The 123,817-nt window shown below is 40.5% G+C and overlaps 2 protein-coding genes across 2 annotated transcripts in view; both read right to left on the minus strand.

The window, feature by feature from the left end:
• The window catches only part of bcl11ba (BAF chromatin remodeling complex subunit BCL11B a), a 53,169-nt gene extending 24,322 nt beyond the window's left edge, over positions 1–28,847 (minus strand). The window contains exons 1-2 of the mRNA XM_042500610.1: positions 28,017–28,847; positions 16,501–16,974 (exon numbers count right to left, since the gene is read on the minus strand). Of these exons, the coding sequence (XP_042356544.1) occupies positions 16,501–16,974; positions 28,017–28,071 (529 nt within the window). The 5' untranslated portion in view covers positions 28,072–28,847. The remainder of the gene's footprint in view (positions 1–16,500; positions 16,975–28,016) is intronic.
• A 48,854-nt stretch (positions 28,848–77,701) lies between these two features.
• Positions 77,702–117,409, minus strand: setd3 (SET domain containing 3, actin histidine methyltransferase). Its single transcript, XM_042500592.1, has 13 exons — positions 117,377–117,409; positions 112,845–112,967; positions 108,363–108,455; positions 107,988–108,136; positions 106,968–107,040; positions 106,200–106,456; positions 96,773–96,831; positions 91,714–91,828; positions 91,535–91,609; positions 89,178–89,344; positions 86,241–86,326; positions 82,624–82,784; positions 77,702–81,974 (listed from the first exon to the last, which is right to left on the minus strand). Exons 2-13 carry the CDS (start codon positions 112,945–112,947, stop codon positions 81,483–81,485), a joined length of 1,830 nt encoding a protein of 609 aa, XP_042356526.1. The 5' UTR covers positions 112,948–112,967; positions 117,377–117,409; the 3' UTR covers positions 77,702–81,482.
• Between the last annotated feature and the right edge of the window lie 6,408 nt (positions 117,410–123,817).

The raw sequence follows: 123,817 nt of genomic DNA on the forward strand, positions 1-123,817 counted from the left end.
GTGGAGAACTAAAATGTAATACAAGTATTAAAGTGTAATCATTTCACTTGCTGCATGTATGATTTTAACACATTCCCATCCCATGTCATCACATATCGTCACTTTGTCATTGGACTTTCCCATCTACATATTACGCTCTAGGTTTCCTTTTGCGTCTGCTGTTGATGTTCAGGGATGCTGCAACCAAGGTAGGACATATACAGAAGCACATGGTTAGGATTAGGCTACAAAGGCATGAGTGGTTCAGTTTGGGCAACAGAAGAAAAGCGTGGTTAGGTTTAGGAAAAAAACATCATGGTTTGGCTCAACATTCATAGAGCAACAGGCTCCTTGGTAAAAGTCTGGGGTTTGTTGGACCCATCCACCACCCCTCCTGCGTGCCGTATAGGGACCTTTGTGGTCCTTATATTACACCATTAACGACAGCATTTCAACCTGATGCCGTCCAGTGGCATACAAGTTCTTTCTGGCCGTTTCTCAAGTGACGGTACCCGTCTGAGTATCACACTGTCGCACTAGATGCCAGCGGCGTATAACAACACCGTGAACAGTTCTGTCTGGCTGCATTCTCAGTTGATAACATCTAGTGGCGTTTCATGTGGATGTGAAAGGTGGCTTTTGGCGTCCATGTTTTACACAGGAATCACTACAAAAGCAGTCATATTTGACAACTTCAAAATGTGAATCGACTGGCAACTCACACCAAAACTATCTACATTGATTCATAGCACACACACACACTACAAGAGGAAAAATAAGTATTTTGTATTTTGTTCCTTCAGTAAAGGGTCCTGAAGGGGTTTTGAAGGTGTTTTAAGGGATAAGAGCTGCAGTGGCCAGACAGCATATGACCAAACCATCCTCTGTTTCCATAAGACACAAACAGGAAAGCTTTAAACTGCTGTTGTGTCATAAGCTTTGACTGTCAGCAGTCCCTCTCTGTGCTGTTAGTATGTGAAACTGGGGAGAGTTAAACCCACCTAAACAAGGGGATCAACATGTATTTGTCAGGCTATGCCACCCTCGGCTGCATGCACATACATACACACATAACAACACATGAACGACAAGGCAGCAAACATTTTCAGCAAAGTCGCTAAACCTCAGCATCCCACCTTCACCACGGACACACAAAAGCCCTGAGTCCCTTGTAATTGAGGTTTAAATCCTTTCCTAACATCTCTCCATTCCTCACTCTTCACCAAACATGAATTGCACCGTCACAGGGCCCCTAATCCTTCCCAGTTTAACCAACTGAGAAATTAGCTTTTGTTAAGTGGTGATTTGGCCGGTGCTAAATGCCAACAGCCCATTGTAGAGGAGAGGGGCAGTAATGAGTCCCCCCCAACGCAGCAAAAGACTGTGGTAATCTCATCCTGTCTGTGTGGCTGGGCCAGAGCTCTGCTGACTGCTATTGTGCCATGACAATATTGTCAAGTTATTTTGGTCAAGAGCTGCGTCTGTGTTTTCAAGCATCAACATGTCAGCTTTGCTACAGAGGCTTACCACATGTGCTACCTTTCTCTGAGTGGCGGTGTGTGTGTTTGTTTTGCAGCATCTACAAGAAACCCCCCCAACCACCCACCACCCCCACCACTACATCTCTGACTCTAGAAAATCAAATCTTCTATGCAGAGTTGTAGTGAACGCCACCGGTGTCAGGTTGATAAATGACAAAAGGAACGGCTGTGGATTCAGATCCTGAAAGACGATGAGAAAGAGCAGGCTGCTCTGGCAGTAGCAGCGAGACAAAGCACAGCGTCGTCTCGGAGACTCAGCGGGGAGAACTCTGCTGCAGAAAATCCTTGCCACTTGGTCTCAGTCCGAGCAAAATTCAGGAGTTAATTCAGAGAAGTCTGCGATGGCAGGATGTTACTGTGAAAGGCAGGAGATATTTTCAGGCGATAACAAAGGCAGAAGAAAACCAAAGAGCTGCGAGAGGTTCAGCGATGACCAGCGTGCTAAACATTTTTTAGAGCCAATCCCAGGCCAGATGACTGTCAAGTTTATTCCCCCACTGTAGAAGGAAGATATCACAGTTGTAGTGTGCATGGAGTGAGACACAGGGAGTGTGATGTCTTTATGAGGAACACTGCGACTGATGCACTGGTGCACCCTGATCCATACAGGACACAGTGTGAGCCTCCTTCATGTTTGTACAAACAGAAATTCAAAATTTGTTTCTATTTTTGTCTCCATTTGTGTTACATCACATGTAGATAAGCTGTATCCACTGCTGGCACATCCATATAGGTAAACAAGCCATTTGTCTAGGGTAGGTTTTTGGCAAAGGCAGCGAACTGTGTGCCAACTAGTCAAAAATCACTGAGTATCTAATAGCAGTAACTGCATCCTCTTAGCATACTAGGCTACACTCTCAGTAAGCACAATGAACTGTAAAGACGTGTGTCAATCTGCTGCATCTGCCTCCCGCCCCCCAGCTCTAACGAGCCAATGGCAGCCTGCCTGACTGACAGACAGTTTGATTGACTTTGAAAACAAACAAAACTAAATAATAACAATAGTCATGAATATGAGGATAAGAAGCAGGTGATGTTACTGCTGGAAAGTTTTCAGTGTGTCATTGTAGTCAGACGTTAACAAATGGAGAGAGTCTGAAAAGGCCCTGCCTCAGACTCTCCTCTTTGATGCACAACTGCACATCAAAAAGTGGTGTATAGAGAGATTTTCACTGGTATTTAGTTTGAAGAGCTGGAATTGTGTTATTTTTTAGCAATACATAGCTCTATGCTGTCATCACTCTGCTGTATAGAAACTCTGAACCAGGTTAAGAAATGTAATATAAAGATCTATTTTTTGTGTTATTTGTATATGGTTCATCAAAATTCTTCCATGATGAGTCATACAAACTTTCATATTGTTGGCACTTCGAATACATGTTTGTTGCACTGACCATTTGTGTTATGTGTCAGCCATATTGGTGTTTGTTGTTCCTGTTGTTTGCTTTGTGTGTTTGGCATGTTGGTTTTTGTGTGTTATTGCTGGTATGGTACATTGCAGAAAGAGGGGTGGCATAATTGTTTTTTGCCTTGAGCAGCAAAAGTGCATGCGTCCGGCTGTATTCCATGCTAACCACCCAGTCAAACTTTTATTTTTTACATTCAAAGTGGAACTCACTAATAATAAAATAAGCTTTCATATACAGTATGTTGGCTTGTGTGACATAGAAAGCAGTAAAACATACATTCATTTACTGCATATGTAAATATTGTGAATTATTACTTAAACTGCAGATGGCATATTTTTTGTATATGTTGGGATGTGACACCCACCTTCATTCTGTTACTCAGTATGAAATACAGAGTGTGTTGGAGGCATGTTTGAGGTTCACTGTGTAAATGTGTTGAGTTTCTGCAATAACTGATCACATGGAGTTCAGATGCCATGTCTGTCATATTCACAAACATTGCATCAGTCTGCAAACACACATTTAGATGTACTAGATGTGTTTCTTACAGAAAGAGACCACATCTTTACACAACACACACATTATGCACACAAATGCATGCACAACAACACACATATTACCAGCAACAATATAACATAAACACACACTTTACAAATTTGCTCAAGGAAAAATTGCAGCGTAAACACACACATGCACATGGTGTAAACTGACACTAAAATAAAGGTGTATTAATGCACAAAACTCATGCCAGCACACACACGCGCACACACACACACACACACACACACACACACACACACACACACACACACACACACTGCAGCCTACATTATGTACAGTGGCACTGAGAGTGAGTGTGAGGTGAAGCCTTTCCTGGAGGTACCGCGTCCTGAAATATCATCAGCAGTGAGTCCACATGAATGCAGAGGGAGGTGTAGCTTTGCATCCAGCCATTGTCACCTCCACAAAGCTTCCCAATCAGCCTCCGTTAGCCTTTCTTCTCTCTCTATTCACTTTCACATACTGCCTGCCTGACAACAGCTCCAGGGACACAATTGGGAACAAACTACACTGAGCACTTTATCACTGATCTGATCTCAGAGTCACAAAAGCCAACATGTTATATGACAGTCTCTCCCGTCCACACAGGGATTATTCACCAGGAAACCTACACTTCCTCCAGAGATTAAAGCTCCCTCACAGCAACCACCTTGCTCTGATGACACTGGAGGTGAATGCACTTGATATTCTCATGTAAATACACGTCAGATTTGCTAAATTCTTGTTAATGCAGTAATGTTAACATAATTTCTTCTGCCATGAGTAATTTTAATAGGCGGTCTGTGGGTTTATTTCTGCTTTTAAAAATGACCCTTCAAACATGTTGAGGTGAGTAAATTTGTGTTTGTCAGCAAAGTGATTTTTTAGGTGTCCACAGTGTCTAATCTCTAATAGTAAAAGTAAAAAGTAAAATTAGGGATTGTGTTTCATAAATTGCTTCTGACATTTTCATAACAATACATGATCAAAAGACCAATAACATGAAAAGTTTTTTAACATAAAATTTGTTTATTACATTTTTACAAGATATTTTCATGTGTTCTTGTTAGAACAACAATCCTTATTTATCTTGTTATAACATGAAATGTTGTAAATATAATAACATTGTTACATTTTTGCCTGGCCTGGCAGCTCTACGCTGCCGTACAACACTATGTCTTGATATGGTCATATTTTAAAATATATAATCACATTATTTTAATACAGCTTTTCTATTAATTGTTGCCTTTATTGACATATTTTCCAACATGCTCCCCTCACAGGTTAACCCTTTGAAACCTGCGCTAATGGGCTTGATTTCTTTTAAAATCATGGGAAGAACATAATTCTAAATATGTAATTATGATACTTCCCCTTTTTTCCCTAAGACATTTTTCCTCAGCTTTTGTAAAATAAGTGTCTAAATCTACTCATTTCTTGAAATTTGTGAAACATTTCTGGCCAAGTGGCTCATTGCCTTTTTCCTATATTGCTCAGAATTCAAAGGGTTATATTATTTTTCTATATGCTAACAAATTAATTGTCAAATCCGACAGGGTTTAAATTCCGTGTGAAGTGTTAATAATTAACCTAAAAAAATGTTTGGTTTCTTTAGAAAGACTCAAAGAAACTTCCAAGTGGGAATAGTGCAGCTGTATACATTTTAGTAACTATCTACCACAGGAAAGGCAGAAAGTGTTCTTTTATGAATATATTCTTAGTCAAAAGAGAAAGAGCTGGTGGTTAGCATGAACAGTGACAGCTACCATGGCTGAACTGGTGGAAAACAAGCCCCAGCTTCAGAGCGTACTGGGAGAAGACTTCTCTGTGACTGACAGATGATCAGCACAACATGAAGAGCAGAACAGAAACCTCTCATGAGCTCTCACCACTAAACATGGAGAGAAAACAAACCAAAAAAAAAAAGGATTTTCAGGTTTACCACTTTAAAACCTTTATCCATGACTGCCTGTGATTCATGTCCGTCCTGTTGGAAACGTCTTTGCGTTGGCCGGCGCCCCGGACTCTCCATGCTGCTAATAGCTTCTGGCTTCTGTTGCTGCGTTCAAATAAATTTGAGACCACCAAATGAAATACACATATTTTCTCTCCTTTTCACCAGAGCTCTCTGCTTTGCTACATTTTTTTGTGCCTCTAAAAGAAATATGACACATGACGCATACATTGAAAAGCCCTGTGCCAAAACCTCCAGCAAAAGGCCACAAAAATGATCTGAATAAATGCCTGAACTGTGGAGGGACCATGAAGAAAGTCTCTGACTGGGTTTAGCAGGAGGTTTGTTAAACCTGATCGTCCCTGTGGGGAATTCAAATGAGCTTGTCCTTGAGGGAAAAGCTTTAAATAAACGGAAAGCTTCTAAAATCAGCCTTCGCTCACTTAGATGCCATTTTCATCAAATAAAGCTGATTTTCCAAAGCTATTAAAAATGAAACAGCAAAGCAGATGTCATGTCTCAGTAGCTGCTAAACCAAATGCTTTTCAAAGTACAGTCCAGGAAGCCAGTGTTTTTTCTCCCACAGTGAAGGCATGACCTGCCCTACTCTGCCTCTGATTGGCTAGTATTCATTGGCCTCCCTGGTTGGGTTGGTTGGGTTTAGGCATGAGAAGTGAGAAGGGTGAGGATAAGAACAGCTGCTTTTACACAGAGGTGGCGCTACAGAGCCACAGCAAAGTCCCTTCTTTATACTTCCTTTGCCCAAACGATGGCTGCATCATGTCGCTGCAGTGTGTGATTATAAGCCGCATTACAGCATCCCAAAATCAAAAGAGGCATGACAGGTGTGACGTTTAACACGACAGCATCGGCCTCTAGTGTGACACATAACATAGCATCAGTAGCACTTTCTAAACAATAACATAACATGTAACTAACATGTCAATAACAGACATTTCCTTCTCTGTGGTACGGCAGCTGATCTCTCCCTCTGCTCAAAGGTTTAGGAGCTCCTGAACCTCATTGTTTTTTCAGTTTGTGGACATTTACAACTGCTCGTCTTCTTCTTTTCACTAATTATTAAATCTCCAGTGCTGTGGTCACCAACATAATGGTCATGTCTTCCCGCTTTATGTTTTACACAGACCTTGATTGGGCGCTGTTAATACCTCCTGTCCCCGCTCAGAGGTGAAACCACTCTGACTTTGAAGAAAAAGTTTGAACCCCTGAGGGTCACTCATCACATGTAGCTCTTTTTAGGGTGTTGTATTAAAAACGTCAATGAAATCTGCTACTGAACCATACACACACACACACACACACACACACAAACAAACAAACAAACAAAAACAAAAACAGCAAAAAGAAGGCATCCCAAAGAAGAAAGCATATTTTTGTCAGAAACACAATTCATTTCTAAAATGTTGTGAACATTATCCAGTCCTGATCAAACCAGCAGTCTGAGGAGCTGAGAGCAAAATACAGTCTCCACTGTCTGAGTAGAGGAACTGAGAGTAAACAATAGATTCACAAATGGCTGGCAGCCAGCCTCTGAGTGTGTGTGAATGTGCAAATGTGTGTGTGTGTGTGTGTGTGTGTGTGTGTGTGTGTGTGTGTGTGTGTGTGTGTGTGTGTGTGTGTGCGTGTGTGTGTTGTAAAACAAAATTAAGAGCGGATTTTACTGAAAAGCCTTTCCTTTTACTTTCAACAATTCCAAGAGATTTTATAAAAGTTATGGACAGACATAGAAAGACTTCATCATCTCTGCCCGATCTTCATCCTCACTCACACAAACACACAGGCACACACTTGCACAGAGCCTCTTCCTCCAATCTCATCCCTGACGCCAGGACATCAATTTTCGCAAGTCGTCAAAAATTACCATGCATGAATGCAAAAAAGGCTGATCAGGAGTAATTAACACGGCTTCATATGCAAATTTTATTAATGCAGAACTACAAAGTCATTATGCAAATGAGGGTTTCATCGAGCCTCTTGACAAATACTCCCAGCTCCAGCCATCTAGCAGCCGGGATGGATGACAAGTCTGCTCTCTCAGTTTAGACTGGAGGGATGCCTGTGTGTTTTAGTCTAGTTAGCGGATTAGCACTGGTTAGTGCTGGTGGCTAGCCGTCTGTGTGTGTGTGTGTGTGTGTGTGTGTGTGTGTGTGTGTGTGTGTGTGTGCGTGCGCGTGTGCGCACGTGTGTGTGTGTGTGCGCACATGTGTGTGTATGTGTAGCTGTGTGTATATGCATGCATACATGGGTTAGTCTGTGTGTGTAAACTGTGTGATTAGGGAAGTGGCTAATGGCAGCACGGCAGAGTAATGAACCTGAGATCCAGGGGATGGAGGGATGGGGGATGTGGTGGGGTAAGATGATATGAATATGCATGATGCTCACTGGCTTTGATGATTAAAGACAATTTTAATATTTAAATGAGTGCATGCAAAGTGATTAACGCAGCAGAGGCGACGAGGCGAAAATCGCAAAAAGGGATTTTGAAAATACTAAGAAGCACACGAGATGCCAGTTTGCCTTTGTATGCTCTATTAATGGCAAAAACTCTCTCTCTTTCTCTCTCTCTGTGTATCTGTATGTCTTTCTGATGTCTCTTCCAGCCTTTATGTCTCGGTAGTCTTGCTCCAAGTGTCTGGTTTATGTCCAGGATGCTGGATTTACAGAGAAAAGGTAGAGCGCCAGCATAGAATATGTGGATGAAGCGAAGAGAGGAAGGAGAACATAAGGTACAAACACACACACACACACAAATGCATTTAGCACACACACAGGTCTGAGTTTCAGAAGATATGATTAGTAATATGTGTGACAACCATATTTAGTAGTATAGAATTACATTAATGACAACATACAGGATGGGGGCGTTCCCAGGTTTAGTCTCAGTGTGTTCACTGGCCCGACTGGTCTCAGATCAACATTAGTTCAACTGACATTAGTCCTCTGCCAAAAACAAACAAACAAAAAAAGAACAAAGATCCAAATCCCTAAATTAAAAACCGAACACCTACCCAATTAATGAATATCTGAATAGCCAAATATTTTGGTCCAGTCCCACAGATTAGTCTAATTGGCTTGCTAGCTGTTACTGAGCATACATTTAAGAAGTGGGAGATTGTGAGAACTGTTTGGTTTTACTGCACATTACATTCAGTCTGCAATACATCCAAATCATAGGCCCGTTCTTTGTTAAACCAACCGAATTCCATCTCTACATGTTCCATACAGTGAGCCATACATGCCATGTATGAAATTACCCAGATGATCATCTCTGCTTCTGCACTGTGCAGCCCACCGAGCGGGCAGACCAGAGACTTCAGCCAGCTGAGTGGCTCCTTCCAGCTTAGCACTTGGTTAACCTTGCAGCTCTTCTAGAGTTTTTAATTTTTATCATACTGAATGGATTAAATCTCAATGCAACAATCTTTTAATGTGAGCTGTAATTCTCAAAAGCCATTCATCCACTTGTTGACAGATGTTTCTTTCGTGATGTAGGTCATTGAGGAAAAGTCCCTTTGGGCCCAGTGGCATCATGTGACATTGTAATGACACTGTTTGGCCTCTGCTTGGTATAGAACAAATGACTTATATAAACATGGATGACATAACAGTTCCATACAATAAACACAAAATATTTTGATCGCTACTCTGTGACTGGCTGCAGTTTAGGTCATAAATCCCGCCCCCTCTGTGTTAGCCGATCAGACATAAGCCAAACTAAAAGTACAGGTTAAATAACTTTTTCCCAAAGATGGTTCTTATCACCCTGATGTTGCTGTAAAGTTATTATTTTCTGACAAATTTGGTTTTAATTAGTTATTTGATGGTATAAAAAGAGGATTTGAAGTCATGATTGACAGGTATGTGTGCCAGTCACTATGCCCCTGATCAGTGGGTGTGCTCGGGATTAGCTAGGTGGGTGTATGGTTGGGAACGCACAACCATGCAGATCACTACTGCACAGTCTCTAGCTCTAAGTGATGTCACCAGCAAGATGGCAACAGCCCTTTCCAGAATGTCTTTGTCAATTTTTTATACAGAGGAGATGATGATAATTATGAAAAATTCTATACAAATCCTTTTTATGATTTACAAATCCATGTTACTAGTTACCCATCTCCCTGTGGAGGCTGTGGAGTGAACTGCAATCAGGAATTCATTCAGAACCTTCAACAGAAGAAGCAAAGAGCTCAAATGTTACATCTGTACAAGAACTTTGCCCTCATAAAATACAAAATCCAGTCACAATCTCATGGGTTATAAATCTGAAAAGATGCTGTGGAGCAATAAGTCATATAATCAAATTACTTATTAATTAGTGAGTGATAAATTCCATTTTTTCAATAAACGTATTCAATCCTGTTCAAGACGGGTACAGTGTAGTTTCCTCAGCACTTAATGTGTTTGTGTGTGTGTGTCCATCCACATCCTTTCAGGCCTATTAAAAATACATCAGAACTGTACTGTGTGAACACGTACACAAACACCCAAACCGAAACTGGCCAAAAGCATGCAGAATACAGAGGGTGAGAGAGGGAGAGAGAAACTGGGAGAGAGAGCGAGCAGCGATACAAACCAGAGTAATTACCACTTCAAAAAGGCCGGCGCTCCATCCGAGAGGCCTCCCAGCTTTATTGAAACAACGCAAAAAAACAAGAGCAGCGGGCAGCGTAATGCCTCTAAAGTACAGGCTGTTATATCAAACACACGCATACACACACACACACACACACACACACACACACATATACACAGACAGACAGTGTGCAGTGGCTCTTTGTTAAGTCTTTGTGCAGTTTCATTTGGAAGATAAATAAGCATATGCTAAATATTTTAGGGACATGCCACTGTGCTTGGTCATTACTTATTGAAGATGTGTGTGTGTGTGTCCGTGTGCATAATATTTACATAAGATTTAAACATGTCCTCTTGAAAATGCTTTATTTTCATTGCGTTTTTGTGTCTTTTTCTGTATATTATCCTTTTTGAAATTCTGTATTAATTATTTCCTTTTTTTGACTGATACTCAACTTAAGTGTGTGTGTGTGTGTGTGTGTGCACGCGCACTTGCGTGTTTGTGTGTGTGTGTGTGTGAGCGAGAAAGAAAGAGAGAATGTGAGTGAGGGACATATGAGAAAGGGAGAGCTCCTTGTCTCGGTGTGTAGAAGTTACCATCTGTGTGTGAAACATGGAAAGATGGAGAGAGAGACAGAGAATGAGCTGCAAAACAAAAAAAAAGTCATCTGGGAAAAAAAAGGTGGGTGTGAAAGCAGAGGTAGAGCTGGACAGCTGGCACACACACACTCATCCTGTCAAAAGGCTCTGTCAGATGAAAGAGCTGTCATCTTATTTGAGTTCGTCAAAACTCCACACCCCTCTGTGCATGCACGTGTTCATGCTTGTTTGTGTATGTGCGTTCCTCTCCACTCCAACTAGACTTAGTTAAACATCTGAATTAAACCTGGTTGATAAGGCTTTACGGGCTGCACAGCAATGTGTCAGGAGGTGTTAAACACTCCTCTGTGATGTGCATACACTGCGTTTCTGTGCGTAAATGATAAATGGCAAATGGACTGTACTTGTATATATTATTGACCACTCAAAGCGCTTTAACACTACATGTCTCATTCACCCATTCACACAGTGGTGGCCCAGGCTATACAAGGCTGTAGAAGGTGCCACCTGCTACTCGGTACTCATTCACACACACTCACACTCTTGGGGAACCCCGCAACTTGAGGTTCAGTATCTTGCCCAAGGATACTTCAACATGTTGCCCGGAGGAGCTTGGGATCGAACCGCTGATATTCCGATTAGAGGGAGACCCACTCTACCTCTGAGCCATAGCCGTTGCTCCATTTGTCTCCAGGCACCTCTGACTCTACCTCTGAACCACAGCCTTTACTTAAAGGCACACACAGTGTATGCCTTTAAGTAAAAATGATGTGAATGAATGATACTCTTTCCTCTAATACATCGTCATGATTCCATCGGTGGAGGTCTATTAATCCTGACTTCAGTGCAAGAGGGGAGGGTGTGTGACCAAAAGGTTGCCTGTTGAAATCCTCAGACCCAAAGACAAGGTTCACTGAGCAGGGGGAGCTGGACTCTGCTGACTTGTAGAAAAGGGGGTAATGTGGGGCACTGTGATAATGTGAAGTGTTGATGAACAACACAAAGCTCTGAGCTGAAATAAAGGAAAGTCTTACTATGGAGGATTTTGACTACTGACTAGAAACATTGTCCCTCCACAGCAGTTTACATGTCTGTTCCATGGAATGTTAGCAAGCTTTGAGTTGACAGCTGTGATAGCCTATAAGCTACAGGGTCACTACTTCAAAATGAGTCCCTTTTTTACAGTCCTTTCTCAAACCTGAAGCATGATAGTTCTGTCTATATCTGACCTATATATATCTAAAATTATACAAACTCTGTTAATTAAATAAGATTAAACCATTATTTTCTTATCATTTGACAACTTCAGTTCCTATGAGTATGTGTGGTATCAAAACAGGTGGAAGACCTGGTTTGATGTCATATTTGGTCATATGAACTGAAATGGAGGTTTGATTGTTTTTGTTGTTGTTTGTTTTTTTGTTTTTTTGTTCGTTGTTTTTGTTATTGTATTTTGGGGGTCTGACAACAGATTTCAGCAGCAATACAGCAATACTGGTATATACACTGGTATATGTCAGTGGTGCTTTATCACATTGTTCACTATCATACTACTACCATTTTTACTATGATTTTTTTTATGATATCATGATATGGCAGTATTATGACTTGTTCATATATTGATGTCATTACACACAGCAACAACAAGCATGTCTAAAGTGAAATTGCTACGTGTTTCACGCAGTAGAGGAGTTACATGCAGGACGGATGCAGGAATCAACATCAAGGTCTTTTGTAGGTCTAATACAAGACTGCATGAAGTATAACAAAAAATACTTAATATGTGTGAATGTGTTATGGAAATTGTAACAAATGCACTTTGTGTGTGAGTGTGCGTCTCTCTGTGTGTGTGTGTGTGTGTGTGTGTGTGTGTGTGTGTGTGTGTGTGCGTATGTGTGCATCCTGGCGGTATGATTGTCAGGCCTAAGTGACACAAGTTAAAGCTGGATGAGCAAAAGAGTAATGGCATGCAGGTACAGGTGGAGAAAAACAAGAGAGAAGCGAGGTAAGCAGTTAGTGTGTGTAGCAGCTGAGGCAGCTGAGGCACTGTTTAGTTTTGACTAAATATTTGAAGGCAAAGGTTATGTTTATGTTGATAAATAAATTTAACATATTATCACCTATTTTGTTGCAATTGTGTGGTCTTGAAATTAATATTAAAATATTTTTTCAGGATTTTGTCAGATCGTTAAGAAAATTGTTATCACAAAAATATGCTGAAATATATATCGCCAACCCCTAATGCTTTCACATATTCTCTATGTTGCATCCCCACACGTGATGATACAAACACACACACACACTCACACTCAGTGCCCTACTGATGAAACTGCTGGTTGTGGTTTATGCTTAGGAGACAGGATTAGAGGAGGAAGAAGAGGAGAAGCACAACCATCGCTAGAACGAAATTGCAGTAAAAAAAAAAAAGATTTGTAAATAGTGACTAACATTTAAAAAAAGAGTTGTAAAACATTGCTTCAATTCCAGGGCTAAATACGAAAAACAAACAAACATTAAAATATGTACTTTAGAGAAATATGGCAACCTAAACCTTGATAACCTTTTGGTAAATGGCACCTTTTTTTCTTTTCCTGTGATTTTTATATTTGGCCATGTGGTATTTCCATCACGCAAAGCAAGTTAAGTCACTGTACCATAGACATACAGTGATTTTTATGGTTTTCATGGTGTTTGTTTACTCAATATTAAATAATGTATGGGCTGAGCCTACAGGTTCACTGATGCCTTTACAGACTTTCTCTACATCCAAATGACTCCTCCTGAAACTGTCCCAAGTGTAAAATACTTGGTCCATTTTACATGGAAGGTAAATGGTAGTGAAAAGATTAAAAAAAAAATAGAAAAAAAAAACATTTTTTTCAAAAAAAGGGCAAAGAAAAGTTTGACTGCTGGGAGCAAGTTATGATGCGTCGTCACCAGTTATATTCTGATCGCTTTCCTCCTCGCCCTCTCTCTTCCTGCTCTCCTGCTCTCTGTGCTGTCTCTCCCGTTTCCCTCTAAAAGTAGAAAAAGTGTAGAAATCTATTGGAGGAAAAGCTCGGTCTGACTTAAAAAGGGAAAATTCCACCTGCCATATTTCAATCCCCCATTGATTTTGAGCAGCACTGAGCTGGTTCTCTCCAAATTAAACTCTGGCTGGATTAATAAACCCTTCTGTCCTTCCCCCTTGTTAATAAGGTGCTAGCTGGCCATATTTCATGTGGAAATTGTGAAAAACGGAGGGTAATTTTGAAACATAAAATGTTATTGCAGCAATATAGTTTACAGTTGCCGCAGTGCACGTCCAATTGAGCTGCTAATATGTTTTTGCTTTTAATGTGAAAATTATTGCGTGTTCTGTTATGAAGAAATATTGTGCAATTACAATTTCCATCGTTCCAATGCTGCACATGTGGAGCTGATTTCACAGGAGGACACAATTAGATATATTGCAAGCATTTAAACATGGGGAGAAAAATATACTTATGCACATAAATATAAATAATGACGACCTAATAACGTGACCAACGCCAATCAATTAGTGCACAGGCTTGAGTGCAGCTCTGAACACAGTCTGGGAGTGTACCAGAGCTATTTGCATCCTCCGACTGCTCAAATTGTCATGTATCAAATGTAAAGTCTCAGTGCAGTTACAGAGCTAAGTGCCGAGCTTTCAGAGGTTCAGGTGGCTGTGCCACCTAAAGCAGCACTGTGCAGCTGCCGAGCAGAGTTGTAACAGCCTGGTAAAATATTGATGAAGTTCAGGCCAAAACACAGTGTTTTACGGCGCAGGCCAAACCGCAGGCTGATATGGTCAGAAGAGCGCTGTCCTACTCGAGCACTAAACGGAGAACCAGAGTCCTGAGTGTTACCTGTGAGTGCATCTCCTCATGGCTTTGGGCCAACTCTCCCCTCTAAGTTTAGCCCGGTGCTGCTGAAGAATGACTGAGTGTTTTTGTCCTAATGTTAGGTAGATTTTATGCAAATCTTTGAAGTGGTGCTGTAAATATAGAAAACCAGGAGTGCTGCAAAAAAACGGGCTATACTGCAGGTATAGCAGCATATTTACACATAGGAAGTCAAATAAAATTCTCTTATCAACTATTTATGTTGTATTTTACTCCTTATACAAAGCACTTTCAATGCTTAGTGTTTGAAAGGTGTCAAATAACTAAATTTGACTTTATGGCTTTAAGGCTTTGGTGTGTGTCTAAACCAGAAGGGTTGAACATGCTGTCTTCCATGTTCTATGATGGATGCACACGTACAAGTTATATGGAAAGAAAGCTGGATGAAAATTCCAGGTTAACTTGTCAGTATGGATTTGAAGTTACCTTATCAAAGGAGGCTGGTGATTTAAAACATTGTGGAAGGACAGGAGGAAAACTTAACCACAATGTTATTTTACACTAGTTGGCTGCTTATCTCTACTTTCTCAAGTTAAGAAAACATTAAACGAGCATCATGTTGCCGCACATCCCTCCATGGGTACAGCTCAGAGAACTGAGGCAGTGAGGCCCGAGGCTTAGCTTTCCCCAGTCAGTTCCCCGGTTGCATACTGCTAGTTCCGCACCCCCCTGTCCAAATCCACTCTCGCCATGACCTTAACAGCTCTTCAGGGCTTCTGCATCAAGCTAACTGGACCAACATAGGACCAATGTGAGGTCATTTTGACAAGTTTTGGCCAATTGCAGATTAGCATGACAAAAAGTACTTTATATTGGTAAGAGATCTATCGTGCCCCCTACTGTCCCAATCACTGCTTCACACACACTGTCCTCTGCCCTCTCAACTGCCCTTCAGCTAGTGATATTAAAGCATTCGAATCAGAATTTCAAAGATGTATTACTTCCAAAGAAGAGAGAGAGAAATGATTTAGTAAAAGTTCCTGAGATTTGATAATGGCTTATTGAAGCTCCTCTGCCTCTGTGGACCAGCCATCCAGATTCACTGTGTGCTGTCTCATCCAAACAGCGGTACTAGCTTACAGTAGTTAACCAGCCTAAACAGCATTTCATTTCAATTGCACTGCATTTCACGACATACTAAAGTAATTCTTCATTTCTATATCCTTTCTTCTGTGTTAAGTTTAAATCAAGCTGTTGACTCATGGGTAATTTCAGCAGCTGCTGGTTGTTGAGTACCTGTTTGTTGAGAACTGAACTGTAGAGTTCTGGATCTCCAACTAGTGATCTCTGAGAGGCCAGGGCAGGCGACAGGAGTTGCTGTTGCAGACTGGAATATTGTGCTCTTCCCTCTGGCTCCCTTTCAGCATCTTGACTGGTTTGAGAGATACTGTAACTGCTGGTGCTCTTCCCCCCGCAGCTGCTCTCCTGCTGAACGTATTCTTTACCCTTCTGAATGGAGGAGAAACTAGCCTCTTTTTAATCCCTCTCTCTGTTTTTTTTCTTCTCCTTCTCCTCTCGTCATGTTTTTTTCCTCCCTTGCTTATTTGAATTTTAATGAGCTTTTCACCTTTTTAAGCAGATGGCTTAGGCGGGATTTCTCCATGAAAGTCGGGGTGAGTCCCTCTGTCACGTTTTGCACAATTTGTTTCAACTAGCTGAGTCCTTGAGGGGGTTTAGGGCTTTGAGTGGGTAATGTGCCTATCTCTCCCCTCTTTCTCCTCACTCCCTCTGTCTGTTGTCCTCTCTCTCTAATGAAATGAACATCTCTCTCTTTCTCTCTCTCTCTCTCTCTCTCTCTCTCTCTCTCTCTCTCGTGCTGGAAAGAATGAGTTAAGTCTTAACAGAATGCCTCCACAAAAGCTGAAAAGGTAAATTTATGTGTGTCTGTGCAGTTGCATATTTGGTCAAAAAAATGTATTTAAGGTGATGAAAAAGCTGAGGTATTTCTTGAAAGGGTGTGTGTTCATCATGCCTACCTGCTGGTGTGTTCTCCTGCTTGGGGCAAATTCCTTTGATGGGTGTCCTCCCTCCCCTCTCACCTCTTCCCATCTCCTCCTCCTCCTCTGGTGTCACCTGGATGCCAATCTCCACCGGCTCCACGACCTTCCTCAGCTCCCCCTGCTGTGCTTGGTGATGAAGGTTCTGCAGAGTGGGACTCCCTCCTCCTCCCCGGTCGGTCATCTTATCGTAGCAGCCATTGGCCAGCAGCGGTGTTTGGCACTGCTTCTTTTTGTGCTCAATGAAGAGGAGGATGTCGCCCAGCGGGAAGGTCAGCTGGCACTGGCCGCAGGTCAGCAGGTCGTGGTCAGCGTGAAGGCTGGGTGGCAGGGCGTGGGCCAGACTTGGGTCCAGCGGGTGGGGAGGTAGGCCAAGCGGGTGAGAGGGCAGGCGGAGTGGGTGGAGGGATAGAGAGTCGGAGAGCAGGCTGCCATCTGGATGCTCAATGTCCGCTGTCAAATAGGAGAGACAGAGGAAACAGATGTCACATGATGTAACAGTTGGACATTTACAAACTAGACTATGTTTTATCCTCACAATGTTTAGTGGGATCTCTGGAAATGCTAGAGGAGAAAAGAAGCAGATCTAAATTCCCTGACCAGACCAAAGTATGAAATGACACTGATATCAGCTGTTGAGCAACACGATGAAGGAGCAGCTTTTTCTCTTGATTTCACCTGGAATACTGAATGATGTTCCGAAAATGATTGTGAGGCAGGATCCATTGCTTTAATCCCTTGGTAGCAAGTGTGCATCTGAAAGCCTCAGTGTGCTTGAAAGTGTCTGGTTGTCTAAAAACATCTAGAAAGCCTCCTTCTGACATCAGAATCTGGTGAAGAATGAATCCAACTACTTTTGGGTGTACTTTTGTAACTTGTATTGTATTTTTCTGAGGGAAAAAAGAAGAAAAATAAGTGACGAGAACAACTTTGTCCATGTTGGTGGATCCCTACCATTTTGGCCCAAAACAAAGCAATGTCTACTCGGAACCCCTAATCGCAGATCTAGCAAAATACTGGGAACCACTAATACATGTGATATGGGGATATTGCTGATAGAGCTGCTGCAGTCCATTAATATTATTTAGCAAAACCTAGTTTGGTTGATTCGGATGCTGATACAACTTTTCTTCAGTGTAAAAGGTGCCAACCACTAACAGCAGGCCAGTAGTCAACCCTGTAATATTGTTGCAATATTGATATTGAGGTAAGTGCTAAAGAAAATCATATTGGATTTTGTCCTCATCACCCAGCCCTGAGCAAGACCAAAGAACACAGCCATCTCATAAACATATATCGAAAACATTCTTAATGTTTTACAGTTTGTGTTGATAGAAGTTGCACTGTTTGCACTTCATTCGCTCCAAGCATTTACAATCTTTGCCTAAAACCAAAAGATTTGGGATTTTAGGCATTCGATTATCTGTCTCCACACAAATTTTTACTTTGATCAACACCTGGACTGAGACAACAACTTAAGATCACAGATTTGAGCAAGTGACCAATGGTAAGCCTGCAAGCATCAAAAAAGAAGTCAAGTACAGAATTAGCTTTTGTTTTTTTCAAGGTCAGAAATCAACCACTTAGACTGAAGTGGCTGGCCTAAACACACCAGTACTTTGGATTTCTGACCTTGAATTCTCTGTCAAGGAGGCTGAGAGCATAAAAATATTGAGGAAAAGAAAAAATCATAAACTTTATGTCACAGCTATCTCAAAACAACAAAAGCTAATTCTATACTTGACTTTGTTCTCCCATGTTGGACGAGACTCCACAGTGGCTCACTACCGCCTCTCCAGGTACAAGTGGTATTACAAGAGAGGACAAGCAGGCGCTAACTGGTTAGCATGTTCATTCCAGCAGATTTCTCTGCAATACCAGTCATAGATGTCTTTCACATCATGTAAAAACCGATACTCCCTCACACACTGCTAATAATGTTCTCTCTCTCTCTCTCTCTCTCTAATGCAAGGTGATGAATGAGCAGCAGGTTGGCTGTTTGATTTGGGATGATTTGGAATGGCAAACGCAGATGAAGGCTCCAGATGGAACAGCCAAACTCACCACATAGTACATGTTTATAGGTCTGCTTTGAAATACACCATGGCTCAACCTTCTCCTTTTCAGCCTGTAACATATATGTGAATCATTTTTATACATTCCAACACAGTGGTTGTTTCAGGTGGCAAAAAAAAATCACAGGGCTCAAAATCACCACTTTGGAAATATGCAAAAGAAAATTACACAATTTTTTTTTTTACACATTTTTTCATAATTTCACATTTCGCATATCCTTTTTTTGCTAGCAGTTAGCCATGTTAATCTTGAGAAAAACTCTACGTTAAATCTGCAGTTCTTTCTGACAGAGATGTTTTTTCCAGTAGCTTGTGTGCAGCGAGGTGTATAATCTCAAGTTTTTCTTCTAAAGGCAGATATTCATATTTATACTGTAAAAAATAGTCCTTTTTATTCATTGTGACCGCAGTTACTATCTTTGTTAAAGAAATACCAACATCTGCCAGCTATGAGCAAATGACAGTTATGCTTGGCAAGTAGCCAATGAAACTGCAGCAGGGCAACAGACAATCAGCCCCACATGGCTTGACATTTATGCCATTAGCTTTCACTGCCAGAGGCTGCAGGCATGCGCATTGTTGTTTCCCACATTCAGTGCACTTTCGCGCCAAGCGTGATTAAAACACCATTTTTAAACCCTCTACCACTGACCCTAAATTGTAGAATAATGATAAATAAGAGTAGCAAGCGAGGATTTTTAATCCCGAATTCTGTTCATATCTATGTTATTCATACCTAAACTAAAACTACACTTTTTACCTGCTGCCAGCAGGTGGCCTTTGCCCCACTTGCCTTAAATGACCTGTAGCCTCCACTGATATATGATTCATGTCAGTGGTTCCTGACCTTTTTGGCTCATCACCCCTTGAAATAAAGTCATGCCTACTTGTAACCACACAAAAGCGGTTAGAGCTTTAGGCTGAATCTGAGCAGTAAGAAAAATGTATAAAAGTCATTTTAAAAAAATACACTTATTATTAGAAATACATAGAAATAGAAATACTTTATTTTCTAATACTTTATACATTCAATTATCCTGTGACCTCTCAGAGTTACAGTGGCTCCGGATGCAGGGCTCCAAACTCAAAACAATTATTTCTCATTCCAGTGGTAACAGCAATATACAGAGGACAATAAGTGTAACTTTAACTGCTAGAGGCACCACTTTTACATTTTGATTAAAAAAAAGATGAAGATCGATAGATAGATAATTTTATTATGAAAAATTAACACAAGCTAATATTAAGGGTCACCACTTTGTTAAATATCAAAATAAATCATAATACCTGTAAGAATATTAAAGAAAATTAAAGTCTAATATCATTACAAGCAATATATAAATATAAGAGCAGGCTCTCATTTGTGTTAAAGCTTTGTTATCCTGTTATGTATTATGTATTTTTGTTGCTTCGATGACAGGAAGCAGGTGTGTGTGTGTGTGTGTGCGTGTGTGTGTATGTTTGTGTGTGTGTGTGTGTGTGTGAGTGAGAGAGAACAGGTGTACAGTGTCTGAGCACTGTCAGCCCACATCTTCACACACTAACTGCACTGCTCCTTCTGCATTTGTGTGTGTGTGTGTGTGTGTGTGTGTGTGTGTGTGTGTGTGTGTGTATTACATGTCTTACTGCATGCATCGTCTGTTTGATCATGTTTGTACGTACATGTATACATCATGTGTGCATTGTGAATATGTGTATCCGTGTGTGTGTGCGTGTGTGTGTGTGTTGGTGTGTGTGTATGGCCTGCAGGCTGGAGCCATCTGTCCTACGCTATTGCCATGAGCAGCCATTTACAACAGAGTGTATTTGTCCAGTAATAAACATTAGAGGGAGTAAAGCCAGTGAGCTGACCTGGAACTAACACACTCCACAGTTACACTGACCCCTGCAAACTTGACGTCGACACACAGATGAATGCATATTATAATATAATTTTTTTTAAAACGCCAGCCAAACCTTAAATACACAGCGGGCATCCTGTGTGTGTAAAAACACACTGATCGACTAGAGCAGGCTCTGATTCTGTTGAAACCACAGAATTATGATTGCACTCAGATGCAGAGATGTACGTACAATTATTTCTCATAAATATACTGTATGAATAAGTTCACAGCCAAAGCCAGTTTCATGAGATATTCAAAGACTGCGTCATACAATAAACCTGCATTTGCTTGTGGTTTCTTTACACTGATGACACTGTCGACACTGTGTATGCAAGTGACAGATGCAAAGGGAAAAGCGTCACTTTGGCCTGATTTAACTAATAAGGTAAGTCAGGCAACAGCGTTAATAGGATTTCAGAACAAAAAAATCAAAGGAAATGGAACATCTAAACACCATCTCCAGTATCTGCAGTGACGACAGTGCAACAGGTATTTAGAAAGTTAAAATATGGCATCTGGCTCGTGCCGAGGCTATAAAGGTGCTGCTTTGAATTCCTGTCGTCAGGGTTTTCTTCGAGCAGGCAGCAGTCTCTGGGGCTTGGCTTCCTCTATTCACTGCTTATCACTGTAAATGTGCCGTTAATCCATCTAGACCCTTACGCTCTCCACACAACCGTCAGATAATATTCACAGACACAAATGGGATAGCATATTTACAGCAAGCTGCTTCTCAAATATTTGTTTTCCCCTCTCAACAGATTTTTTTTTTAATGCTCTCACTTTTTCATGAGCACAACTTTCCCCGTTTTGTGTGATGAAAATCTCACCCAGAGCAAAAAAGGTTCTGCCAGTTAACACCAATGACAATAATGTGTGTTTCTGTGTGTGAGAGAGTGGATGATGGAGTCTGGACTGGAATAAAAAAAATGATTGAAACTATAAAAAGTCCATTTTACTGGTACTTTTTTTTTTTTTACTGTTTCCTCAAACACACCAGTCAAGATTCAGCACACACACACTCATCGGAACTGTTGCACGCTCTCAGCATGCAAACACACTTGTAGTATCACACACATTCATCAGTTGCCACACTTCAATATTTCTTCATACCAGAGAAAACTGACTGTCCCTAAACACACACACACACACACACACTTACAGTAAGTGTGTAAGTAGTATTAAATCAGTTTGACTTTTGAGGTCAGCGACAGTAATAATTACAGTATACAAAAGTTTTGAGGGTGCATGTGTGTTTCCATGCCAGGCAGACTTCTTTCTTCTGGGTTCACTTGCTGAACAACACATTGCACAAGTGCATGCTCGTAACTTGCACGCCATATGTAGTGGCCCTCAACACACTGTCTTGTGTTAATGTAAACACAATTTCCTCTTTCTAAAAAAATCCTCTCTTTGGTAAATATCACTTAAATTTGTAGAATCTGAATGCTTTATTATAGTTATTTCCTGGTTTCCTATGAAAACATCCCGCTGCTTCCAAATAAAGCTTCTCAAACACAATATGACATCATGCATCCATGATGCATCTGTGGCGAGGTACAGCAAAAGAGCAGGAAAAAGTCTAAACTGATCTGTCACCTCAGAAACTGCTGGCTTTACGACACTTTCAGTAACAATATTCAGAGTCTCACCAGGAAGCAGCTTTACATCCAAAGCCAGTTTTGAGAATCTCAGGGTTAGGAGTAAGAAATTACACACACTGTAGTCATTGCACTGAGTGGTGTTTTTGCTGTGACTCATTTGTTGAGTATTTTAAGTCATTCATTTTGTCTTGGAAATTACAAAAAACATTGAGCCATTAAGTCAGTGTGTTTATCCCGCTGCTTCCAAATAAAGCTTATATATATATATATATATATATATATATATATATATAAAAATGAAAAGTTAAAAGTAACCAACAACATTTACTAAAATGTGTTACATTCTGGGACATTGTGTTGTTGTCAGTGTCATGGCAACATCCTCACACAGAGTCACATCGTCTCCTCACTTTCTCCTTTTTTTTGTCACCTCACTATTTTCAACTATTCATATAAAGCAAAGAAAAGCCTGAAATAATATTTTTATATTAATAATAATATTTTATTTAATTAAAAATATTTAATTATTTTATTTGTACATTTTTTTAAAACTGAATTTTTACTAAAACATTAATTCTACACAAATAGAACATTTTGGTGTTGTAGTAATGAATAAGGCCTTCATATTCAAGCAGAATAGTAAGCAGACTAGATGCAAACGTTGAAAGGAAATGTTCTGACTTGCAGCCTATTTTCAGATTTGACTTGATTTCAAATGGAAACCTGTTTACCTCGAAGCTAATTCAAGTTCATCACGAGGTAAATCCCCCACTCGGGTCGAAGTCAGCATTACCACATCGAGCCAATCACATGTGCATCACACACAAATGTACAAATAATTCTAAACATTTGTCTCAGTGTGATTGTAGTATTAGTTGGACAAACGATGATGCAGAGAGTTCACACATGTGAAGGGAAGAGTGTGTGAATGAGCCACCTGTCTGGGAGTTGCTGTGGTAGGAATGAAGTGCGCTTCAGAAATACAGCACAAAGAGCTCCAAACAGCACAGATATGGATCTTAAGTAGTTTTTCAATCCTATCAAAGATTTGATAATTTACCAGTATTAGTAATAAACCAAAGACAAACGAATAATAGTATGTAATGGCTTAATTTATCTAGATCATTTGCAGAGTTCACTGCTCTTTCTGACAGACATTATTGTCACAGCAGTTAACTTAATAAAACTAAACTAAAAGAAGAAAAAGTTGATGTCTTCAAACTAAACTGACAAATATTTGATTAGGAAACAAAAAGAAAAAGCTACATTTACACACAATATCCATCAAAAAAAAAGAATGTATAATGGGAAAAATACAGTCCAATCATATAGCTAGAACTCCCTTATGTCAATGCACACACACACACACACTCTGAATGTTACAGATGTCAGCCAGTCGCTGTGATGAAGTTACAGAAAATGGTGTCAATAAAAAGTGCAACAGAGAGAGTGAAGTACACAGTGTGCAGGTGGTGACAGTTAGGAGGTGACTGTGGTCTTTCAGCGCTGATGTCATCTGATTAACACACGCCCGCACACACACACACACACACACGTTTGCACTCTGCTGTCCTTCTCATTGGCAGAGCCAGCGCAGCACTGACAGCCTGAGAGCTCCCCCTAGCAGGAAGAGAGAGAGAGAAAGAGCGAAAAGGAAAGAGAGAGAAGAGGAATAGAGAGACAGAAGAAAATAAAGGGGGTTTGTTGTTGCAGGGCGAGCATGACAGACAGACAGTTCACCAGGCCCCAGCTGAGCAAACCAAAACTCTGGTATGCAGGCAATGGCAGGGTGTGTGTGTGTGTGTATGTGTGTGTGTGTGTGTGTGCGTGTGTGTGTATGTGTATATATATGTACGTGTGTGTGTAATGTGGTATCAGTAGTGGGAGAGAGTGTTCAACAAAATGAGTTTAGGCATGCTCTTTGGGAACTGGAAGCCCATGTGCACACACATTTAACCCCCCCTCCAAAATAATAAAATACACACACACACACATTTTGTGTTCTTCTTAAAACCATACATTACAAAAGCTGGTATTTATTTTACCCCCCAAATTAGCAGAAAATTTTCTCATGTACCTATTTTACTCAGAAACATTAAATGTGTCCTGCCTACTGCATTTCAAATAATATTGGAGGACTAACAACTATGCAGCAAGGTGTCTTTTCGGAAACAGTGTCTGGGTTACTTTATATAATACATACAACTCACCATCAAAAGTTTTGATATGACTATTCCTTCAGTTTCACTAAAAACATTTTTTTTTGTTTTTGTTTTGTTTTGTGTTTTTGTTAGTATCTTTTTTATTTCATTTTATTTTATTTTAAGTAATGCAAGCCTTAAAAGCTTTACCAGTGTGGTCTCTAAAACTATAGAGGACATATATTAAAAAGAATAAATGATATGACTCTTTGGAATAACATTATGCATTCATTGCAATCAGCTGCAACATTTAATAAGACACATTTATGGCAGTTAAAAAAAATCATTTATAGAATGTTTCACTGCATATGGAAGAAAGGCTTACAAGGTTCTCTCTCTCTCTCTCTCTCTCTCTCTCGCTCTCTCTCTCTCTCTCTGTAACAAAGACTTAGCCCCAGCAGGGTGCATGGCTATTTGACAAGCCAAAGGGAAACATGCATCTCAAGTGGGCGACTGCAATTTACACGCAGCTTTCTCTCTCTCCGTGTGTGTGTGTGTGTGTGTGTGTGTGTGTGTATGTGAGAGAGAGAGAGAGGGAGAGAGAGCGAGAGAGAGAGAGAGAGAGAGAGAGAGAGAGAGAGAGAGAGAGAGTGTGTGTTTTTGCGGCTACAATGGGAGCTCTCGTCCTGTTTGTGTCTCTTCACACTGTGTCAGCCTTTTGGAGGAGAGCTGGGGTGATTTGCAGTGAATGAGAAGCACCTTCGGGTGTAAACTGTGTCGGTGTGGCAACACCAAAACCCACAGCGAAAGTGCCTGACTAACACAAAATATATCCATTAATCTGTCCCACATGTTTCTCCGAAGACAGATTGTTGCATTAGTCCTACATTTAGTGAGTACATTGAAAAGTTGATTCCAAGTCCATAGCATAGTCCTTTTTTATTAATTTTTAAATCTGTTCTAAGGACACCAGAATGAAAGCAAAGTGAAACAGCTGCATTAGAGAATACTCTTCAACTTCAACAAGAGAACTGGGAATTGTGCAAAATGTGGCACAATATCCCGAATATTTTGAGCACTAAGTGAAAGGTGCACTACGGAGGCCTTGTCAAAGTGCTTTTTTTTTTTTTTTTTAAATCAGCAATTTAACCTTCAGAAAATCTCTTTCACCTTTGTTAACACTTCCTCTCAATACTGAAAGACAAAAGAGGTGCAGCAACTCTTCCTCTGAATTAAATAATTTATGCACAGTGTCATATTTTGGACTGTCTGATGCATCGTCAAATTAAAAATGCTCCGATTAAAACGCAGGTCAGACGGTTTTTATGACCTGACAGCTTGAGAAGAATTATGTGGAATTTGGTGAGGGGGAATCACGTGCATTTGCATATGTGTGTGTACATATGTGTGTATGTGTGTACTCAAGCATGTTAAATCAGCGAGCATCTCTTACACATAAATTATGGAATGTACAGCACCTTGCTGCAGCCTGAATAGTGATAAATCAGACAGACAGACAGGTCAGACTTGCTCTATGGAAACATCTACCAAACTACATTTTACACTTCGCACACGCTCGGGAGCGCGCGCGCGCACATACACACATACACACACACACACACACACACAGTGAGCTTAAAGCAGCTTTGTTTCAATACAGAAGCTCATTTATTAGCTTCCATCTTTGTGCTCTGTTGTCTCTCCACATCTCCAGGCTGTCTGCTCTATGTCTGTCTGTCTGTTTATGTCTTTTGAATATATTCTGGGCTCTTTGCTGCAGAAGCTGATGTCCCAGCAAAGCATGCAGCGTGCACAATGTGACCTATTTCTAAAGGTAACCAAGGCCTTCGTACGCTGCCACACACAAGTTGTGTTAAGCAATCAAAGCTCTTGTCAGGAGATGATTTGACATCTCCGCCACATGTATAGTCTTTAAGTGTGTGTGTGTGTGTGTGTGTGTGTGTGTGTGTATGTGTGAAAGGCCAGGCCTCTCAGCAGAGAAGAGAAGAAGGTAGCGTGGTCCAGAACCCAGGCAGGACGCGTGCTAAGCCTCTGCTGTAAATATGGGTGTTATATTCTACACAAGCCAGTAAAGTGCACAGCCATACATTGTGTGTCAGTGATCTGATGACAAGTCTCCCCAAATAACCTCAAGCTGCAGAACACAAAGTGGGAATATTCACCAAATGTAACATTGCGTCAAAGAGCAGCATCATTTCCTCCTTCTCTGATTTTACTCCTTCATCTGTAAATCACTAACAGCTGCTTTCAGCTGCAGTCACACACTAAATGTCCCTTACTGATATTTGCTGCTTTCAGCAGTTAAAGTCCTGCAGGAGCGTCTGCTGCTCCTGTCAGGACTCATCAGCTGAAACTGATCTAAGGCCAGAAAAACATTTCACTGCTGACAAGTGTAGCGGCAAAAGTGACAGCGCCAAAACATTAAGTGTTTGCGTTCAGTCAGGAGGAAGAGCGATGCGTTTCCTCTGACGATCATTGGCTTAATTTAGGTTTGACCAAAATAATTTAAAAAGAAAGAAAAAATCTTTCTAAAAAAATATATTTCTTCACTTCACCTTCACAAAAAATAAATGCCTTTAATATGGTTTTCATCTTCAATATAACTCCTTCATTTTAAAGTATTTTGTCCTTAAATAGCGTCACTTATAGGCTCGTGCACTCTGCGGGAAAGTGCCATGGGGGAACCCTGGATTTTTTATTTTATTTTATTTTTTTTTTAGCTGTCAAGGCGTGCAGGGTATTAAATAATCCAAAACGAGCATTAATATTACAAAGTATAAGCTTTGCATCCGTGCAGCAGGAAAACACCACGAGCGCGGAGCAAAACTAATTAAAGTGAAAACACAGAGCGGCTGGCACAAGGCAGTAATGTGTCTATCAAAGATTCAATAAGTGTTAAAGCCGAGACACTCGGCAACTTGGTTCTAGTGCAAGAGAGAGGAGGAGAATATCATGTGCTTGCTTTATTTTATTTGATCGTTTTCCTGTTCGGTAGCTGCTGATAATCATTCACCTCAGCTGTCTGTTATGTTCATATTAAAATATCGGCCTTTTTGAGTAAAGAAATGTTTGAATTAAATACCGAAAATCATAACTGACTTTTTGTGTGTTTAATCTCATATGAAAGGAACAAAGTTGGTGTTTGCAAAAATCGGAAACATTAAACACACAGTATTAACTGATTTATATTGCTTGAGTTACAATTATTTTTTTATTGCTTATAGAAAATGAAGTGTAATTTTCTCCTAAAATGACAGCGCTGCTTATATATATATATATATATATAATATATATATATATATATATATATATATATATATATATATATACATGTAGATATATAAATGTATATATATTTTTAAAAAGCGCAATAATAATTAAAAAAAACAAAAGTCATGTCTTAATAAACTACCAAGACGAGTCTCTGGCTTCTCCGTGAACTGCTATTACAGGAGAGGTCAAAGACGCATCCGAGAACTTTCACTCTCTCTCTGCTCCTGTGTTGTAATAATATCGAGTTATTTATAGACTGTAATAATACATGAAGTAAATAATGGACTTTATTTAATTTTATCAGTAAATCTAAGAGGAAAGAACCGAGTTTCAGGACGCACTTTGAAAAACTTTCTGCTCCATGTCTGAAAATGTTCATTTCAACGCACCGATCATCCGTGGAAAAAAAAAATCCACTTAACTTCTCAGAAAGACACGGAGAGGAAAAAAGAAAAGCTAAGTGTGTGCTGTGATGGTGTGAATTTCTGCAGGTATACTCACATGTTACTTCTCTCTGGGACAGGTGCTGCGGGTTCCCCTGCTTGCGTCGGGACATCGCCCTGGCATTTACACTGGCATCGCCCGGAGAGCGGCGCTGGAAGGGTCGGCTCTCCTCCTGCTGCTGCTGCTCCTCTACACCGGCCGCAAACTGCCCCCAAAACCGACCGCACGCCTGCCACCCCAAACTGACCGCTCTGCACTGGCCCCAGATGTGGCCCTCGGACTGACCTCCGTGTAACGGATCTCCCTCCAGCGAGCAGCGGCTCCGGTGCTCTGCGGTGACCGGCCGTGGCGCAGCACTGGGCGGCCGGATGCTCGATCGGAGTTCGGTGCCAAAGTGGTTGCGCGCCTCCCTTGTGGCGGTGAGGGAGGGGGGTAGTCCGGCGCTGCCTTTCGCGGCTTTCACACCATCTGTGAGGGGACAGTGGAGGACGGAGCGGCGTGGAGCGGAGTGGAGGAGAGACGTGGCGAGATGCGGGAGGTCGGCGGTCACCTCCTGATGGACAATCGCTGTCGGTGTCCACTCTCCGGCCAACCTGGACACCGTGCGTCCCTGTCCAGAGAAAGCAGGTGAAATGACGCCAAATAACGTGTGAAAGTGTGTCAAATAGGAATCCAATTTCCTTCTTGGTACTTCTCAAGGTGTCGCCAAGTGGTGGGCACTTCTTCTGTTGCACTGTCAGTGGCAGCCAGGCGGGCAGGTTAGACTTTTACTCTTTAAGTCAAAGCCCAGTGCTGGTTTGAGGACAGACTGCCACTTTCTTTTCTCTTTGTGCTAGCTGCAGAGTCCCGCATCCCCGGACTGTGTGCGGCTCTGTGCGGCTCTGTGCGGCTCTCTGGCTTCTACAATGGGAGAAAACTCAAGTTCAAGTGCGGACGTGACGTTCAATCTGCGGTGAGAAGGGAGAGTGGAGACTGAAGAGCACTGGGGGCGACTAGTGGTGGCTTTCACACACACTGACACACACACACGCCACTCTCACACCCTCGCACACACTCGGGCGCGTGGCGCGCACGGCGGCAGTGGTCAAAGTCGCTCAAGACATCCCCTCCGGTGTCCCGTCAGTATCAGAACGAGATTTATTTCTGTTAAAGTGTGACCCGAGGGCTTCCGTAGCTCGTCCTCGGGATGCTGGACACTTAACACGAGCCTGAATTCACATTTCAAACACACGCAGACCTGAAATGATGTTCCGTGTTACACACTCTCCTCATGTGCTGGATAGCGCGCGCACATTTCTCTGGTAAATATTATTTTTTTACTCATCATTTCATTAACATTTGACTCATTTTAAAATATGTTGTTAGATGTGCGCGTGCAGACACATTTAACACAATAAAGGACTGTCATTTAATGCACCACACTCCTTCACAATTCATTTCTTTTAGCGTCTTTTAAATGCGGGCAGCATAAATAATCCTAAATTAATTGACGGTTTTGAGTGACCAGTTGATTAAATCCAAGTTGTACACGTTTTAAATTTAATAGGCCCACGTGCTTAATATAAAGGCCTTAATTTTATAAAACTGGCTGTATTTTTTATCGGACAGAAACTCACTAAGATGTGCTGCTGGTGGCCTCCATTTGCGCACAACTGTATGGATCACAAACATATTTCAGGCATATTCATATAACTGAATAATAGCCTGTATGTGTGGAGCTTGTAGTTTATAAATACACACATATTCCAGTCTAAATTGTTTTTTAATATAATATTGAGTCAGTGTTATGAATGTCAGAATCAACATAAGGGTTCAACCAAAGAGTTTTAAATGGAGCAGCTTTGTGACCTCATGGTGACCTCAGGGGAAGCACAAAAATGAGAATTAAGGTTTAGCACTGATTTCCCGTTTGAAAGATTTGAAAATATAATTAAAACAGGAGGAAAATTGTGCTATACATGAATCGGTTGCAGCTATAGTATCCTAGTTGGTTGGCACAGTGTGTGTGTATGTGTGTGTGTATGCCATCACAGTAAGTGTGTGCTAGTGTGACGATTGATAACTGGTTTGGTGGTAGAGTGTGTGCATGCTGCTACTGCCTGCCTCCCCAGTAGCACCTACTCTTTAAAAGAGAGGCGGATACAGTGGGGAGCATCTGATTTTCATGCTCACACATCCCTCTGGAAGACAAGAGGGAGACTCAAAAGCAAAACTAAAATTTGGGGACTTAGAGAAACATGTAGGGAGGTGTGTGTGTGTTTATGTGTGTGTGCAAACAAAATGTGTGTGAGAGTGAATGTGTATGTGGCAGTAGCTGCAGAGTGGCATCTCTGTGATGAAACCCCACCCAGCTCTGATTTAGATTAGAGGAACATCAGTGTGTTTTAAAGCAGAGGTGTGAACTGGTGGCCAGTCAGTCTCCACCAGAAACTCTGCCTGCCAACGCCTTCATCCCGACAGCGCTGCATCTGAGCTAGATTAGCTGCTATCACATTCCAAAACCACTCTTTTTTTCTTCTTCTTCTTCATCTAAATGTCTCAACTTCGTCACTCCCATCTCTGTCTCAACCTTTGGTTCAGAAAGGAAAAGTGTGTGTGTGTGTGTGTGTGTGTAGGGGGGTATCAGGCCTCAGGGTTCTTTTTATCCCTCCCTACCTCGCATCGAGACAAGTCTGTAGTTTGTTCCTGGGCCAGGTGTTGTCAGAGCAGCAGATCATCCGGCGAGAACGCCTTTTCCCATCCCTCATTCGCCTGGCTTTGTGTTTGGACTGCTCGCTACTTTTCCTGCATCGCCTCGAGTGCTGCCGCTTCTCTCCGTCCTTCTTCTTCTTTTCTTTCTTTCTATATATCTTCACAGGGGCTCATTTCGGCTGCTCGGGCTGTCTCCCAATAAGCCAAAAGCTTCTCCTTATTTCCGCAGTATACTGTGGGAGGACATAAATAGATTTCCCATGCTCATTTACAAGAAAAAGGAGAGGATGGCAGGTTCGTCCAAATGTCTTTGTCACACACATAACAGAACACCCACTTTCATTTGGGAGGGATACATGCGGCACTTTGTCACAATAACAGCCGACAGAGAGCATTATGTTGAAATGTAAATCATTGTCATTTTTAAGGCACGACTCAGTGCCAGTGTTTTTTTGTTGTGTTTTTCATGAATATATGGGATTAAAACTGCTTTGAGCGACTCGGTGGACGGACGGAGGGAGATATTCAATCCACACACACAAATCAGGGATGCCTGGAAACACACATTTTCAGGTTCACTCTGTTATCAGTTGGAGTCCTGCTAATGTGACAACAAGCTGTAAATCACTTCTTATTGCAGACATAATGTTTTGAAGAAGTACTGTTGCCTTTTTGGACCGTTTTTATATCATCTCAGCCTCCTAAATCCTCACTGTGCTAGAAGCACGGGTGTATTCTGTGGCAATGACACTCCGGGCCAACATCACTACCCGGATGTGCTCCTTGTCCTTGCAACCTGATTGGCTCATTAGTCAGATGGGCGACAGGTGCATCATTCCTACTTTCTTATTGGACATTTTTTGAAGGTGATTTCTCTTCTTAAAGGCCATCAGTGTGAGTTATGGCAGATGGCTCCCAGCATCCTGCTTTTGTCCTTCCTTCATTTGCATATATATATATATATATATATATATATATATATATATATATATATATATATATATATATATATATATATATATATATGCGGCTGTTTGTTTTTATGTTAATGCTAAATAGGCCTTTTTTCCCCCTCCCCCCTTCCCATCACAAATGGGCTCAGCTGGGCGATTAAGTTTTAATTAGAGGGATGTGGAGGTGTCCTTTTGAGTTTTAAGATCACTTTCCCAACAACTTTTCACCACTGCTAATATTGATGTTTATGTGTTCAGCTGCATGCTGGGAGATAAGCCCAATGTGAGGAGAAACAAAGATGCACAATGAGTTCACTAAAGAGAAGCAAAGGAATGCTCAATTTAGTCTTTTTTAAGCAATCAGCATTTTTCAGAGCAGGGTTGTCAGCCAGAAACGAACTGATATTCTGGGAAAAGACTGCTGATAAATATTGTTTTAATTTAGCTAGTTTTATTTGCAGAATTGAGCAAATCTCACATGCTGATTAAGACAATGAAATGCAGCTAAAAGCTCTGGAAAATGAGGCAAGTATGACTCTTCTCAATCAAATCAGTATTATCAGATAATATTATTAATCAGAATATTAACTAAGGGTTTAATGTTTATTGTAGACCTTGGAAATACTAGCAGGAGCTCCATTCGGTTGCTGTCTAGAGCTTTTGTTTACATTGCATGATGTTCATCAGCAGAGGGAGTTTGCCCAGATGCCATGGAATTGGTGTATTTAGAAAAAGAGGTTGTGCTTCAACAAGGGGATTCTCAGCTGAGTGTTAAACCCAAAATCCAGCAAGTTTATTAAAAAAAAACTGAAAAGGTAAGCACATCTCAAGTCTTCAAGTCAAAAGGATGAAATACATTTTACTTATTTATTTGGCTCACATCTCTATAGACTTGAGATATGTTACCCTTCAATTTTTTTGGAAATAAGCACCATGGAAACACTGGAAACACACAAGATTTTTTTTTTCTAAGATCTTTGAGAATTTATCATCTAAAAGTTCACTCTTGACCTTGAAAAAAACTTAAAGTATCTAATAAATATCATGTGATGAGGTCAAACGCTCCAGAAAGGTGAGATAGAAAATGAATTTTGCCCTCAGCTGAAGTTTGTTTCACACAGAATAACATTCTGAGTTTGAACATTAAATTAGAAACTTGAATTTTTGTCTAAAGATGGATTGAAGTTAAAGACAATTATTATTTCAAGCCTCAGCAGCTCCCTTACATATAAAACTCTCCTGTTTATCAGTGAGCAGCTAACACATCCTCTTTAACAGCAACCATCACGTTTGAATGTCAGCATCATCCGTTAAAAGGCTGATTCTCTTTTTTATCCCGTCATCATAGTGATGAAAAGCAGAGCAGCAGGGCAGGTGTGGATGTGATGAGCTCCGTTCGCTCTCAGCTCTTGTGCTGACCCTCTGTGCTCAGACCTGCAATGCAACACCACCCTCTATTGGTTGGCCACTGCCACATGCGAATAACAAGCCCCTGTGTGTGTGTGTGTGTGTGTGTGTGTGTGTGTGTGTGTGTGTGTGTGTGTGTGTGTGTGTGTGTGTGTGTGTGTGCGTGCGCGCGCGCGTGCGTGCGTGCGCGCACACTCTCGCTGTACAGGCTGGTTTTATCACTTTACATAGTACCTGGAATACGCTTGGCTTTGGTTGTTGTAATGCTTTATTAAAAATAGTATTGAGTGTTTCTCATTATTAGCCTACAGGTTGTGAATGAAGTGTTAAGTGAAAAAAACGCTGCTGTGATAGTCTCTGCATGGGTTGAAGAGCAAGCGTTTGAGGGCTAGCAGAGAAGCACAGAAGCCCTTAAGCACAATTACGGATATCAAAGTTGAAATTATTCCTTTTAAAGAGAAAAAATGCTAATCACGGATTTATTTAGAGCACGTTAACAGCAGCACTGAGATCTCATTACCAGCACACACACTCTCACACATAAACACGTGTGCACTCTCACTTCAAGACCTTTTACTCTCTCACAGTCCTTATTTCCTCCTCTTCTCTTTTCAAAGAGATTTATTTTCAGAATAATTAATTCCAACACAATTATAGCAGAGCGTAATGTATATGTTGGTCATTATTCAGAGTCTCATATAACGAGGCAGAGAGGGGAAACAAGAAAAAGGGATGTGTTCTCAGCTCAAAGTGTAGCATCCTAATTAGCTTCACCTTCAATTAGAGACCATAGAAGCCGACCAGTGCTGCCATACCTGCATGATCGTTTTTATACCAGTGAAACCTGGAGCTACAGAATGCTGGTGCAAAAAAAAGAAAAAAAAAAGTAGTTAGCCACTGAAATACACGAACACGAGTGTGTTCTGACCACACAAAATCTGAATCCATCTGTTCAAGCAAAGTAAGCAAATTTGAATTTTGAATCTCTTCCAAAGCCAGACCAGTGTCTCTTAATACCTCTGCTGTGGGAAAATGAGTGGTAGAATAACTTACACTTACCTGACTGTTCAAACTTTTTAAAGAAAATGTGATGTCACACCAATTTAGACTTTTTGGGCAGAGGCAGCATCTTGTGTTAAATGAGCAAGAAATTAGTAAAAAGTTACTTTTTCGAGAAAATGTGAAGTTGATGAAAAAAATGAAAAAAAAAATGGCCAGGGTAAAAGTGCAAATAATAATATTAATATTAATAATAATAATAATAATAATAATAACAATAATAATAATAATAATAAAAATATTTCTGTAACAAATTTTAATGTTTAATGATAACAGTACTTTTAACTATAGATTTCTGGACATTTTGCCCCAGTTTATTTTTATTTTATTTTTCATCTGATAATTTTCTCTCCTTCTTTCTCTTTTTTTTTCACCTTTTACAAATTTCTTGTATTATGCGGGACATTTCTTTCCAAATGTTTGTTCCAAAGAAATCACACCAATTAACTGACCTTTCAAAGGCGTCTGAATACAGCACTGGAAAACTATTGTTCATCCAGGTTTCAAATGGTTAAGAATCTTTTTTTTCATCACATACAACACAAAAACAAAAAAATATATAAGAAAAGCTAAAAGAGAGTTAAGTTTGGGGAGATAAAAAAAGAGAGGGAGAGTGAAGACAAAAACATCACAGGTCAAAGACACGATAGCAACTATAACCTCAGCATGTCTGATGTCTATAATTCATTATGAGGAATGAACACTCTTTGTTCATTCAACAATTCAAATAGCCTTTTTCAGTATTAACCCCTTAAACTCAAGAGAGTGTCTTCAAGGCTTCATATCCCTATCCCTCTGAGTTAAAATAATGTGTAAGTCAATATCATAACCATTGCAATTAATAGAAGTATTGAAATTATGTCATTAAAAAAAAATTACAAAAATCAGACATGTTTTTTCATTAGATTTGACAAAATAAAACACAAAACACATCGATCCAAAAGATTCCTAAATGTAGACACATGAAATACTTACTAGCACTCTACAAGTTATTAAAGCCATGTACATGATTTATTGTGTTGGATTCATTCCTCTGGCACCACCATGCATTTTTGCACCACTTCTAACGTGACGCCATGATGTCATTACAATCGTACAGCCTAAAGAAACCGAAGACGCAAATGTCAGCCTTTACAAAAAAATTGAAGAATAAATGTTCTTACTAATATTATTTTTCATTTTAGATCAGTATATCCCAGGGTTATGCAAACAATAATCTCCTACTCACCATCTTTTGTCCTAAAATGGATAACGCTGTTGCTGTTATAGTTCTTATTTTAGATCTATTCAAGCAAAACCATGCAAAAAAAACAGGCATGAGACATGAGGTAAATCGTGTAAAACTTTAATTTAATTTAACTTAAATAGCACAAGCTATTATTTGCTTAAATTATTGACAGGCTTAATTCTGGGACAGGCATCTGTATGGCAGCTGCTTTTATTTTCATTCACACAAAACTGTTGCTCAACAAAGATGGGAGGAAATCAAATAATTTATTTAACCTGGGCAAGTTGGCTTTATTTCTTTCTTTATTTTATTTTTTTCAAAAACAGGGGAAGAATATCATGAGAAACAAAAGCAGAAATGACCCAAGTACAAGAAAATTGCATGAAAATTTGCCAACAAATTCTGAAAAAAGAAAGAAAGCAAACAATGAGGTAGTAAAACAAACAAAAAAAAACAAAGCAAGAAATTACAAAAAAAAACCAACAACAACTTAAAAATTAAAATAAATCAGTTAAATAATATTAAATAAATAATTATGATTATTATGAATATAGTTCACTGGACATTTAGCGTTTTTAAAAAATAGTCCTCTACATCTGCTAATCTCATCTTTCTCATGTTTACTATGCCGGTAATACTGTCTTCTTTGGAGCTCACGGTGTCGGTAAAATTAACTGAATGACTGAATTGTAGAGAATCTTACCAAGCTAATGTTGTGTGTAGTTTGTCCATATTGACAAAAGTTTCAACATATACATATTGTATGCATGATTTAAGCAGCTAACTGAAGTTAATGTTACTTAAGGGCTATGGGTAAGGACAGCACAGGGACAATGTCTTTTCAGTTTTTCCGTCACTTTAATGTTCCCTTCATCAGCAGGACCACACAACTCAAGTGAACACACAGCAGGTTGATTGGTCACTTCACATCTCTCGTATCACTCCACAATCTAAGCCATCCTTGACCTTATAGGGAAGGTGCACCACATTCTGTAGTTCCTAATTTAAACTTTAAGGGGAGCACACAATATAAATAAATCACAAAAATAAATCTCATTTTATAATAGATGAACTTCAGAGGGTATGTTTCTGACATTAACAGCAGTCATCCCACACTTTCTCCTTTTGTGGACAAAAAAGCAATACACTGAATACTCAGGGCCAAATCACACAAACAAGTCTAACTCTGTTTTCTGAGAGAGAGGAGGCTTAATGAGGTTGATTGATGAAAGATGATAGCAGGATATGACTGTCAAAGTGTTTTTCCTGGCGATGAGCAGGCCCAAACCCAATATGTAACTAATACAAGCTTGTTCCTTTGAGTCAGGAGAGCATGGTGGAACAACAAAGATGTACAATCTCACAAAGATTTTCAGGAACACCTGCAGACATTTCGGCAAGGGAAGCAAAGCAGTTTCAGCCCTTGCTCATGCACTAAAAAATTTTTGAGGCTCAATTTTGGAAAACGAAAGAGGTCTGCAGCCTAATGACGATATTTTGTTGGCAAATGAGCGAAGCACACATTTGAACATACAACTATGCGATGAAGTCAAGCTGACACTCTTCTCTCTCTCTCTCAAATTCAAATTCAAATCAGCTTTATTGTGTGCCGACAGTAGGTCCGCCTCCTTAACTAAAGACACAAAATGACGCATAGCCAGGCGAGATTATACCAAAGCCACAGGCAACAAACAGAGCAGGAATCTGACAAGAACATGACCACATGGAAAGTCTCAGAATAGCATGAGGAAGACCAGGCTGAGCTGAAGCAACACATTGGACAGACAAGAGTAACAGAACTGGTGTTTGATAAAGAGAGACACACATCATTGATGATATGATGTGTCCAGATTTTCACTCTAAAGGAAAAGCTGAAAAAATCAAAAGAAATAATAAAGGGAAACTCGTCTCCTTTAGACAACACACCCTCACTCCTACTTGTCAAATAGTGATGCTTGGTCAGTGGCCCTACACGTTAAATTCTGACCCCCCAGGTAACCCTCTAATCAGTTTTGAATGCTCAAGGATGATCAATTTCCTTGTTACATTCATATTGTCTTTTCAAAGTAAACTTTTAACATAGGTTTGCTTACTTTTTAGGTTTACTTTGTTAGGTTTAGGCAACAGAAGTAATTGGTTAGGTCTGAAGAAAAGATAATGGTTTGATTTAAAAGTACGTTTGTTCCAACAAGTCCTCCAACCCATACAATTTTAATATATGTGTTTTATATTTTTTTGGGTTTTATCTGTTGTTTTCCTACTTGCTGTTTTTAATCACCTTTTACATGCTTCTTTTATAATGTTTTAAATGTGTTTCCTTTCCCCCCATTGTTGTATTTCAATGTTCTGTGTGAAGCACCTTGAATTGCCTTGTTGCTGAAATGTGCTATACAAATAAACTTGCCTTGCCTTGCCTTGCCTTGCCTTGCCTTGCCTTGCCTTGCCTTACAACCATAAAGGTTGTATGTTCTACCCTCCCAATAGAACCCACAAGACGTTTCCTAAATTAGCACCCCTTCCAGTGGAGGACAATAGCCCATATATGACTGTTAACAGTGGCAGTCTTAAATACATGGTTTACAGTGCAAAACAATAGTCCTGTGTTTGTTTGACCCATCCATCTCCCTTCCCTCTGACCATTCACAAACTTCCTCATTCTTTATAATATGTTGCCTGACGTCCTCATTTACTTTGGTTATAGTTATTACAGCCACTACCAGCTGCCACCTAACAAAAATGTAAATATAGACCATAATTTCAGCTTTTAAAAATGCCCTCTGAATTTTTTTTAGAGGAGTATAGTTTGATTTTTTTACTAACATAGCGTAACATGACATGCCATGTGACACCACCCTACAGGAACTTTCTCGTTTTTTTACACCATGTCAGTTATTCTAAACATATAAAATGAAGCAGCACAGTGCATCTCATACAGACACCAGACTAGGTGCATTACTGACCAAGTCTCTGTACTTTACAAGTTGAGAGTAACAAGGGTTGAAAAACACAGAAAAAAGTGACAGTGAACTGATTGGAAACATGCAAACAGCTCTACTAAGAATGATTATTCCTTCAACATAGATTTCTAAACTACAAAAGCAATAGTGGTTGAGACAGTGTTTTCTAGAAAAACTCATTATCTGTGCCCAGACTCAACAAATGTTAGTTTGAAGCATCGGGATAATTCAGTTAAAAAATATCCAATACACCCAGTTGGACTAGATCAACTCTCTATTCTCAAAAACTACATGTTGAAGTCCTCAAAAGCAAAAAGTCAGCTCCATCTGACTTTCTGGATTGTTTTGCTGAAGGTGCTCTTGTTTGATCTAAATTTTAAAATGGATGCTCCCTCTAGTTTTTTATTTGGTGTTGGGTGCAAAAAATGTGCAGAGAGGAGACTCATGCAGTCGCTGTGATTTGACAGTGGACAACTGCTGCAAGAGCCTACAGAGATTTGTAAGTGTGCAGTTAGCTTCCACAAGAAGCTGTTCAAGAATTCAAGAGTTTTGAGAATTTCCCTGTGGAGGCAAATGCAGAGCTGGAGGCGTAGATCTGCTGAGGAGCTGATGCCTGGAGGGGCAAGGCCCCTGGGACAGTCAGTCTACCTGCAGACTTTTAGAAAGCTTTCTGGCCCATAATTGGTGAGGAAGTATTAACCATTTTCAGAGACCATGTCAGTAAGGGGCAGGTGGCTCTGAGCGGCAGGAGGGCAGTCCTTCTCTGTCCCTGTCTCTCAGTGTGGGCTTGTGAAGCAGCTCTGCTTCGTAAATTGTCCTCCACTGCCCTCTTTTGGTCACTCTGTCATCAATTTGAACATGAAGTATAATGAAACAGTATTTGGTACTTTTGTTTGTTTTGTTTTGTTTGTTTGTTTGTTTGTTTGTTTTATTGTTTATTCACATAGTCCATAAAAATGTAAATACAAACATGATTTAAGTGAAATTAGATGCATGAAATGGGAAACCCTCATAAGCTATTCAAAGCTTGTAATAATAGTAATACAATACATGAAAACAAATGGCATATTCCTCATATATATATATATATATATATATATATAATATATATATATATATATATATATACATATAACATATTTTAGTAGCAGCTGTTGTCTTAAGCTCTTTTTAAAGACCATCAAAAATATAGACATTTTTATTGAGCTTTCATGTTCATTCCATATCTGTGGACCTCTGCAGGTCACACTAAAACTTGTTCACTTGAGCTTGCATTTCTTACCCATTAAAAAAATGCTTTTTCCTTGTATTATGTGCGTGAGAGAAAATGTAAATCGGGATAAATTAACAGTCTGTCACTGAGCCTAAATACTACAGTGTACATTACACTGGCATTATGAAAAGTGTTGTATTCAGTAAGTTTAAGTAGTTTTTGGTCATGAAAGCAAAGGTCTGAGGGACCATTTATTTTGGACCATGTTATTGCTCTAATAACTTTCTTTTGAAGGATCTGTAGATTCTTGTAGAAACAAGGATATGGATTGCAGCATATAACATTACAATAATTTAAATGAGGCTCAAATAGTGACTGATATAAGGTTAAAAGAGCTTCAAGTGGACGAAAATGTCTCAGTTTGAAAAATAAGCCAACAAATTTGAATTATAGTTTTGTTAATGAATCAATATGCGTTTTAAAGTTTAGACATTCATCAATAAAAACCCACAGAAATTTTATGGATTTCACCCTGTCAATAGCATTGTCATTTATCTTGATGTATACTTGTTCAACATTATTTTGGTTCCTATTTGAGCGGAATACTATAAAATGTGTTTTGCTTGTATTTAGGGATAATTTATTACATTTAAACCAAGTGTCTATCTTAATTAATTCCTCATTCATATTATTTTGGAGATGATCATAGTTTTTGTTAGATTAAAAATAAATTTGTATCATCAGCAAATATTACTTTGTGTAAGATACTGGAAAAAATTACAAAATCATTTATATGTAAGATGAGAAGGAGTGGTCCTAGTATTTATCCCTGTGGGACCCCATTTTTATGGTTTTATTGATCTGATACCATTTACATGTACATATTGCTCTCTTCCATACTTAGAACTTCTGAACCATCAAAGTTGTGCCCCTGACACCATAATGATGTAGTTTGCCTTGGAGGGTTTCGAAACCAATAATATCAAAGGCTTTCGATAAATCAAGAAAAATCCCAGTGTCACACTCACCTTTATCTATAGCATGACTGATTTTTTCATTAAGGTCTAGAATTGCCCTACAAGTAGGCCTCAATTTTCTAAAGATAAGACAAGAATGTTCAATTCATCTAAAAATCACTGAGTCTATAAAAAACAGTTTTCTCTAAAAATGTAGAGTGGGCAGTATAGCTATAGGCCAGTAGTTATGCATATTATTTTTGTCACCACACTTAAATACTGGGAAAAGTCTGGCAGTCTTCATCATTTTGGGTACCACCTCACTACGCAGAGAAAGGTTGAAGGAATAAATAAGTGGATTCACAATATCATTCACAATGGCTTTTAAAATTTTACTACATATACCACCTACACCTGCTGTATGAGAGCCTTTCATACTTCTAATGATTTTCGAGACTTCATTTTATCTGTTGGTGTCAGAAAGAAAGAATTTAAATATTAACCTTGAAGGTATTTTTTGTAAGTGGTGCCCTCTGGTGGGCTGACAGACAGATTTCTCCAATAGATGTGAAATGATCATAAAAACTGTTTGCAAGGTCACTATAGTTGGAAGTAGTTATTGCATTTTGCATGAGTTTGGTGTCAGGAAGAGCATTTGTTCTATGCCCTGGCTAAGGACTTCAATGAGTACCTTACAGGATTACTTTGGGTCACCTCGAGAAGCTTTAATAAGTTCAGTGTAGTGTTTTCACTTGTTTAGTCATATTACATGTGTAAGTTTTTTCTGTATTTAATATGATTCTTTATTTTCATCACCCATGTTTTCGAAGGCTTTCAGATCATTTTGACAAGATTTTTACATTAAGTTCTATTCGTTTTGTTCATCCATCCAGAATGAGAAAATCCATAAATGAACTTTCATTAATGTTTCGCTGCAGCCAATGACATCAAATCTACGGCCTAGACTTGCCAAAAGGGAGATGTAACAATGAATATGAGTACTTGTTTATGTTTTTTATATGTTTGAGTTTGTCCGGTAAATAATTAAAACATTTAAGATTCTCATTGATGTCAAAGCAGATCTGTTCAAGTCCATCATAATTTATTTCACTGGTTATGTCATGAAAGCTCATATAAAGAGTGTTGTGGTAAAAACCGTAAGTGTATGATGATTTCAAAAAGGCAACAATGAACTACTTTATACAACAATATATCTGAGAGCACTTCTGTTGATTTATATAGCCATGTTTCATATAGGACAATAATAGAAAGACTTTGGACATTCAGTTTTTTAAGTAGCCCTGCTTTCCTCGCAATATCTGCATTTTTTTAGTGAGGTGTTCATTAATGTAAACATGTGAACCTTTAAGTTTCCTTCCCTGCCTAAGTAGATCAACTTTGTATTTCCTGTTGGCTAAACAAATGATAATAGCAGGTATGACAGATTTGTCTTTCTGATTCCTCACTGGCAGTGTGTGACAGGCCTTAATATTTTTCTTTTGTCAATAACAATGTTTTTGCTCTGAAGCAATGCAGTTACCTGCTCCTCAGGTGACTCTTCATGCTCTGTAGGCTACTGCTTTCTGACCCGGTTTCTCTCACAGCCTTAAGGTAATTATTGGTCTGGTCACCAGACCTGAGATCAAAACATTGTTCAGCCGTGAGTATTGCTCCAAGTCTGACACTCGGTTTTCTAGAAAGACAATTTTCTTTTCTTGTTCCATATTCTGCAACTCACGCTGCTTATAAATCATTGTTCATCATAGCCGACCTGTTAAATGAAATTAATTAATTTCAGTTAAACAATGCAGGCTTGCTGTTGTTAGCAGCCGGCTAGAAATTCTGCTGGTGCAGCTACAATGAGCCAGGTAGCTTGGCTTGTTCCATCTCCACGCTGCTCTGGTCTGCTGGTCAGAACCCCAGAAGTGGAGCAGTGGCTCCGTTGACACGGCTCCAGAGGGTCGGAACGCCTCCAGGCCAGCCAAGTGTGCCCGGCTGAGTTTCAGATGTTTTGTTTGGTGTAGCCTCTCTTTGTTCGGTGCTCACGTGTTTTAATGTTGACTGTATCAAGTTGATTTTCACCGTCCACTTTTAAGATTTAAGTGAAGAGCCAAAAATACTTCCAAGTAACAACAAAAACTTCTCAGTCAGTCAGCCGCTGCTACCTCTCATCCGCATAATCCTCTTTTATGCCTCTTCTACATGGCTGATGTTTCCCATTATGTCCTATTACTGAGATTTACTTAAATATTTAGTTTAATATTACTTTTTTACAGTATTTTACATTAATAGCTTCATGTGTGACACTGTGCTTGAAAAGACTTGACTTTGAACTAAGTTAAAACTAAGGTCTTAAAACAGGAGGAAACTACTTTTTTTCACTTGCCTAAGGCTGCGTGTCCACATAGCGGGGGGTTTTTTTGGACAAAAAGGCGCTGGTGGAGTGCTCGGTAGTGCTGGAATGAAGCGCTTGAGTGCTGAGAGAAAAAGTGCTGGTTGTCAAGAGAAAAAAACTCTTGACAACCAGGTGAAACACTACAGCGGCAGATTAACACAAGCGGCCTACCTGTCACCTTTTTACACTAGTTGTGACACTTCTCTCTTTTTGCTGTGTAGCTGCGGTAACATGCGGCTCCCACTCTTCTAGTTCTGCACCGTTCAAAATGGCGTGTTGGCACGCCCCATTCCTCGGCCACTACGTCAAGGTTGCTGCTGTCCTGGCTCGGGTTGTGTTGCGGACCAAAGAAGCTCCATCGTGTTTGGGGTTTCCGCAATTGGTTACAGCTCCAGGTCCACTGTGAAGGCGTGGTACCACCGCATGTGACCACGCCACAGCGATCCTGCTTCCAAGCCAAATTGGCTCATCTGTCTTGTTTTAAAAATTAATATTTTCTTTAGTGAATTAATTTATTAAAAAAAAGCACGTATATTGAACATTGTTTGGCTGTTTAATTTAAAGGGTATATTGAGTTTAGTATCCTCTGTTAGTAGCTTAGACTGATTTGTGATGTAGGTTGTGTTGGTCTTGGTCATTTATTAGTTGACTAATTGTGTTATTTGCTCATCTTTTTCTTAACTGTGTATGTGCCAGATGTCCCCCAACTGTGCATCGTGTTAATATTCTTTTTCATACTTACAACAGGTGCTGTGGGCCCCAGCAAGCAGCAGCCCCTCCCCTGGTGGTAATGTTTCACACGGTTTCTGTTGCAGTGCACGGTGGTTAAGTTCCCTGCCGCCATGGTAAGCCCCAGCCCTGATTGGTTCTTTTGTTTTCCTCGCCAGTGTGGTGGCTCCATCTGGGTACATCCCCTTCCCATTGGTCAGTCCATTTCTCATCAACCCCCGACATCCCGTTCTAAAACTAATTTTTAAAAAGTTAATAAAATGTTAGTCTTGTTTTGAAACACAACTTATGGCCCTTGTGTGATCTGAACCTGTGCCGGCCTTGTTTGGCGATTTCTTGGGTCGAAACCCTGGGTGGCGTTGTCGACACCACACACTACACATCCACATACATGCACACACCAACAACAACACACACTCGCACACACTCACACCCGCTGCCAACACATTTGTTAAAAAAATCTTTTTTTTTCCCACTATGAACATCAAGCAGAAGATCCTTTCCCTCATACTTCGTATAGCTGATGAACCTGCTATTACTGCTCCAGCGATCAGACACAAATCAAGGAGATGTGGGTGCACGAGAAGATTCATAGGAGACAAAAATATAGTAAATGTCACTGCTTTGTCCAGGAGCTGTTGTTAAATGAAGACCGCTTCCAGGCCTATTTCAGGCTAACCAAGGGACAATTTGAGTTATTGCTCCAGAAAGTTGGTGGGACCATCTCTAGGGCACATTCGAACTTTAGGGAGACTATCAGCCTCGCAGAACGTCTGTGCATCTGCCTGCAGTGAGTTCACAACCTGCTCAATAATAATAATAATAATACCAACCAAGAAATAATGATAATAATAATAATAATAATAATAATAATAATAATAATAATAGCAAGTACTTGCTCTAGTAACCCCTTTTATTGAGTAGGGCTGAGATCAATGTTCATTACAGAAAACATTTTGGCGTACAAAAGATGTACTATAATTCAACATAAATATAGTTTTAAAAAAAAGTTATGAACACAACCACTTTCCAACAACCTCAGTTTTTGAAAAGATTTAGATTAAACGAAAACATACCTGACAAAATAATTGTTACCTTTTTAATTTTATTTTAAATTTTGTTTCATTGTTCATATTTTTAATTTCCTTAAAATGCAGAAGTCCATTAGCCTTTTTGCACTTCTGGTTCCCCCGTCTCAAAGTCTATGGGTTTTTTGAATGGGTTTTTGGTAAAATGCCTTCAATAAGGTCTGTGTTTTACACAGGCTAAATATATTTAGATGTTTTGTTGTGCAACATAAAATACAAACTCAACTTTTGAACTTTTAAGGTTTTACGCATCTCAAAAAAAGGCGATTGCTAACAAGTGGCTAAATAGGACTACAGTGTTTGTCGGGGACATTAGATGTCATCACACCGGACACAGAAACTTATTTAACCCACTTGCCCGCCTTCACAGCTTTATAGCAGCAGTCACGCTCATACTAGTAGATTTATGTTTAGATTTAAGATTTAAGTTTTACATGTTTACAGTGAAACTGAACGATTCTGGGTTGTGATGTTTAAGATGTGCAACCACAATGTATTTCGTTTATAGCCTAACAATACCTTTTTGCTTCTGGCAATTTCATTTATGCTTCTAAACACACAAAAGTGGTGTCCCTCTGTGAGAGATTCTAACACTGAATAAAATGTGTAAGTATCATAGACTCGTGTTCGTCACAGAGCTTATTTTTGGCGATAACTGAAAATCCCATCCAAAACTGTAAGGTTTTTGGAGAGGGAACCAGTGCAATGCCAACTTCCTGGTTGGTCTACAAAAATATATTTATTGTGAAGGATGTGTGTGAGGCAATATGGAGCTGCCTTCTGGACAGTGTTGCCAGCTTGGCGACTTTGTCGCTATATCTATCAACTTTTCAGACCCCCTTGGCGACTTAATTAACTTAACTTAGTCAAAAGCAACCAGTGACAAATCTAGCGACTTTTTCTGGTCATTTGAGGAGTGATTATGTTGACAAAGCTCTGCATAAAAAAGCATCTAACATATCCCATTCCGTGGTTCACATTACAACTAAGCTCATGAGAGGGTGGCTGCTGTCTCCTCCTCCTCACCACTCACACAGCAATCATGCGGTCAGTCTGACCAGCAGCCCGGCAGTCCCAACCTGCAGTGGACTCTGTGACCACTCTGAGCAAGAGCTGCCTGCCCTGCAAATGAATCATGCGTGTGCAGCTTACAACCAATCACAGATGATGATTTTGTACGGTTACAGCAGAGACATTATGTTTTTGTTCAAATATTCACTCTTTTTTAGTTTCACACCCCAAAATAAATAATGAATGTATTATAGACGAATCCAGCGACCAGTGGAGCAGCTTAAATGCATTTTTCTAGGAAAATCTTTCACTAGTGGAAAGAAATATCAAAATTGGTACAAATACTCTTCGGGTATTGCTCTTTTGGTAAAACCCATTAGCCATGCAAAAATAAAGATGGCTGCCACTTTTTCAACATGGCCACCATTTCTTGGCTGGGACTACAATTTTGGGGGAGACTTTGTGTAGACTTGTCCAGTATGTGTTACAACTGGTGAACCAGGAGGAAATGGACTCAAACGCACGACTCAGAAGACAGTTCTGGTAAGTAAAAAGTCTTTACTGGATGAAACAGCTTTGGTACACACAGGATGATCAATGAGGCAAAAGTATCCAAAAGGAGCAAGGCAGAGGCAAAAAAACAGGCGAAGTCCAAAAAACCAACAAAGAGACACAAGGGAAACACACAGGAAGGCTAAGACGAACTGGCACAGAGAGGAAGCAAGACACACACTAAATACTGTGGTGAGGGGAAGGATAGGTGAGCCTAATCAGGGCGGGACAGACAATCAGACACAGGTGAAGCCATCAAAAAGGAGGGAAAACACAAAGGGGCAGGAAGTGAAGTGATCTGAAATGAGAGGAGATGTGAGTTTCAAAGTAAAACAGGAAACAACATGAATGAATGAAAACAACCTAAGAAACCTAAGCTGTGACAGTATGCTTGATTTTGCTATCAAACCATACATTGTTTACCTCGGAAAAGTCTGCAAATGCATCCTTATTAAAAGTCAGTGACACTGATGTTCTTGTCATATTGGTCAGTGCCCTGCCAACCCTTCAAGAAATGGGTCTTCAGCAACTACGAATTGCAGAGAGCTGCCAGCAACTAACCAAGCGTGGATGCAAATTTGAATGTGGTGGACAGTGCAAATGCTACAGCTTTGGTCTTGTTTGCACAGCATTGTGTAGCTGCAGATGTGAAGTTTAGGCACTGTTTCCAACCCAGACTGACAAGTGTAACTGTTGATCGTGGAATGTTCTGGTTAATCACGTTACAGTTATCTTCACCGTGAAAAACATTCATTGATCCTAAAGTGTTCATGTTACACAACTGCATTTTACATTTGTTATGCAGTCATGCCCTCTAAATAGAAACTCTGTAAGAGAGTATTCAAATCTCCTACTCTTCTTGGCGATCTAACATTCTCGATGCCAGGTTAAATTTTGCAGGTATATCCAGGTGTTACACCGATATTGTGTGTCAGCTTCAGCTGTGGATGTGAAAACAAACTGTGCAAAGACATCATCGTCAGTGATGTCAGTTTTGAGGGCAGGATCATAGAAGCTGGAGCCCATCTTAGCTGATAGAGGGCAAAGCATGTGATCACTGGACTCATCAACATCAATATGTTACTTATTGAAGTGATAAGAGCAACACATCTGGTCACCAAGAAACCAAATGTGATGGGGGATAGGGGAGGCAGAGAAGATGACTAAAGAAGTAAAAAGGAGAATTATAATTCCTGAAGAATATGAAGGCCAAGGCCCCTATTGTCAGCATGATGGCTTAAATAGCATGTCAGGTAATGATACAAGACTGGTGTCAGGCAAGTATGCAGTATGTGCATAAATGTCCCTTCCAAAACCATTTCCTGTTTGCATACATTTGTAGATATTTAGTATGAAAAAAACGACCTTGCGTTTGAAAGTGGTAAATATTAGTTTAGCCACAACTAAAGGGGGGGGGTCAGTCTTTCCTTTCCTTCCATCCAGGGAGGAAAGCTGTCAATCTCTTTATAGCAAGAAAATCACAGGTGTTAAAAATGCCCTCTTATGTTGCCTACAACTGTGTAAATCAAACAGATGGGAGTAGATCCAAGATTTCTAAGCAGATGTGCTAGCAAGCGAAATAACGCCCCAGCTAACATTATTAATACTTGTAACAAGGTACAAGGTAACTTTATTGTGATTTTTCTTAAATGTAGTTTAAGAAGAAATGAAATTTAAGGTGATCCTAAATCCTGCTACATCTTTTGGCATCGAAGGAGGCATTGAGGAATCTCTCATCCTGGGCAAAGAAGCTGCTCTGTAGTCTGGTGGTTCTGCAGCGGATACTTCTGTATCTTTTTCCAGATGGCAGCAGGGTGACCAGACTGTGCTGGGGTGGCTGCTGTCTCTCAGTGTCCTTTGGGCTCTGTGCAGACACCTCACTTCACCAAGGTCACTGATGCTCTGTAGATGGGAACCAGTGATGTTCTGGGCAGTTTAAATCACTCGTTTAGACAGTTTCCTGATACTGGAAGTGGTCATTGCCAACTGTAGTGCGAAAAACAAACCCACGGTACTGTGGCAGTTTGATAGACCGTGACCGACATAGACCAGTAGTTTGTCTTCCAAAATAATAAAAGAGTGTGTCTCAGGGAAGAAGACATGACTGTGCATATTTCAGGCAAGGAAAAATAACATGAAATAAATACTCCACAATGTACAGCTAGCAGTTAGAAATAGTAGCTAGAGGTTGCTATACAAAATATTAAAACACTTGAAATTAAAGTGATATGAGTTTATCATAATGTAATTGAATACATTCTACATAAAAAAGTCATGTTAGTTTAACCTAAGGTAATTATTAGGTATATATGAAAAAACATTACCACCCCCATTACAGGTTTTTATGGGGGGAGTTTTTCTTTTGATGATGTGAGGGTCTAAGGTCAGAGGGATGTCGTCTGCTCTAAAGCTCTCTAAAGCAAACTGTGTTTTGTGATAATGGGCCTTATAAATGAAACTGAATTGAATTTAAATTGAAACATTAATGTTAATTTAACATAGGGTAATTGAATGTACTTTAAATAAAAAGTCATGTTGGCTTAACAAATAAAAATTTCACTTAATAAACCAATGTACATATTTATTTTATGTAAAGCCAAGACTTTTTTTTCAGTGAAGTTAAGGTATGTAAGGAAGAAGTTTAATACTTCTATGACTTTATAGTGAACTTATTTTTCATCTCCACGTACTTTCCCCTCCATCCCTCCGTCATCCTTACATTCCTCCATTCTTCTCCTCTCTTCAGATATTTGGCCTGACAGTCAGACTACTGGGCAGGATAGCCCACAGTGCCAAGAGCCATCATGTCACACTCACACACATACTCACACACTCTGTCCACCTGAGCAGCCAGGGCCACAGTAATCATGGATGTGGTCAGAGGAAGCACACACACACACACACACACACACACACACACACACACACACACAGGGAGCTGGGCGGCAGGACTGAAAGATTCTGGGTCAGGGCTTGGGAGATCTGATGAAGATGAGGTGGGACACAGACACTGGGCCTCTTCACCGCTCACTGGTCAACTCACTGTGCAACCCGTGTGTGTGTGAGGGGATCAGGTCTGATCTGAGCTGATTTTGTCGTCTCTGGGCCCTCTCAGCGACATCTCCTGACAGGCCATCACACCATAACCAGGAGAAAGGTGGATGATGTGGAGGTTCAGGGGGGTGGAAGGGTAGAGGTAGGCTAGAAAGTGAAGTCACTCTGTGCATCTCTATGGCCTGCTTATAAACTCTGTCATTGCAGAATAGATGCAAGTTTTTTCATCATGAAACTCAAAGTTGAACTGAAGTTGGGGATGGTGTATCCTGAGCCCACCCCCCAGCAGCTTGTTTATATTTCCTTAGCTTAGTACATATGCGCTTTCCAAAGAAGAACATCATTTTTTAAATGGGTATTAAAATTAGGCTATGTTTAAGGTTGTGCTGGCTCCAAGTGCACACAGAAAACTGTGGTTAGCACTGTTGCCTGTTGAATGGAGTTTGCATAGTCAACTGGCAAATCTTGAGCAATATTTTCGAAATGTCAATTATCCACAATTGCGAGATGAATGTGTTTCCATTAAGTGATGTTCTGTGACTTTTTCTCAGGTGACAACATTCCAAGAAGCATGGTGATGGATGTTCAAAACATTAGCAGCTTTATTTCTATTGCAGCCTCCACCCTAGCCGTCATTATTTCCAATAGTTTGGGTGATAGTCCACAATTTCACAGAGGAATTGTGGATTCAAAACTTTGGATGATCCACCCAACTTTTCGAAAGTTATGCAATGCATTAACACATCTTGTAGTGCCTAAGTGTATCATGCCCAAGGGAGCCAGTTCCTATTGATGGGCACATAGCCATAGCATCATGTGACCTATTTAAGCCAAAAAAGTGTTTCCATTGCAGTTTTGTCAAAAATGGCTTTTCCAAATCGCCTGAAATACCACCTCATGTGAGTGTAAAAACTTTTTTGTGATTAAGAGGATTTTTCATTTGATTCACGTTTCCATTAGGCAAACTTTATATTCGCAATTTCAATTTGCGCAGTTTGAGGGTTAATTGAAATCCGTCCTCTGATGGCACCTACAATCATCTCCTTCATTTTGCTGACATGCTCATTGTTGACACCAGCAAGTCTGTTCCTTTAAGGGTTGAACAAAGAAATGGTCCTTGTGGTTGAAAGTTGTACTGTCTGCACTGGAAACATGCAGGTACTTTCCCCTACATGGGATTTTATTCCACTGCCCATCAGATACCCAAGCCCTCCCATTAAGGCCATCAGTCCCAAACATAAGCTATTGAGAGTACCTGCTAAGGCACAGCAGTGTGCACTATTCTGTATCCACTATCTTACTTTGCTATTTTTCTGACAGCAGTCAGGGCAAGCATGGGGCCTGCAAACATCCATACTGTAGGAGCTGCATTTGTGTTTATTTTTATCCACATAATTTATGGGTTTTCTTTATCTATGCACCCTCCTGATGTGGTAAGGGCGCTGTCCTTTAAATTGGTGGTGCATGGTGGAGAGAACACAGGTGACAGCAGATACTGTCATAGACCTCAGCCTCAGCTCAGCATCACCACACCCCTTAGCGTCACTGGTGAATGGAACCTGTGAACGCTTCAGTTATATGATTAAAGGACACTAAAATCACTGCAGCATATTTGTTTGTTTGCAAAAAATAGTAAGCCAAAGTCAACTGTGAATCTTTATTTTTATTAAAAAGGCTGCGAGTCTTACACACTGTGCCCACACTCCTTATGTGCTAAGAACAAAAGAAAAGTGGAACAGGGGTTAAGGGAAAAAACAGATCTTAAAGGTTTTGCCACTACACATTCAAATGCCGTTGTTCAGATGTTAGTTGACACATTTTATCCCAATTTGAATAAATCCTTAAACCAACAGCTGAAACAAAGTTATTCAAAAGAAATATCTGGCTTTGACATAAGTTCACTTTCCTTGAATATCTATCCAGCATGAAGGAATACGTTGACATGCTGTGAAATATGCACACAGACATGAAACCCTTTTTATGTGTGTGTGTTAAATTTAGAGCTGGATTCAGGATGTGATTCATCCACCATGGCCTCAAAATCAAAGGCATGGCTTGTCCAAAGTATAATCAAGAGAAATGGTTTGCGTATAACTTCCTCTAAAACAAGACATTGTCATTTTTACATTTCTCTTTGGGAACTGTATGGCTTCCACAAAGGCGATTCTACATAGTTTCCCACTCATCGTATTTTAATTTTATCGTTTATTTGCGGCAGGCTGTCACAATTAGAACTTCTGCCACCACAAATAGATTTTCTATTTTTGGAGCTGATCTGGTCATTAGGAGCATACTGGAAAATATACCGTGTTTGGTTATTTACAGCATCACGCTGTCAGAGCACACTCTGGGCACAGATGGAGCAGCAGAACGTCAGGCACATTGGAAGTCCATAACCGTTCACTCTGCTGGATCTAAGTTTGCTATCATTCACAAACATCAGCGCCTCTCATCCATCGATCTGATCTGCTCAGATCAGCAGTAAACTGATCAACAGATGAATTATCCACCCTGTTAGTGAAAAAATAACTCATGGACAGCTCTCCCTGTGCTTCATCCACAGACCTGCAAAAACCTCCAAATTTAGAGAGGGGACACAGAATGATTAAAAAATACAGGCATTTAACAGAAAAGGAAAAAATGCAACACATAAGTAAGGACCTTGCACTTTGAACAAAGCCAGGCTGTGTGCTTGCTTTCAGCAACATACAGAGATGAGATTGATATTCATTGTTCTTGGAAAGAAAGAAAATAAATATATTTCCAAAAATGCTGACATGTTCTTGTTAAGATCATGTTGATCTTAATGGCGCTAATGATCCGTTTGTTTTTTTTTGGGGGGTCCACAATTTGTAGTATGAATTTGTTGTTACCAGGTTACCAATATTATCCAAACTGTATACAGTATGCCATACGTATATCAAGTTATACTATCTCCTTTACACTAAACACACACACACAGAGTACATGACAAGGAGGAGGGCTCCTAGCTTCCATCACCAGCAGCACAGCAGATCCATCAAACAGACAGTAAGCGACTGCCACATGCAAAACAAGGACATCACCTTTGTGTGTGTTTGCGTGTATGTGAGCATGTGTGTGAGTGACTTGGATGTCCTCCAGTGCAGACCCACATTGCTAAGAGTAGCCTATTAGAGATAAGGTAAGAGATTGATCTACATGTTAGGTGACTAAGTGCTGCTTCTGTCCACACTTCAGGGCAATTAAAAGGGTGTGTGTGTGTGTGTGTGTGTGTGTGTGTGTGTGTGTATGTGTGTAAGTAAGTGAAAGAAAGGGAAGGAGAGAATAGGAGTTGAGTGCTATGTCTTGAGGAACTCAGCGGCACTAGCATAGGTCGAAGTTTATTGTGACTCATATCTTTTTTTAAGATAGTTTTGTGCATGTTTTGCCTTACTGACAGGACAGTTGAAGAAATGTTGGGGAGAGAGGGGGAAAGACATTCAGCAATGGGTTGGAGATTGGAATCAAACCCACGCAGCCATGGCCTATATGGGGCACACACTCTAACAAGTGAGCTGGAGGTCGACCCTTACTCATATCTTAAATTTTTAGAGCTGTGGTGGAACTGCACGCAAAAATCCATCAGCCTTGGAATAGTCTCTACACACAGTGGCGGTGCCTAGGGTTCTGCCAAAATTGCACCCAGAAAAAAAAATTATGTGAGTCATCACAGTCTAACCAATGAATGATGTGTGAGTCAAGAGGACATCAGAGGGCCTGTTTTCTGGCAGTTTACAATATACCCACAGCCACAAAGCCACTGGAATATATACAAGAGTATACCCACTTCCTCCTCTGTAACATGCCAATCTACCTGGTAGTACACCCACCTTATTATCTTACACCACTGAGAGGAGTGTCAATGGAGAAGAAGAATATGAAAAAAACAACACATCCATGTTACAATTGGCAGGAGGAGCAGAGGTTTTATTGAGTTACATTGTGATGCATTCAAGCTCATTCAGTAAAAATGAGCATGTTGTTTTATTGTTTATTCTTCTGATCTAGTTTATTTGTAATATTTTTGAGTTTCATGCATTTTTTTGAGATTTTTTATTAATTATTGATTTGATTTTTCTAACGAATGTAAAACATGTTACTTGCAACTACTTATTGTTTATTTGCATTTTTTGTTGGCATGGCTGAAGGTAGGGGGGTGGGGGCTCCTATAACTGCCACTGTGGTCAGAGTAAGGTGCCTACGAGAAACTTACAGGACTCCTGGGTAATGTAGTCTTACACTGAAACTTGGGGAAACTACAATTAGCACTTTGCAGTTGTACACCTTCGCACACCAGTCAGCTCAAGTTGCACTTACAGTTTACATCCATATCTGTGAAAACATGAATGCTTTATACATATCTTCCCCTGCAGCACAGTTTCAGGCACTCAGTTTCTGACCAAATGTCTCTCTTTTAGTCTCTGAGATATAATGTTGAGAAGTTGTTCAGAAAAGTGTTTTTGCTTGGCTTTATGAGCAAAGTGTCAATTACAGCCAATCACTCATTTATCAAGTTGTGCAAAATTTTCACAATAAAATGCCTTGTGTCAATGTCTGTTCTGTAGAGGTTATATCACCACCTGTTGCTTTGGCGTGTGTTTGATATCACTTGACAGCCTGTGTTTGCGTTTTGATGTGGACAGAGATTTATTTTCATTTTTTTACTGTTGGTTTGGATGGGAATTTTTTGGTAACTGGAGGAGGAAAATATGTGTTACGTGTGCATGTGGACTAGGCCTACAATAAGGGAGACAATGAGACACACTCACATTAGGGTGGGGCAAGTAATCACAAAGCTGGGAAACTTGACAGGAATCAGGATCTGAGATGAGACAAGACAACAGTTACCAAAATAAAGCAGGAAACACAGGGATGACAAATAAAGATGAATTCAGGGAGCTGAACAGGACATGACTGTTATGAATCCATCTGCCAGCTTAATATCAACAGTAGTGACATGCTGGTTTTGGTAAGCTTACTAGAAAAATATAAAAATGTCAAATGTCAGAAAGTGGCCGAGTTACTGGTCACAAAGTGACAGAAACACTGGTGCAGTACTTTCACTTTCACCTTCTCCTCCTCTCTCTCTCGCATACAGGCACACATGCGTGCCGCAGCATTGAGTCTGTGCAGCCCGTTCTCACTCCCAACTCGTTAAACACCGGCCTTTCACCAATGGATTTCATAAAATGACTGTGTCTCTGTCTTCAGTCCTGACAACTGTGCTGCTATAATGCATCAAATTTGTGGTTTGTGGGTCCGGTCCTAACCCAGACAGGTGCAGAGGTCCCACAGAACAGTGTCCTAGAGGTTCGCACTGAGCTTGCCGATCTGTTTGGACAGCTCAGTAACATTTAGGAAGCTTGACAGGTGTGAGTCCTTCTGCAGCTCATTCTAAAGCTGCTAAATTTCCTCCTTAAGGTCAGCTATCTTTTTTTGTGGCACACTACTGTCCTCGAGACTGGCATGATTGTAAGCCCCAAAAGAAAACCGACAGTAAATTACACTGGCTAGCCTAGCAACTGAGCTGAAATCAAACCAGGTAGCAGCAGTGGGGGAGTGGTCATATGAATCGTGTAGTAAAATATCGAATCACCTGATTAATAAAAAAAACATATACCAGGTTGAAACACTTACATAAAGCAGCAAGGCACTAGAGAGAGTATCATAAGATTATATCTGGATAAAATAATTAATGACAGACTGTACTTGCATCTGGAAGCCAAGCCATAACACATAAATTGCTGCGTAGGTGGAACAATTTGGATAAGTGAAGCTAAAATATGAACTGGCGTCTTTATAAATGGGATGCTGCTTGGGCCATATATATTTGATATTTTAAAAAATATCAAATATAACTGATAAATGTTGTGTTTTAGTTCAAATAAACAAAATGCAAAATGCAGAATAGCAGGCAAGTGTTAAACAGTGGGCTATATAAATAAAATTGACTTGACTTGACTTGACTTAAACAATATGCAAACAATATATAAAAATATATTTGCCTATATAAACCAGGCTTTGTTCGAGAGGATGTGGCTAAAGTTATTCCTCTGTGTAAAGCTGATGATCGCTGCTTCTTTAATATCCATAGACCCATACCTATTTTGCTATGTTTTTCAGAAACATTAGGAAAAAAATGCTAAACAAAAGAATTGTTTCTCATCTCTATTCTTTTTTTGGCATTTTTGCCTTTATTAGACAGGACAGAAGATCGATAGCGTGAAAGGGGGAGAGTGAAACAATGACATGCAGCAAAGGGCCACGAGCTGGAATCGGACCTGCGGCCGCTGCAGCAAGGACATTGCCTTCATTTATGGGGTGCCTCCTTTATCCACTGAGCCACCCAGCACCCCTCTATTCTAATTTTGTTCTTGACAAACACCAGTATGGTTTTTGAGGAAATTCATTCCACTTACATGGCTCTACTCCAATGGATTGATAAAGCTAAAGGTGCAAAATAGAAGTTTCAAAATAATCTGCTCTCTGGTGAAAGCGGTTACTGTTAAGTGAACTGCAGTCTGAAGCATGCACATGAGCCAGTGCTCACCTGTTGGGGTAGACAGAGAAAGACAGAGATAAATACAGACAGATATAGAGATTTGGACTTTATTGGCCTATCATTGTTGAATTCAATCATTCAACCATTCAGTTCATTCAATCAATAATTGTTTGATAATATCATACAACTATCTCAATAATATCAAACAAATGTTATTATAACGACAACAAAATAAAATGTAGATGTATAATGTATAAGATAATGTGAAAAATAAAACAATATGTTAAATTAGAGCATATAGGTAAAAAATAAAACTAAATGTTAAATAAGAGCTCTGACTTAGAGGAATCCAATTTATAAAAGATGGAAATTCATTTCAGCTGTTCTTATTGAATCTGCACTGCCTAACCACCAAATTATGGGTTAATCCACCACCTGAACCTGACCAGACCGGCAAACCACAAATTGTATGCATTAAAGCAGCACAATTGTCAGGACAGAGAACTGAGACATAGACAAAGCAACAGTCATCCGGTGAAATCCACTGATAAAAGGCTGATATGTGACAAGCTGGGAGTGCGGGCTCGGCGCTGTGGCTGGAGAAGGGTGTATCTGCAGGCTTGCAGGCTGCAAAACTGGTGATTTAGTAATTATAATGTTAATTCTTTCCGGTAGCCTCCATAAATTTCCAAAGATAAAAGCATGTCATGATCTGTCTTCAGTTATCAGCTTACATGAAATAGTAAAGCCTAAACTGCAAGTCACTTTGCCACTTTTTGACAATTGATTTTTAAATATTTTTCACAGACAAATTGGACATTTTTTTTATAGGCAATGGCGAAAGTCACAGAAGGACTATTTTCATGCTGCACTGTAATCTATAGACACATTGGCATACAAAACAATTGATAAAACATTTCAATTCTGCAGAATCTTCCATAAAGCACCTTTAACGCTACACTTAATAATAATGGATTTGCCTGTAGTATTTTCATTGATCTTTAAAAGCTTTTGATACAGTTAACCATATTTTTTGCAAAAGTTGCAAAAATATGGTGTTCATGATCTTGCATTCAAATGGTTAAATTATTGTATATCTAATAGAAGACAGTTTATTTATCTTAAGGGTTGCTATTCCAACAACAAGCCAGACTGCTTTGTGGGTTCCCGCAGGGGCCCACTCTTTGACCATTATTATTCCTCATTCATAGTAATGACTGGTCTAATGCCTCATAGGTCCTCTCTCCAATAATATTTGCAGACGACACAGCCTTAGTTGTCTCTCATTTAAACTTCATTTCTTTGATATAAACTGAAGATGTAAACGCTGATTGGTTTAACTGCCTATACTAAATGGTTCAAAATAAATAAATGAGCATTTAATATTAAAAAAAATATTAACTTTATAATTTTCAGTGGCAAAAAACATAATAAAGTCTGTAGAGATGCTTCAAGTGTTAGAAACAAGAATCTTGGGAGTTATTGTTGATAAGAGTTTGAGTTTAAGAGAACAAAATGACTGGGTTAGCAGGGAAATAATTATATTTATTGGTATAATAGGAAAGCATTTATGACATAAATATATGTCACTGGGGGGAACTACAACACCATACAGAGCGAAACCAGATGTTTTCCTAATTGTTTAACCTCTGACCTGCTATTCAACTTTTTTATTATTATTATTATATAAAAACTCAATCAAAACTAATCATAATGTAATATTGAAGGCAGCTGTGTTGTAATAACCTGAGCTCAGATAGTGTGGCCATGGCTGTCACAGTGAATTGTGTACAAGGCTGTTGGTCAACACAGTGATGTGGCGATGTGATCCTGCAAGCCAGGCTGCAGCGTATCCCCCCTGGGCACCGAGGCCAACGTGCTGTCTAGAAGCCTCCATCAGTCCCAACAAATGAGACGCTCTGCCTGGCAGGTGGCTGCATCTCCTGCACTTCCTCCCTCTTCTGCTTGGTGAGAAATGATCCTGGAAAGGGTTAACCCCCACCTCCAAACACACACACACCTCCCCCTCACTCTCTCACATCCCTCCTACTTTTCTCCTCTTCCACTTTGGCTGCCCCTGACTTTGCTCCCCCCAAATCCCCCACAGTTCCACCCAGCCATCCTCCATCTCCCTACATCCATTTGCAAATGATCTGGCTTGTCTGCATATTGTCAGTTGCAGCCGGCCCGGCCATTCATCACCTGTCGGCGACTCTCAGCGCCCTCCACAGTTAATTGTTCCCTGCCTGACCTGGAGAATAGAGAATGATGTTCCCCTCCCAAGGAAGAAAGATGGAGGAAGAAAGAAAGAAAAAAGAAAGAAAGACAAAGAGAAAGAAGGAAAAAAAAGAAAAAGATGTAGACTGAGAAGATTTAGGTGGGTGAACAATGCTGGTCACTCTCCTTGCTTTTTCTATTTCTCTTTCCCTCTGTTTTTTCCTCTATTCATCTTTTCTGTGTTTCTAAGTCAGATAACAAGAGAAGTTAAGAAGAAAGGAAAGGACAGGGAGAGGAGACAAGGAGAGGAGAGGAGGAACAACCAAAACATTTGCACATTAGTATGCAGCAGATATGTTGGAACTTGGAATGTTTTTTTCACAGTGCTGTGGTTGCCATGTGCTTAACTTTAGGTACATAAATCACGTGGATATAGTCAGGAAAAGATCATGTTTTGCCTTGGTGGAAACACATTTCAGGAAAAAAAACATTACTTTTTGTGGCACTACTACTGTTAGAAATATAGCTATGTCTCAGTAAAAAGCAACTGCTTTCATGGTGCTGTCCCTGGTCAAAAAACAGTAAAAAGAACAACTATGTTTGGTAGCTAAAAAGCTGCAGGAAACACAACGATGACTCGCTAAGTTGTTAGTGCACTAGAATAGACAGAGTACTGACAACAGAAGTTGAAAATGCTTGAGCGTCACGTGACTCACGTAGACTTCAGATAGTTCCTGTAAGTCTTTGGTGGGCCATTTGAATACATACGAAAAAAAGAGACAAAACTCAGATTTTTGTTAAGTAGCAGTCAATAACTATTTTGATTTACAGTATACAAGGAGCACATTGTATGTTGTAGCGGTTATTAATAACTACGTTAGAATTTAGATTTTGCACTCGTAAAAGGGGCACCATTCTTCACCATCGCTTTAATCAATCTCATAATCTGTACCATTTATCCTATATACATGGATCTTGTTTCTCTCATGAATTAATGTCCACAGAGAACGACTTGGTGACTCTGATCACTAGAAGATGTTATTTTGCCCACTTTTGCCGACTTGAATAGACTTCTCCGGGGAGGTCCAGGTGGTCGCTCCACTCCAGCAGAGGGCTGTTATGCGTCTTCCAGACATGGTGACCCCACTGAAAGGCGGTGGCCGCCGGACAGGTGGAGTTGGTGCGCGCTGCTCTTTTACTGGCCTCGGTGTCCGTCGCGGCAAACCGGTAAAAGTCTTTAAACAAGTCTTTAAGGGCGGGCAACAGACGCTAATAGTTTGTGCAGCAGGTGCCGCTTCTAGATCCTTGGCAGAGTTGATGGCGCATCGCGGAGTGTCCTTCTCAATTAAAACTCGCAGAAATAATCAAAAGTAGTCCCGTTGGGCTGACGAAGTCACTTTTAAATTATTATCTTGAGTTTACTTGAAACAAAAGTGAAACAAAGAATGTCTTTACTGACCAAAAACTGGTATAAAGAAAAGCGTCAAAGAAATTCAAAATAGAAAAGGCTTCAACTTCAGTTACGGCTCCTCTTGTAAAATTGAAGAAAAAGAAAAAGAAAAAGGATGCGAGCGAGGATACACAAGAAGCGCCACGATGAAAGGGAAAGTAGAAAGAAGCACTGAGCTGAGAGCTCACTAAGTTTTAATTTATGAATTTTGGGGTGCCAATGGGAGGCGGGGTAGCGAACCTTGGCGTTTATTTTTAGAGAATCTAACATGATTTAGGAGACATTTATTTCTTGTAGCTACTTGGTGATGAATCACTCAATTTGACCCATTACATACAAAGTCATGTATCTCATCACCACTATGGTCCCATTACAGTAATTTCAAACACATGCTAGGAGACCTGAAGGCAACTATGAATGTAACACACAACTTTGAAGATTCTTGGTTTGACCTTATTAAGTAATCATAAGTAATGTATTACGTAATGTTATCCAACGGATTATAAAGAATTTAGTAATTACTTAGATATGGGATTGCCATTTAACATTATACAATGAATGCAAAACAAGATATATCTATAAAGATGATTACGAAATTACTAATAACTAAGGCCACTAGATGGCAGTATGGCTCCATCACAGAAAAGGAATAAAATATGATTTTACCTAACCTCCCTCAAATTAAATAATAAAGACATGGGAGTTGGTTCTACTTACTCATTAAAACGCAGAGATGAACTTTGATCTTCTAGGAAAAAGATAAGGGAACTAGGTTTACCTTAATTCACAATTTTGGTCCAAGTGGTCATGTTAAATGCTGGTCTTAACAAAGAGAGGAAGAGAGAGAGAGAGAGAGAGAGAGAGAAAGAGAGAGAAAGGTAGACAGAGGATTAAATTTCAGAATGAGGATCATCATTTAATCTTGTTGGCACTTCTCAAATTCTTGGTAAAAATGTGTCTCCACTCCTCTACACCAACCTTCAGTCCTTGTGTCAAAGAAGGGGGTCATCAGGATGTCTTAACACCCTGTTGTGAACTCAATGAGACCCCCAAAAACACCCATCTCTCATGGCATCTTGAGCAGGAAAGTGTCAAAGGCTAACACTTTTTGTGGCTTAAAAGCAGAACCTTTTTGCAGATGTCCACGAGGAGTCTCAACAAAGTTAATTTAGAACCCTCCGTTAACTTCTCTGGGTTCATAAAACAGTTTCTCTTGACGTGTCCCCCACTTGTATAGGGAAAGTTGAGCTCTAGAGTTCCCCAAAGGGAAAATGAAAAGACCACGCCAAGGCAGTCCACAACAATGTAGTATTAACGTCATTATGTTGCTTTTTAAAGTAAAATGTGCTAACATTTGAAGATTAATGTGAACAGCTAGTCCAGAAAGTATTCAGGCTCCATTGAATCCTGTGTTGCTCTTTTGCTGAAAGAGAGAGGAGAAAAGGACAGGAGAGAGGGTCAGACAGTGTTTGTTCCCCAACTTCAGTTATGGAACTTTGTTAGTTGTGTTAAGTTTGCGCTTATTACCCACATGAATTACCCACATGGAAATTAGCTTTTGCTGTGCTAACTTCAGCATTTGTCTATAGTGTTTTATATGATAGGCCTACAAATATTGATCCTTTTTTAATAATTTATCAGACTTTGATCCTTTGTCAGCCTGCCCATCCCTGTGTCCAAGCTTCTTCCTTTGTTTAAATAGGTCTAGGCCACTTAATTGTTGAGTGATTTTAATACAAAGTGTAAACCACTGTATGCGAATGTATGAATTAATCAGATCTGCGCTCCAGAGGAGAGCCCTCATTACGCTGTGTAATATTGCCCACTACTGGATTTATACATTAATGTACTGCATTAAATTGGGTTGTCTGTGTTTTTATAGCCTGCTGTAAAACAGCATGACCTTCTCAGCTTTTATTTAAATGAAATAAGTTACTGTGCAATAATACTCTCTGTGGAGAGTAATGCATTACACAAATTTTGCATTACTTTCATTAAAATTACCTCAGAAGAACGACGAGGCATTATAAAATGTAACTACTAATATGCTATGTATAACATTTTTAAAGTAACTTGCCCGGCAGTGTATATCATATATTCAGTAGTATTACTTCTGTCATTAATATAAAATGAAGTATAATAGGCTAACATTTGAGTGTGATTCCTTATTGCTGGAACTATTTGAAACATACTTAAAGTTTTCAGTTCCACAAAGGTTCACTCAACATTGATCCACAACATCGTCTATCACATAGCAGTCCATCCATAGCCGTTCCTCCAGCACCCAGTGCTCCTATAGTAGGTTACTAATATACAGTAACAAGATTACACCAACATCATAATAAAATATATGTTCAGCATGATTAAAAATACAGTAGTGTAACAATGTCAGTATTTAGAATAATTCCCCATTAAGCCTAGTATGTTTCATTTTTCTAAATGACTTACTCTGTGTTTAAATCTCGTTCAGGTCTTTCAGCTTTTCTCCCTTTGCCATCAATGGAAAATCAGCTGAGCTGTCACATAATATAAACAAATTGAGTCAACAGAATCACAAAGCTAAAAACATTCACCCTTAAATTACATTTCTGTTTACAGTAATGTTTTTGGGGTTTTTTACAATCTGTTTAGATGTCTCAAATATGCACTCTTAATCCAATATCAGGAAAACCAAATGAAAGACCCACAAAGCAAGTACAGGTAGAGTAGCAGTTCAGGATATTTACTTCAAGCAAGGTTGGTACACAGTTAATCAGTCCACAGGCAAAGGTATCAAAAACGGCAGGCAAAAGAGTAGTCAAAAAACAAGCTAGGATCAATATCAAGATACAAAGAACTCTGGGAAGAATGCTGGAATGCTCACACAGGTGGTAAAGACAATCAGGCACAGAGGAGTGGGAAGATAAATTGTAAAAACACTAGGGCAAGTGAGACAATGACACACAGGTGAAACACATTAGGGCAGGGCAGGCAATCACAGGGGAGGGAAACTTAACAGGACGTGGGATCTGAAATGAGAGGAGATGTGAGACACTAAAATAAAACAGGAAGTGCAAGAATTGACAGAAATGATGAATAGCAGGAACTTATCTAAGAGTGGGGCATGACATCATTATCAATACTAATGTTCCACAAAATAGCACTCTGCTAGCACTGTGTTATATTTAACAAAGCTGACATGTAACTCACACTGACCTTCAAAATAAATTACGTCCCTTTTCTCCCCTTTAACTCCCCAGTGTTAGATGAAATTATTCAAGAGCAGGGCATTTTAAATTAACAGGATGGTTATGGTTAATGTTATGTGTACAGTATATACAGTACAGTGTCATAACTTTAGCTTACTCTGTTACCATATCTGTTATTGTTTCAGAATTCTATTAATTTAGCAGGGGATAATCCAATATCCAATTTAGCAAAGACATGCTGATAATATAAAAAAATGATTCTTTAGACGTCTTACCCTTTAAAAGCCCATCACAAATGGTCTTCTCTGCTGTAACTCCACTGTGCTGCTAGCAATTAATGCTACTTCCGGAAAGTATGGAGATGATCCACGTTCCACTATTGCTGTGAAAAAAACGGTCCATTGGAGTAAACTGAGATGATGCGACTCGCTCCTAAAGGGCTCTGGTTTTGGTGGTTTTTACCAAGGAGGAAGTAGGTGGGCTATACTCTTCTATATATTCCAACTTCTTTACTTACTTACTTCCTTATTACATACTTCTTTATAATACATCCATGATTCCAATGGTTTCTTGGCTGATAGGTGGTTATACTGTTAAAGGCCAGATAAAGGTCCTCAGACACCCACTTGTTCAGACTGATGACAACTTTTTTTTCTGGGCACAATTATGGCATCCCTCTTGGGATAGGCAGCCACCTTTATCACCCATGGCGCTGGTGTTGTTGGTGCTATTGGTCTGGAACAGTGGTCTGCAGCTTTGCAGGTGTCTCACTTAGGTGTCATATGCTACATCAGTTAAGAAAAATTTATGTTACACATACAATACATACCAATGTAACATATCCATGGTGTGCAGAAATGTACAATGCCAACATATTTCCTGGCAACTGGGCTTCAGGGGGAAATAGATGAAATCCTAGTTCTTAGCTACCAATCCATTATCCTATGTTTAATATGAAGGCCTGAGAGCAGGTGTGTGGCTATGGTGGGGAGGACTTACACATATATGCATGCATACACATACACACACACACACACACACACACACACACACACACACGCAGACATGCACACACAGAATTTGTGCTTTCTTATCAGCATGCCATTTGGATCTGTGTTCAGCTGGTTAGAGCACGTGTCCCTTTATCTTCCTTCTCTTTTTCTTGTATCATTCTCTGTTCCAAACCTGTCTGCTTTATTTTGGCTTACTCTTCCTGCTTCGGACAATCTCATCTTCTGTTATTTCTCTCCATTCTTACCCCCTGTAACTTTTAATACATTTCTATTTACGTTTAGGCATGAAACATTCCAGAATCACAGAACCAACAGTTTTATGTGAAAAGCTTGCTGTATATATGTAGCCTGGCAGATATCAGGCCATGCCTTGTCTCTCTTGTCCTTATTTTCTTATTTGCAGTTGTATAGCAGAGATTATTTTGGGACCTCATTGGCCTCAATGAGCCTCTACTCATCCTGCCTTGGCTGCTCCTAACATGACAGAGACATCTTTAGGACCCTACAGATGCTTTAATCGGCTGCCTCTCAAGAAATGTTTGGCCTGGTCTCCTAAATTCGAACTCTACTAAATACAGGCTCATTATGGATATATATTGTCATTTTTTGTGAAGGGGGTTTGATGTCATGAATGATAGCTGAGGGTGCAAATCAGTATCACACCTACTGGTCAATGGGAGACACATTGAGGGCACATGCTTCAAAAGCCTAGTTAAAAATACTCACTGAATGTGGTTAAGTTTGGACAAACTGTCACTGTATTTAGGACCACATGTTGCCAAGGACAAGTGAACTCTACCTGTAATAAGCCATGGCCACATGTGTTAATCATTATGACACTTAAGATCCTGGTCAGTACTTGCTCCCAGAGCATATGGACAGAATTTGGTGAAAAATTGAACCATCAGGTTTCAAGGTACACTTTTCTGGTTGTTTTGATCCTCTTTGGTTACTTCTGGGTGTCTCAAAAGGTAAACGGTCACAAGACATGAGCAAGTTCCTGTGCAATACCCGTCCCTTATTTATTTTTTGGTCTCACTTGATAAATTTGCAGGTAAGACTCTGTCTTTCTACTGTGTAAACTGTGTCCTATCAATAGTCTAGTTTCCCAGGACCTCCTCTTGGGGTCAAGGTTTTTGATCAGGACTCACTCACCAGGTTGCAGCAGTGAAGTCCAAACTTTTATGTCATCATAATTTTCATTTGCAATGGTGTATGCTTCCTGCATATCCTGTCAAAATTTCTCCACATACTCTCGCTGGTTACTGTAACCTGACTTTATATAGTTCAACAGGATAATATAATTCCTAAAATGCAGTTCAAGCTTTTTGTTTCGGTGTGCCACCCCAAGATTTTCAATGGCCACCATCTGGCCACCTCTATGAAAGATTTCTGAGGTTACTACTGCATTGCATGCCATCATCACAATTAACAAGTGAAGTGAAGTGAATCATCAAGCGTCTGTGTTCCCCTCGTAACCTTGCTCTCACCTTCGTCTGATGTGCTGCTGCTTATGTACGCATAATTTCTTCTGTTTAAATGTTGAAGAGAAACCCATACCAGTTGCTCTCATCTCAACCATCACACCCACTTGAGGAGAGTGTTGAAGGGGGGGCTGTGCTCATCCCCAGAGTCCTCTTCTCCATATTCACTGTCTTCCCAACCAGTCGATTTACATGCCTTCATTCCTCAGTTCATCCGCACTGAAGACCTCTCACACCAGACCAAAGAATTCTCCATACCTCTCCCATCTACCCTCCGTTTCAATAATAAATGCATCCCTCCATTATGAGCTGCGTAGAGCACTAGATCACACTCAGTCGGGCTCTGGGGGGACGGGGACGGCTCAGGGATGGCATTGGGGTATCTCTGCTGAAATGTCAAGCTGGCATGCTAGTGTCACTAGCAATGAATACCCATGTATGGAATATTTGTACATTCCATTCCGTACATACGTTTTATTGAAATTTTTTGGAATGTATGTATACTGTGAGAACATTAGCAAGATATATTTGGGGGTCTAAGCAACAGCCAGACCGCTGTTAACTGAAAGTCTAAATATGACCAGAACAGTATCACTTCCTGTAGCGCCTGTGGTACAGACATGGACAGAAGTTAGAAGTGTTACATACAACTGTACTGACTGTCTCCTCTGTGTAAGTACAGCTATACAATAAAATTGGCCATCAATTGAGGTTTTAACCACATAGGTCTTTCAATTGCAGTTATGAAACTGTTAACTTTCATATTCCTATTTGTAGACAGCTGGGCCTGTTATACAAGTGCTAAAACCACAGTCATTAAATGCACTGTTACTGCATGTGGTTACAGTTAACTTAATGCACGAGTCCTGTCAGTAGTACACATGGGTGTGGCAGAGTTTGAATAAAGCTCTGTTATACAGTATGTACATATGCTGGATTTACCTGTTACTAAAACTGCCTCCCTAAGTGGTTTTATTATGGTGTTTAAAAGACTTCAAAAAAGGCTTGCAGTGTGATTCAATAAGTCTGTTTTTCTCTTCAACAGGCCAAACCAAACACCAAACTTCTATATGTTTTAGATGACGGAATAGATGTTGTTTTATGTCCAGGGATTTCTATAGCTGTCCATTATGTCCCTAACAAAATGCATTCAATTTATCAGAATGTAACAAATTTGGAGAATGCACGACACACTTTTTAAATCTTACTAGATTTTTAGATTTCACTCATAGATTTATGTGCTGGCCGCACAAGGTAAAGTTGTTGTGAAGCTGGTTGTTAATAATATACACATACAATGAATAAACAGGATGCTCGAGAATAGATATCAGTATTATTTGATTGTGATGATGATGGTTATTGGTTAAATAAGTTAATGAAAGAGGTACAATTTGTCATTTTTTCTATACAAGACATGTTTAAATAACAAGAAAAATAAGTAAGTGTTTTTGTTTCATTCTTTCAGTTGACAGTTGGTGGCACTGAAGGCTGATACCTGTGACTAAGCAGCCACCTGGAAAGGATTATCATGTTGAAATATTATCTAGAGAGATATAGATATTGTTAAGTTCTACACTAGAATCAGTCACCTTGGATGGTACCATTTAGTGAAATTCTGGCTTGGGTGCTCACCATGTTTCTACAGAAAAAAGAATGAAAAAACTCACAGAACCTGTTTATATAGTATGTACAAATCTTAATATATAATATATATTATTCATGTGATTTAAAGTTAATTATTGCATATATTGGTACACAGGATCTTACCATAAACTGCACACAAATTTACTGTATGGATACGTCAAAGAGATAATGGCAAAATAATAATTGGCCAAAAAAATGTGTAAAAGTGCTCATTTGAAATGGTATTCAAGTTTCAAAGTACTTGCATAGATTTTTCCACCTTAAGAGGTATCAGATTTTAACCTGTCCCGTGGAGTGCTCTGTTGGCAGTATGCGTGGATTTCAGTAGTGTGCTGGTCAAAGCTGAGTTAATTCTCAAGGGTGATTCCAAGGTACTTGAAGCTCTCCACTATTTAAACTGGTGGCACTGGGTTCATTGCAGGTTTTAGTGCCTTAAGTTCCTCTCATTCAGTATTAGGCAGTTCACTGAGCACCACCGAATGACGTGGTAGAAGGTGTGGTTGGACTGATGGCTGCTGGTAGCATCCATCGCCACTAGCTGTCAGTCATGAACTACTGAACATCGAGATTAAAATGCCCCCCTCGTTTTCACATGGGTTTGTGGTGGCACTAATGGCATTGATTGTGTGCTTGAAAAGTATTGTGTGCATTCTGATTATCTACCAGATGAACTGTAGTCTACCAGATGAACTGTAGTCTACCAGATGAACTGTAGTTTGTTCCTGCCATTGTGAAGATTTGCCACAGTCACTGATCACATCCGCTGGACTGACTGCTTTTTTCTGTCTCTTTTATTTCACTGGGATATTAATAGCACAGGTTCTGGCAGGTAGGTCAAAAAGTGACAAAGAAGCATTCCAAGTACAAGTAAGTTTTTAAAAACTTCCCCTTCCACCTTCTCTTCCCCTTTCTTTGTCACTCTCTCAAAAGAATGTGTGTAGTTGGTCGATTAATCAAGGACATGGTCATGTCATTGTTTGATTCCTGTGGACCTCGACAAGTTATCTGGCTTACCCACTCCCCCCAAGCCACAAAGTATTCAGACACTACCGAATAATAATAATAATAATAATAATAATAATGATGATAATAATAATAACAATAATAATATCACGCATATAATAATAATAATTTAAGTAAAAATAATAAATAAAAACACAATAAAAACAAAAATGAATTGCAGATTGTGTTTCCCAAATGAATGGTTTGTTGTTGGAGCAACTACAGCAGACGCCAGTGTGCACAGGTAGACAATCTGCAATCTGCTAGATCTTAACAAACAGAGCTTCGTTTTTTTAAAAACTTTTCCTTGATTCTTCTTGATTCCCAAACTGACATTAAAAAATGCTGTATGACATCTTTTAAAGGGTAACTTAAAAACAAAAAAAACCTGATTTTTTTTTTTTTCACTTCAAAACCAAAACCTTTTTTTCATAATAGTCCTTTTTTTATTTTAATATTCAGACTTTTTTGTTCAAATATGCTCTGAATGTTAAATGTTACAATATTATGACTTTTACTCCTATATATTTTAACATTTTTGTAGTAGGGTCATGCCCTTTTCTAAAAAAAAAAAAAAAACAAAAAAAAAACAAAAGAACAAAACAAAATAAAAAAGACCTTTTCTTAAAAACAATCTGATTTTATTTTGCAATTTAAAAAATAAAATAATAATAATATGACTGAGTACTGGAATAAGTAACTTTAAAAATATTGAATATATATTTAATATTGTATTCAAGCAGCAGATGATGGAAAGCAAGATGACAATAAAATTTCTGTCTATCACCTTCATTTCCACGCTCAGTCTCCTAAAATGCTAATGGCTTGGTTTTAACCTGACCCCCCAGCAACCAGCAGCCAGCGCCACCAGCATGACACCAGTAAACACTTGCATGACTATGGTGTTGTCCCACAGTGAGCCGTGGCTGCTGTCATTGTATATTAATATAGCTGGCAGTTTATAATTCATAGGGCAGGATTACTTGGGAGTGCTGGTCCCAGGCCTGCTACCAGCACTGACATAGTGAGTACTAACAATACTGGACATGCCTCGCTCTCCACTGCCCACTCCAATGCCCATTATAATAATATATTTAAGGATTAAAGCTGCTTTATCTTAGACACCCATCAATTATGGATGGCACATTTTAAAAATGAATTACCCCAAATTAAATGATTTAAGATAATGTTTCTTTAATAAATTATTAATAGGGCCAGAGGGCAGAGAAGGGGAAAATACATTAAATAAACCTTTTTTCTCCCCAACAAAAGGAGAAAGGAAAGAAATAATAGACAGGTGATGACCATGTGTCTTTGGAGGAGAAGACAACTTGATCCAAAGATAGACGGTTTGTAAACAACACTACACACAAGATGTAAGAAGTGAGATGAAGTTAAGTCTCTTAGAGCTTCAGGACTAGGGTTGCAAAATTTCAGGAATTTTAAAGTTGGAAACTTTCCATGGGAATTAACAAAAATTAACAGGAATTTATGAGAAAAACAGGAATAAAACTGGAATTTACAAAATTGAAGGTTGGCCCTTAACAGGGATTTTAAATATAGTTGGGGACATTTTGTAGCATAATCTTGACTAAAACAACCAGATTTCATGCTAGTACACTTCAGAATATCTAAGCTATTCCTCAATCACATGCACATAGCACACTGCTTACTGCAGGGGTATTGAGGACATGCCCCCTAAATGCACTGTGCATTCCTCCATCACATGCACAGATGATTTCTAGAGCCCTGGACTACTGAGGCCACATTTTTTGAGCCCAGAGCACAAGACTATTGAAGCCACACATTTGAGCCCATGGACTACATAAAGTGAAGTAAGTTTTCATGATATTATGGGGTAAATATTTTTGATGTATGGGAATAATGTTTAACTGGCAAATATCACATGAATGTATGTATGAATGTATGCATACAGTAGATAGCTAACTGATAAGTTAGATGCTACATGTAAGCTATAGCTAGCACCACTTCATTGACCATTTAAGAGGCTATCTAATCATGATACTAGCTACCTCAAATGTGATGCTCCTTTTTCTGCCTCCAGCAAGATGTTTTTCTGTACATCAACTGTAAAATATTCTTAAGACCTTTGCAGTTGTTTGGCTAGGCTGACTATTCATATTTTTACAAGCCGTTGTCATCTTATTCTACAGAAAAATACCACATGCGCCGTCTGATGTGTGGAGGCATTTCAAACAAGCTAATGTTCAAGGAAAGTCATTGTATACTATGTGCATGTGATTGAGGAATAGCATACATATTTTCAAGTGTACTTGCATGGAATCTGGTTGTTTTAGTCATAATTATGCTAAAATATATTTTCCCACCTATATTTAAAATCGCTGTTAAGGGCCAACCTTCAGTTTTGTAAATTCCATGGTCAGGGTAACAATTCCAGGTTTATTCCTGTTTATTCCCATAAATTCCTGTTAATTCCCACCAATTCCCATAATTCCCATGAAAAGTTTCCAATTTGTAATATTTCCAAAATTCCCCACTTTAACTTCCCATGGAAATTTTCTGAAAAGTTTCTGGAAAGTTACAGAAATTTACCAGAAATTTTCTGTCCCTTTATCTACCTATATCTGCCAGTGACATCAACACTTTAGTATATATGCGTGGCACTATATGTTACATCCTCCCTTCTTAAAATATTAGTTTCAGTAATCTAATTAGTAACTCTTATGGTAAACAACCTCAGAAATAAACTTGTTTCTTGCTGTTTAAGGTGTACATTTGTTTAACACAAGCACTAATGAATATAAATCTCATTTCATTATAATGACAGAAATTCTTTTCTTTTCAAAACATTAATACAAACTAATATTGTGTTTGAGAATTACATAAGTCAAGTCAAGTCAGTTTTATTTATAGAGCCCATTATCACAAAACATGGTTTGCCTCAGAGGGCTTTACAGTGTACGACATCCCTCTGCCCTTAGACCCTCACATCACCCAAGGAAAAACTCCCGAAAAAGAATCCCTGTAACGGGGGGGAAAAAAAAGGAAGAAACCTCAGGAAGAGCGGTAGAGGATAATGAGGGATCCCTCTTCCAGGACGGACAGACGAGCAATAGATGTCGTAAATAGCAAATGAAATACAATCATGGCAAAAAAGGAAAGAGAAAGAGAGAGGGGGAGAGAGGGGGAGAGAGGGGAAGAGAGGCACAGCAATAATAGAAACAGATGCATGTCATATTACAATAATGGTAGGTGTGAAATTAGTAATTGCACTCTATGATGATGTTGAGGGAGATGATAACAGTCTCATGCATATGTTGAAAGGGAGGTGTCCAAAGGCAAGATCACAGCATTGGCGCAACCAGGACCAGACCACATTCAGGGCGAGCGAGGGGCACAGTATCAGTACAGCCACAGCACGAGCACAACCAAAGGCAGGGTCGCAGCATCAGCACAGCTATCACCACGGTCAGGCACAGTCAAGGTTACGGCCAGGATCCAGGAAAACTAGGAAACAAGGGAGCAGGAACGCTCCCGAGAGGCAACAGGATTAGCGTAGTGCAGTTCAACAGACCCAGGCTCTGTAATCGCGAGCCCCAGGTAGTGAGAGTACCACATGGCTATCACAGAGCTAAGCTAAGCTTGCAAATGGCAATGCAGTTAACAGACATGCATGATTTCCGATGGCGGCATTGAGAGAAGGAAAGGAGCTCAGCGTATCAGGGGAAGTCCCCCAGCAGGTTAAACCTATGTCAGCCTAACTATGGGCTGGTCCAGGCAGCCTGAGCCAGCCCTAATTATAAGGTCTTACCCTTTACCTTTCTCTGCAAAACAAAATAAAATCTGTTCCATAAACATACATTGAACATCACTTGTTCAATTTGGTTTTTTAAACTGCGAGAAATAACATTATATTGTAGTCTCTGACCTTCTGAAGGTGGAGCATGACCTCTAGTAGCAGCTCATAAGAAAGTCTTTGTACCTCTCAGGTGGTCCTATAACTCGTCCATTCCTGGTCTGCACTGGCTGAGGTGAAAATGACAGCTCAGCATTATCAGTAGTACCTGTCTCTGGCGTACTGGGTTGTTCATCATCCTCACAGTCTGTTTCTGAGCTCATCTGAATGTCGTGTGGTGTTTTCCTCAGATGGCGCCTGTTGCATCTGTAAAAGCTGACCAGATGGTGTCACTATGCTGTAAGACCATGGTTCATCTCTCTGCGTGGTGACCACTGCTGGATGCCAACCTTGCGCTGTTTCATGTGAACAGTATTGCCTGGGTGTAGCTCTGGAAGTTTCTTTGCTCCTCTCTTTTAGTACTGTTTCTTCTGTATATGTTGCAGGGCTGAATAGGCATCTCCTGGTACTGCAGGCCGGAGTACTGTGCTGGAGGTTGGTAAAGTGCTTCTTAGGACTCTGCCCATGAGTAGTTGTGCTGGAGAATATTCCATGCCTCTAACTGGGGTGTTTCTCAAGGTAAGAAGTGCAAGTGTTTGTTTGTTTGTTTGTTGTGCTTTTTTCAGGACTTATTTCACTGTTTTGATTGTTATTTCAGCAAGCCCATTTGACTGTGTATACCCTGGGCTGGAGTGGGTAAGTTTTATGCCCCATGATGTTGTGAAGTTTTTCATCTCCATGCTTGCAAAAGGAACATGGTCACACGCTATTTCTTTTGGTATTCCTATTCTTGAGAAGACTGATTTAATTTTGTTGATCACTGTGTTTGCTGTTTTGTCTTTAATGTTCAATACCTCTGGGTATTTTGAGAAATAGTCAACCATGAGCAGAAACGACTGACCTTTTATTTCAAAGATGTCAGCTCCTACTTTAAGCCAAGGTAGCTCAGGGATGCCATGCGAAATCAGTGGCTCTCTCTGGTCTCTGGGCTGGAACTGTTGGCATGTTCTGCAGCTCTTGACCATTTGCTCTATTCTTATATTCATTCATGGCCAATAGCAGTGTTTCCTAGCCAGTGCTTTGATGCATTGCATAACCTGATGAGCGACATGTAGCTTTTGCAGCTTGCATTTTCTCGTTGTCTTGGGAGGATTATCCTGTCTCCTGCAAACATGACTCCTTCTCTCACTGATGCAGTGTGCCTGATGGGCCAATATTATGTCAGTCTTACATCTACCTGTTTCCTGTGCTTAGGCCAGCCCGTCCTGTGTGTGTCCTGTAGCAGCTGCAGTGTTTTGTCTCTGACTGTCTCATGTTTTAGTTGTTGTCCTGTTGTTCAAATGCCTCTGCACTTAATGCATCTGTAGTCTCTAGAGCATCGATAACTTTCTCATCTGTTATGTCATCTTCTGTTGTAGCTTGTTCATGAATGGCGGCTCATGAGAGTGTGTCAGCAATTAGTAGATCTTTACCTGGTGTGTAGGTCACATCAAGATCATATCGTTGCAGCTGGAGCAACATCCTCCGCAGTCTGGATGGGGCTGTTCCAAATGGTTTTCTTAGAATATTTTCCAGCGGTTTGTGATCTGACTGAACTTTAACCATCACTCCATACACATACTGATGGAACTTTTTGACAGAGAACACTGTGGCCAACAGCTCCTTCTCAATTTGTGCATAATTTTTCTCTGACTCAGTCAGTGATCTTGATGCGTAAGCTATTGGGTGGCCTTCTTGAAGGAGACACGCTCCCAGCCCATCTTTAGATGCATCGGCCTGTATGACAAGATGGTTTTTACGGTCAAAGAATCCTAGAACAGGAGCAGTCACAAGGGCATTTTTTAGTGTCTTATCTCATCTTATTCATGTCCCCACTGCCATACAATGTCCATCCGTAGCAGCTGTCTCAATGGCACTGTTATGGTGGCCTCACCTGGAATGTACTGCAATTGGTCTTTTATCATGCCTAGCATTCGCTGTAGTGCTGCTTTGTCAGTGGGCATGGCATTTCAGTGATGGCTTTAACCTTTGTCTGATCTGGCTTAACCTGAAGTGACAGTGTGACCCATGTAGTTGACACTGCTCACCTTGTACTGTATTTTGTCTTTGTTGAACCCTGGCCTATTTTGCTCTGTTCATTACTATCTGTATTATCTCATCATGCTCTTTTTCTGTGGCTGCAGCTATGATTATGTCATCAGTTATGATGTGGACTCCTTGAATGTCTCCAAATGTTTCACAGTTGCGCTGCTGAAAGACTTCACTTGATGACTTGATCTCAAATGGCATCCTTTTGAACATGTATCTCCCCCATGGTGTGTTAAATATACAGAGCAGCGATGACTCCTTGTCTAGCTTTACTTGCCAGTATCAGTCCTTTTCATCTAGCACTGTGAATATTTTCTTGCCTGCAAGTTTGCACAAAATTTCCTCTGTTGTGGGAATGGAGAAGTGCTGTCTCAATATTGCTTTGTTCAGTCACTAGGGTCCAAGCAAACCCTTAATTTCCTCATCTTTTGTTATTGTGACTACAAGATTGTTTATCAGGTCATCAAGAGTGGCCTTGAGCCAGTCCATCACTGATAGTGGTATTTTCCTGCAGCCATGTATACCTGGTGTAGCTATGGGGTCTGTGTGGATAAGGTATTCACCAGAAAACTCCCCTAGGCCTTCAAACACTGTTGGGTGTCGAGCAACCAGCTCCTCTTTTGTTGTTAGAAGTTTCACTTCCAGTGAATCAATGTCCATCCTTCCCACTAGATGCAGTGTTTCACATGCTGCTCTCCCTAAGATGGGTACGGATGAGTGATTTTGAAACATAGAATGGTACATTTGCCTCAGCTGTAGATTTGGAGCATTTGAGTGTAAGGGACGACAAACCTCCTCCTTGACATGCTGACGTACTGCGGGTAAGCGTGTTACATCACTTCCGGTGCATCTTTGTCTGTGCCTCGGGCAGCGTCTCTGAGCTGCTCCTAAGAGCGATTCCCAGCTAATCTTATTACTTGTTCCTTACTTCGATTGCTTTTTATTTGTCTGTGACTGAAAACTCACTGAATCACTCACAGCTGTCTCCTCCTCTTAGCAGCTTTTCCTGTGTATTCACAGCCGCTCACTCACTGTTAGCCCGTTAGCTACTTTAGCATTAGCTCTGGTTAGTGATGGCTTCTCCCTGCTCCTCTCCCTCTTCTGCTCTCTCCTGCTCAGTGTGTCAGATGTTTAGTTACTCCTCTGCCTCCTTCAGTGATAGTGGTACCTGTAACAAGTGTAGTTTATTATACCTCTGCACCGTGGATAATCCCTCTTTAGCTGCGATAGTTAGCAAGCCCCCTGTAGCCGGTGCCGACCGACATAGCATAGCCTCTGCTAGCCGTCCCCCAGCAACCCCCGTGCAGCTGGGAGGCTGGGTGACTGTCCGAGCGAAGCATAGTAAGCCGAAGCCCACAGTACACCCCCCGCCCTCCCCCCTTCCTGTTTCAAATAAGTACTCCCGCTTAACCACCCACCGGGCGAGGACACAACCCTGGTCATTGGTAGCTCTATTTTGCGAAACGTGAAGTTAGTGACAGCAGCGGCCATAGTCAAATGTATCCATGGGGCCAGAGCGGGTGACATCGAGTCAGATTTGAAGCTGCTGGTTAAGGCTAAACGTAAATACAGTAAGATTGTTATTCACGTCGGCGGCAATGGCACCCGGTTACACCAATCGGAGGTCACTAAAATTAACACAGAGTCGGTGTGTGAGTACGCAAAGACGATGTCGGACACCGTAATCTTCTCTGGACCCCTCCCCAATGTGACCAGTGACGACATGTTTAGCCACATGTCAGCACTCAACCGCTGGTTGTCGAGGTGGTGTCCAGCAAATGATGTGGGCTTTGTTAATAATTAGCACTCCTTTTAGGGAGTGCCAATTATTAACGAAGCTTTTATTTGATCAAGGTTTATCTTTTGCTTCCCATATAAAACAAACTTCAAGGACTGCTTTCTTTCACTTGCGCAACATCGCAAAAATTAGACATATCCTATCCCAGACAGATGCTGAAAAATTAGTACATGCATTTGTCACCTCTAGGCTGGATTACTGTAATTCCCTATTATTCAGTTGCCCCAACAAATCACTTAGGTCGCTCCAAATGGTGCAGAACGCTGCTGCACGTGTTGTAATTACTCTTGTTTTAGCTTCTTTGCTCTGGCTCCCTGTAAAATCCAGGATTGAATTTAAAATCTTCCTCCTTACTTACAAAGCTCTAAATGGTCAGGCTCCGTCTTATCTGTAGCAGCTCATAGTTCCTTACCAACCCTCAAGATCACTGCACTCTGAAAATGCAGGATTACTGGTGGTGCCCAAAGTTTCCAAATGAAGGATAGGAACCAGAGCCTTCAGCTACCACGCTCCTCTCTTAAGGAACCATCTTCCAGTTTCGGTTAGGGAGGCAGACATGTTTTCACTTTTAAGGGTAGACTTAAGACCTTCCTCTTTGATAAAGTTTATAATTTTCGCTGGCTCAGGTTGCCCGGACCAGCCCATAGTTAGGCTGATGTAGGTTTAACCTGCCGGGGGACTTACTATAGGGGTCAAAGAGCAGTGGGGACCTTTATATTTAAGCCATAATAGCTGATTAGTGACCCTAGTTTCGTTAGTTTTTTGTGCTCAGTTGAAATCCCCGTCCGTGTGCAGGGAGGAGGGAGAGGTGGCAGAACTTCCGGCCTGATCCGGCGGGGGTGGTTTTGAGTCCGTTCAGACCTGCCACTCTGGCTTTGCTCCCTCTCTTTCTTTCTTTTCTATTACTGCTCTCTGGCATTCATATTTAAGTCGGAATTATTGCTCAGTGACTCTAGGATCCTCATTGAGTGCTTATCCTTTTTACTGTTAACCACCTTGGTTCTGTTGAACTGCACTACGCTAATCCCGTTGCCTCTCCGGAGCGTTCCTGCTCCCTTGTTTCCTAGCTTTCCCGAATCCTGGCCGCAACCCTGGCTGTGCCTGATCGTCCCATATCTGTGCTGGTGCTGTGATCCTGCCTTTGGTTGTGCTCGTGCTGTGGCTGCACTGATATTCGACCCCCCACTCGCCCTCATCGTTCTCTTGGTCCTAGTTGCGCTGATGCTGTGATCATGCCTTTGGACACCTCCATATCAATACATGCATGAGACTCTTATCAACACCCACAATATCATTATAGAGTGCATTTGAGAATTTCGCACCTATCGTCATTGTATTATGACATGCGTCTGTTTCCATTATTGCTGTTCCCCTCCCCCCTCTCTCTTTCTCTTTCCTTTTTGCCACAATTGTACTTCATTTGTTATTTACAGCATCTATTGCACGTCTGTTTGTCCTGGAAGAGGGATCCCTCATCATCCTCTGCCGCTCTTCCTGAGGTTTCTTCCTTTTTTTCCCCCCGTTACAGAGTTTTTCCTTGGGTGATGTGAGGGTCTAAGGGCAGAAGGATGTCGTGCACTGTAAAGCCCTCTGAGGCAAACCCTGTATTGTGATAATGGGCTCTATAAATAACATTGACTTGACTTGACTATAGGGCTGGTAGGAGGTATGGTGGATGGATCCAACAAACCCCGACTTTCATATGGGAGTCCAATGTTCACCTCTCTATTTTTTCTGCATCTTACCATGTCCCTCCTTCCCATAATCCTAACCATCTGTGCCAGTATGTGAGTTGGCTGCCATTAGCTGTCATTGTCTGAACATAACCACGTGCTGCATCATGCCACCATATGCTTTTGTTGACATCACAGCAGCAGCATCCCTGAATGTAAAGAGCAGACACAGAAGGATACCTAGAGCATAACATGTAGATGCAGAAGTCCACAGCAAAGCGGCAACTTGTGATGAGTAGGGATGAGAACATGTTGAGTGGAATTAAGAGAGGCAGAGCTTTTGAACAAATTGTCATCAAATCAAAGCTGAGAACCTTTTGTAAAAGGATGACACATGAAACCTTATCCATTCACTCACAGAGTGCTAGTTTCTATTGTTCATTTGAAAAGAAAAAACATTTCTTGAAGTAAAGGCAAGACAGCAGTCTGAGTCTTCAGAAATTTCTAATATGTCTTTATTCATTGCCCCGTCTTTTAAAACATTCCGCTAAGAATAGGTCCATCCACTGAATTTAATTTTATATATGAGCAGCAGTAGTGCATGGTTAACTGTGGTGTAAAACAATGTTAAAATGTTAAAACCACCAATCAGAGCAGACATGAGAAGCATTTTTGCTGATAGTCCCCCCCAAAAAATATTCCATCTTATTTTAGAATTTTGGTTTCATTTCTTTCAGCGTTAACATGAGTGGACGAGGCACAATTAACCTCTTCATTTAAGGAGTTTACTGAAGTCAAAGAAGGCAGAGACAGAAAAGACAGTCCAGTGTGCTCCAGGGCTAATCCCTGGTGTGAATTTGGCCTGCCTGATTACTATTTATTTCAGTATTTCACTGCTTTTCATTAAACTAGGCTGCCTCAGCAGCAGAAAGATGCTAAACATGCTGCTACATGAGCAAATAAAACAGAAGAAAAGAACTATGGCATGGCTTTTGCTCAAGAGGTAGAAAACCTACAACTACCAGAATGCAATGCACTGCTCTGGACCATTTAACACTCCTGCCAGTAGGTGGCATAATGCAAACTTGTCAGTTTGACACAATGGCAGCAGGCTGGTAAAAAACAGTGTCATTTTACACTTAATCAGCAAAGTAAAACATGTTTCTGAAAACATCTGAGGTGAGAGATATGCAACTCAGTATTAGAATCTTGACTCATATTTGTTCAGCACTGCTTCATTTTATTGTTCGATTTCAGGTTTTTCCTGCTCCATTTTCACTTTGCAGGATATAGTATTGCGCCCACTTGTTCAGAAACTCTTGTGATTACAGCAAAACACAACACTTAAATGTGTTTCAGAAAACATATTAGAAGAGAACTATCCAGTGCAGTAACATAATGTTAGTTTTAATTCGATCAAAGCTGCTGAGTTTTGGCGTTTGATGTGAGTTTGATCTGGGTTTGAGAGAAGCGAGAGCAGCAGGTTTGTCTCTTGATGTACTTTTATACTTTTGTGTTCGTGGTGGCGGGCGATATGAAAATGCAAAAGTATAGCCCATTGCTCAAGCGATAGCCAAGAGCCAGTGACAGTTGGTGTGGAGGGGAGCAGGGAGATGTCGGCACTGGTTTACTGCAGCTCATTTACAGATTCTAACCACAGTTCTGATACACAGCTGTTTGAAAATTGGTTGTGTTGGGCTGGGATTTGAAATCACGATGTCAGGTTCACTGCTCCATGACTGACAGCCATCTCCCATGGACAATGGACTCGTCGTCCTGCGGAGGTTTAGATGTCATGTGACCTTTAGAAAATATGGTCGTCTGATGACATGATAGCAGGTGGTTGTTTATGAGGGAGACAGTAATCTCTGTCTCAGTTCAGAGACAGTCTCTGCTGTCAGACGTAAACGTCCTGCTTGATCTTTCTCCAGGTGTCAACTGACTCTGATCCAGACTGGGGAGAGGACCGGAAGAGGTCAAAGTCATGAAGTCAGTGGACATCTAGAAAGAGACATCCACTGTTAAAGACATAACCACTTCACTCCCTGTACATGACCAAGGCCCGCCAGAGTCAGGATGTCCAGAGTCTGCGCTTCAGGCTGATGCATTGAGCCACGAGACATCTCATAATCACTCAACATTATTACTGATACACCTCAACAACAAAAGATGGACAACATCACAGCGCCCCAAAAGTCAGGCCTCTGCAGTGCCAGCAAATTGATATGTGCGAACCGTTAAAATAATATAGTAGCACAATGTGAGAGTAACAGAAATGTTTTGTTTTTTTTAAAGGGGGCTTTTAATTTAAAATGACAGATACAGAGAGTTCAGTGAAAGTAACTTTACCACTCAGTCACAGACACATTGGTAACAATACAATAGCTGTCGTTGTGGATAAAAATGAAGCCCAAAAATTTTATTTTGCAAAAAGAGGAGGAAGAGGAATCTGGCAAGTGATATTCGCAAGCAGGGCCCAAAATGAACGCGTGCTAATCGCCACATGCGGGGGTAGATTTTTCGTGTGGTTTGTTAAACTCAGAAGGATATCGACCACATGAGTAAATGTTGCGTCATAACAGTCATGTATGAGAAGAAACTGCTTGCACGCATAGTATGAATATGTATGCAATTAATTGTTTATTAGTCTCTGTGTTGGAACATTTTGAACTGTGCTCCTGATTTTCTTTGTGTGCTCCTGCTAATTTTTTTTTATTTAGGAGCAAATGTACTCGTTGGGAAAAAAGCTAGCGTAGAGCCCTGCCAAAAGTGAAGCCGTAACATCCCGATCATCCCCCGGTGGTTTGCTACAGTGTAGGCCATAACCCCTTGTCCTCATGGTAGTGGATGGACATGGGTCAAACTAAAAACTCAAAGTACACCTTAAATACAATTTTTCCAAAGTTGGTTCTGACATTTAAGGTTCTTCTTCTTACCCTGATGTTGGTTCAGATGTTTGTTTTCCTTATGAATCTGTTTGAATTTGTTATTTGATGATGTAAAAAGGGGATTTGCCAACATCTGTGCACTCGTGTTAAATGCCACTGCTCATGATTAGTCAGTGGGTGATACAGCAGAGATTGCTACTGCGCAGACTCTGGCTCCAAATGACGTCAAGATGGCAGCGACTGTATCTAGGATATTTTGGATTCATTTCTGTACAGTGGGAGCAAGTGGAGACGTGTAGTCCATCGTTATACAGGTGTATGAACAGAACTGTTTACAAAAGTTTGAGTTTGTCATGCTCTGTGAACAATGCAGCAAAAAACTGTAGTGATTTGGCTAAATGCAAATGAGCTGGAGGTCTTCTCCACTGATGATTGGAATCTTTGACATATGGGGGGGGTAGCCCTACATACAACCACGTTATCACCTGACTATCTACTGACGGTGCTTCTTTATTTTTAATTTTTTTTAATTCTGTTTGAGTGAGTCCTCAGTGCTGCATATGGCTTTCTCAGTGATCATGAGGTCACTCATCAGTCCCTTTTGGTGACATCTGCAGATAATCACTGCAATGTAAACTTAGTACATTCATAAACATTCTTTTTTAGACTCACATTAAAACTAAATTCTTTGTTATTTAATAAGGGCTGCCATCATGTAATGACGGAAAATGTACAAATTGATCTGACGTTAAAAATAACATCTGTCATTAAAAAAGAAAAAATAAGAAAAACATCTTCAATTTTGGCGTGTCATATTGAACCATGACATTTACAATCAATTTCAAACCAGTTTTTATAGGTTAAGAACTTTTTCTTTATCTCTTTTTTTTAAATGATTTGAACCAGAAAAAAAGAAGCAACAGGGGGCAGCAATGGTCTTAACTCAGCAGCACACCCTAAAATGAGCTAAAAATACGATTGTCAGCTCAAAACATACAAGGACATAGATGCAGTGATAAACCAGCCAGTTCAGAGAAATTTTGGCTTTGTGGAATAACATTTACCTAACTCCATTCAGTTTTCAGCTAACAACTTGCTGGAACCAGTTTGTTGTGTCCCTCCATCACTTTCTTCCAATGCTGTAGGGCCCCATCTGTTTCAATGTAAACCTACGTTTTAAACTTCAAACAAAAGCTTATTTTAATCAAAAGCATTTTCAAACAAGTTCAGCAGCAGACGACTGAGAAAAGCCACGCTGAATGAATGAAGTCAGAAAAGTCAGCCAATTTTGAATTCAACTTTTCCAGCTTCTGTATTTCAGAGTCATCGGAGAGACTCAGAAATAAAAATAAATAGCATTGGCTGTGGCAGGAAGTGAAATCTATTTAGTCACTATTGTCTTTGGGATTCTCTTCAGTTCGACTGGCACTTAGGTCGGCCACTTCCCTTGGGCCCTCCTGGGTTGAACTTCCAATCAAGTCCAAAGCTGAGTGAATATCTTTGCTGGCTTTCTCCTGAGTCTTCTCCTGCACTGCTTCTCCATTAGCCTCCACACCCAGCCCATAAACAGCCTTCTCCCCATTAAGGAGGTGACTGTGCTCCTCCACCGGGATCTCTTGACCTTCCTCCACCTCTTCCAGCTTGCGTAGGATGATGGGAAGCTTTGCGTCTGCATCAGAGTTCTCAAGCATAGCAATATCGCTTTCCTCGTACTGAGGCAATGGAGCACCCTCTTCCAGCTTCTTCTCAAAGTGCAGACGTTTGGCCTGTCCACTGGCTGACGCTTTCTCTAAGATCTGCTTCTCGGCCAGGCGGAGCTGGATCGCCATGCGAGCATGAAGAGGTAGATCAGGTTTCTCAAGCATGAAGAGATCGTCCTAAAAGACAGCAGACCAGAGGTAAAAAGCCACAGAAAATGTGAAGAAAGAGGGAGGGAAAGATAACAAAAGGGCATGTAAGTTATGGTTGTGCCTCTGTGAACCAGGCAAACTGCAGTTACAGTTTACATCCATGTCTATCCAAAGTCATATGCAGCCATGACAGATCACAGTGCTTGAAATGATGCTGCAAAGAAGTGACATATTCTGAAACTTGGATGCTTTACACACGTGTTCAACCAGGCAGCACAGGATATCTATAAATCTGGCAGTTTTAAGCTGGACACCCAAGATTAGAGTCACCAAATCACTATGTGACTAAATGTCTCCCCTTTGGTTCCTGAGTCATGGTGCTGAATAATGGCCATTTATACTGCACTCTGGAGAATAAATCAGATGCAAGGTCACATTGACAAAAATCCCATCATTATCATTAAGTTCCAGTGGACTTTTTTCTTTTTTATTTCCAAATTTAAGTTAGTTCCCTCAATGTGTTCTTGAGATATTGCCTTCAGAAGAATGGGACAGATGTACGTACAGCAGTGACATGGATAAGCCTTTGTGAGATCAAGTTGGTTTGAACCTTACTGAACACTTGCCTCTTTGTCTAAAAACTTTCAACAAAATAAACATTCCAGACGAGACTGACCTGTGAGGTGGTCTTGTAGGTCTTGAGCAGCAGAGCAGCTCGGTTCTCAAGGAAAGTCCACAACTTGATCTCGTTCTCCCAGCTGACAGGGAACTCGCTGTTGCCCAAGGTGAAGATCTTATTGATGGCTCGATCTCCCAGCAGATAGTCTTTTAGTTCCTCTGTAAATAAACTAAATGTTAGCATATTTCAAAAGAACCCAAAGCACAACTGCAAGCCATTAGAGAAAAGTAGTAAAGGTGACATGGATTATAAAAGGTAATGGGTTTGTAAGACATAAACCTACAGGAGGGCAGCTAGTACCTTCTTCCCATAAAAGAAAACATTGTACTGTTAAAGTAAAGGTCTTCATGGGTCCCCTTCAGCTACTGCTCGTGATTGTTTTTTGTAGAACATTATGGTGTCACAGTTGACTTTTGACCTCTTGCTTATAACATGTCAGAAAGTCATCATTGTATTCTAACAGACATTTCAGCCGTACCAATTATTGACTTATGGCCAAAAACATGTTTTAAGAGGCCATCAAGATCTGACCTTTAACCTTCAGCCCCCAGATTCTGATCAGTTATTCTTGATTTAAAGTGGACATTTGAACCAAATTTGAGGAAACTCCCTCAAGGCAGTCTTCAGATATTGTGTTCATGATAATGAAGTCCACTTGAATGTTGAATGTTTATGCCAAATTTAAAGAAATCCCCTCAAGGTGTGATCAAGATACTGTGTTCACAAGAATGAGACAGATGAGGTCACAGTGACCTTCACCTTTGACCTTTGACCACCACAATATAATCAGTCCATCGTTTAGTCCAAGTGAATGTTTGTGCTAGATTTGAAGAAATTCCCTTAAAGCGTTCTTCAAAGTGCTAGCCTCAGCTATCGCTGGAGTGGAGGCATAAAAAAACAAACCCAAAACCGATATACAGATATTTACTTTTTAACAAAATAGACCCATACTGAAATAGTCCTGATGAATGACAGAACCAATCTGAAATATACCTGACATAATTAGATCTGGTCCAAAATGCAGTCAACTCAGATTAGAGACAACCTCTGGCAGCAGCCTGATATTCCACCAATGAACAAGAAACCATTGATGTAAAGACAAGGAAGTCTTAAGAATCACTGCACCTGCTTTGTTTTGCCTACAATTTACACTCCCACGAAACAATCTATGCATCAAAACACAGATAATTTTGTCTTCTTTCACCTGACATCTCAATTGAAGCAATACATTGTCCTGCCTCAAAGCAACAAGAGATCCCTTCCCTGTCTCTTAATGTTGTCCTTATGTTATTTCACCTTAGTTTTAAGCGGAACCCAAATGAGTCTTTTGAAACTGTGATTTCGCTGTCAAATTTAATAGTTTATACATTTTTTGGTTAGTAATTATTTGTAATAATTATTTATTATTTCTTATAGCCACTTTGAATTTAAATTTTATTGCTTGTTTTTAAGGCATGACACGATCAGGCAACCCAATAACTCTGTTGCCTGGTTATTCTGTGGTGTCCCTGAACACAGGTGAAAGTGAAACAGCTGTTATGCTCCGAGCCGTTGGTCCATTCCATCCTGATGACATTAGAAGTGCCCCAACTGTATCATTAAAAGTTAAGCTAAGACATTCCTTTTTAGCCCCACATTCCAGTAGTCTGGTTCGACTATTTTAACTATTATTTTTTATTCTTTTATTGGTTTGAACATAGATGTGTTTTTACATTTACTGGTTTATTAGATTATCTATTATTTGGTTTGTTTTGTTTTTTTGGCTTAACTCATCTGTTATCATCTTTTATCGGCTTATTTTACTTATTTTATTATATTTTTAGTTCTTTAATTATTTTTAATTCATAAGTGGTATCCTCTACTATTGGTCTACTTTTAGTATAATTATTTTATTTAACTTAAACAGCTGTATATAAAGATAGATGACATGACAGCTCTCCCAAAGTGAAGCTTCATCATCTTGACCACCCCCTGGTGTCTGTCTGCTGTATAGGTCACAAAGCCCGTCTCTTTGAGTTTTTAGTTTGGTCAGAAGTGTCTGCATATCCATATGCTCACGTTTAATGGCGCTACTCACGATTGCTTGGACTGGTGTTTTGGCGGGAACTCCCTCACCGCAGATATTGCTTCTGCACAGAATCTTCGGACTCACACATCTTTGTATCTTTTATTGGTTTATTCTTCATCTTATTTTTTATTTTATGAGTTTTTATTTTTAATAGATTTGATTTGCTTTTATGGTCAGTTGACGGCTTTGTCTTGTGCCTACAACTTTCACTTCACACTGCGTGCAGGCGTAGTGTTACAACAAGTAACACTACGCCTTCCATCAATCTAGATTTACTATTAATTCTATTGTATCTTGTAAGGTAGCGGCTGAGGGTTTTGTTGAATGTAACTACAAGGAAAAGGTGTTTGAGAAGTTCCCTGTAGTCCAGCATGCATAACACTTCAGAATTGTTGGCATGGTCACTTTTACATTTTGCTGAGATACTTACAACAGTTTCCCCCTGCTGTCCGTATTTTCTCTATTTTTAATATACTTTCAACTCATACAAATACCCAGAAACAAAGAAGTCCTAACAAATCTATTATCAAACCCCTGATCTCTACTTCTTTTTTTTAGCAAATGGCAAAAAACATTCAGGTTACAGGCTTAGCATTTCAACTTAGCGATGACTGTTGTATTGGCTGGCTAAAATGACAACCACCTTTAAAAGCTGCTCTCTCCAAGCTCATGTCCATACACAGTGCAGACTTAACTGTCTTAGTTTGGACACACAGAGATGATTATTATTTAGGATTATTATTATCTTCCCATGATAGTAAAGACAACATCCACATATGCAGACTATCCCTTTTATTTAGAATTTTTTTGTGATTGTTGTCAAACATTGTGTAATAATGTCCTCAGTACTTTTTGTAAAGGTCATGTCATGTGTATAAGAAGTCACTGACGGTACTTTCCTCCTCCTTTGATCTCAGGACCGAAACATGGTTTTGTTACATGGGAAGGTGAAAGAGACAAACTGTGTGAGCACATGCATCCATCATGTCACACCTGGTAAGAAATATCAACACACACACACACACACACACAAAGGCATTGAAACCATTTTAAAATTAACATGAAGCAAAAGATGTGAATAATATATCAGTGGGGTCCTGCAGATGAGTCCTGTGACAGAGGAGGATGTGGCCTTGTGGCCTTGTGGGCTTGGGGATTTACGACACTGGTGCCATTCCGCATACATGCCAATGAATATTGTAAATCCCCTGGTGGATTGCTCCCTCCACACATCTGGCAGCCTGCCGTGACCAATTAACCAACTAAGTAATGGACAGGTCTTGCTCTCCCTCTTTCTCTTTCTCCTCTACATCCACATTTTTACCTCACTGATGTGCATAGGAAATGCTCTCTGATGGCGGTCACAGCGACAGGTCGGATACCATGGCATGTTTGTTTTAGACTGTGTTGCCAGGCTTGAGGTTCCATTGGAAATGTACAGCTGCCAGTGTTTCACAGTTTGTGTATGTATGTATGTGTGTGTGTGTGTGTGTGTGTGTGGGTGTGTGTGTGTGTGTGTGTGCTGGTGTATCTGTCAATGTCTTACCCTCTGTCATGCAAAACACTCTGAGGAAGGCCAGGAGCTGGGCTGAGATGGGGGGTTCATTACAGTGCAGGGCAAAGATACAGGACCTGAAAACACAACATACACCAACATGTTAAGAAGAAACCAATAAACAGGCCCAGGAATTCAGAATATGTGCGTACAAATACAGTGATGTGTGTCGAACTGTGTCCAACTGTGTCCAACTGTATCCAACGAGACACATTGACTGAATCAGCCTATCATCAACACTCTCATATCTGTGTTCAGCACAGAGCTGGAGTCAGGACGTGCTTAGCTTAGCTTAGCTCAAAGACTGGGCGCAGTAGGAAGCATGTAGCCTAACTCAGTTTGTTCAAAATTCAGCAGCTCTACTCCTCATTGGTACCAGATCTCCCCTGTACTTGCCTCTCTTCACTGGTTACCAGTCAAGTCCAAATTTGATTTTAAAATTCTTTTGTTTTCAAAGCACTGCATGGAATCACACCTGGTTACAATTCTGAACAACTTTTCCCCTATCCCCCTTCTTAACCCCTCATATCTGGTGACCAATCACTACTCTCCATTCCACGCTCTCAGTCCAAAACTGAAGGTGATCTAGAATTTTCAGTTGCTGGCCCTAAACTGGGGAAAAGTCTCCCTCTGTCAGATCTTCCCCATCCATTGAGACATTTCAAACCTGTCCTAAAACCCATCTCTTTTCATTAGACTTTTAATATTCATTTTGATGATTTATTTTGTTGTTTGTACAATAGGTTTTTGATTTTAGATTGACAATAGATTTTATGAAGACACTGTATGCCTTTAAAATTACTTATTTTCTCTTACTCATGACAGTTTTTATGTTACCGACTTAATCCCTTTGGTCAACATTTGTCTGTCTATAAATAGATCTGACGTGACTTTCTTGGTTCAGAGTTCAAAAATGTGTCCACATACTATGATCAAAGTGCCCATACATTTTCATGGACACATTTCAAAACTTCTCCATAACTGCCCCTCTTGCCTGCTGTTTTTCAAACATATCAGATAAAAATCACAAACATACTTTCAGATAGCTGGCATATGTGGTGGGTGAGACAAAATGAGGGGAAAAAATGAAGAAATGTATGTAATGGTAAATAAAATGTCACACACTGACATATATTAAAGCTACGTTACATCAACAGCTGTTCAGATGCATTAGTTGGAAAGATAGTCGCAGGATATTATGGTAACAATTTCATTGCATACAAAAAAATATCCATGACTTAAAAAACTTGTAGTAAATTTGACAAAATCCACGACTTTTCCAAGCCGGAAAAATGTGTTTGTGAAATTCCATGACTTTTCCAGGTTTTTCATGAGCGTGGGTAACCTGTTTTAATACTTTTTGGTGACCAGCAGCAGAAAAGCAGCATGCAGCTTCCCAGAGATCTGGGGTCACAGTGAGGTTGCCATGTGTGGTAAATTCCTACTAAAACCTGCATGCATGGACTGAATCTGAAAATCTACATAATCCGAAATTGATTATTATAATAACTCCAGCATGCGAGTCATATTAATCCACCATCACACATCACATCATGTAAAGAAAGCAAAGCAGTATTTCTCCAAACTGCAAACTGTTCTCAAGTGATCTTTGTCTGAAATAAGTTGGACAAAGATACGAAATAAACATTATATGGTAACGCCTGTTTACTCGAAGATATATCTTAAGCTTAATGTCCGTTTTTTTGGTTAGTCCTCTAACTTGGGGTACAGAAAAACAACAGAGTTGGAGCTTTTCCAGATGATTAACCTTGACTTTCATGACAGCATGTATAAAATGCCCAACTGAGAACACCACCTCTGCCTGCATTTCAACTGATTCTATAAACTCAAACTCTTGCCTCTCTCATGTCTCTCTACACAGTAAATTGATGTTGTTTGAAGTATATCAGAAAGTCAGCAGTGTAACAGAAAATATAGAAAGCAAGTTTGTTTCAGAACTAAGCAAAATTCATTCCACATCATAACATTACATGCAGAAGACAATATTTTCCTCCCATTTTAGTCAAGTGATGAATGTGGCAATCTGTAGCACAGGCTCAACATTATTGTACTTCTCCACTCCTCCTCAATGATCTCTCTGTCCACTGCTCCAACAACACAGAATCCACCTCAGGAAAGTGAACTCTCAGTGGAAAATTCTGTTCCTTCATGTGCTGTGTGTTTATGTAGACTTGGGGAAAAGAGCTAATTTAAAATTTCCAAATTAATAGTCAAATGTGCTAACTAAATTCCACTTATCAGACAGAAATGAAGTGAGGCAAAAGGAGTGATTTTGTAAAAACTTGTGATGATAACAGCCGCTCAACATCTCAGCAAGGCCCCACACTGAATCTGCTGCCGTTTCCTCTGAAAATGATCTTTAAGCATATCTGTCACCTTAATAGAGCAGCACTGCAACAACGGGGATTGTTTCATTTAATTTCCACTGTTGAGATTTAGACAGTCATCAATAAGAGATTAAAACGTGTCTGATTAAAAATGCCAAGCAGAGAGTGCTGCATACAATTAAGGGGCTAATGATAAAATGATTAAGCTTCTTGGTGATGAAAGCGTTGGGGCGGATGGTAAATTGATACTCTGTGGGGAGGGGGTGACAAAAAAAAAGAAAAAGAAAAAAAATGTGCTGCAACATTTATATTATGTGTTTTAATTATGCCAAAGGGGGGCCTGGTTGGTTGAAATTTCTATTATTGAAACACAAAAGTGTAGCGCAGCTATACATGAAAGGTGCATGAGCCTGAAGCTCTCTTTGACCCATATTAGAAGCCTTCAAGTAAAACCCTTACAGCTGCACTTACAGATTGAGTCACCTCTAAGACTAACTCTGTGTTTGTAAATAAGTAGAAAGAAAAGAGGAAGAATGTTTGTCCTTGGTAGCCTTGCGAAAAAAAGAGTAGTTGGACATACGCTGGGATGCCGGCTCGTGCCAGCACTTCGGCTTTCATGGCGTAGAGGCGTTCGCTCTTACTGACGCCCAGCTTGATCTTCACTCTGTCGTGGGCGTTGTCTTGGAAGAAGAAGCCGTTGTGGATGACAAACTCAGCATTGGATCTCGTGCCATAGAAGATGTAGATCTACAGGAAGAAAACATCATCAGCATCTAAACTGTTACCATCACCTGTCTGCATGTCACTTTCTCTTAAGGAGGATGCTAATAATACACAGTAGGGCTGCACGGTTAATCAGGGGTAAAAACAACAACAACAACTACAAAAACAGGATCTTGATTCAAACATCTAAGGGATCTCATTTCTATATTATAGTTGCTGTGCAGCGATGGGTTGGGGCCAGGCATTATGAGGAGCAAGAAGATGATCAACCCTAACCTAATAGATAAGTTAAAAATACCTATGAAGAACTGTTCAGACGGGGGGAAGAATAATATAAAGAAAAGAAGAAGAAGGAGAGGATGAGAGAAAATGAAGAAGAGGCGGGAGACAAATATCAAATTCATGAGACGCATCAGTATACCTTTTGGGGGCCAAAATACCATTAATCCTTGAATTACCTTTGAAATCATGTGTTTCTACCCCACATAGCACAGTGTCTGAGGAGGTAGAGGCATGTTTAATCTGCACAACCCAGGACTTGAACTCAAGAAGTAAGGCATCAATGACCCCGCCAGGGCAAGTTGTTCTCGAGTTGAGCTGCTTCACCAGTGTAGAGTTTATAGGTGACTTCACACAATAATACAGCCAACCACCAGAGTGCAGTATAACAGCTGTATTCGTCCTTGCCAGACCTGCCAACTACATTAACCACAATGGAAGCTGGCTGCCAGCAGTTTGGTTGGAAATTTAATGTATTATTTTAGAGCAGCTTATCTTGGACCCTCCAACCTGCTGGCTCCTGAAGTCTGCTAAGCTCACTTGTTTCTAACCCAACACTTCCATTTTTCAAACTTGTTGTCTTCAGATCTAAGTTTCATCCTCAGATGGTGTGCTTCTGAAAGCTTGACAGCGGTTGTGAAACTTTATAGTTTGTAAAGTTAAGAAGCTCCAACAGTTCCTTAATTCAGTAATCTGTGGTCAGTGCTCTAAAGTGATCTGTTAAATTTAGTTATGCATCTGAAATGATAAGAGTCCTCACTATGAAAGATGTTAAAATTAGTGCTGGGCCGTTAACGGCGTTAACGTGCTGCGTTAACGCGGGATTCTTATCGCGCGATAAGGAAATTATCGCGCGATAAACTATTCACTAAGTTGGGTCTATACAGTGAGCAAGGCACCAATTTCACTTTGTTGTTTAAGCGCGGATGTATACCTGGTCGAATTACGCGGAGGGGGCGTGAACAAGGCGGAAGCTGGTCTGCCTGAGTGACTGGAGTGATTGGCTCAAGCCGTGTCACAAAGCTTCTGACTGTTAATGGTCTTCTTCATGACCTCTAATGTAGGCCCACAGTTCAGTTAGGGTCATGTTATCAGAGGCTGCGCCCTCTGCTGTTCATTCCAGTTAGCAGGAAAAAGCTTTTTCCACATGGAGACAGAACCTGTGTTCCTTAATGTCTGTGTTTAACAAAATAAAAAAAAGTTAAACACCAAAGTAAATCTTATGGAACATTATTTTTCTTTACCAAATATTATAGTAGAACAGCTTTCTCAAGCATTTTGTGATGCATTTTCATCATTTAGATAGATAGATATTATTTTGAATGTCTTTGGCAAAATTCAAATCTATAATTTTAATCTAGATTAATCTAGATTAACTACAGGATTGCAGTGAGATTAATCTAGATTAAAAAAATTAATCTATGCCCAGCACTAGTTAAAATACTCCTGCTCTGTGCTGCAGGAAATAGCTCCATTCGGGAGTTAACTGTGGGGGGCCTCTTGATGGCATTATGATGCTGCTAACGGAGACAAAATGGCTCGATTAAGTCAATAAACCTGTTAATAAACATTGGGTAACATTAGCTATGTGATGCCAACAGTTCTCCCTGTCACTGTGTCTGACTCTATCCCAGGTACAGCAGCAGTCTCATTCTCATGATAAACAGAGAGAGAAAGCGGATGAGCTGTGTGCAGTTGAATAATTAAATGAGTCAAATTTGCAGGAGAGTTGCAGTGACAAAAATAGCAAAGTTGTGAAGAATTCACAGTGACTGGCTGAATTTGCATTGATTATTGCGATTATAGCTTTTTTATGTGTTTGTGAAGAACAGGTGTGACTTCTGACTCAAATGGTTGCTGCAGACACAGTGTATGCAACGGTTTATGCATGTGCAGACATAAAGATGTAAATAGGAGTGGTAGTAGTGTGTTTACCTGGTCGTTCTCTTTGTAGTCCTGCAGCGCCACACATTCACATCGGTCATCCTCCAGGTTGTAGCCAGTGGTGATCTGCCGAACAACAACAACTTTAACTAATTCAACCTTTACCAGTGTTCAAGAAATACAAATACATACATGTATGTGGATGTGTGAGTGTGAGATAAAGACTTTACCAGTCCATTTGTGTGGTTACACATGTCCCAGAGGGGGATGAGGGCCAGGGTGATCCGGCTGCCGTCCTCAGTAGGGATCTGGTTCTGACGGGTCATTACTGAGGACACCGCCCACCTGTTACATACAACCAACAAATAACTGCGTATTACAGTCAAGTTCACTCGCTGCACTGACATCCCGGACTCCTCTTGCTTCACAAAGGAGAGGGAAGTTCTTCAACTCTTATATAGGCCTTGCATCAGAGGAGGATGGAGGAAGGATGGATGGAGGGAGGATGAGGAGGAGAGTGGAGGGTGAACAGAGCAGAAGAGCAGGTAATGAGGAGGAGGAGGATGGAGAAGGACAAGGATGGAAAAGAAGAGACTGAAGGAATAATTAATCAGTGGCCCACTTTCTCCCCACCTTTAGCATTCACAGACTCAACATCATGGAAAATTCCAGTTTATCACTCCTTGGGCGTTGTGTTTTGCAGTTCTGTCCATTCCACCCATCAGTTATGGGAACAATGCACTCACCAAGGTAGTTGGTGAAATCTGACTCATCGCTGACTTATAAAGCCAACAGGTTAGGCAGATAATCTAATTTAGGAGTGGGAGGGGAGAAAACCACTAAAGATGACAATTCTGAATCTTATCACGCAATCAAAAAAGTTTTTATTGAGCATAATCAATCATTTTAGGTTTTCCCAACAATACGCTGATGAAACAAAAAGCATGGAAATGTACAATAATGTTCGAAATTTATAAAGTAGTACTCCAACAGTCTTTTTTCTACTTGTTCGTTTGATCCAACATTTAAGTTGTTAATGTCATGTATTGTGTCCATTGCCTGAGGACAGCGGGCCCTTTTCTGCTCACTGAATCCAGAATTAATCATAATCAGATAATCATAATTCAGAAATCATAATATAAGAAATCAAATTCAAACTGTGGGATTCATAAATATTCTAATTTCTAAACACAACACTTACAACAACTACATGCTGAGTATGTGAGTGGCAATCCCTCTTTGCACAGGAAAGCTGAGTTTCCTGTTTTAGTTTTACTTATTGTTGCTTGGTGCGGACCTCTCCAGACACCTCATGTCAGCTTCAAAAAATGTTATTCAAGTTTATTAACAGATCTCAGCTATACACCTTGTGATTGTAGAACTTGAAGAACTTCGTGAACTCTCCTCCTGCTGATGCTACTGACTAGCCTGTGCAGGTTTTCAAATGTTAACATCAGAGAAAACATTAAGTAAAAAGTGAATAAGATGAGCTCCAGTTAGAACAGGGATTGCATGGAAAAGCAAGACCATCTCTGTGTCCATCAATCCTGAAATATCAGACAGCGCCATTCAACCATGTGACTCTTTTTCTATATATAGATGTGACAGAACAGAGGACTCTGGGGAAAAAAGGGGTGGTGGTGTGTGCTTTATGGTGAACAAGAACTGGTGTGATGGTGGGGATATTAAACTGCTATCCCATTCCTGCTCACCTGATCTGGGGTTACTGTCAATCAAATACAGACTGCCCTTTCTAGAAACCCCAATTCCAATGAAGTTGGAATGTTGTGTAAAAGGTAAATAAAAACAGAATATAATGATTTGCGAATCCTTTTCAACCTGTATTCAATTGAATACACTACAAGACAACCTGCCTGCAACACGTTCCAGAGAAGCTGGGACAGGGGCAACAAAAGACTGGGAAAGTTGAGGAAGGCTCAAAAAAACACCTGTTTGGAACATTCCACAGGTGAACAGGATAATTGGAAACAGGTGAATGTCATGATTGGGTATAAAAGGAGCATTCCCGAAAGGCTCAGTCGTTCACAAGCAAGGATGGGGTGAGGTTCACCACTTTGTGAACAACTGCGTGAGCAAATAGTTCAACAGTTTAAGAACATTGTTTTTCAACGTACAATTGCAAGGAATTTAGGGATTTCATCATCTACAGTCCATAATATCATCAAAAGATTAAGAGAATCCAGAGAAATCTCTGCACGTAAGTGGCAAGGCCGAAAACCAACAATAAATGCCTGTGACCTTCGATCCCTCAGGCGGCACTTTATTAAAAACCGACATCATTCTGTAAAGGATATTACCAAGTGGGCTCAGGAACATTTCGGAAAACCATTGTCAGTTAACACAGTTCATTGCAACATCTACAAATGCAAGTTAAGACTCTACCATGCAAAGCAAAAGCCATATATCAACAACACCCAGAAATGCCGCCGACTTCTCTGGGTCCAAGCTCATCTGAGATGGACTGACACAAAGTGGAAAAGTGTGCTGTGGTCTGAAGAGTCCACATTTCAAATTGTCTTTGGAAATCATGGATGTTGCATCCTCCGGGCCAAAGAGGAAAAGGACCATCCAGACTGTTATCAGCGCAAAGTTCAAAAGCTAGCATCTGTGATGGTATGGGGGTGTGTTAGTGTCCATGGCATGGATAACTTGCACATCTGGAAAGGCACCATTAATGCTAAAAGGTACATCCAGGTTTTGGAGTAAGATATGCTGCCATCCAAGCAACGTCTTTTTTTAGGAACGTTTTGCCACATTCTGCACGTTACAACAGCGTAGCTTCGTAGTACTGCCTGCCTGCAGTCCAGACCTGTCTCCCATTGAAAATGTGTAGCGCATTATGAAGTGCAAAACACGCCAACGGAGAGCCCGGACTGTTGAGCAACTGAAGTCGTACATTAAGCAAGAACGGGAAACAATTCCACCCACAAAGATTTAATAATTAGTGTCGACAGTTCTCATATTGAGTGTTGTTAAAAGGAAAGGTGATGTAACACAGTGGTAAAAATGCCCCTGCCTCAGTTTTTTTGGAAGTTGTTGCAGGCATCAAATTCAAAATGAGTGAATATTTGTAAAAAAAACAATCAGTTTATCAGTTTGAACATTAAATATATTGTCTTTGTAGTGTATTCAATTGAATATAGGTTGAAAAGGATTTGCAAATCATTGTATTTTGTTTTTAATTACGTTGGGGTTTGTACTATGGGAATTAGCAGCGGTCATTATCACAGCGGTCTGCATTCCACCACAAGTAAATACTTTTGGATCTCTGCAAAGATCTGAACTCCTCACAGACTGGTAATCCTGACGCTGTGCTCATTGTTGCTGAGGACTTCCCTCAAACTAACCTTAAGGAGGTTAGAAGGTTATGATGGGTATTGACTCCCATCAATATTACTGACAGTGCAATAGGGGTATAACAGTGGTTATACACATTTCAAACCACTGTTGAACACGTTTTAGACCACTATTGGACACCTTTCAGACCACTGTTAGACTCCTTTCAGACCACTGTTAAACACCTTTCAGACCACTGTGGGACTTCTTTCAGACTACTGTTAGACACTTTTCAGACCACTGTTAAGACACCTTTCAGAGGTTGCTATGGAGCTGAATCCCTTCCCCTGTTTGGTGAGAGGCGCCATGTGGCCATCCTGTTGAGATTAAATCATGTAAACAAAATACAGCGCATGTCCCGAGTAATGCAAGAGCTCTGGAAATCGTCAGACTAATCAGAAGTCACCTTTCAGTCTGCACTACACAATGTAGTCTGGACAAAGTTCCAGGACACCACCATCAACATCACTGATGAACTCACTGAATCTGTGGTGGATTTAAGCAACTGTATTGGAAACAGAACAGAATTATTCCACAATTAAAACCAAGGATTACCAGAATCATCCAGGACACCATGAACACACGCACTGCAGCAGTGTGCCTCTTGTGTCATTTCGTCAAAAGGATTACTGTTCTGTAAACACGACATCTATTGCACATATGTCCATCCTGGAAGAGGGATCCCTCCTGAGTTGCTCTTCCTGAGATGTATAAAATTTCCCCCATTAAAGGGATTTTTGGGGAGTTTTTCCTTATCCACTGTGAGGGTCCAAGTACAGAGGGATGTCATATACTGTGAAGCTCTATGAGGCAAATAGTGATTTGTAAAATCATGCTTTATAAAAAATGGACATGAATTGAAACAGAATTTTGATTATGGAAAATAACAAAATATGTTACCATAATTACGCAGACCACACAAATTTACATAACAATATCACCAGGGGACTATGTTCAATCCAAGCTCTAACTGAGTGCATCGAAGAAATCAATGATTGTATGTGCCACAATTTTCTTCAATTAAACAAAGACAAAACTGATACAAAAGGTTTTGGAACAACAGGTCTTCCTAAAAAAATCAATCAGGCAACTGCAGCTGATTCAGAACGCTGCTGCTCAAGTCCTCACTAAGACCAAGAGAGTCCTGCAGTCAACACCGTCTATCAGAGAAATACTATTGTTGGTTTATAAAGCACTGAATGGATTAAAGCCCACATGCATTTCTGACCTTCTGCTCCATTATGAACCATAAAGTCCTCTCAGGTCTCCTGTTACCGCTCTGTTTTCTGCCCTCAGAGTGGAGACTAAACATGGGGAAGCAACATTTAGTTTTTATGCACCTCATATCTGGAACAAACTCCAAGAAAATTGCAGATTTACTGCAACTTTAAGTTCTTTTAAGTCAAGACTTAAGGCTTTTCTCTTTGCTGCTGCCTTTCATTAAATCATTTTTTTTTTATGACACAAACTTTTTTTGGTATTTCAAACCTTAGTAATTGTTTAACTTGCTTTCATTTTCTATATTTTAGCTCTTTAATTAGGTTTTTAATTACATTTAAATATCTTTTAAAAAGTGCATTTCTTTTGCACTTTGTCTCAATGCTTTTGATGTTTTATGTAGAGCACTTTGAACTGCTAGTAGTCTTTGTTGTCTGTCTTCAATTTCTCGTCCAATTTGACTTACCTGTTTTGTTTTTTTTTTTAAGTCTAGTCATCTGACTTTGACATTAAATGCAATGTTCTTATTACTAATAGGCATAATGGCCAAATCAATGAATATAAGACCTCAATTATAAAAAAAAAAAACAGAACATTCACAGGAACATATTATAGCAAAAACACATACAAAACATGTATAAGATGACATAAATATCTAAACAAAAACAGGCCCATTTTGTACACACACTAATACACTCACGCAAACAAACTGACCTGTAGTCATCAAATGTGAAGCTGTCCTTCAAGGGCAGTTTGCTGGCAGCGGGATGAGTCTGGGGATGGAGGGAAGAAGGTGGATGAGAGGAAAAGGGGAGAGGGAAGGAAGAAACACAAATCAAAATGAGGAATTTCATTAAGTAGGTATGCTGGAGGGGGGCTGCCTGACAGGGACGCCTAACAAGAAGGACTGGGAATAGGGGGCCACTGCTGGGGTGCACGTGTAAGTGTGTGTGTGGTCCGTTAGTTCAGTGTGACAATCGCCCCCTCACATACATCACTGTCAACTTAATTTGTTGTGGCCAGCAGCCGTCATAAATCTGCCTCATCAATTTGGGCCTGACACAGGGTGTGTGTCTGGGTGCACGCCTGTGCGTGTGTGTGTATGTGTGTGTGTTTGTGTGTGTGAGAGTGTGTCTCAATGGCAATGGTTTCTCCACTGAAAGCCACAGCCACCCCCAACCAGAGGAAGAGAGGAGTTCAGAGGAATGCATAATGAAGAAAAGGAGGAGAGTGAATTGAATGAAATGGAAGCAGGAGAACAGTGAGAACTAGGTAAAGAGTGAAAGCAGTGTAAGAAAGAGTAGAAGAGAGGTGGCAAAGCAGACAGAACCACTGTTCAGAGATGAGAGAGTCTATGAGGAAGAGTCAAGGCTGTAGCCATCAGTTCATAAAAAGAGGCGATATGCTGCTGATGTTTTAATTCTAATAAACTGATATGATGCTCATTTGGCTCTCACATGACCACAAAGCTGATTTTGCTGAACTACAAATTGTGTTCATTTTATAATGTTGCCAACCACTTACTGAACCAAACTGAACCAAGCCAAACCAAACTAAACCAAACCAACTCAGCTCAACTTCACCGGTTAGACTCTTTGGGATATAGCTATATATTTATTCAGTGGCTTAGGGTTAGATGTAGTGCTGGGTTACAAAGAGTTGTTGTTTTTGCAAGATGTGTAAAATGTCAACATTGTTAAAACTGAGATATTACAATGAACCAAAAGTTCAGCAGTAAGTAAGTGAAAGCTGAAATGACTCATGACTCTATTGTATCTAACACAGCCCCAGTTCATTGAAAGGACATTGATACCACTTCATTTCCCTGTGTTGAGTACAGAGTCAGAGCAGGGACAGCTTAGCCAACTCCTCTAAAACTCACTTATTTACACTAATTATATATATATATACTTATATATATACTGCTTATATGTACATGAACAGAAATGTAAAACTTATCATTTCTATTTTAGGGCATATAATATGCCAGACCCTTTCCAGGTGAATAAGGCTTTTTCCTTAAACTTAACATTGCACCATATATTTATAGAAACTATGGATTAAATGACTATGTCAGTCCTTCCAAGATTTTGCAGGCTGTTTTGAGGCTTACTGTGGCCTGAAATGCCTGATTTCACTGCAGCTTTTCCATAAAATTGAAATGCAAGTTGCAATGTTTATACACATTTTTTGTGATGAAACTGTGTAAAGTACCTTGTAATCCTATAGCCCTCAGATGTAACAACTTTGATGTTTTTCAATGATAAAATTGTAAGAGACAAAGTTCATCACCTCCTGTTCTCCATTGATTTGTCTGCAAACACAGTACCCTTAGACACAGGGACAGTCTAAGCAAATGTATACTAAACAGTATGACAAATGGTTATTTTCTGAAAGTTACCAACTACAGCTTTAATGTAAGAAATGACAAAATTCATGATATTCCTTCATGGGATTCATTTTAAATGGACCTGCATTTTTACAGTGCTTTTCCTGTCATTCAACTACTCAAAGCACTTTCACACGATGAGTCACATTCACACATAAATTCTCAACGGGCTAGAAAAATTACAACCCGAACCTAACCGACCCGTGTCAACTGAAGCCACAACCCAGCCCATCCGAGATTATACACTTTCAACTTCAACTTCAAACAACTTAATTTATCCCAACAGGGCAATTCAGTTTCACAATCTACCCAGACCAGACACAAACTGACAGACAACACCATGCAACACTCAGCAGTAGTAGTAGTACATCAGAGAGAGATTAATACATTGGCAAGATATACACTGGCAGCATACTGACCCACACAGACCGGGCAGAATAAATTACATTTAAAAATAACAAAACAACAACAACAACAAGATGTTCTGATGCAGTGCACATCACTCAAATACATTCATTGTTTGTCATACATTGTTTGGGCTTGCCAGCCATGTAAAGAAAGAGGCCCATTGACAAACCAACACACTGATGGAACAGCCATCAGGAGCCATATGGGCTTCAGTATCTTGCCCAAGGATACTTCAACCCTTTTCTCTGAAGAAGCCAGAGATCGAACCGACAACCTTCACATTAGAGGTCAACCTCCTCTATCACCTGAGCAACAGCAACCCCATCCAGCTTTAAGTTTTAGTCAACCTCCAGTTTAGCATCGCATTTATTTTCATGGTGACAAAGATCAGTGAGAACTTAACACTACCACCATCTAACACACACACACACACACACACACACACACACACACACACACACACACACACACACACACACACACACACACACACACACACGTTCATGTGTGCGTTCATACAAAGAGCCAGCAGTAACACCGATTCATCCCTACAGGTGAGTGCGTAGAATCACACTTGTAACAAGGCATCCATCTCATACACCTTACACAGAGTATCTGCTGATATTAGCTCATTACACATACATCACTATCAGCATATACATTTCAGCTGATAAAAGGAAAAGAGTTGATGTAGAGAAAAAGGTCTGCAGACTGTAACTTCCTTAAGTGTAATTAATGAGCACATTCAAAAATGATGTTTCCAGCTGTTTCCAGATGTTTTTCTTCAGACTGAAGACAACCTGCAGTGCGCAGACCTTTTTTCATGTTTTCTACATTAACTTCTTTTTTTTTTGTATCGCTATCTTTTTTTGGTCCAGCACCTGCCTTAAATGTGCATGGCTACTATGCTTTTTAAGAAGCTGATGTGGAGATAAGTCAAAGATGTCCAGACTAAAGTTTAGACACATACCTTTGTTTTCAATCTCATTTTTGTCTGCCATTAACCAGTTTATGTTCAGAGACTGCTGATAAATGTTCTCGCAAATACAACTCCTATTCCAAAAAAGTTGGGACACTGTTTACACTAATACATGTAAATGTGATTGCTTTTCCTTTTTTTAAACATTTATTTAGTGGAAAAGAGGCCTGGGTATCGCCACTGATGTGCTCAGTCAATTTTATTGCAATTCACAAGGTCCTGATTCAATTTCCATTATATTCACTATCAAGTGATGAGGAATATTTGAGTTACGCTAAACACAAACACCAATTTTGTTTGACATGAAAGATTATAAGCAAACTAATGCTGAAAATTTTACACTGAATTATTTCGAAAAGAATAAAACTAGGACATAATTAGAACTGAATATTTTAAATATGATAAAATGTTCTAGAGCATCAGCAATAATATTTACAACAGCAAACTCTATATAAACTCAATATCTCACTTTAAACAATTCTAAAATATCAATATGAAGAATCACATTCCTAACATTAGAATACTGAGTGGTTATGAAAAAGTAAAAAACCAAACGAACAAAAAATAAACAGATATCCCTCATTATCAGTCATGCTGCTGAGGTGATTCACTGCCTGCAGGTACGCTGGTAAATTTTAAGATCTGTGGCATGCTAAGCCGAATAGCATGCCACAGATACCACTTTGAATAATCTTAATTTGCTCCACTTCACTGTCTCCACCACAGCCTCTCTGCACTGTTGATCACTCAATGTTTCTTTGTGTGTGTATGTGTGAAGGGACAGCTGCAGCCCTGACAAATAGAGCTGATGAGAGGCTGCAGCCTGACAGTAATAAACTGCACTAAAACACTAAAAAGTACAATAAAAAAGACAGCAGCTAAACACCTATCAACAATTCCTCACATGGAGTACATTTAGAAGATGCAACAGCACATTTACTTTAATTGCAGGCTTCGATCTCTTGGAGCTAGTAGCCAGATTATCTCTGTTTGTCAAATCAGTGATTCAATGTGTCGTGCTGTGCTGTGGTGCAGCCTGGCTCAGCTGCCTATTTGTGAAACTTCAAACTAAATTATACAATTAAATAACACTGAAAATGTAGGCTTTCCGAGGAAGCATGTTTCATGGTCGCGTGACAGTGGAAATATGAGGTGCTGTTCTGTTCCTGCTAATCCTGTAACAGAAAGGCAATACACACTCTGTGGCCGCCACTGAACAGCACATAGCAGTGACCCAGAGTGTGTATTGCCTTTCTGTTACAGGATTAGCAGGAACAGAACAGCACCTCATATTTCCACTGTCACGCGACCATGATCGGTCAACGGATGTTATTGGCTGATATGAGCCTTTCACAGACATATCGGAACATATTGGCATCAGTGTAAATTTTTTCCGATATGCGCCAATGAGAAAACTTTTTTTACAGACTATATAACGCAGAAAACAATGCATGGGTGGTTTAGAAATGGTTTCATTACATAGTTTGTCCAGCAGAGTGCGCTCTGACTCCATTGTTTACACTACTCTCAGCACTCAGCACAAGCAGCAGAGAGCAGCTGAATGGAGCAAATGGTGGTGCAGTCAGTCAGAGTGTTTTCACGGTAGGCCACATTGAAATACATACTGTTAAGTTAATAAACAATGGCGTTACCCCTGTCCCTGATGACAGCTATGCCACACATTTTCATATCTGTTTGCTATGTTAGCCGGATATAGTTTGTAAGTAAGTATAGTAAGTAACGTAGCAGCTCAGTGGTGGTGGCTTGAGTCTGAGTGTTGATTTCACACTACTTAGTTGCTTAGTTGTTGAGACGCAATACTGGAAAGTAAATAGTCACCATCCTTATTTTTCATTCTCCGTGACAAGCTTATAGCATACTCATACCTTGTCAGTTGAGTGGTGTGAATCCAGAGCAAACACTTTGGTGACATTTTTTTTCAGGACTTGCGGTGCCTTTACATTATGCTGTCCAACCGAACAATTACAGTCGTTGCATTTAATGTTATGGTGTAATTGAGCTAAAGAAAAAGGCCATAATCACAAAAACATAACATGAAGGGGAGAAAGCTAATAATGTAAAACTAAAGATCTGAAACACAGATGTTAAAACGTTAACTTCTATGGTCATAAATTGACCCCCTTTCAACCCAGACATGTCCTGTAGGACAGGAAATGCTCACATAAAGAGGCAGCTCTGAGAGAGAGCGGGGAGGGGGGGGGGTTGAGGAAGGTACATTCAGGTCAATTCAATTCAAAGCCAATGTGACAAGCTCATTTTCCAGCCCGGTCATCTGCGGAGGGGGGTGGAATGGGCGGGGGAGGGAGAGGAGGTTGAAGTGCGAGGGCCTACATGAGAAGGGACGAGTGTGTGTGTGTGTGTGTGGGGGGGGGGGGGGGGGGGGGGGGGGGGGGGGGGATTAAGAAGATGTATCAAAGATGAGAGGACTGGACACACACATTTCCATGAGTCCTCCTCAGTCGCCATCTCAAGCTGAGTGTGTGTTACAGGCGATTACTGACTCTACTTCAGATGTGTCTAGACAGAGAGCCCAAACACAGCTCTGATATGGCAACAGAAATGTTCAAATTGTTATATTGAGTTTAGTGTAAATTTTGCAATAAAAACTAGAATTACTGCCCAGCCGCTGTATGCCTCAATGAACCAGACAAGATACACTTATAGTTTACATCCATGTCTGTGAAAACAGGGATTCTTCCCACACAACTTCCCCCCACAGCACAGGGGAGCTCTACAGTCAGCTGAAACATTCAGACCACTGACAGGTGAAGTGAATAACACTGATCATTTTGTTACAATGCAATGTTCTACAGGGAAACCTCTGGTTCTGCTTTCATGTAGATGCCACTTACACGTTACACAGAAACGGTTCTTGCATGAAACCTTAAACGTTAGTAGCGGTTTGGCCTTTCATTCACACAACAATGGTGTTTCGGGAGCCTGAAAACACAGACTGTTGAAACCGCATTCCAGGGTGCAATCTTTTGAAAACACCACCCCTTCTGTCACCAAGTAAACTGGCAATGCACGAATCCTGTGAGAACAGTGATGTCACGGCTGCACTTTGCTCATGCACATTACATTTCAGATAAATAGCCATGCGCAAGTAGAAGGACAACAGGGAGGCTGTGGCTCAGAGGTAGAGTGGGTCGTCCTCTAATCGGAAGGTCAGCGGTTCGATCTCCAGGCAACATGTCGAAGTATCCTTGGGCAAGATACTGAACCCCGAATTGCTCCCGATGCTGCGTCATCGGAGTGTGAGTGTGTGCGAATGATTACTGAGTAGCAGGTGGCACCTTGTATGGTAGCCTCGGCCACCAGTGTGTGAATGTGTACATGAATGGGTGAATGTGACATGTAGTGTTAAAATGCTTTGAGTGGTCAATAAGACAAGAAAAGAGCTATACAAGTATAGTCCATTTACTATTTAACAGTAACAACAATAGCGGACTACTAAGCTGTGTTTATGCTGCTGACTCGACTGAGTTTATTTATATCGCCATTGTCTTCTTGTTTGTTATACTCACCACTCTGTAGAGGAACACCTTTATGTGCAGGCGTGTGGTCTTCTTCTATGGCGTGTCATTACACAGTTACACTGCTAACTACTGGCCTGGCATGCATACTAGAGCGTTTTCGTTTTGTGGATCTGTGTTCACAAGGATCGTTTTCACAATGTTTTCATAGGAACACAGATTTTTTTTTTAAAAACGCAAATGAAAGACTTTGTTTTTAGTTGGACCGTTGTCATCTAAACAAGGCCTGGCATAAGCATAAAACCTGCTCAGGGGCCTGAGGAACGGGGTTGCAGAACATAGGTGTTATGTGCTGATATCACAGAGGGACCCCCAATCAACGGTTGGACCTAATTTGGCTCTGACCTGTCGAGGCATGAACATGACCTCTGGGGGGGGGCTTAGAAAGAGGCTTCGTAAACGGGGGTGCATATGTCTGTACAAAATAATTTACAACACACATCCCCAACCTCAAAGTTCTTTTCAACAGAAACCTCTCCTTCAAGCAACATCACCAGAACTGTCTTCTCCCACCTTAAAAACATAGCTCTTCTCCTCCCATCACTCTCCCCCGCTGCTGCCCAAATGCTGAGCGACACCTTCATCACATCCAGAATCCAATACTAAAACAGCTTTGTCTATGGTTCATTGTCCATAGTCCTAAATAAACTCCCGTACAGCCAGAACTCTGCTGCTCATCTGATCGTCTGTCCCCTGTGATCACATCACCCCTGTCCCTAGAACCTTTACTGACTCCACACTCCCACATCGAATACAAGTCAAAGTCTGTCTCCTCACACAATGACCTCCATAACCAGGCCCCCTTCTACCTCACCGACCTGCTGCATCACCACACTCCTTCCCACAGCCTCCACTTCTCTGATGCCGACCTCCTGTCTCCACCAGTCAGGACCAAGCACCACACCTGGGGCCACAGAGCCTTCTCCAACGCGGCCCCGTCCCTCTGCTTTATATATATGTGAATCATCCCGTGTGAATTTTAATGTTGTGTGTATTTGAGTGAATTCTGCTTTATGACCTTTTATAAGTTATGTAAAGTTTTTTGAGTACTATGAGAAGCGCTCTATAAATGAAATGTATTATTATTATTATTATTATAGAAAATTATCCAGCATTTACAGAATGCATCACAGAAAGCGACAATATGAATCAACATCTATCAATGGACAGTATTGGAGCACTGTAACCGAAGCTCCTCCAGCGCTGGTATTCTTTTTCTACCTCACTGACAGTAAGTCATTTAGAAACAAACACTGCCACTCAGTGGAGTCCACCAAAATTACACTGGGAAGTAACTTTCAAGAGGAGTTGGCACTTTTATTGTCTAAAAGAAAAGAGTCAGCTTGACACAAATATCATGCCTGTTCTCCTAACACACAAAACACGGATTCCCCTGCCTGTTAATCACCTAAGAAAACAAACACATGAAGAATAGAAAGGATTCTTAGAAAAGATTTCTCTCAGTGCATCTCTGATATCAGAGGGCTGAAGAGAGAAGGACTGTAATGCATTATCATATCATAAATATATAATGATAATAAAATAGACTAGTAAATTGAAAAAGATAAACATCTACAGACAAAGCAGAACATTGATTTGTTGAATCTCAACTAAATAACAGTTGAAATGTTACAAATATTCTTTACTTCGATAGTCCACCTGCAGACAATTTAGTGTTACCAAATGCCTGCTGGGTAAAGGGCCTGTGAGAGAAAAAACGAAAGATGGATAGCCCTCAAAGTGACTTGCATCCTTCTGCTGATGCTAATGAGGCTTGATTTCATTTCAAAGATTTCATTTACACTGAAGCCTTTGTCTCACTGCTTTTGCTCCCTCAGCTAGGGAAGACAGGATTCATTTCTGCTGTCCCCGTTTCCTTGTCAGCTAGCTTGTACTTTACAATCTGGTTCATCCTGCTTCACTAAACTCATCCATCTCTGTTTCTTCAACTTATCTGTTGTAATAGTGTGTTCACTCGGAATGTGAAGCCACTGTCTTGCGCAGTGAAGCCTGAAACACACACAGTGGTGATTGCGATTTTGACAATTAAGCTGCTTTCTTCAATTGGCTGAGAAAGTGCTTGAAGCCAGGACTGCTGCCAAAGGCTATATTTTAGTGCCCTGTTTATCTGTAACACAAGAGTTTGTCAACAGGAGGAGGGAGCTAGACTGCTTCCAGTATTGTGAAAAAATGGAGGCTAAATAAACTGAGATCAAATGGTAAAAGTAAGCAGTATATAACAATTCTGCTACTGTGTTTCATATTTCTCACCTTACATGTTCTCAGAAACATATTTTAGCTCACGTTTAACTGCAATATGCAATTGTTTGTTACTGACCTGACATCACATTGTTTTTTTAATGAGCAACTCACATTTCGACACGCACCAGAGGGAGAGTTTATTGGTCTGGTGCGGCCCAGTGTATTCTGGTAGATTTTCTCTGGTCATGTAGCACCTGTTGGTCACTGTCATGGCTTAATGGAACATTTAAAGGTTGAGAACTTCATTACCCTAATTAGTGACACTTGTGCTCTTCTGCTGTGACAGATTAAAATGGCTGCTAAGAAAAGGTCTGTATTCATTTGTTTTGTTACTTTGTAGATCTGGCACTCACACACATTACAGGCAGAGGTATCAACTAGTTATTGTCTACTTTTGATTTTCTTTTTGTCTTGGCATGTTTTCTGGGCTTCTGTAGAAATGCTCACCTAATATTTGGCAAATTTATTCTGTATGAACTACAAATGAAAGACTTTACAGTATATGCACATGATCTAAACATCTGTGTGTGGAGTGTATCTGCCCACCTGTACCAGTTTGTAGAAGTACGCATATTGTCGTGCAGTGTTTTTATACTGGCTCAGGATGTCCTGCACCGCTTGTGTGCCCAGCAGCTCCTGCACCTCCTCCTGCTGGTAGAACAGCGGGGTGTCATACTCCTGAGGAAGACTGCGGATGTACGGCAGCCAGGATGACACAGGGTTGGCCCGCTCACATAGCAGGTGGAAGGCCAGCGTCACATTGCCCATGGCCTGTAGGATTCTGTCCTGGCTGTGTAGAGGACCTGAGGCATACAAATACACACCCATATATATATATATATTTGGTTGATTTCCATGTCATGTCTTGATGTCAAAAATAAATAAAGCAATCAATAAAATAAAACTAAAGATTTTGTACATAAATAGGTTTTAAATTTCATTAAATGTGTTTTTCACAAAGATGAATTACATTACAAACAGAAATCATAAGTGGGCAACATTAAAATGATTTTTTTTATCTTTATTATTGCAAAAAAAAACAATTTAAGAAATAAATTAATCACTGGGATGTTGGGACATTACAAGGTTCAACAGTCAAGACTGATCTTTAGGATATTAATCCCCAGCTTAACTGAAGAATAAAAAATAAAATAAAATACAGTTTTTAAAAATATAGTTTTTTGAAGACTTAATTTGGTTGTTTTTCCTTTTCTCCATTATTTGTTATTTTTCTTTTGATTTAGCTGGAATGGCACCATTTCCCCATGTGGCCCAAATAATTCAATGGTGTATCTTCTCATTTTAAGTCCTTACCCAGTACTGAGTTCTGGGCCGACTCCACAGTCATTAGCATCTTCCTAGGGATCCACAGGAACAGTTCTTCTGCCTGCACACACGCACATGCACGCACAGACACACACACACACACACACACACAGACACACACACACACACACACACACACACACACAATCACTAAACACAATAACTTGCTTGGCCTCTGCTGATATGTTACAAGATGAATTGCAGGAGTCCCATTCAGTCTACTGAGAAGCCAAACTATACTGCCTGTTTACTAAGCCTCTTTCTAAGCCTCCTTTCCACAGCCAATGTCCAGTTCTGCATTAGCTACTGTAAACGGCCACAGGAGGCCTGTCAAGCCTATAGAACAGGGGAAAAGCCAAAACTGTGTATATGGAACTTGCAAGTCCAACAGCAGATTTCCTTAAGTAATAGGCTAACTAACCTTAGCTAGCTTAGCACAGTAGCAAACAAAAAAAGGTTGCATTTTAGTAACAATTCTGACTATGATCAGCTTTGTGAGGCCTGAAAGCTGCATGTTGCTGATTATGGGTTTAATTTGGGTAATTAGTCTGCTTCCTTATGTTGATTTAGAAAGGGCTTGAACCTAAGATTGTCGCAAGCGGTGAGATATTAGTGCACTGTTTAGTTGTAAAACCAGAGTTTTGAGCAAGCCACTTGCACATTACACAGGAGTGGAAACATATGGAAAAATGCACATGTAATCACAAAACGAGTGCTGTAAGGAGTGCCGCACTCATCCTTCTCAAGGTGGAAAAACTGAGACATGTTGGAATTACACTTATTTTTCTGAAGACATCTCAGGTTGTTCATCATCTGTTCTGTAAATGGTTAAACATTTTGTACTTCTTTACACTAAAGGAAATACAAACATTTGGAGTGTTGTTATTTAAAGGTTATTATAGATCACTGTACTGAACTTAATGTTGCATTGCACTGGGTGCCTATAGAGTTGTTTTAGTTCTGGACACACTTCAAACATAAAAGTGCCCATTACTGGGCTGAGCTCACCTTGATGTCTCTGGTGGCCCGCAGGCCATAACCCTCCACTCCAAAGTCAGCCACTGTGAAGGCGTCACAGGACGCCCCATTTTCACGAGCCCAGGACATCAGGTCTGGAAAGTAGTCCTCTCTGGTGCCCTCAAACACTACTGACATACCTGAACGAACACACACACACACACACACACACACACACACACACACACACACACACACACACACACACACACACACACAGAGAGCAACAACAATAAAAAAATAAATGTCCACTAAAGTGATCCTTGACTTAAAATTACATCAAATGTTTCTGTACTATGAAAAAACATTTGGGAAATCATCCATTTAAAGGGTTAAAATACTGTGAGCACAGCTGCATGCACTCACCCTTCTGTTTCTTGCGGATTTTCTCCACCAAGCCTCTGATCTGGATGTACTCCTCCCACTCTTTGCCAGCAGAGGGTGCTGCACTGCTGCATTCTGGGAAAGCACATGCACACCATGAACACCTCAACTCTAACGCTTTCATCATGTGTGCAGCCAACAAACACCTTAACCATGACATGTTAACCTGAAACACAGAGCATATCTACACCCTTTATTTATTCGTGTATTTGGCAGGGACCATGCACAACACAACTGTTGAGCCAGAGTTAGCTAAAAAGCTAATTTATATCTGTGGTCCCTGAGCAGGAAGATCTAAAAAAACATACAAAACAAACAATAAAAAAAAACATCATGCAGACAACTAAAAACAATAAAAACAGCAATATATCATATAAAACAACATATTTCAATTTACATTACTTTTTCTTTAAAAATGAGGAGACGTTTAATTACCACAATTAAATTAACACAGAGTTCACAAAACTTTGTTTTCAAGTGTGATGAGTACATGATTGAGTTGATTTTAGCCATGATTTCATCCCAGATTTAAGTTCTGCAAAGCTGCCACACTCTCTGATTTTACTTGGTATTGAGATCCAGGAGGTTGTTGCTCTAATAGAGAGAGCTGATTTACCAAACTCAGACAATCTGTAATGTATTACACAGTCACCTCTGTTAGCTGTCCTAGTTGTTCTTCCACTACTTGCACACATTGATATGAATTCTTTTAGAGGGGGAGGAGCCAAACCGTTTATCACTTTGTACACCAAACAAGCATTAGCAAAACCCACAAAATGATCAGAGGTTAGGAGGTTGTACTTCCTCTTCTCTTGATGTTACAGTAGTGATAGCTTTTTGGCTTTTTATCCAGTACCTTAAGAGTTTGCTTGTACAGTGTTTTGAGTAGAGCGAGTGTTGTTTTCCCATCTTGAGACCAGCTTGCGATACAGTACGACATGTGAGAAAATATCATTGAGTGCATATACAGCTTTGCTGCATCATGACACCATGACATCATAGTAAGCATATCACTACTAAATCATGTTGCATAGCAACTTCTGCTGTACATAATTCAAAGTGATGGAACATCAACTCTAGGGAAGTAACAATTCACTCAACTCATGATTTTTTTTTTTATTCAAAATGAGATTACAGAAAAAGTATGACTGAAAAATATTCTGTTAATTATTTCAAACAAAAATTGTGTAAAATACTGCATTTTCTCTTCTTTTCTACATCAGATTAAAGAATCCCTTTTTATTTCTCAGGTAAGGTATAAAGGCAAAACACAAGCTATGCAATGGACGCATTTCTGGACATTCACAACTACCCCTGCTGTTAAAAAAAAAAAAAAAGAAAAAGCTTTCACTTGAGACAGAGGTGGCTGGTGTGGAAAGGTTTGCTTTTGCTAGAGGGGACAGCAGAGAGTGCGACTTTGAAGAACTAAGCTGGCCATTTCCCACTCGTGGGTGATAAACTGGGCTTGCTCCTTGGCTCTTGTACTCGTTTGGGCGAGCAGGGTTGCAGCTTGTCAGTGTGGTTTGGGCGTTTAGTCGTCGTAAGGAGGAACGTGCATAGGCAGGGCTGACCAAACCCTCCTGCAATATTTGCAGACAGTTTTTTCTGTTATCTTCTCGCCTTTATTACTTTCTCACTTGAAGAAGCTCAAATACGGCCACACTTCTGATTTAAAACTGGAGGGTGCATCCTCTATTTCATTGTGGCCTGTCGTGGAGCCTTTGCTTGGTCTTATTTATGTTGGTGAGCTGTCTCTAGTCTCATGCATGACGTAGGACCCTGAACTCGAGCGACGTGGCACGTTGAGCAATCAAAGTCAAAGGTAGATTATGCCCTCTGCTGTTCAAAAAGAGTTTCGTGGTTCCTTTTTCATCTCACCTATTTGAATCTCACATTTTTTATCAATTTGTAACTGCCTCGCGAGGCATCATTAAATCCCTAATCAGCTCTGTTGTTTTTGATGTCTGATGCACAAAATATCACTGACTGTGTAGTTGTGTTCAGGGTTTACAACATCTATGGATGTTTTCTTTTAGCTTGAGCGAAAGCTTCGCAGCTAGCAAGATGTTTCTCTGATCTCTTTCCTGCTTTCTTCATCTCATCTCATCTCATCTTTCAGGTCACTGAGGACTTAAAACAGACAACATCACACCTATCTATCCATCCATCTATCTATCTATTCAAGACTGCAGGTTTTGTGTAGACTCTAAGTAAACCCTGAGATGAGGGAAACCAGACACAGAGGTAACTTAAATTCATACAGTTTCATTTCCTCATTCAGTTGCATTAAAGCATGTATCAGAGTGCATTCATTAGCAGAGTTTTATTGTATGTGATACTATTTTGTCATGACTATCAGAAGTTTCTATCAGTTATTTTGAACAGCATAGATGTTACAGTGTCTGTGAGGATCTTTCTCTCCATTAGAAGCAGCTCCAGCAAAGAAGCAATGTTCTGCAGCAAAGAAAAGAAGCAATGTAAGAAGAAGCAAAACGAGAGTAAATACTGGTGTGGCTTACCAACGACGGAGACAGCTCTTGGACAGTAAAAAGATGGAGTTTGACTGAACTCGTAATGTTTCTTTTAGACTGTAAAGTAACAACATGAACTGACTATTTACTGAAACATATCTTTGATGTAACTAATGACAACACAAACTGTAGACTTACAGTTCGCTATAAACTTTTCAAATGACGTGATGCAACTGTTTTCTTGTTACTGTGGTGTTGCGAAAACTAAGCTAAGCTATAAAGTAAACTATACACAAACGCCACACATGAAGATCATAAGACAGAAGCCTTATTCTGAATGCTGTCAGTTATGAGTTGCCTTTATTTATGACTGATGACTGTAAATTACGGTTGTATGGACACAGAAGCAGAATGACTGAAATAATGTTGACCAGCACACCTTATTGTAACCACTCAGCAATACTGGCCAATAAAAAGCCAAAAAAGGCTCTACTTCCTACCGAAATTTAGGAAACCTAAATTCCAGAGCAAGATCCTGGTTAACTTCTACAGAGGAGCAATAGAAATCATACTGACTGGAAACATAATGAACTGGCATGGTTTGTGCACGGCCCAGAAAAGGATGGCTCTACAGCGGGTGATTAATACTGCCAAGAACATCACTGGTTCCCATCATACAGAGCATCAGTGACCTCGGTGAAGTGAGGCATCTGCACAGAGCCCAAAGAACTACCAGACTACAGAGCAGCTTCTTTCCCCAGGCTGAGAGACTCATAAACTCCTCCATTGACGCTAAAAGATGTAGCAGGTTTTAGGGACAAATTTTCATTTCATTTTTTCTTAAAACTATGTTTTAAAAAAAATGACAAATAAATCTACCTTGTGCCTTATACATGGGTCTTACTGTTATGGGACGAGACAAGATTAAAAGTTTAGAAACTTTGCTTTCCTTATATGAGGACATTACACAGTGTTGTTGCAACATCTCAGCTGCATTGCTGCGTGCTGCTATGAGTACTGCATTTCAAGATTTATACAAACAAATTCCACTCATTTATCAAGTTGTGTAGTAGGAAATTGTGGTGAACTGTCTCAAGCTTAAATTGCACTTTGTCAGGAGTTTTAATGGACTGACTCAAGAGGGAGAGAGAAAGAAAGAGGGGGGAGAGGGAAAGTGACGAAAAAATGCAGCATGTGGAGAAACGGGGGATAGAGAATGCACATGAGAGAGGGACACAAAACGAGAGAGGGAGAAAAGAGGGCTGTATGGTGACTTGGCTGACAGTGTTTGCCTCTGCCTCATAGCAGTGGGAGAGATGTGCACAAAGCCACCTGCAGACTGTGAGATTTCTTTAATCTAAGTTTAGTGCAACTGCACTCTGCAACATGGATCTCATAAACTTAGGTACAACATCAAGTTTGATGTTTGCAGACTGTGCGATGATATCACCAACTGAATCGCGGGCTACAACCTATGTCCACTGAAGTCAATTTACAAGAGCAAAATGTCGTTGGGGTGCATCATCAATCTACACTACTGTAGCACTAAGAGAAAAATGTAAACAAAAAAATCAAGCTCTTGACAGAGCGGCATTTACGTGTGTCAAGAAAAAGTCTGAAGAGGAGGAGGAAGAGAATGTGGACGCGATCGTGGTTGGGAAGAAGAGGCCAACTTGGCATGCCAATTTTGAAACGATAGCTGAAAGTAAGTAAGCAACACCAAAGGTGACACATTTTGGGTCAGATTATACTCTCTAATATTTTCTATTTTATCATGCTGCCCCGGCTGTTGATTTGACCTGGGAGAGATATGTTGCCTTTAGTACTTGAGCCTTCATCAAGATAGCAACAATAGACTTACTACTTTATTCTGAGTATATTGGCATAAAAGACCAGATATACTCAAGAGCAAGAGCTGCATACACACACACACACACACACACACACACACACACACACACACACACATATGTCAAAAGGAAGGTAAACATACTCTGCAGCAGTTCAGAGATGAGGTTCATCATCTCTTTGGGGGAAACCACCATGCTGGCTCCTGAGCCTGACTTCTGGATCTTCACTCGACTCTTCTTTCCCATGGTGCTGATAGACGGCTGGGCTGAGGAGATACAACATTATTACTGTTAGCTGTGAGGCTGAACATGTCAGTGACTACTGTGTTCTAGCTGAATAGAAAAGTAAACACAGCATCTCTCGATTTTAACAAAATAAACTGACACTTCAATTAATGATCAACACTGACTGCAAAGGGCCTGTGCTGATGCTAACAGTGTTAGAGCGCAAGGTGCATCCCAAATTAGGGATGCTTCTTACCATCATTTATGATTGAACAGGAGTTTAAACTTGTCTACTGGTCTACCAAGTAAAATGCACAGAGAAAACAGTCAAAAGTTGATCTATAATGGTATACAGTGTCTGAAAAATGATTGAGCACATTATAAGCACCATTTGACATAGTTTCACTTTTGTTACTGTGCACCACGCATCAGGCCCAGCACTACAAGAGGTCAACACAGGCTTCTGCTTTATGCATCTACAGAAAATAGCAAAAACAGCAGTTGCTGGCCGAGATACATCACTTAGCTGTAATGTCGAAAATATGGAGAGTTCTGTTTGTTGTGTGCAGGAGCCAGTGTGTGGGTGTTGGTGTCCAATCAACAAACATGCAGACAAACATGTCACTTTTGATTGTGCTGGAGCGCAGTACTGACAAGGTTTCCGTAGTCATAAAATAACACAGTAATGTCACATTTGACTAGGTTATCATGGAGGTCCAGCTTTTTGTGGTTACGGCAACATATTCTGCCTTCTACATTTTCAGTTTGATTTTCTCCATCATTTTTCTTTATTTACTTAAAATAACTTTCCTATAAGAGAGCTTTATTTAACTGTATACTTTATTTAACATTATAACAGTATCTCATTAAACATTATTATAACAACAGCTTATGTAACAGTTTATGGCAGTAGCGACTTTATTTATAACTGTAATTCATTCAATAATTTCGTATTTTTGTAGATCACAATAGTTTAGAGGAGATTTCAAAATGTCAAGAGATATATCATGTATTGCCATATAACCTAAAAAAATCAGGATAATATTCTAAAGCCGTAATGCCCAGCCCTACTAATAATAAACAAATGTCTATGTTTAGGATTAGGCAGGCATCATTATTCAGCATCTTTTGTGTCCTGAGGGTAGACGTTCTTCCTGAAACTGTCAGTGCTGCCTGCTGTAACCAGTACTCCTCCTCAACAGGGTGAAAAGGAAGTTATCTGGGTGGCTGAGATCTTTTGTGATTCTTTTGGCCTTTTATGTGCTGCGTCTGGTGTAAACATCCTTTATGCAGGTAAAGCAGTGTCTACGGTGTGTTCAGCTGAACGAACCACTCTTTGCAGGGCCATGTGTTCCTGTTCTGTTCTGTTGCTGTACCAGCAGTGTCCACTGTACCATCGGCTGCTGAGATTTACTCGCCAAATGGAAAGTCTACACGTATTTGGTGCTTGGTGGGTGTTAATTTGGGACCCTGTGTACCAAGCAGTGATGTTTCCCGACTGGATGCTCTCGGTGGTCCGGGAGTAAAAATAACATATTATTTGAGAGGATACTCTGAATTTCTTCAGGTGTTTAGGGTAAACAGTCTCTGCCCTCCTCACCACTGAGTCAGTATGCAGCGCCCAGGTCAGGCTCTTGTGGACACCAAGGTATCTGACGCTGTCAACCCTCTCCACCGAGAACTTGCTGATATTGAGGAGGGTGTCATTCCGTTGCTGCTTCTTCCCAAAGTCCACTTTCATCTCCTTGATTTTGTTGACGTTCAGCAGTAAGTTGTTGTCAATATCAGGAACTGTAATATCCTTTGATTCACTGAAACTTGGCTAAATCCTGGGGACTCTTTTTCTATTTGCCGATCTGACAGAGCAGAAGACTCTGGGAGAGAAGGAGAGGAGGTGTGTGCTTTATGGTGAACACAGACTTATGTGATGGTGGGCATGTGAGGTGCTGTCCTATTCCTGCTGTGGTTCACTGCTATGCTGCTGATGCCCATGTTCGGGAGGCGCAACCATGCGGCCATCTTGTCAGCAGCAGTGGCATTGGCAGGCTGTGGCAATCAGTGGCATCTTGCTGTGGCAGCTCCTGGCAGCTCCGGGCATCTAGTGGCATCTTGCAACACCCTGTGGCATCCTGCTGTGGCAGCTCCTGGCGTCTCATGACAACTAGGGCCACCATGCGGCATACTAGCGGTAGGATCCACCCACTGTCAGTGAGGGCAGGGACCATGGATGTATTATAAATCTGGATACAGCCGTGGGGGCAGGGCCTAAATCATTCCTATGATACATCCATGGAGCTGCTCAGTGGGCATGAAGCAGAGAAAACTCTTTTACCGGGTTTAGAAAAGTATAAAATACCACAGGTCAACTGCTGCAAATCAGTTGCAGCGTGATTGTTTACCAAGCACGTTATCTTTTTTTTTTTTTTTTTCTGTTTACTGAGTCACGAAGCAGCCCCCCCCCCCACCACCCCCACCAGCGGAGTGATACATGCAGAGTTAAAAGTTAACAGTCCCAGTGATGTTGAACTCCTATATCAGCACTCATGGAATACCTCTCGACCAATCAAATTGTTTGGTCGTAACTAACTGTTGCATTAAGACTGACAAAAAGTGGGCCTAATAAAATGAAACATCACACCTGGCTGATCACACAGCTGCTCTCTGCTGCTGTCCTTGTTATCAGGGGTGGATTTAGTGATTCGGGGGCCTGGTGCCCCAGCCTAACTGCCTTGCTTTGATTTAGCCCATTCTCTAACTTGGAGTGATGGTGGGCTGTTGGCAGCTGTACAAGAAGTTATGCTGTTCTCTAAACCTTCAATGTAACTAATATAGGCGAGTGCAGGTGATGTAGAAATACTGAAAGCTGTTACTGATAGAGTCATGCTGCATATTGCTAAAGATAGTACACAAATTAATTCATGTAAATATGATTTGTGAAATTACTGCAGCCTTCAGTGTTAAAGACAAGTTATGCAGCTTGCACTTGAACTCCAAAATGAAAATTCAGTTTACTATATTAACAGAAGGGAAATTCAGTTTGCCTTTAATTTTTACTGCTAAAATCAAAAGCAAAACTTGTTTTGAGTAATTATTTGTTATTTGTAGTTTGTTTTAAAGAAGGGGAAAAAATCGATTAAAATCATAAATCGGGTTTGGTGTGAAAAAATCGGAGATTTTATTTTTAGGCCACATCACCCAGCTCTAGAGCCTATCTGTGTCCAGCGTATCTGCCGGCAATGATACCCGTCAAACAGTGTGCAGACTCCTCCACTTCTATGCTCCATAGGCGTACACTGGTGTAGAAATATTGAGGACCCAGTGATCGAAGCAGTGGTAGACTAGTATCTCCAATGTTCAGCAAACTTCTCAATGGAGTCTGCTGGCTTTGGCCAGAGCATAGATGAGGAACTGAATGGTAACCACTTCCCAGACAAAACAGGCTGTCTGACAGGGGGTACAGTGGTGAAAAAACTTTCAATATAGCATGCACTAAATCTGATATTGTTTTTTGTTGTTTAGTTGTTGTTGTTATTGTTGTTTTAGGTGGGACTTTTTAGGTGGCTAAAATGCATTTTGTTGCTGATACCTATCCACACCATTACACTGCTTGGCTTTCCTTTTGATCAATCTGCTTCTCCAAACTGAGGGTTGACCGACCGCTATCTACTATATGTAACACATTCACTGTAGAGAAATACCTTATACAACTCCACTTCCAAAAAAATCGGAGCTATCCATTTAACAATGAATAAAGCTTTTAAAACGCAGGGATAGTTGACACAGTCCTATGGCGTTGACAACAGTTAGCAGTGGGCTGAATCACTGATGGCCCTGAAATGTCACTTTCAGCTCCTCTGTAACATGTCTCTCATGTAGCTAGCAGCACACTGACACTGACATAAAACGTTTAAAACAGCGAGCACATGATTTATCTTTGGCAACGTGGTTTCGGGGCTTCATTTCACACATAACAAAACTAAGGTTTTATACTCCAACCAAGAGTTGGGTTAAAGACAGTTAGCCCCTCGAGTCATGTGGAGCCTCCTCCAGCAGGCCAGCAGCTAGCTGAGTAGCACCGAGGAATCACGCCCCTCCGAGCACAGCTGCAACTGGAGCAGACAGAGGAGCCGAGAGAGGAGCTGACAGAGGAGCCGAGAGAGGAACCGACAGAGTAGCTCACAGAGGAGTTGGCAGAGGAGCGGACACAGCTCATTCATCTCCCATGATTGCTCTCACTGAAGGTTAGCACTCGCTGTTAGCTGCTAAACTGTCAACTGACAGGATCAGCCTGATTTTTACAGGCGGCTAATCTGCCGGACTGCTGGGCTAGCTGGCCGGGTTTGCTACCATACAACCGCCTGTCCGCCAAATGTACGTATTCATCAAGAACAACAGTCAGCACCGAGGCAGAACTTTTCAAAACCGAACTATTTGTCGGGTTCAGTCGTACCTTTCTGTAGTGACAGCAGCAGTTCCTCTGGTCCTGCACTGAAACCAACCTTTACTGAGTCGCGCTTGTGATTGGAGCATTGGTGAAATACGCCCATGAAAACAACACTGGATTACGGCTTTCTGATTGGTTTGAAGGGCAGCACGCCCTCGGAGCAGAACAGCGACAGGCTGAAACTGCTTATTTATCTAAATGTGAAGATGCCCCACCCACTGCGCCATACTATTGGGTGCCTACTTTTAGAAAGACTAAAACGACCATAAATGGTAATATTTGAGCTTCGATGACTGGCTGAATGTCGTGTCAATCATTAATTTTCATTTAGCGCAGACTTCCTTATAATACATCCATGAGTTCTATACATACATCCATGGTTCTATAGTCTTTTGTTTCTTTTTCCTCTTCTTTATAGAGTGTTGAAGAGATGACGTATTTTTGTAGGCCAACCAGGAGGTTGGCATCGCACTGGTTCCCTCGTCAAAAACCTTATGGGATTTTTGAATGGGCTTTTGCGATTATCGCAAAAAAATAAACTCTCTGATGAACACAAATTTATGAAATTTACACGTTCTGTTTCGCATGTTAATCTTCACAGATAAACACAATTTTTGTGTGTTTTGAAGCATAAATGAAATAGCCAGAAGCAGAAAGTTATTGTTAGGCTATACAAGAACTACATCGCGGTCGCACGACTTAAACGTCAACACTGTAAAAACATGTTAAAACACGATCGAAAAATTTTCAGTTCAGAGATGCAAAAGTTCTGCGAAAAGTGCAAATCTGTAAAGCTGTATAGGCAGACAAGAGGGTTTAATGAGTTTCTCTCTCTGATGTGAAGATGTCTAACGACCCCGACAAACACTGTAGTCCCATTTAGCCACTTGTTAGCAACTGCCTTTTTTAAGAGGAGTAAAACCTTAAAAGTTCAAAAATCATGTTTAAGCGGACGTATTTTAGGTTGCAGAACAAAACGTCTTAATATATTTACCCTGTGTTAACCAAAGACCTTATTTAAGGCATTTCACCGAAAATCCATTTAAAAAACCCATAGACTTTAAGACGAGGGAACCGGACATGTTAAAAGGCTAACAGACTCTAGACTTTAGGACTCATTAAAACAAATATGGCATCATTCACATCTACTAAGTACAGGGAAGTACAAAGATAACACCAGAATAAACAGTTTTACAAAAAACACTCTTTTTTTTAAATTTATAGAGCCCATTATCATAAAACATGGTTTGTCTCAGAGGGCTTTACAGTATATGACATCCCTCTGCCCTTAGACCCTCACATCACCCCAGGAAAAATTCCCAAAAAAGAACCCCTGTATGAGGGAAAAAAAAAAAAACAAGAAACCTCAGGAGGAGCGGCAGAGGATGATGAGGGATCCCTCTTCCAGGACGGACAGTTGTGCAAAAGATGTCGTAACTAACAAATGAAATACATTTGTGGCAAAAAGGAAAGAGAAAGAGGGAGGGGGAGGAGGAGAGAGGGGGTCAGAGACACAGCAATAATGGAAACAGAGGCATGTCATAATACAATACCGATAGGTGTGAAATTATCAAATGCACTCTATGATGATATTGTGGGTGTTGATAAGAGTCTCATACATATTGATAGGGAGGTGTCCAAAGACATGATCACAGCATCGGCGCAACCAGGACGAAGAGCACGATCAGGGCGAGTGGGGAGTACAGTATCAGTGCATCCACAGCACGAGCACAACTAAAGGCAGGGTCACAGTGCCAGCACAGATATGGGACGATCAGGCACAGCCAGTGTTGCGGCCAGGATCCGGGAAAGCTAGGAAACAAGGGAGCAGGAACGCTCCGGAGAGGCAACGGGATTAGCGTAGTGCAGTTTAACAGAACCAAGGTGGTGAGCAGTAAAAAGGATAAGCACTCAATGAGGATCCTAGAGTCACTGATCAGCAATTACAACTTAAATATGAATGCCAGAGAGCAGTAATAGAAATGAAAGAAAGAGAGAGGAAGCAGAGGCAGAGTGGCAGGTCTGAACAGACTCAAAATCACCCCCGCCAGATCGGGCCGAAAATACAGATTTACAAAATGATTACAAGGGAAGTGCTTTCAGCTTCAAGTATGAATAGAATTTTTTAAAAAATAACTCAAAAAAATTGTTGTTATATAATTGTAATTATATAAAAAATGTTAAATTAAAATAAGTTAGCACACAAGAAAGAAGCATTTCCGTTATCCTATATAACAGTTGGACAGTGTTTTGGAATGTCTTGCAACCTTTGTGCTCCTTTGATCAGTTGTAAAGATTTTATGGACAGTTTGAATTAATTTAAGAAAAAAAGAAACAATGTTGGGGGATGATTTGGGGTTTCTGTTTTTATGTATGAAAAATTCTGCCAACCAGAACTACATTGCAGCCTGTTCCAAAGACCTCGCATCCCAGGGAGCCCAACCACTTCAGGCCAGTGGCTTTAACCTCTCACCTGATGAAGACCATGGACAGGATTGTTCTCACCCACCTCTGGCACCTGGTGAGCAGCGCGAGGGACCCCCTGCAGTTCGCGTACAGGCCGGGCATCAGTGTGGACGACACCGTCATCTACCTGCTGGACCGGTCACTTTCGCACCTGGAGGGCCCCGGGAGCACTGTGAGAGTCATGTTCTTTGACTTCTCCAGTGCTTTCAACACCATCCAGCCTGCCCTGCTCAGGGGAAAGCTGGAGGGAGCCGGGGTCGACCGTCACCTGGCTGCATGGACCATCGACTATCTCACCAACAGACCGCAGTATGTGAGGCTCAGCGACTGTGTGTCGAATGTGGTAGTCTGCAGCACGGGGGCTCCACAGGGTACAGTGCTCTCCCCGTTCCTGTTTACACTGTACACATCAGACTTCACCCACAATACTGACAGCTGCCACATCCAGAAGTTCTCCGATGACACAGCCATCGTTGGATGTGTGTCAGAGGGGGACGAGCTGGAGTACAGGGAGGTCATCACCTCCTTTGTCTGCTGGTGCGAACGGAACCACCTGAGCATCAACGCCAGCAAGACAAAGGAGGTGGTGATTGACTTCAGGAGGAAACCACCTCAGCCTGCACCGGTGAACATCCAGGGCCTGGACATTGAGATCGTGGAGAAGTACAGGTACCTGGGTGTTCACCTCGACAACAAACTGGACTGGGCACACAATACAGATGTCCTGTACAGGAAGGGCCAGAGTCGTCTCCACCTGTTGAGGAGACTGAGGTCCTTCGGTGTGAGCAGGACTCTGTTAAGGACATTTTATGACTCGGCGGTGGCATCAGCCATCTCCTATGCTGTGGTCTGCTGGGGCAGTGGAAGCACAGAGTGGCACAGGAAGAGGCTGAACAAGCTGGTCAGGAGGGCCGGCTCAGTCTTGGACTGTCCCCTGGACTCCATCGAGGAGGTGGGTGAGAGGAGGATGTTGGCCAAGCTGACATCCATCATGGACAACCCCTCTCACCCCCTTCATGAGACTGTGGGAGACCTGTGCAGCTCCTTCAGCAGCAGACTGCGGTACCCACGCTGCAGGAAGGAACGCTACCGCAGGTCCTTCCTTCCATCGGCCATCAGGCTATACAACACCAGCCTGAGCCAACATTAACCTGGACTCACCACAATCAAAAGTTGCATCTCTGCACATGTCTTCTCTGACTTTTGTATTTACAACCTGTACATTTTTCTTCTTCTTGATACATGCCTATTTTTGCACTCTTGTATATTTTATATTTTGTATATATTGATATTTTTATATATTTTTTTATGTACACACAGCTGCTGTGACAAGTTAATTTCCCACAAGTGGGATAAATAAACGTGTCTAAGTCTAAGTCTAAGGAGTGTGCATTATTTTAGTTTTAAATTATACCAAAGTGTGAGGACTGACAAGTAGGGTGAGAGCACCTCTGCAGGTGAATCACAAAGAGTTTCCTGCCAATATAAAGCCAGGGATTGGCCATCAGTGCCTGGATTCTGGTAGCTGTGTGAGAGGACTGTCCGGTGTGAGCAAGTATGCGGGAGATCTGGAGAGAAACACTGCTTGGGTGGTCTGATCAGAAATCTAATGAGGTTTCTTATATATTCAGAATGTAGTGAAGATGTGTCCAGATTGATCCTGACTCTGATGTTTGTTCTGTAGGCCCCCGCTGAAGAAGTAGGCCATAGATATAACTGCTCTTGTCTGTTTACATGTAGGCCTATCATTAATGATGTAATAATTAAATCCTCTAGGAAATTAAGCCCTTGTCTCTCTCGTGTTTGTGCTGGAGTAGTTTTTAACATTTCTGTCACCTTTCACTTTTACTCCACTTCATTCCCCCCACACATTTACTTACCACAAAATAGGGAAGGTAGGAAGGAGGAAAGATGGACAAATGAAAGAATAGGAGGGAAAAAAACTGGATTTTGCCCTTTAAATAATTTTAGTTGTTAAAAAAAGACATAGTTTTTCTTCAAGTGTAATGTATTGTAATGGACTGAGGAACGTGTTAGTTCTCTGTTATGTTGAATGTTATGGGATTAGTTGTTTGTGTTGTTCAGTTGCCATAATCGGTGAGATTCACAGAATGCCATTGAACCTGTCATGAAAAGCTAGAAGCCTGTCAGTCATTGGAGTCACATGTGACAGTGTGTGAATAAGCTCGCTCCTGATTGTTGTTGGTGCACTTGTGAGAGTGAGGGAGGGTGTGTCAGGACGGAGAGCAGGTGACAAGGGCTAGGAAGTGAACTGTTAACAGGCTAAGTGTTGTTTCTTTGGCATTGGCTACGGCCCACAGTAGCCTGTGTACTGTGCCAGAATAAACTCCCAGGAAACCTGGATAACGTCTCACTGCTTTGTGATTGCGGGACGCGACAGTATGTTCCATTTTTTTTCCCAGTTATTTTTCTTCAGGTTTTTTTGCAGATAATACAAAGGAGCGTGACATATACAGGGTATGCCATTGTATATGCAAATGATGAAAAAAGTGGAGAAAGAGGAAATCCTCAACGAAAATTCACTCCCACCCACCCTCCTACCAAACTACACATGTCGGTTGTGGCTACATCATGCAAATATTTAAGCACATATACGGACATTGGATGAGTGTACAAATAGACATATTAAAATAATAATTGAATAAATAAACAAATAACAAAGTCAAGTGCACACAGATAAATAAATGAGAAAGAAAAAATAAGAAAGAACATAAGGGAGGGGGGGTACTCCGTCTCTCTTAAACAGTTAGCTGTGCTTAAGACGCATCCTCGGCATCATCAGGAGTGACAGTAAGGCTGTTACTAATAAAGGTTAGCAAGGGGTCCAAGGTCTTGTGAAAGGAAGCCAAAGCCCCTCTCTGTGAGAACCTTAATTTCTCAAATTGTAGGCCCTGTAAAATTTCCCATATCTAGCTGCTGTGAGTTGGAGGAGAAAAATGTTTCCATTTGAAAAGAATGGCACGCCTGGCCCAGGGTAGTGAAGGCAATGACATGCTGGGGGTGGGGAGTGATTGGGAGGTGCAGAAACTGTTTCTGGATAAAATGCCTTACTTGGAGAAAGCGAAAGAAAAGGCTGTTGGGAAAGTTATATTTAATCGACAGAGATGCAAAAGAAGAGAAGACTCCATGTTCACATAGGTCCTTACGTGTTCTGAGGCCGTTGGTTGACCACATGTGGAAAGTAAGGTCCAAACAGGAGGGAAGGAAGGCATGGTTATTTACAATCGGAGTATGAGGTGAAGCTCTGTGTAAGCCATGCTGTTTCCTGAATTGGGTCCAGATTTCAACTGTGTTGGCAACTACCGGGTTGGGAGAGAACCTATGAGCAGTTATGGGCAGCTGTGAATGGACCACAGAATGGAGAGAGTAGGATGAGGATGACACTTCAATGTGAACTCATGGTGGGCAGGTGTCAGTAGGTCTGCCACTGATCCAGTACAATAGTTTATTAATGTTACGTGCCCAGAAGTAATGACGAAAATTCAGAAGCGCTAGTCCACCTTCAGATTTAGGTAGTTAAAGAATAGGTTTCCTCAGAGGGGCTGGTTTATTATGCCGAATGGATGCTTTAAGGTGCTGATCGAGATTAGTGAAGAAGGATTTATGTAGACATAATGGGATATGTTGGAAGAGATACAAAAATTTTGGAAGAATAACCATCTTGATGAGATTTACTCGACCTGCAAGAGATAGGGGAAGAGCACCCCATTTGGACAGATCCCCTTTGCATTCATCTATGAACGGCTGAAAGCTCTTTAGGAGTAGTTCTTTAAAGGAGTTGGTTATAAACACCCCCAAATACCTGAATCCCTTCTCAGCTATCCTAAAAGGGGAATGTGGATCGTGGGAGTGACCTTGCCAGATTGTTCATAAAAAGTAATTCACTTTTTTGGATATTCAGTTCATACCCTGACAGGCATCCAAAGTGATCCAATAATGACAAATGAAATTTGATTCATT

Source organism: Plectropomus leopardus, chromosome 14 (assembly GCF_008729295.1).
Source record: "Plectropomus leopardus isolate mb chromosome 14, YSFRI_Pleo_2.0, whole genome shotgun sequence".
Lineage (NCBI taxonomy): Eukaryota > Metazoa > Chordata > Actinopteri > Perciformes > Serranidae > Plectropomus > Plectropomus leopardus.

Coding starts and splice junctions, on each gene's coding strand:
- setd3 (XM_042500592.1), bottom strand. CDS start 112,947: ATGGGAAAGAAGAGTCGAGTGAAGATCCAGAAGTCAGGCTCAGGAGCC. Junction 82,785..86,240: donor AGTGTTTTGCATGACAGAGG/GTAAGACATTGA, acceptor GTTTATTTACAG/AGGAACTAAAAGACTATCTG. Junction 81,975..82,623: donor CCTACAAGACCACCTCACAG/GTCAGTCTCGTC, acceptor GCTGTCTTTTAG/GACGATCTCTTCATGCTTGA.